Here is a 107,523-nt window from a genome sequence, read left to right on the forward strand (position 1 = left end):
GTTCTCTTTTAGGAAACATGGCATCCAGACGGGAGTGGACCACAGGGTGAAAACCATGTACAGTCGTCCCTCTCTACATCACGGTTCCAATATCACTGCCTCACTATATCACACTTTTTAAAAATAATTCATAATTGGTCACTGGTGGTTGACTACGGCCTATTATTACTCCGAAAATACTGAAAGACAAGTTACATGTAGTAGTTACATGTACTTATATGTAGTTACATGTAGTAGTTACATGTAGTTACATGTAGTAGTTAGATGTAGTAGTTACATGTACTTATATGTAGTTAGATGTAGTTACATGTAGTAGTTATGTGTACTCATATGTACTTATATGTAGTTACATGTAGTAGTTATGTGTACTTATATGTAGTTAGATGTAGTAGTTACATGTACTTATATGTAGTTACATGTAGTAGTTATGTGTACTTATATGTAGTTAGATGTAGTAGTTACATGTACTTATATGTAGTTACATGTAGTATTGTGGTCACTAGGCATCAGTAATGCTATGATTACATGACCTTTCACACTGCATGGAGTCTGGCTGCGTCCCATGATGTGCATTTTTAGCTGTTTTTATATCTTTAAAACGCACAGAAAAGAGAGACACTTGTGGTCATTTTTCACATAAGGATTGTGGATGATGGGCAAAATCCCCCCCCCCTCCCCCTCCCCTCTTGGTAAAACTGGCTAACTTCTGGGCCCCCCAGCATGCCTTGCGTGTTATAAATTGAAGGTATATTGGTGTGTAAGCATCTATTTGGATGCTGGCATTGTGGACTATGTGTCCCACGTGTGCTACTTGTGTGATTTTTGGGTTGAGAAGATCCTGTTAGTTTGTGCGTGTTAAAGTCAAGCTGATTGACTGCATACTAAGTGAGTATAGTAAGCTCCAGCAATTTCATGTTTGCCTCTGACTGCCTTTTGTTTGATTGACAAGATTGAAAAGATTTACCCAAGTAGGACAAAAAAGACGGCAATAAATGTCCTCATAATGGATTTTATAAGCACAAAATGGCGGATGTTTTGATCATAAGCCTGTGAATTTGAGCGGTGAATATGCGGGGCTCCGCTGTATATGACATCATTTGCATGCATGCACATTAAAAGCCTTTCTGGATTCAAGCATAATCCGAGAAACACATCAAGCGGCAGACAATACAATACACTTTCCCGACACAGCCGTTCCCAAGGATCACGCATTTGCTGCATTCATCGAGGCGCCTCTTTGTGCTCCTAATGTATGTCAAACCTGGGGAGTGACCTTGGGGTGAGGTGGAATTGTGTTGCGTGGCATCTAAAAATCAGGTGGTTATTGTGGTTGGAGCGCTTCATTCGTATTTCTCCCAAACACAGCGGAGGAGTGAAGAACAAGAGGATGGATGACTGGTCGGGCTTAAGCTTGAAAATCACATTTGGCTGAGTTGTTTACGTGCTCGTGTCTGGTGACATTTGAGGAAGTGCAAGTCGCTTCCCCTTTCAACCAAGTGTTGTTTTCCTCAGCTACCATTTGTGGTGTGCAGCGTACTTTCACAAGTTTGCAGAAGCGTAAAACGTTAACTCGGGTTGTGCATGTATTCCTGTGCCGCCCAAAGGTCAGCGGGTGTGCAACAGATGTTAGGAAAGCCAAATCACAAGCCCCTGCGAGGGTCCCGGTCGTGAATGGGCTCTATGTTCCTCGTCCCTGCCCCACTTAGCCACTAGATCACGTGCTCACGTGTTGACCAACGCTGAAAGAACACACTGGAAACATAAAGGATTCATGCAATTTCGCTTCAGAAATATTTTCTTCAGAATCAAATCAGAGAAATAAGAAAGACTCAAAATAATCCATCCATACATTCATCCACTCTCCTCCGCTCACCCTTGAATGAATGTGATCAGTCTTGTGGCAAGTGATGGACAGCCGCCACCTAGCAGAACAAACCACTCGAAACAAGACTGGAAATAATCCACAAAGTCAGGGAAATTGCAGTAACCCAGCAGAGGTGGCACATGCACATATGGCAAAGCAGGTATGTTCAGTGTAGCGCACGGGGAGGGGGGGGATCGCATCCAAATCCAGCCTAGCACGGGAGGCCGCATCCGGTAAAATCTACGGAAACAGGGGCCACTTTGGTATGTTACATTTTGTAAACCAACCCATGCAGATACGCTAACAAGTTATACGGTCATCCCTCGCTACATCATGCTTCGAACATCACTCCCTCACTCGTTTTCAAAAATGTATTCATTAATAAATGATCGTTGTTTTGTGGTCGAATGCGGCCTATTAGTCAAAACATATGCACATACAGTGTAAGCAAATTGTACGTATTATTGGCCCAAATTAAGCATTTACGATAATAAAAATGGCTAAATGTACGAACATGCAAATATAAGGCATTGAGGAGAGGTAATATGTAGTGTAATATCTGCGATGCTGTGGCCTGGGATGTCACATGTGTGACGCCAGCTAACGACTGCAGAGTTGCTGAGTGTTAGCATGGTTAGCAGGCTGGCGTGAGTTGTGGCCGACAGCAGCTCCTGTGTGAATGTTTACATTGCAGTAGCATTCTACTACACTGGCCACTAGGTGTCAGGAATGCTACATTGAGACAGCAGCCACCAAGAATGCTGTCATTGCTCAAGTGTGAGTCTATGTAATCCATTTAGAAATAAGGAATCCTACTTTGAGAAAATTCATTCATCATGACCGGGTCTGGAACCAGTTAACCGCGATGAACGAGGGACGACTGTCTATTCCAAGAACCAAAGCACCTGCATCTCAGATTTGTGTTACAGGCGACAAAGCGTATCCGTACTTTGTCGCCTGTTTTGCTGTTTTTGTTTTTTTCCCCCAATTGTACAAATATTTCAACTGTCTTCTTGTTTTGTTTTCTGAACACTGTGACTTTATTCCCATATTTTGACTTTGTTCTCATCACATAACTTTTTCCCAACCAAATTTTCAAAAAATTGCAACTTCATTATTTGTTTCGTTACTAAAATTGCGACAATTGTAAAAATGTATTTTGTTTCTCCTAGTGTTACAACAGTGTTACAACTTGTCATTTTTTGGGGGGTAATTTAACAATTAAAAAAAAATTGATATGACTTTATTGTAATATTTCTACTTGATTCTCTTCAAACTAGTTCTAGTTTTCCATTTTTCATCTCGTTTTTCGTTTTAGTTTTCTTGTATAATTGTATTGCTAAAATGTGCCGAGGGCCGCAAAAAAAAAAAAAATCAGCCACGGGCCGCAAATGGCTCCTCGGCCACACTTTGGACTCCCCTGGCCCAGCGTAAGTACGTCCTAAAAAAGCTGAGAGATCATAACGACCCCCAGATACCGTGCACATGTGCCCCCCAGTGACTGTAGCGACTTTCCACTCTTTACTATTTTGCGTCTCCTGGCTTGTTTTGCTTTTGTTTTTGAAAAGCGTGTTGTGTCAAATCACGAGATGAGCCACGCTTTTCCCATGCGCCCACGCCGTTCCCTCTCTGTGCCAGCCTTGTTTGGCACCGGCTCTTCTACGCGCACGTATAAAAAGGGGGCCTTTGAGGTGGCTTCGCGGGGGTAGCCGACTAATAACAGGCTGGCTATTATTACGGCGAGACAGATGCGTCTTGCTGGACATGCCAGAGGCCTTGTGTGTGTGGACACTCATCAAACGGCCATTGTGGATGATACAGTCTACAGTGTAGGTCAATGGAGTTCGACGCCGGGCCCACGCCTGCAGGACCTTTTGACCCTGTGCCTTAGGAGAGGCCGCTAGCCTAAAGGGAGGACAGTCCAGAGGGTATTTGCGTGCTATCACACTACAACCGTCTCCATCATGCGAAACCGGAAGTAAACACAGTCTGAGTGTGTTTGCATCAAAGCAAGGCTGCGTGCTTGATGGCAGCCGCTCTTTTTCAGCTTCCAAAGTTCCAAAGATCTACCTGCTACTATAAACACAGAACATGTACGTTGTACATGTACAGTGGCGTGAAAAAGTGGTTGCCCCCTTCCTGATTGCTTTTTTTTTTGCATGTTTGTCCCACTTAAATGTTTCAGATCATCAAACAAATGTAAATACTAGTCAACGACAACACAACTCACACAAAATGCAATTTTTAGATGAAACTTTTTATTATTAAGGGAGAAAAACAACCCAAAGCTACATGGCCCTGTGTGGAAATGAGATTGCTGCCGCCCCCATTAAAACATAACTGAGATGAATTGAGATCTATCAGTGAAAGCCATTTCTAAAGCTTTGGGACTCCAGCCAACCACAGTGAGATACATTATCCACAAATGGCCAAAACATGGAACAGTGGTGAACCTTCCCAGGAGTGGCCGGCCAACCAAAATGACCCCAAGAGCGCAGCGACGACTCATCCGATAGGTCACAAAAGACCCCACAACAACATCCAAAGAAGTGCAGACCTCACTTGCCTCAGTTAAGGTCAGTGTTCATGACTCCACCATAAGAAAGACACTGGGCAACAACGGCCTGCATGGCAGAGTTCCAAGATCAAAACCACTGCTGAACAAAAACAACATTAAGGCTCGTCTCAATTTTGCCAGAAAACATCTTGATGATCCCCAAGACCTTTGGGAAAATACTCTGTGGTCTGACGAGACAAAAGTTGAACTTTTTGGAAGGTGTGTGTCGCATTACATCTGGCATTTCAAACAAAGAACACCATAGCAACAGTAAAATGTGGTGGTGGTAGTGTGATGGTCTTCAGGACCTGGAAGACTTGCTGTGATAAATGGAAGCATGAATTCTGCTGAAGGAGAATGTTGGTGACCTCAAGCTGAAAGCAACTTGGGTTCTGCAGCAGGACAATGATCCAAAACACACCAGCAAGTCCACCTCTGAATGGCTGAAGACTTTGGAGTGGTCTAGTCCAAGTCCTGACCTGAATCCTATTGAGATGCTGTGGCATGACCTTAGAAAGGAAAAGCCTCCAATGTGGCTGAATGACAACAATTCTGCTAAATTCCTCCCCAGCGCTGGAAGAGACTCATTGCAAGTTGATTGCAGTTGTTGCTGCTGAGGGGGGCCCAGCCACTTATTAGCTGTAGGGGGCCATCACTTCTTCACACAGGACCATGGAGCTTTGGGTTTTTTCTGCCTTGATAATAAAACATTTCATTTAAAAACTACATTTTGTGTTCATTTGTGTTGTCATTGACTAATATTTACATTTGTTTGATGATCTGAAACATTTAAGTGTGACAAACATACAAAAAAAAAAGACAAATCGGGAAGGGGGCAAACACTTTTTCACACCACTGTACATCAGGGGTGTGCACATTTTTTCAGCATGCAAGTTACAAGTCAACATGAGCTGCTTTATGGTGTGGAACATAGTCATCACCTGTGCATAGCCAAGGTGCGTGGTTTTGTGTGTGTGTGTGTGTGTGTGTGTGTGTTCCTGAGCATGAAGGTCACCTCTAAACTGCAGGGTGACATGTAAATAATTTTAATGAAGTGGGACAAGTTGTGCATTATAGCGCAAAAAGGTCATCAAATGTGATGACCTCGATGGAGTAACACACACATGCGCACACACACGCACACACACACACAGAGTGTGGGACAGTGGACAGGTCATGGCCGTTCCCTCTCCCTATTAGAGTAAATCCACATTCCCTGAACCAGACCCCCCTGGTTATCCCTTCAGCCAAGACACTCTGGGTGACTTTAGCATGTGGATAGACTCTGGATTCCGCTAATCTCCGTGAGGCTCTCTTTCACTTCTGGCTCACCCGCAGCCGTAGTTTCATCATCCTAAAGCCCACATAAAGTTACGTAAAGTAAGTGTGCAGTGTACACCTACGCATGAGTTCACATGCATGCACAATCATGACAGACACTGAAGCTGTTGTACATTTGGAGCAATGTGAGCGCACCTGGATGAAATCCTCCCACTCGTCCCTGGTGGACCTCTGATGGCTTTATCACTTATTTAGAAGATTTCGGAGGTCAGCGCCAGCGTGATGCAGACGCTTAACTCTTCATGCGATGTCGGGCGAACTCACACCAGGCTTTTTCAGAAAGTACAAATGGTAGTGAGAAAAAAAAAAGGGACTTATTAAAGTGAAATAAGCTGATCAAACGTTTCAGAGCACAGCCTTTAAACTCCAAAATGTTGGCAAATGTGTATTGAATGTGATGTAGTGTCATGTATTCACACTGTCATGACCTCTTGATGGCAAAGTCAAAAAAGCTTTCTCTCTTTGAATGCCATCGCCTCTCCCAGCGCGCCATTGCTGCTAAGGCTGGACGCAGTAAGACAATCATTTGAAACGTCTTCAAACATCCTGATGGTTATGGAACAAAAATGTCAAGTGGCAGCCCCCACAAAATCTCGCCGGCCCTGAACCAGATGATCCGATTGGCTGTCTGCCAAGACATGGGACCATCCTCGGCCCAAAGGAAGGTAGTTACTGGTCCGGTCCAAGAACCATCAGACGCCATCTGTCAGAGAAGGCTTTTAAGAAGAAACATCTTCAATTGGATGTTTGGAATTTGCAGCAGAGCACCAAACATGGGACACTGAAAGGTGGAAGAAAGTTTTATTGATGGCTTCCAACGTTACTGGCATGACAAGGAGATCCCACCTGAGATGTTTTCCACACAGCACAGTGGAGGGGGCACCATCATGACCCTCCAGTGGACCAGTGGAGCTTCAGGTTGTGCAGGTCTTTGTTACGCATGCGAGTGAAGTCAAGGTCAGCGAGCGCCATCACCATATTTTCTTCCATGTTCACGTCCTGCAGATGTAACGTGCACAGACTAAATGCACTTTACCATTTTGCGTGCTTGCGATCATGTTCTTCAGGGAGCATCTGCAATAACTGACGGGGGCCTGTGTCCATTTATCTAAAGCCAGGAGCCTGTGATCGCTAAATTGACACTGAGCCCAAGCTCGGTGACTCCTATTAGACCCCCCTCCCCAACCACCACCAGCTCCTAAGCGGCGACTCGCTTTCACCCAAGAGGCTCCCGTGGCGTATGACACTAATAAATTTAGCAGAAAGCATATCAAGTCGGCCCCGTGGCGCCATCAATGGCTGGGTTGACATCATCATACTCGTTATTTTCCAGACGAAAGTAAAGTGAGGGAGGGCCACAAGGATCCTCTTTCATGATCTTATCTGGAATGGGGGCCGTGCAAGAGACAATGGCATTAGAGATGCACACCAGCCAATAGGAGCCAATTATGCGCAGCTACTTAAAGGAAAAGTGTACTTTTTTTTTGGAATTGTGCCCATCATCCACAGTCCTTGTGTGAAACATGAACACGTCTCTCTTTTCTGTTCTAAAGATATAAAAACAGATAAAAAGAGGCAGCTCATTACTGCACGTAATGGGACACACCTCCAAAAACCTCCAACAAAGTTTTGTATCCACACTGAGAGCATGTAATAACACGTACACTCATGATAACATGGAATACTTACAGCATTTCGCCGTATTTTGGTCCTTCTAAGCATTAGCGGAGCTTCCTTCCTGGGTGCATGGATTCCACATAGCAACATGGAAAGGAACGCTACACCCAGCGTCAAAAACAAAAACACAGCAGCAGTGGCGGCAGCTCCAATATGTAGCGTTACGTTTTGGTAGTGGTCTGAGGCACTGTGAGCGCGAGTATGTGGTAAAGCTAGTCGCTAGCCGGCTAGTAGCTAGCCTGTGTGGTGTGGCGAGGGGTCAATATGCCAGTAACGTACTGAAGTTCAATCGGCGTAACAATTTTAATAATAATAGTAATAACAACGTTGCTGTAGCTTGGTTAATATGCACTTCATATTATATGTAAATGGAGCGTTCTTAGCGCTTTTTAGAGGGTTTTTTTTAGGCTGAGTAAGTGTTTCCCATTAAGTACATTCTTAGCTAAGTCTTTTTAGCTGTTTTTAAATCTTTAGAACACATTCATCCATCATCCATTGCAAAGCCAAAGGACCAGCAATTAGCGTCTCAACGCGGCCGCAAACAACACTGCAGAATTCGCGCAAGCACCCACGAAATATGGCAGCCGTGCACCCTCCGCCGAGGAATCCAGCAACGCGTCTGCCACCTCCGCCCTCCTCCACGTTACCGCCACCCCCCACCACCAGGGGTGCTCCGACAACCCACCACACCCTACCACCCCGAACACCACCAAGCAAAGCATTTGCTCAAGCATAGGAAAAAAAAAAGATACCAATATTGAACAGTATTATTTTTTATGCCAATATCAGGCCGACCATATCGGTGGGCCGATATTATGTGCAGTTGTCTTTTAATGGTATTTCCAGCTGATTTGCTTTGAACGCCAATAAATATACAAAAACTGTTAGTGTCAGTGACTAGGATTTGGCCGATGGAGGTCAAGTTCAACTGTTAGTTGTTTTTAAATTGGATTCTAGTTGTTTGCAAAGGACGAGTTATCATCAGGTGACCGTGTCTGTTTTCTCACCATACTTTGTGTTTACCATCCTGCAAGGGCGAGCGCTCCCCTCCCCCTGCTGTTCTATTCCCGTAAATTCCAGGCTCGTTTTGTATCTGAGAAATGCGAGACAGCCCAAACAGTGGTTGTTTTGGGAGAGGAGGTGGTGCTATGCCAAGCGAATGATCTCCATGCTGCATGCAACAATACAGAGTATCTATTCCAGCATCGACAATGCTGATGTGTGTGCAGGGCTCATATGGGATTTCTCTGCTGCTCCCCTCAAGACAATGCGCCTACTGATGTAAGTGTGCCTATTTCGATCCATGGGAGGGTATGGCTGACGTGCATACATATTTGTTTCACCCTCTGGACTCCCTGAGATTAATAACCCACTCTAGTGCTGCCATCTCTATGTCAGATTCATCAAACAGAACAAAGATCCCTCTGGCCTTCCTCCGTACATGTTCCCCGGTCAATATTTGTTCCTCTTTCCCCACTATTAATCTCCCCGTCCTGTAAAATATGTGACATTTAATTACAAATGGATTGGAGTATTGGAGTTGTGGTGATGGCTTGCAGGGGGGGGGAGGGAAGCATGTCAACAAGACCAAAAGACGAAGCGGGGTGCTGGCTTGAATGAATGAATGAAGGATAACGAGTTAGCAAGAAAGATGGATTGGCGGCAGTTGGAATGGCTCCCATCCAGCCAGATGATGGCTTTGTTATGTCGGAAAGAAAACCTTCCCGTGTTAGGTTCACGTGTCATTCCAGAAAAGCAGGAAGTAGAACTGAATGGCAAAACGTACGTGTATTAAGTGGTTACAGTCAGGGATGCTTCCGATACCGATCATCCGTGAGTGAAATGGACCGATACCAGCCACACAGATGAATTATGATTATGTTTCAATGTATTTATGATGAGTATTATTGGCCAGGGGTGGGTTATCAGGAGAAGAAGTCAGGAGAATTACAAGGTCCCCTGACTGCCAGGGGGCCGATAAAATAAGTAATTACAAATAAAATGAATAATTAAAATCACCTTAATTTAGGAAAAAACATTTGACTGACTTTTTCAAGAGAACATATATGACCCGTGAAACATACATAGGATGAGAAGTTAAGGAAACTTTGGATGTGAGATGGGGTACATTGGTGGAGCCCTCGAGGGTCTTCCAGGCAGCACATAGCTGGATTCCAAACACACCGTAGTCGCCAGCCATGTTTTGGTTTATGTTTGACTGGAACATTCTGAGGTGGGATCTTATCAGCTTCCAGTTGTGTGGCATCAGTGTCTGCGTTAAATGAACCACAATGGCTCATTGTTTGCAACTTCCCATCTTTGATTCGTGTTCAAAGTAGGTCATCCCCCTTCCCTCTGTTCCGTCGTTTCCTGGCAGTGCTCCCTTCGCTGTATAATCCGTCTCCAAAAGCATCCCGCTATTTAAATGAGCCTCAGATGCTTTGACTCCACTTCAAGCTACTGTAATTTCCTCGCTCCCTTTGTGGCTTCCACACATCTCCCCCACCCCTCGCCGTCTTCCTACGGATATTCATCAATGTCGCTGCTCTCCTTCGCATTAGCTGCCCAAAAATTACCCATTGAATTTGACCCCAGCCCATTCGTCTTTCTGATGGAGTCGGCAGATCGTGCAGTTTGGCTAATGCTCCTATTAATAGGGCTCGCTGTAATTCCGAAGGAGACTTTTGACAAGACGGATGGCTTCCGAGTGCGATCAGGCAGTTGTGGGATGTCATCAAGTGTATTTCTGTAGGACGCATTGTAACAGCCCGGTGTTTGCATCTCAGCATTCAATTCTTTTTATTGCTCCCGTCAAAGGCCTCCATCCACCCTTCATGGGGAAAATGCCTCCATGTGTCATTGGGACAATGATTCTGCATATTAATAGCAATAACAGGAGCCAATCACTTGAAGGTGATGATGCGGGGACGTCCTTCAGGGTTCACTGTTGCCATGGAAATAGCCTGATTAGCTTCTAGCTTCTTAATCACTTCTGCTGATAGCATGTTCATAACAAACCACAATTACCTCATTGTTGGAGAAATTCCTCACATTCAACCATCCATCTGTCAGTTTTCTGCACCGCATGTTCTCACTAGGGTCGCAAGTGTGCTGGAGCCTATCCCGGCTGTCTTTTCGGGTAAGAGGCAGAGTACACCCTGGACTGGTCCACAGCCAATCCTTCCAATTCCTCATTTTAAATCAATGTGTCATTATTTAGTTCTTTCCGTTCTGGTCTTCACGGCTGTTGTAGACATTTGCTGATGCAGTCTTGTTTGCTTCTGTTGGTTTGTTGCAGTCATCGTTGCAATTGTTGATGTTGTTGCTGTTGTTTTTGTCTCTCTCTGTATTGTCCCCTTTCGGTCCCTGCCCTCCCCCTCCTGTTTTCTTTTCTCTACTTCGGTACCTCCTGCTCCGGTCAAGCTGCTCCAAATGAAAACATCAAATAAAGTCAAATAAAATCTACTTGAAGTAAGAACAAGAACACAAACTTAAAATAAGACAAGAAATAATCCACACAGTCAGGGAAACGTGTAGAAGTCACTGCACAAGCAAACATGGCAGGCCAGCAGGGGTCCGGGAAGGGTAGCAAGAGTCGCTCCCAAGTCCAGCACGATACTAATGACCAAGTGCGAGTACGCCCTTACACTTCATTTCTCACCATCAAAGACGTTGTGATGTGGATGCGCTTGGATGCCAATGCCTCGACCAATTCCAGTCAGCAACCTCCCCTTGAGCCACTTTGATCATGCATTGACTTACTTTCATCAATTTGGACCATTTCAGATTATTAGTGTTATGGCCGAAACACGTCCGAAAAAGAACAACTCAAGGTAGCAAAATCTAATCTTCAAAGGACATGAAGGAAGGGGGACATTATTTTACGCTTTACTGTCCTGTCCCTGCCTTGACTTATAAATACCCCACCCTACAAGAAAGACCCTCATACTGTAAATACGCAGGGGGCTGAACAGGGAGCTGTGTTCTGGTGCAGTGATGACAGATTTAGTCTAGACTAAATGTGCATCTGGCTGCTTTGACGGGCGTCTTTAAGGGCTTTTGCTGCAACTACAGTATGAGTGTGCACGTGTGCACAGGTACAAACAAAGCAGGTGAGGAAACTAACAAGTTCCAAGTTCACATAGTGTTTTAATAACACTGTCCCATCCTGAAGACTAGCTCACAATCGGACATACGATTTTTTTGGCCTTCCCCAAATCGCTATTACGTAGTCGTGTTGACCATGAAGGAGTAAGATCTCGACAAGCGTGGAGGATGTACGAAATATCTGAACGCATGACACATGCAGGAGTCCGCAGGTGCGATGAATACTTGACATTTGACAAGTGTCCTAATGAAGGGAATTACTTAAAAATAAAACAAATAAAGCAAAATGAGAGAGTTAAGAAAATAGAATAAGAATAAATAAATACGAAACAGAAAACAATAATACATAACAGTAAAAATACATAAGTTAATAAGTCCAGTCCTGTGTACGTTTTTAATGTTGTGTTGGGAAGTCACATGGCGTTGGGGAGGCGCTATCAGTGGAGCTGGGCAGTGATAGTAATCTGCCACTGATACTGCTCTTCTCTGGGGAGATGATGCTGCTGCAGTGGAATTGGGCAGTAAAAACGGAATCTACTGTTCAGCACTGAATCTCACAGAAATTGACATAATGCTTACTAGCTTGCTATGCTAGGGGCTAGCATCTATCCTGTCTGTCCCTGCAGTGAGTGATCCCATAGCCTGCGCAATATGACGTCAACAAAGAATAACAGGAGTGTAAAAATGACTATGGGGTGTTATTTCATGCCTACAGGGCTCTAATAACGTTAACACCTGCATTTACAAAGTCAAAAACAGATTTTCGAAAAGATTCAGTTTGTTAATATTGAATCCCACTTTACAGGAATTCACTGATTGTGGTCGGGTTTGGAACCAATTAACTGCGATAAACGAGGGATGACTGTACTGGGCTAATTCCAATGATGTATTGCATTCATAAATGTAAGGACATTTTATTGACTAACACAAAAAGCACACACTCTATGCTGGTAAAATATGTGTCCAGGTTAAAAAATGGATTTCTGATAAATTAAAATAGACAAAACACTTGAAAAAAATGGAAGTGATTTCATAGCGCCCTCGATATGGTGCCCCTTTGATAGGAAGGGTCTGTGCAGTTCTAATGTACCATATTTACACTGATTTAACATTCTATGGTTTGTTTTACCACAGGTTTTTGTTTTTTTTCTTTGATGTGGGTGTGTTGCTTGGACAGATGAAACTGTAGCAGAACTCATGCCGACATGATGTCTCCCTTCATTGTCTTGCTACGCATAACACTGCATTTTCCCCTCTCCCTTTCTGCCTTTTCTCCCCTCTCCTTCTCTCTATTGTTACTGAAAAGCTTTATCCAATATATTCCATTCAAATGATACCTTAGGTAAACACTGCCATCTTATCCGATGACGACCAATAAACAGCCCCCTCCCCCGTATGAGAAGCCTTCATCTTGTGTCCTCAATGGCATCTGGTGTGAGTGAGGACTGCTGGATTTGATCCCCCAGCTGTTTGAGGGCTGCTTGGAGCATGAGTCACGTACTGGAGGTAGCGCCATCAATGACACACACACACACACACACACACACACACACACACATTCCAGAACTCTCTAGATCGTTCTCTCCTAGAGGCTACAAGACAAAGTCTGGCCATATTTCAAGGACTTTGATAGAGCCAATGTCTTATCTGCATAAAAGGATACGATGGGTGTAGGCTTTGGCACTCATATGCTCTTTTATGGCAGCTAGACGGGATTCCAGAGAACACAAGACAATAAAAATCATATCAGGGAACATACAGACGTGTAGTAAGATCCTACATACGTACAACAAATGGCCTGACCTTATACGACCTAAAATGTTAAATGAGATTGTTTCTATTACATTACATGTGCCATGAAGGATCTTTGACTAGCGTTTATGTCGTAGGAAAACTGTGACAAGACAGGACACTGCACGCAGGGATGGCTACAGGCCGCAACAGTACGAGCCACAGTTGAGCGGCGTTTAAAGGCATTTATCGGCATATGCCGATCTCATGCTTCTTCACAGAAACCATCCAATACTGATCTGTGACCGATAATCGGAGCACCCCTACTTATACTGTAGTAGATATTGCCTTGTTCTGCTGACAGTCCGCTGCCTAAAGCCCTATGATTCCCACGTTAACCGAACAACGGAATTGGCCGATTGAAAACTGAATCTACTGTTAAATGCAGAATCTTGTGGAAATTGACTAATTGCGAATGAAATGCCGTCGTCGTGAGGAGATGGAACATTTGTGTGGGGAAGTATTTCCGCGGCAAACAGCTCAATCGTGGCGGAATCTCATCACAAACACTAACACTCCCGAACTAAAAATGTCAAAACGGCGACCTGAAACACCGGCGAAAGTTGGAGTAAAATCTTGGAAATACATCTCTTACGGAGCATGAATGGCAGCTAGCTGGGTTAGCTTGCGTGTGCGGCTGAGGCTGTACGTGTGTGTTTACACCGTGTTGTCTTTTACCGCTTGTTAATGTAAGCGAGCATTTCATGATGCCCGCTGATGTTGTGCAAGTTCTGAGTGAAACCAGGACAGGAGGCACATTTATTCTTGCACCCAGCTCGTCTTCACCGTCAGCAGACATTCTCAACACACACAACACACTTTCATAATAAGAGCCTGGAGAAATATGAAATGAGATTGTCTATATTAAATTACATGTGAAATGGAGGATCTTTGACCAGTGACTAGTATGTAGTAGGACCTTAAAAACTGCAGGTTTGTCATATAGATGATGTAATCTTTCCTTCAACTCTATTTTTAATGTGAGAATATAACACATTTATCAAGACAACAAAAGGTGAAAGTCGACTTTAATTGAATTCCGGACACTCAAGACTTTTCCTCGTCGCGCTGTGGCGTGTCCATTTCAGCTGGACTAAAAATAACCCCTCAGCCACGTTGTGTTAAACGTTCACTCAAGGCGGTGTATCATGTAGCCTTAATCTCGGGCCCAGGCTTCAGGACGCACCAGTCCGCTTTCTGGTGACATGTGGCAAGCTGCTGTCCCAGATAAAAGTGTGTGAAGCGGTGATGTAATGTAATATTCATCTCATCATACATATTTATATGTAGCACCGCTTTGCAAACGCTGCACAATGTGTGTGTGTGTGTGTGACTAATGACTCAGCCGCAGGGCAGTGAAACTTTGCCTTTCCACTGGGGAAAGTCAGTGCAAGAGTGGGAATGTACGATACACACACACACACACACACGACAAATCTACAGTTGTTACAAAATCGTTAAAATGAGGTTAGGAGGAATTTGGGAGGATTGGCGTCACAGAGCGGAAGTGAAAAGCTTTGCTCCACGGCACACTAAAAACCTACACAGCTGTGAATAAAACCACGACAGGCTTAATAAGGGAAGCTCAAGAAGTAGCATTAGCATTCTTCAAAACAAAATCTAATAACGATATTAGAGATCGACGGCTACAGTATGTTTTTTTCAGGGCAGATACCGATTAGTCACTCGTCAAGGAGGCCAATAACCGATATTTGGAGCCGATATGAAAAATATTGGCGACAAATCATTCAAATTTGGAATAATACACTCTCCAACTTTTAACTTACTTTAACTCAAATGATTTTGCTTATTCCATGCAGTACAAGTCATCAGAGTACTGTGTACAGTAGTGTGTAGTAGTGTGTGTATGCTGCAGTAGTAGTTGACTTGGTTGTAGTTGCCATTAGGGTTCATGAAGTTATGCAAGGTGTGCAAACATATTGTGTGGAATGTACTCAGTAAAAGCATCAATGTTTTCATTTCATTTTACTACAGTATATTATGATATTAAAACACCCACTGCGGATCACAATTTGAAGACCAGTTGAAAAATTACAAGAATTTACATTTTGCACTTTAGGATCTTAAGGAGGATCTAAGCAGAGCTTCAAAATGCAAAAAGTGAAATAGGCTGTTCATCAGCTGATCAAAAGTTTAAGACCACAGCCTTTAAAAGGCAAAATCTCAAGCAAAAAAGAATTGAATGTGATTTAGTGTCAGGTGTTGACACTGCCATGATCGCTTGATGGCAAAGGCAAAAAAATCGTTCTCTCTTTGAACACGGTGGGATCGTTGTGCTGCATCAGCAACGACTCTCGCAGGGCGCCACTGCTGCTGAGGTTGGACGCAGTAAGACAGTCATTTCAAACTTCTTCAAACATCCTCGTGGAATGTGGAACAAAAAAGTCAAGTGGTAGACCCCGCCCTGAGCCAGACAATCCCATTAGCTGTCTGTCAAGACACGGGACCATCCTCGGCCCAAATGAAGGTTGTTACTGGTGCCGAGTGCAGTCCAATAACCATCAGACGCCATCTGCCAGAGAAGGCTTTTAAGAAGAAAAAAATTCTTCAAAGGCCTCGTCTCCTTCAACGCTACAAAATTGCCTGTTTGGAATTTGCAGGACAGTACCAAACATGGGACATTGAAAGGTGGAAGAACCTTGACGGTCCTGATGGCTTCCAACCTTCCCACCAGCCTCCTGGAAACACTGGCATCAAGCACGGCCAAACCCATTTTCTAGCTGATTAACAAGAATGGCGCAGCTCATTACTCACTCCCTTTTTCAGCATTTTATTTCTATGAGGGGCGTTGGGTTTGTTTGTTTTTTAGCTTTGGTCTTAAACTTTGATCAGCTGAACAGCCTATTTCACTTCAATGCTTGGTTGCAATAAATTGCTTACTCAATTTTTGTTTCACTCCCATTTCTTCTTTTTTTGTTGATTTTGCTGCTCTACTTAGAACCTCCTTACGGTCCAACAGTGCAAGATGTAAGTCCTTGAAATGTTTCAACTGGTCTTAAGACTTTGATTAGCGGTGTATTTCTCATGATCCTTCAGGTACAGAAGTAGGACGTTATCGATGTAACATGTGGCTCCGAATTGGCAAGTCTCCAATCTTTGCGGTACATACAAGTTTATTTCCCCAGTTGTTGTTAATGAGTTAGATGGATATTTTGTAGCTATCCACCCTTGTTTCACAAAGATAAGTACCTTTGAGTCTACCTTGTAGGTTTGTAGAACACTACGTTGCATTAGTTCTGCTTTTGATCTCTTATCGGCCATCGGGTAAAAAAAAAAAAGAAAAAGGCCAATGCCGATATGTCAAAAAGCTGAATATCTGCGTAGAACATGGCACACGTCTTGTCATGTTTTTAATACACTCGGTGAGTCAGTGTGTTCTTAATGTATTTTTATCACAAAACGTCCCTGTTAGCATTGTGTTAGCATGGAAACCGTAAGTCCTTGTCTTCCAGCATCATCAGTGGTTGACTCTGTAGTTTTTTGTAGTTCTTGTGGCGTAGACTTAGACGGTTACTCCACAAGTCTCTGCTTTGGGAATGTTGGCTCGGCCTTCCAAAAAGTGGACGTGACTAGCCTCGTCGTGGCCCCTTGCCATCTCAAATGTCGCCGCTATAAATACTCAGACAGACAGCACAGGGTTGCGTACGCAGCGACTGTACAGTATATGAGCTCCATATAGAACACTTATATGAAGCTATACAGCAATAAAGTGTCCTTGTTGCTTTTGTGCCGAAATGCGAGAGAAAAGAGGAAGTGAGTAATTTGACAGCACCTCAACTGTTGAGCTTACAGCTCAACACACATGAAAATGGAAAATACTGGAAAGTTGTAGTGGAACTGAAGTTGAGCGAGGGTTAAGCTAAAATAATAAGAAAAAAAAAAGGGACGGGACAGCAGGAAAGTTATTTTCCTGTTTGAGTCACGCCCATGAACTGGCCCGGTGCGGTGAGGTCACTCGTGTTTTGAGGCCGGAGAATGTTTTAGCTGCTTTCCTCAAATTGTGCGGGTGTTTAACGACATGTTAGGACGCCTCCTCTACGCTTTACTGACAGTAAAAGGCAAGAATAGTCTCCTGTTATTCAAATCACCGTATAGCATGAAAGAGATATTTGGGATTTTTTTAGATGAAGTTGTATGAACTTGTATGACTTCATTTTAAGTAAAGAGTTTGGCTTCTCAAAACAATATGCATTCAAACATCACAGTTGCTGTGCTACACTGCTGATGGGGATGTCAGACTTCATGACAAAAAATCCCAACAATCCCTTTAAGTCCTTTAATTATCCACTTGTTTTTGACACTTGACCTGTAAACTGTGTGGATCACGTAAGCTCACATAAAAGGTTTGAATCTCTGAGGAACAATTGTCAACCCCTTTTGGGTCCATACTGACTTCTCAAATACTGTTCTGGAGCAAATTTGAAAGTGATCTAAACAAACCTGGTTCCAAACAATAAAAGTACAAATAAACAGCCATACAGTTTGTTGAAGTCACTCGTGGTACAATATTCTTAGCTACTTTCCTCGAAGTGTGCGACTGTTTAACGACATGTTGTGAAGCCTCTTCAGTGTGCTCCTAAAAATAAAAGACAATAGTTGTTTTCCAAATCCATCCTTTAATTTGGTCATAATGGATGCAGTGGCTTCTGTGTTAGCATTCAAAAACTATTTGATCAAAAATGAACATGGGGGTGTTTGCATCATGTTTACATGTGCCCGGGATTTGTTTAGTCTAGTATCTGTAGGTTAGCCTTTGTGTGGCCCGCAGGCGGTGGCTCCTCTATGCCCAGGCTTACACACATAAACCTTGGCAGATCTGCACCCCGAATGTTTGGGAAAACTGCACCCACGCTAGCTGGCAGCAAAACCTCACCTCCCTCTCCTCCCTTCATTAAGCAGACGACATTCTTTCCATGTGTTCTGCAGTTCACGTGCGGTTTGGAGTTAAAAGCCTTCATTCATTAGTTCAGCTGAGCTATGGCAGGATACCCCACCCTTGTGTGGTTCCCGGCTCTGATTGGCCCTTTGACTGCCCATAGATCAAAACCAAAAAGAAGGGTCCGGGGTTTTCCAGGTTTAATTACTCTCACTGTTGTTAGGTCTGTTGCTCAACCTTATCTTCCCTGTGGAGTCGCCAAAACACAACCACACTTCTAAAGTTGAGTTCCAGTGTGCGTGGCACCTTCAAATCCACGTGAATATTACAGTTGGGATGGAGAGTTAGCGTGAAAATTGACAGCTATATTAAATGATGTATGAGCTAGATGTAAAAATTGTCATCTGGAAGTCAATGAGTTAATGTTTATATTAGCAAAAAGCTCCAAGTTTTCCCGGTGTGCTTCTACTATAAGCCACAAAGATGGACCATATGGATCGATTGACTGTGGAAACACACAATTGTGTGGGTGTGCTCACGCTACAGTCTAAGTCACAACCGATGGAGGTCTACGTGGGGTTTCAAACGGAGTGGGGGAGAAGGACTAAGTAAGAAACCACAAACATACCACTTCCACACGGAATGGGAGGATAACCGTTTTTCCACTCTGTATCCATGGCTGGCTACATCGAGTGCAAGGTAGGGTAATGTAATAAGGATGGATGTCTCATCTATGCAACATTATGGCTGCGAGTGACCAGACTACTACATAGCACTTGCATTTTTAATATGTTTTGATCTATAATAGACAACAGTCTACCACGAAATAGCGACCATGAATTAATTCATTTCTGAAAAACCACGATGCAGCAATAATCAAACCATGAAATTGCGAGAGACGACTATTTTATTTCTATTATGAAATGTGTCACTATTATTTTATTAAGAACTTGCAAGGAGCACCACATTGCACTATGCATGCATTTGTGAGTGCATGCAATTTTACCGTGCCTTGGCCCACCTCTTCCAAGTGTGCCATACTTGGGCACGGACCAGAACTTCCACCCTAGCCGGTCACAACCGGCAAAAACGTAAGAAACGCACGGAGGGCATGAGTGTGACGTGCTGATTTTCCAGCCGCATTACCGGCTGCAGAGTTTCTTTGTCATGTCAAACAAACTCTAGGGGCGCTTACGTTTTTTTCAGGTTGCAAGACAACCTAACGCACTTTGTGTGTCTTTGTGAGTCATCCGTACGGCCAACGTGTCTTTCATACGCTTTTTCCGTAATGCCAAAAATGGTCCTATCTCGCAATGTTAAAGAATTCTTTTAAAAATTCCTGGATCCAGACGGTGATCCGTATCACCTCCAAAATGTAATCAGTGCTTCCATACCCCATTTCCGACAATTCCTGAAAATTTCATCCAAATCCATTCTGAATTTTTCAAGGAATTTTGAACACAAACAGACAAACGGGTAAACTCTGGCAAAAACATAACCTTCGTGCTGCGCTTGGCGGAGGTAATACAAGTAATCACAATGACTTGAAATAAGACAAAGTAAAGGAACTTGTGGTGCACAAGCAAACATGCCAAAGCACGAGTGCTCAGTGTAGGGGCAAGTTAGCAAGGGCCAGGAGAAGGAGGGGCAATCGTGTCCAATTCCATCAGGGTATGAATGGCCTGGTGCGAGTACGCCCTCACATAGTTTTCCAGGTGTTTTGGCGTTCCACAACAAAGCGCAGGAGTGTGGGCGAAACTGCGACTGTGGACATGTATGAGTATGGGAGTGGGCGCATGTGTGGACTTGAAGGGAAGCGTGAGCGCCGTCGTCATGAATAACACTAAATAATTAGCTATTTAGTGTATTTATCAGCACCTGTATTGGGTAGAAATGAAACAACCACAGCCACAGACGCCAATGTGGATTTTGTAGACTTTTAAGGACGCAGCAGAGGCTGTTAGTGCTTCAATTGACTGCATGGTGATTGCAGAGAGCACTCTGCGAGGTCATTGTGACTGTTTGCAGCAAACAAGGCGGAGCTTCTGCCTGCCTGTAGTTTTCCACTAATTTCACCCAGTACGTTGCTTTCTCACAGTCGCCCGCCGCCAACGCCACCTTTGACCCCCGAAAGATGAACTCTTGTCATTCGAGTGCGGAAAAGACGCCCACGTCTCAACATTAACACATACACAGGAAAAGTGATGTCACTCAGTAAGGTAAATACTGTCACTCTCACTTCCTGTTTTTGTCCCGCATGCACTCAGATGACCTGGCACAAAAAAAAATGGTAATAAAGTCGCGACTTTGAATGATAAAACCATCTACAAACTCATTGAAGGTCTCCTAAAAATGATTTACACGGCAATTATACTCCAAATGTTATATTATGTGCTATGACGTCACACTGCATCCCCAAATTGGTGTGTATTTCGGTAGCCTTTAAGAATTTGGAAAATGGAAACAAACTGTACTGCTTGCTTCAAAGAGGAAGCTTTAACTGGGACATCAACCCCATGTATAATTCAATAGAATTAAGCAAGCAATAGGAACGATGAACTGGAAAGTTTTGTACAGTCCATTCTAATGCTCAAATGTTGCCTAAAAAACTGTAGTTAAAAAATGGTGTATGATGATGACAGTTTGACCATGGAACAGATTATTTATATTAACTGTACTGATTTTAATGGGGAAATGTTTTACTTTGGACATTCAAGGGTATTTTGGAACCTTTTATATTATGAGTAAAACCTGGACTACCAACTAAAGCCTAGGTCGTATAGGCTCCTATGGCCGGTCTACGTGCAAAAAAATGCAAGAACACACGAAGGGCTTGCGTGTGATGTGCTGATCTTTGCGAGAGCTCGCAAAACTTTTGAGAGAGAACGTAAAACTATTTACATTAAGAGCATTGTACTTCCGTGTTGAGAGTGGATGTTTGCGGTGAAACTTCAAATTAAGAGCGGCACATTGGTTGACTGTTTACTTATAGGACAAGCAGCGCACAAAATTGAAAAAATCCATGTATGGCTGATCAGTGTGTTTCCTTTCAAGTGCCAGTACTCAAAGACATGTTTCCAGCAACGCTAGGTCGGACCGAATGTGAGCATTTTATTTTCAAACGACAAGCCGAATAACCATCCCAGAATTGAAAACTCGATCCTATGTTTTCGGTATGACTTTATACCTCTACAATTGTGCAGTAAGGAATGTGGAAATGCTTAAGATGGAAATGAAATGATGCATTTCCACCCAATGTTCGCTATGTGGAGGCAAGCTATGGCCAGTGTGTCCTGTAGCTTCACAAAGTTTTGCACAGAACTTTTGCGTTCTCTCGCAAACATTCGTCCTTTTTTTCCCCATGTTCCCTCGGGGCTGCCGTACTTTTAAAATGTGTCAGCTATTATTAAGAACTTGCAAGGGGTGATCACATTGCATTTTGCATGTATTTGCAATGTTACCATGCCACACTTGGGCACGGATCAGAACACTCACACTAGCCAAACATGCCAGACTTTACTGAGAAGTACGGCACAATGAGCTTAGTATGAGTACACCATTTGGACAAATGCAGCCTGCTTGTTTTTCTTCTCTTCCTACCGTCTTTGAACGCAGCACAGCTTCACGCTGCTGTGCTGCTTGTGTTTATTTCCAGAGCAGTGACGTGCACACTGCACTCCTCCTATATGTGGCTCGTCAGATGGTGGCTGGGGCAGCCATTGGTGAACTGTTGTTGCTGTAGCAGCTTGTGTCATCGCCTTGGGAAGGGAGGGGAGAGAGAGGAAGGGGGGAGGCGGTATAAAAGCTCTCTCCCCCAGTATAAGAGTTTCACTTTGGAGGAGGACAGTAGAGAGGGAGGACTGGAAGAGTACAGAAGGACCCGTCTGAAACCTAACACCCTGCGTGGTATTTACCAACACCAGGCTTCTGTTGGCCAAGTCGTTTCCAGCGGATCTCGTCTACCTTGCCTGACATTGAGCACTAAATGCACAGAGGAGCCGCCAAGCTTGGACCTGGGATCGAACGTGGAGAAAAAAAGGCACCAACGAACGCGCAGTGACCAAAAAAGCGCACAGGCTGTGGCCGTTGCCTTCCTCAATGCATACCCTTTGTGCCCGGGGAACCATGAAACCAGAGATCAACGCCGCCGTCGGATTTCTGTCGAGATTTCTGCGGGTAAAAGGACACGTAAACGATCGGCAGGTCCAAACGTTCAGCCAGAGCCTGCACGACATTTTGTCAGGTGAGCGAAAGCCCCCTCGTTCTTTTTATTCCAACAGACTAAACAAACACGGCTTAGATTAGCCTTATAAAGTGGGTTTCTAGCTTTCATTCGGCGGCAAAATGGGGTCCAAATTCGGGTTGTAATCCGACCGGGGGGGGGGGGGGGGTCGTCAAAAGAAGCTTTCTTTGTTCTCCCTGCGTCTCACTTACCAGCGCCACCAGAACGCACAGCTTTACGCACAAAACCACCCAAAATAGCCTAGAAATGGCTGTCAAAAGCAACCACTCGACGATTTAATCTACAGGATGCAATATTTGGATCAGAGGGATCCGAATGGGGGGCTTTTAGAGGAGCTACTATGTTGGTGAAGAAGTGACACGGGGGGGGGGGCAGAAAGGCTGGAACAAGGAAGTGCGCCTAGACAACAACAGTGACGAGACCTGCACAATTACGTAATGCTCTCAGCCAAGTCGTTTACAATTAAATAACTAAGACACATCAGTCACCAAAATCCCGATTTTAATTGCAGGGAGTGTTTTATTATGTTAGATTCACGTAGAAGTATTGGGTTGGAACTTTTTAAAAGCGAAACATAAAATCAATATCTGGCTGGCTTGAATGTGACATAAGTAGATTATTTTTGTTGTTTTATTGTTTAAGACAAGTAAAAACGTCATTACTTACATCCACACTTTATAACTTTATCATGACAATGTTTCTCTACATACTGTATAAAAGCAGAAGTAAAAGTTACAAGTCCCATTTTACTCAATTTAGGTCATTTTTCCCATGGCCACATTCCATAGTATCCCTATTAATTACATGGAGTGTTTTATTATGTTGGATACTTGCAAAAGTCATACTTTACCATTTTTTTCTGCACTTTTCAACAGTATTATGGCATTACATTCATAGCCGATATGAAAAATGTTGATTCTTTTTCCTGTTTGGTTGTTTAATAAAAAAAAAAAATACAGCCAAAATGAAACTTTTCTTTAGACTTTATGACGTCAAATAAACATCCTTAGCTTGCGGTAAACACGCTGCACAGTGGGTGCTAAATCTTCCATACATGTATGGAACAGCAGACGATGACCTACATTCCCACCATAAGGGCCCCGCTTATCCTGCAGTAAATTTGAGATGGGACGTGGGATAAGTCCTTCCAATCCGGAGTCAAAGCAACAGTTTGTAATGCTTCGTGTAGCCGTATAGCAGGACTGGCTATTTTTCATGACAGTGTTTAAATGGTGAGCAATGAACACCTCATAAGCGTTCCATCTTTGTTTGACAGAAAACGTGTAAGCAAAGCGGGTGAGGGGTTGCTTGTAAACAGACAAAAGTTTCTGCAAAATGGCGTCTACTGTGAGACGTGTAGGGGGAGGGGGTGGTGTTTTGGCGGAGCCTATAGTGGGACATTAAAGAGGGGGCGGTCGCAGCATCATCGGGTTGGAAACTGGGAAGGGGGGTGGGCCACATAGTTGAATTCAACATGTAGAAGCTCTTCTTTTGGTTGTCGAGTGAAGGGGGAGACCTCGTTGTTTATCAACCGTCACCACACCATGACACACCAGACGGGTCCTAACAAGCTCACCTAAAGTATGGCGTGACGTGAATAAAGAGCCCTAAGTGCGTCCGCTTTCCACTTACCAGCCTCACACCCCTTCTCGTGTCCTGGTTTGTAAGTATAGGTCGAGCTGATCCTGAGCCCATCTGCTCGTTTGTAGGTGGCTGTCTTTTGTGGCTCGGCCCAAATGATCTACCAAACAGTCCCCCTTTTTTCTCTCATCAGTGTGTGTGTGTGTGTGTGTGTGTGTGTGGGGGGGGGGGGTATTATCCCTGTGGTTACATGCAGGTGGCCTGCAGGGACCCGACCTAAATGCTGATCTACTTCACTTACGCCACAATGGCATCAATGGGAATTCAATATGGATGAGCCCAGTCCTTTGCTTTGTTCATTGCTATATGAGGAGTAGAATGTTTCGCAAACAATCAACACTTTCATTGTGACTGTAATCTCCCCTGAAAAACCCCCAAAGGCAACTTAAAGCGACATCACTCCCTTGTCGCAATTTGACAACCCCTTGGAAAACTTCCACAAAAACAGGATCCCGTCCCTTTAAGAGGTGGGGCCAAGCATCCCAGATGGCTGGCTCAGACTTCAACTTTTGGTGTTTTGTTCAGTCCGTCACAGGAGACTTTGACACTGGTGGCAGCCATGGGGGGAGGGAATTCAATGGCCCTTTTTTTTCCACGTACGCCCAGGGCGCCACTGGCCGCCTGTTTATGGCCTCTTATCAGGACCAGAACAGGTGGTGCTGTTTTTCTTTCGGCTGCACCCTGAGAATAACTGCTCTTAGCCAGCACCAGACTGTATTTCCACGACAAAAGACTACCTGAGAAAAAGCCATGGAGTACCAGGAACGGGCATTCAAATTAAAAAAAAAAATGGGTGTACGCACACTAGGCCTATATTATAACAGGCTTGGGTCCACTTCACACCAAGAGTCTGGCAAGTTTGGCTAGTGTGGTGAGTACTCTGAGCCACACTAAAGTTCCGTACACTTCCCCTCCTTTGGCACAAGTGGAAAAGGTGGGCCTGGGCAGGGCACGATTGCATTCTCACGCACCAAGTCAGAGAAGGACTGTAATGCATAACAGATTAAACAGAAAGACTTGGAATACTCAAAAAGCCAAAGCCAGCTAGCTTGCTCAGCCGTGACTACAGTCGTGCGTGTGATAAATACATGTAATTTATGCGATTGTTCCCCTCGTAAGTAATTCACGACAGTTGTTTGGTCAGCTGCTCAAAAATTAGCACCTCGTAACCAAAACCTAATTGCAAGGTAAACTCAGTCCACGTTGTCCTCTTCTTTGTCCTGACAGAACAATACAAGCACCACTGGTTCCCAGACCGTCCCTGCAAAGGTTCAGGTTACCGCTGCATCCGCATCAACCACAAGATGGACCCGTTGGTGGGGCAGGCGGGCCAGCGCATCGGCCTGACAATCCAGCAACTCTACCTTCTGCTGCCCAGTGAGCTCACACTGTGGGTGGACCCCTTTGAGGTGTCCTATCGCATCGGCGAGGACGGCTCCATCTGCGTCCTGTACGAGTCGCAGCCCATTCCGGCGGCCATGCCGGGAACGGCCGTGGCCAACTCGCCCTCAGGAAGCGGCAGTTCGGTGAGCACCATGGTGGACAGTCACATCAGCTGCAAGGAGGAACTGATGGTGCTGGGCAGAACCAGTCCCTCCAAAGCCTACAACATGATGACTGTGTCCAGTTAAAGGGGGCACGCAGTCAGCCGGGCCTACTTCTCATTCAGGGTCATACCTTGGCTGGTTGGATGAATTTGACCGGATCAGGGCGAGCCTTTTTAAAAGCTAAGAATATGAAATTAAATATTGAAAGAGGAAAAAAAGCAAAAGAAAAAGCAGAGGATCCCTATCATCCAGGTGATGGAAACCTTGTAGGTTTGATAACCCCACCCTCACCCCCATTGTCATCTGTTTTGTTGTGTCATTGGATCAGCTGGGTACTCCCATTTTTAGGAGAGGCTTTGTGGAGATGGAACTGTTGGGGCAGCTACACCACCCGACCAACCCCCCAACACCTCGACTGTAAACATGATGATCAGCTTCAACCCTGAAGGGGCTGTCAGCATTGACTTTGCACTTTTCTTAATCGTGGTTACTATGGGTACATGCTAAATTCACCACACCAAAAACGCCAAAATGTACGGACTTCCCCCTTGATATTCAAAGTTTTGAGGACATTTAGTTGTGGAGGAAGTTGAGGGTTTATCAAGTCGTGGTAAAGATGGTGGCTATTTTTTGTCAAATTTGCTTTTGGACCACATCTTTACCTCCAAGCGACTGGAGCCAACACCCTTGATGTCCCCCTATCAATTCAACTCTAGGCCTGTTTGTTAGTGCAAACGTTTGCGACACCTGTTACCTATGGATACCAGTGTGTCTGCTGTACCCCCACTTCAACCATGTAGCTTTCCGGGGGAGGGCGGAGACTCCCTTCCCTCCCCTTCAATTTAATGAATGTTGTTGAAATCCACAATCAAGTTGCCCCCCTTTTCCTTCACCACCCTACTCCTGTATCGCCAAAATTCAAAGTGTAGCAAAGAGGGAGGAGCCAATTCTACCCAAATTTGTTAGAATTGACATTGAATGCACTTTGACATTAGATTGTGTGGGATGTGTACTTCTGTTTTGTTTTTTGTTTTTTTAGAGCAAATTGCCTGCATTCCATCCATTCGAATGTCATCTTTTTCATCATTTTGCCCTCCTCATCTGTTTTTGTTCATACTGTAGCTCCCGTGTTGCAATAGACGGCTGTTTATCAAATCAGGAGCGTGCGACTCTGGATTCAACTTTTTTTTTTTTTTTTAACACTGTATTTGTGAACATTTCAGAGCTTTTCATTTGAGGCTACGTTCACACTTGTGGTTCGGTACTCTGGTCCACATCGGATGATTGGTGCGCACTTTGGAGTAGTTACAGTAGCTTAGCGTTTTTGTTATGGGACCAAAGGCGCAGTTCCTAACATATGCATAGGATGGACTTGATTGGGCAGTGTTCGTGACATATTACATGACGTAACTCAAATATTCCAAACCAAAATGCCACCTGCTGTATGGAATATGTAGGTTATTCTCATGTTCTGCAACATTTACTCGCATAGATTTAACAAAAAGCTTCTAAAATATACTTTTAAGAGCACCATTTCACATAGGGTGGAGAGACAGCACTTCCAACGTATTTTCACTTACAAATTTGTCATTTCTGCATGCGTTAGGCTGGTCCGTGTAGTTGGGCCCTGTAGCATTCACATTTGAGCTCAAGTGAACCAAACCGCACCAGACTTCACTTGCAAGCAGACCAAGAGCCATCTCTCAAGCGGTCTCGACCCACTTGTTCAGTGCCCATCAAGGTTTGGATCATGTGTTCACACCTGACTGAACGAACGGCGCTAGCAGAGGCACCAGAGTTTGTTTTAACCGAACCAAAGTGTGAACGCATCCCTCAGATGTTTGTTGGTGGTATGCGAGAAGTAGTCACATTCATACGTCACTGTTCATGAAGTTGACAGAGGTTTATCTCCAAAGGGTCTGGACTAAGTGATGGCTGTGTAAGGCATGGAGCACTGACTGTTTCAACATTCATTGTAACTTGAATTTGTAAAGCAACACACCAGGCCTCGTCAGCCTCTCGTTTCACTTCTATCTCCAAGGTCTTTTAAAAGGGAACTCCTTTTCAAAGCTTTGGAGGTGCATTGCCTTACCTCTCGTCATGAATTATGAGCCATTCGTGATTTCAAAGTGACACCACACAGCATGGTGGTCTCTACTGCCCGCACAGCCCAGCCTGGCAGCTTCGCCCAACCCCTTGTCCGAGTTTTGAGTGCCTCAAGTGCCACATATCACCCCTCAGCTCAGACCCTCAAAGCCAGCACACTGCTAGCCAAACCTCCCGCCTCTCGTGGATGCAGGTAGACTTAATGTGACACATATCATCATCCGTCACCCACGGGGGAGGAAGGCCGGGAGGGGGGTGTTGTTTTGTGATAGAGGAGGAGGGCAGGGCCAGGGCCGGACTTTTGTCCAGGGCAGCTAAAATTCCTCCGGCCCTCCCCGCTCCAGACTTATTCAGCATCCCGAACAGGAAGCCTTCCACCGTCCCTCAGCGGTGACGGACAAATAAACCAGCACGCACACACACGCAATGGCGAGCTCACGCTGCACTAAAAGTGAGAGCGGGTGGTGGGCAGGGGGAGGGTTCTAGAAACTCAAAAGAAGGAAGATGAATAATTGAGGGTACCATACTGTTGTCTAGTTTTCATCTCACTGGATTGCGCTGCATTTAATTACTGAGTAGCATCTTTGTTTACATGCCTATGAAAGGATGTGATGGCTGACCACCTCAACCCCGGGGCCAGGCTCTGGGAGCAGATGCTGTGGGCGGCTACAGGCTGTAGCTGCAGGCCAAGTCTGTCAGTTGCTGGTCCGGGTGTTGAAAGCTCTCCTAAGCCTGAGTGGATCATGGGTAATGGAGCTATAGCCTTTAACGCACTGCACCCCCCCCCCCCTGAAAAATAGCACGATTCAATGTGCGGTTGGGATGGGAGTTTTAGTGTCCACTTGTTTTCCATCACATCGCCTTTCCACTTTGTCACAACGTTATGAGAAGTCTCACTCTGGTCGTAATTTATGGTCACACTGGTAGTTCTTTCCCTCCCTGCCGCAGCTTCTCCACTTACTAATTTGTAATATGCAACTCTAGAACAGACCCCAAAATTGACACACACAAAAAAAGACCAAATCCCCTTTGATGCCTTCTCAACGCCTATACCGTCACCAACTGAAAAAATGGCTTACGTCCTCAGTATGATTCAAATGGCATCCATTCACGCTTGTGCGCACATAGCTTAAGGAGTGCTTTGAGTTTAAAAAAAAAAAAGTCAGAGGTAAAATAGCACATAAAATGCACTAAAATGTCAAGTTTTTCTTCTGGAGATGCGAGGAGTCTCTCCTGGAATGTATTGCCAAACTCAGGCCTGGGACATTCAATAATAAAGACTTACTGAAAGCTTGTTAAGTGTGTTAAGACGTGACACAGGAAGGGAACAGCGGTTTTGTTGTTGTTGTCGTCAATATTGTCATCAACTAGTTGAATTATTGCCACTTTCACATACGATGGTGTTTTACATATTGTAGAATGTATTGTAACTGTACAAGCAATGGTAGAGTGCATAACATTACACATGGGAAGTGCCAATAATTGCTATCCTTGAGGTGTTTTTTTCCTTTTTTGTACGTCATCTTTTAACATGGGTAACACTTTTTTTTGTAAGTGAAGCCATTTTTGAAGGGAGTGTTGGCAAGGACCAAAGTTGTTTTGGTTTAAAAAAAAATTAGCTTCCATGATCTGTAATCATAGACGTATCCTTGTTTTTTTAATTTGTTTTTTTTCCCTCCTTTTTTCTATTTACTTACAAAAGCAGAAAATAGACAAAAAAATCTGAGCTTACCCAAGAAGAAAAGCTTGTGATCTCATGTTATCGTGTTGAGTTTATTATTTTTTTCCTTGGGTATGTTGTGATGAACTGCTGTAAATTTGTACAGTTCATGTAAATTGATTGTGCGGAAGTTGTACAGATTTCTATATTTTGGAAGAAAAAGTTTTTTTTCTCTGTAATAAAAGATTTCCTATCTTGGCATCATAGATCACGTGTGCTGTCTTTATTATATGAGCGTTACTGTGGCCTTCATTTCTATAGAGGATTTTAAGTCTAAATTCACCATGTTTGTCACACTTAAATGTTTCAGATCATCAAACTAATTTAAATAGTCAGTTACAACACAACTCAACACAAAATGCAGTTTTTAGATGAAACGTTTTATTATTAAGGGAGAAAAACATCCAAAGCTACATGTCTCTGTGTGAAGAAGTGATGCCCCCTAAAGCTAATAAGTGGTTGAGCCCCCCTCAGCAGCAACAACTGCAATCAACTTGCAATGAGTCTCTTCCAGCACTAGGGAGGAATTTAGCAGAATTGTTGTCATTCAGCCACATTGCAGGCTTTTCCTTTTTAAGGTCATGCCACAGCATCTCAATAGGATTCAGGTCAGGACTTGGACTAGACCACTCCAAAGTCTTCAGCCATTCAGAGGTGGACTTGCTGGTGTGTTTTGGATCATTGTCCTGCTGCAGAACCCAAGTTGCTTTCAGCTTGAGGTCACCAACATTCTCCTTCAGCAGAATTCATGCTTCCATTTATCACAGCAAGTCTTCCAGGACCTGAAGACCATCACACTACCACCACCACATTTTACTGTTGCTATGGTGTTCTTTGTCTGAAATGCCAGATGTAATGGGACACACACCTTCCAAAAAGTTCAACTTTTGTCTTGTCAGACAATATAGTATTTTCCCAAAGGTCTTGGGGATCATCAAGATGTTTTCTGGTAAAATTGAGATGAGCCCTAATGTTCTTTTTGGTCTTGGAGACGTTTTTGCCCAGTGTCTTTCTTATGGTGGAGTCATGAACACTGACCTTAACTGAGGCAAGTGAGGCCTGCAGTTCTTTGGCTGTTGTTGTGGGGTCTTTCGTGACCTCTCGGATGAGTCGTCGCTGCACTCTTGGGGTCATTTTGGTCGGCCGGCCACTCCTGGGAAGGTTCACCACTGTTCCATGTTTTGGCCATTTGTGGATAATGGCTCTCACTGTGGTTGGCTGGAATCTCAAAGCTTTAGAAATGGCTTTATAACCTTTTCCACACAGATAGATCTCAATTAATCTCAGTTATGTTTAACAGAGGGGCAATCGCTTTTTCACACAGGGCCATGTAGCTTTGGATTATTTTTTTCTGAAACATTTAAATGTGACAAACATAAAAAATAAATAAATAAATCAGGGAGGGGTCACATACATTAAACCACAACCGAGAGCAGCTTTTGTGTACGGCTATTTGTGAAGTGAGCATCGAAACTAGGAATCAAAAATTTAAAAATGAGAACGATACCGGAAGAATCGCAATGTTAATCCCTACTCTTTACGTTAGGGGTGTCCACATTTTTTCCAGTGAGGACTGCATATGGATTCTTTTATTTTGTAAAAAGCTTTAAAAAAAGACAAACTTTGTGCTTAAGTGACAAACTCAGTTATTTTTAACCATTATATTACACCTTTTGCTCTTTTGCTGTATTTGTTGCTGTTGGTTTTTGTTTGTTTGTTTAATTTAATTTCTACAATGTGCCACGGGCCAATAAAAAACAAGCTGCAAGCTGGTTCCCGAGCCTAGTTTGGACACCCCTGCATGATGTACAGTGTTCCCTCGTTTATCGCGGGGGATAGGTTCCCAAAATAGCCCACAATAAGTGAAATCCGTGAAGTAGCCAACTTTGTTTTCAATGATTCTATATGTTTTAAGGCTGTACAACCTCTTACCATACACTTTACAAACTTTTCTCAGGCAGGCATTCACATTTTCTCAGATTTGTATTTTGTTTAAACACTCTCAAAGTTCAAATTTCGTTTGAATTGTAATGATCTACTATGTTGGACACAAGAAATTAAGTGACTCGGGTGTATTTCTCTCCTCTGACCACGCCTCTTGGTCCTGGCGCCGTTTCGCTGTAGTGCTTTTGTATCCTTGTTAAAACATATTGCTCCTGTTGTCGCATTTTCCTCCTCGTCCTCCTCCTTGAACCAAAGATTAATTTATTCCGTAATGGCACCCTACAGCCGGTTAGCTTCTTCTTCTATTGTTTATTGGCGGTTAGCAAGCAGCTGACACGGATAGCTAGTTTGCTAGCAATGACAGGAAACATTGATTGACAATGGTGTACAGCCAATCAAGAGAGGGAAGAGAGAGAGACACAGCAACCTTGTGCTAAAGCACAGAAGTACAACACTCAACTTCCCACAATGCAATTCTTCTTAAAGAGTCAGGCTAACAGTATTCATATGCTGTAAAAAAAACAACCAAAAAAAACACTAAAATTGCATTTTAAAATTCTGTGAAACACCAAGTCCACAAAAGGTGAACCGCGATGTAGCAAGGGAACACTGTAACCGAAATATTACAAACCAAAATGCCATCTACTGAGTTGAATATGAAAGTTATTTGTATATTCTGCTATTTTTAGCAGCTTAGATTTTGCAAAAAGCTTATATCATATACTTTTAAAGAGTGTCATTGTCACACACAGAGCGAGACAGAGCTTCCAACGCATTTGATCTTACATATTTGTACCTTCTGCATGCTTTTTGCTGTCATTTTACTTGTACTTGTTATTTTCATACCAAGATAAAACTATGTTGATTTTTACATACAGGGACAAATCGGCTTTATCTGTATTATTTAGTTGTTGTTTTTTTATTTGGCCTCTTTATTTTTAGGGAACACATGTTAAAAGTTAAGCAGACTGCAGTCAAGGTTGCGCTTTGACCTCCATGTGTTTATAACTGACTGGGCCATCTGTGCCAAAAAGGACTGGAAAGGAGTTCACATCAGCATTCCTTCTAATGTATTTTCCTTTCTTTGGATACACTTTCTGCTGTAATATTTACACCCTATGCTAGCTTGTACACCTTTTCCAATTGTGTCCAAATGATAATTAATTGGATAAACAATGTTTTGGCTGCAGTTCTGGAACATTTCATGAGCTATTTCCTTCTCTCTCTTGGAAATAAACAGTGTTCTGTTCTCCGCTGCGATGGAACAGCGTGTTCTTTCACCACTTCAATCAAATTGCGGCAGTTTTGTGTGCGTGGAAGTCCAAAAATGATGGCTGAATCTGCTGATTTTGTAAAAAAAAAAAAAAAAAGAAGCAAAATTCGGTGGCTTACTGGTTGCATAGCAGCCAGTCGGGCTGAGAAAGAGGTCTAATATTTAATCTTTCTTACCAAATAGACATAAGACTGCACATTACATTACGTCATTACGTCATAGACAGGAGATGAATGTTGCCATGCTAGTTTTCTACTTATCATGCGCTGATAAGAACCAATCAAGTAAGGAGCCAGATTTAACAGGAACATCTTGCAACCCTCCCCATCTAACATTGACTCATCTCCTTAATATAAATATTTGATAGCGGTCGGGACATGTCAGATTACTCTGCTTTGTATGTTACGAAAACTGCTTCAGTGTGTGCTTGTGGCTTCACTGTCCTACACGCATGTGTTCTTAGTGTGGAAAGATCAGGTATGAAAGTAAAGAAATGAATTAGTTCCACCCACTAGAAGGCAGTGGTGGAGGGACAGATATCCAGTCACATGATTGAATCCACGCTACGCCAGAACGGCTGTGCGAGACTGTGGAGATGTGACAGTTGAAGAAGGGGAAGACTTTGTCCTCATTGAATCTTGCAGGTGTGCACGCCTTTAACACGTGCCTGTGCACACACGTCTCCTATCCCTGCGGTTAGTGTAGACTTTGCCCGATCGAACACAGTTGAAACTATCAAGAGTACGGCAAGTTAGTTAGTAATGTCGATGCAAGCGGTGAAGTTTGATCAACAACTGCTAGTGAGCTCTTCAGGCAATAACAACGGGGAGGTTGCGCAATATGTCTTAAAACTTGTGGCAGCACCGAAACTAGGTCAGCTGGAGCGTGTCCACGGATCGTTTGTGGATGTGGAAACACAAAATCTCAAAGTGGGGTGAATGTTTTGCAAACCAAAAACCTTAAAAGGAAAACTGAACTTCTTGGGGGAATTTTACCCATCATCCACAATCCTTATGAGAGACATGAACACGTGCCTCTCTTTTCTGTGCGTTCTAACGATATAAAAAGAGATCAAACGTGCATGCAAGTTACATTGGAATACATCACATACTACGATTCACAGTTCCAAATGTCAAAAAAATAGGAAGAAGCGAAGCTTATTTAATCCTACCCCCCATCCATTTTACATCAATTGCAATACATTTGTTCTCTTCCTGTATTCCATCCTGTATTCTCTTCTAGTTGAATACTAGGTGTATGTCATTACGTGCAATACTGAGCTTATCTCTTTTCATCTGCTTTTAAATGTTTAGAGAAAGACATACCTGTACAGTATGTGTTCATGTCTCACATAAGGACTGTGGATGATGGGCAAAATTCCCCCAAAAAAAGTGCAGTTTTCCTTTAAAAGGTCCCTGACACGTGCTTAAATATGTTCTATATTGTTTGTAATTACGTTCTACATTGTTCCATTTTTGAACGGGAACGGTAAATTTGCAAACATTACATTTATACTTGTAGTTCATGGCGCCAGCCGTGAAGAAGTAGCTCTCGCAGTTCAGCGTCATTTCCCCAAAGTCATCATCGGGGTAATATAACTCAGGTAAACAAACATACCGGTGTATGAGACAGAGGATATTTATAGTGATTACAGCAAAGACTTGAGCGAGGTGGCAATAGTTTTTGAGAAGGAAGAAACATTTGGAGATGAAATAAAGAACTAGCAGACCAAGGACTTAGCCTTAAGACATGGCGATGAAGACTGGTCGCCTTCAACACACAGGATGGTAAGTGTGAATTACTCTGCAGTTGCTTATCCTTCAATTATTGTTTTAAACCGGCTACTTAATGAGCGTAAAGGGGTTTTTATAGCCCGTTTTATTGTATATTTGACTGCACGCCAAGGAAGAATGTTCGCCACTGCCACCCCCCCCGCACAGAAAACATATCGCAGTTAAATGTCACTTTTAGTGTCAAGCAAAGTGAAGTCCAGCACGGTAGGAATGGCTGAGTGTGAGTATGCTCTCGCGCTCCACCATTTAGGTTGTGTGCCACTGATTCACCCCGACGTGAGGGTGCCAAAAAGTAGTCAAAATTAGATTCCATTGAACCGAAGCATAATGTAGTGGTATTGTTACTAGCATGTCTGCCTCCTGCTTCAGAGATGTTCCTACAAGAGTCCATTGAGAGTCCACAGCATGACTGCTGCTGGTGTGAAAGCATGCGTTTCCCATTAAAACCTCCCTGCGACTTACATTACGGCTTGTTTACCATCGCTGCTCCAGGTCTGACCTCATCATTATTGGAAAAACTACGACCAAGCCACCGTGTTACCCAAACCGCCGCCGACTTCACCCACAAATTTGTCTGTCCCACATTCACTTTCAGATGCCAGCATGCCCCCTGTGCTAATGATAAGCCATTGCGCTAACCTCCACCACCCTCTTCATGCGATCCCCCACATATGGTTATCTGGAAAGTCGGCGGTCAGACACGCCGGCAACATATTCCTGCGGCCAGCCTCTCCCAATCAGAAGGCTCTCAACCACTCGGAGGGCAAGAAAGGGAGAGAAAAAGCCAGCCACCTAAATATAGCCTGGCTTTGGGGCTCAGCAAGAGGCCCTCTTGCATGTAGCCGGGCCACACACACACACACACACACACACACACACACACACACACACACACACACACACACACACACACACACACACACACACACACACACAGATATAATTAGGGCGTACTCACACTAGGCCATTCGTACCGGGCCAGATTTGGGCATGATCCCTTCCCTCTACTGCCCGGTACTGCAATTTCCTTGACTTTGTGGATTATTTCGACTCATATTTTGAATGGCTGTGATTGTTATCTCGAGACTGTGGTACAGATAACCGATGACTTTTTATATCCTTTAACTGTAGTTTGTGCACACCTGGAGGTAAGAAAGACTTGAACAAAGTAAGATTTAACCAACTGTACCTGTTGATTTGTCCTAATCAAATATCATGACATATATCACCAGAGTATAGAGCGGAGGGAGCCACCTGCTGTGGCCCAGTAGGGTGCACTGTAGGCGGTGTGACGCCACAGAGGTCTCTGGCAAACCTTTTGCACTTTTCAAACGGCGTGACGCTGGCGTTTCAGACGGCTGATAAGGTTCTCATCGCAAAGCATGCGTAATGTCTTCCTCAGAAACTACAGTGTTTGTTTCCAAGTGAGCTCAGGAGACGCTACAACAGGCTGTTAACGTCACAGGCAGGAGAAAAAAAGGAGAACAAATTTGCACAAAGAACTGCACAGTACGGGTAATCTTGCCTCATTGGAGCATTTTTTAAAAATTATATTATAATTATTAAAATGATAACTATTTGTAATGTTGCCGGATTTATCAGTATGATATCATAATTCCCTCGTATCAGCCCGATAATTACCGGTCTGATCATTATCGTGCACCCCTAGTTTAGAGTATTCCTATTTATTTCTCTTTTGAATTGCGGCCGTTATCATTAAGAACTTTCAAGGAACGATGGCATTATTGTCATTGTATGACCAGGCTGCATTGCATGCATGCATGCGCATATCCTGAACCATCTCCTCCAATCGTGCCAAATGAGGATGGAAACGGACCAGAACACTTGTCATTTTTATCCTGACGAGCCCGTGGGCGGGCGGGCGGAACACTGAATTTCACATCCTCAAAATTCTGTTTCGTTGCTGATTCATTTTCAACGTCCCGGAATGTCCCACAAAGCACTTCATCGGCAGGCCTGCTGTAATGAGTTTCACTTCTGCGTGGGTGCACGTGTTCATTTAAAGCCCTCGCTTGCTTGTAAACAGCCTGCAACAACTGGGCGATCAGCACGACTCGTTTCGAAGAGGTTTTGCACGCTGCGGTCTTTTTTTTTCTTTTCTTTTTTGAGGCAGGAAGAAAGCGAGAGAACAGAGCGCCTCAGCTGTTTCCTGTTTGTGTCGCGTGTGAAGACGTAAAGCGAGGCGGCGGAAGCAACGACGACGAGAGACGGAGTGGCACAATGGAGCCAATGGAGATTTGGAGGATGCGTTTGGGGGGAAGGTTTAAAGAAAAGAAAGACTATAGCTGGCAGGAAGAGCAAGGCCTCATCCTCCCCGCAACGAGTACACACACACAGAGAAACGCGTGCAAACACACACACACCACTGTCAAACACTATCAAAACACCCACAGTTGAGACGTAACAGTCTACAGCAGATACACGTTAGTGACAACACATAGGTGTAAGAAGGTCGGGAACACACTGTGCTGCAGTGAAACGGTTATAGTAAAGCATGCAAACAGGCACGTACACACTGACACACACACACACACACACACACGGCCTTGCAGCTTCAACAAAAGTCACAACACTTATTAGCTTTCCCTCTGCAGTAACAATGTTTGGATCTAAACCTTAATCCCACATCCCATAATTTGTTGACTCCCATTTTTCCTGGGTCCCTTACTCCCCGTGTTGTCCCTGCAGGGTGATATTCCCGGTGAGATACACAGGAGATAACAACAAACATTTAACACAGAGCGAGAAGAAAAACGCAGTGACCTACATACAAGTGGGGGCTTAATGACTAACCATAGCAAATTCATTTCCCTATTGCACTAATATGTTACTCATTGCACATCAAACTACTTCCCAGGGAAAGATAAACAAGCCGGGAATGGGGAAATAATTCAAGGTGTACTTTGCACAAAAGTAGCACAGTACTCAATGTTTGGGTCTTTTTTTTCACGTTTCCTTTGCCAGAAGTTATGAAAGATGCCAAAAACATTGAAAAGTACCATACCACATTCTGGCACCCTTCAATTGTGATATGCTTCTGAGATGTCATGCAACACTCGGCACGGAAACATCAGACAAACTGGGGATTACCAATAGTTACCACTTGGTTATTTTTGCTGTTTCTGAGCCAAAACCAGGAACTAAACAGTAAAAATAGACAAGTGGTTTGGCAGGTGGTTTGCCAGACCTTACGTGCGAAGTGGGTGCAAGTCTGGTACAAGTGTCCCAAAATCATGAACTAAACGATTGGTTTTGGGACAATCGTACTTGTACCCACTGCGGACCTAAAGTCTGGCACGTTTGGCTCGTGTGAGTACTCTGATCCATGCTCAAGTTTTGCACTCTTTGCCTCCTACTTTGGCAGGATTGGAAGAGGTGGGCCACGGCACGACATGACTGTATTGGCATGCACGCGTGCAACGAAGCCAGCACAGTCGTATAGTTTATTGCGGTTAATTTGTTCCTCTCCCGACTGCAATAGGTGAATTTCCGCAAAGTAGGATTCAGTATTAAGAAATGGAATGTTTTGGTAGTTATAGTTATACAATAATAGACCGTAAAAAAAGATTGTTAATTAATTAATTAACTTTTGGAAAACCGCAATAAAAGTGAGGGTGCGGTGTTCGAACCTCAGTGTAGCGAGGAATGACTGCAATGCAATCACACCTGGCAAGTTCCTAATGATAACAGACACATTTCATAATACAAGTCAAATACAAAGACTCAAATAATCAAATCAAATAAAAAATAATCCAACAGTCAAGCCCTGTCACTTAATCAATGCGATCACTCCTCCCTCAAGTAATGAATGACAGCTGCCACCTTGCATAGTAGAAAAAAAAACAAAACAACTCAAAACAAGACTGGAAATAATACAGTAAGTCAGGAAAATTTCAGCAATACGGCAGTGTGGATACAAACAAGCAAACAGGCGTACGCATGCAAGCTAAGCATGAGCGTGGGCCAGTGGGGGCCAGAGGGGGTGGGGAATAGCCCCCAAGTCCAGCACGGTACAAATAGCCCAGTGTGAGTACGCCCTTAGCTACCAAGCAATGACAGTGATCCAGCTTTACCATACGGACTGAGCCAGAAGCCAATGCATGAGCATGAATAATACAATCATCAGGCAACCCCCCCAACTGTCTGTCCTCCTTGCCAAAAGCAAGCCGTGAAAGAAAGAATTTTTCTTTCATGATGTCCAGTGTATTGTCCACAGTACCTCTTATATTTAATGTAAGCCAGTTCCTTCCTCCTTCCTTCCACAAACCCAATAGAATGATGTGTATCCCCAATGGGAGCACAGCCTTTTAAATTTGTCCCGCCAGACGTCGAGCGCGATTCAGCACGTAGCGCATGAACTGTGCACTGATGCAATGTGCAGAAATCACACTTGAGGTGACTACAATATAATATGTCCTCCAGCAAGGTATTATGGTATTATAGCTCGCGGGATAACGCAAAAACTGATAGGCGGAGCTGTGGGACATGGACCAAGGAAGTAGCCATTACATCTTTTGTGTGGATTTGGATTGATTTGCGCTCTAGTGGGTGCTATTCTAGTCCCTATGGCTGATCAGCAGACAGTAATAAAGGCAATTAAACAACCGCAGCTGACTGCGGGAATTGTATTTGACTAAAATGGCTGTGTGCACGACAAGAAAACCCAACAAGATGGTTACATCTCAGCACCGTGGAGACGCAACACAAGTGAAAATCACCTTTGATCGTCTGAATTACTGCATCTGAACATTCTAGCCTAAAAAACGCACTATTGCAAGCCTGCTTGTTGTTTAGAGAGGGAAATTACATCACGACAGATGCATTCACTGCATGGACTTACGTAAACTGTGACTCATCCCTGCATAAACCTGCTCGCACTTTGTGGGCCGTTTGCGCTTCTCCGGTGCTTTCTCTTCTGATGATTTACAAGGCTAGCGTACACACAGTGCGACCAGACAGCAATGCAACACAACAATGCATGTTAACAGACTCTTGGCCTTTTGACAATGAATGTACAGTGTAACCTCTAAGTAGCATCCGCGCTGCTTAGCATGTTTTTGGGTTAAGGTCAAACATCTACAGGGTGAAAACAATGTAATACATAAGGTACACCCACCTGTGGCGCTGTAAACAGACACGCAGACAGAACTTGCCATTTTGGTTTACAGTATTGCCGTAAGAAACACTACTCAATTCAAGAAACAACTCGAAGAAAGGTGGTGGTGGTTGATCTCACTGCCACATCGTGTCTTTGGGGGACAGTCACATCAAGAATCACGTCTTCAATGAAGAAAAACGTAACCTTAAATGTTCATTTATCTCTTTTATTCATCATTTAGAAGGTCATAAACAGGTTTTCTATGCTCTAACTACAAAAATCTTCCATTTATTAACATTGAATCCTATATCGCAGGAAATCTTTTATCGCAGTCGGGTCTGGAACCAATTAACCGCTACAAATGGGGGGCATGTGCATTTCCAGCTGTTTTCTGCATGTCAAACTATGATTGTAAAACTATAAAACCGTGTTTTGTGTTCACATTTTTGGCTTTTTGGAACAAATCAATTGGATTTACATGATTTCTTATGGGAACAATTGATTAGCATCGGCTTCGGTTCGACATTCTGGAAGGAATGAAGCTAAACAAGGTTCCACTGTAATTGCTTTTTCAAAGAGAAAGTCTAAGGATCCTGGTAATACATTGTGGACGATTGCATGCTTCTAACTTTGTGGAATAATTCATGGAAGGGTCTTTTTGTGTTTCTAACTCACAAAGCACGGTTCTTAAAGTCATTGGCTGGATGGTTGGATGAGTTTTGTGTGGACTCGATTGACCTGAGGTTCAGTGATATATCATTCTGTGCCAATAGTACATGGCATGGGCATGTTCACGTCCATCCTTGAACCCTCTACACTTATGTAACATAGTCCTCCAGGTGAGGTGACCATGTTGTAATGTATGAGAGAAGAAGGTGGAGGTCATGGAGGTCTTACGTCAAGAACTACATGAGAGCCTCGGGCTGGCAAAAAGAATAAGAGGCAAAGTCACGCTCTCACAGGTGCTCTTCTTCTTTTTTCCATGTGTGAAATGTCAGCATGAAAGCCTCCGGAGAGGATTCAGGTGTCACATCTATTCACAGCCTAAAAGCCACGTGACTCCTCACTGGGGATTAGATCATTCCTTTGTGCTTCCACCCTCTTGCCCGTTCTTTCGGGCTTTTTTGCAGTCCGCTCCTTCCACGGTCCGATAAATTAGTATTTGCGTTTAGTCTGCTTTCTCGCCACATCAAATTTAAGAGTGAGAGCGCCACAGCCTCACCAGCACAGTAAATGTAGTGGGAAAGAGTAATTAAAGGGCACACATCGTCATGCAGCTCATTAGGATCAAATGCTGCTTGGCCAAGATTTAGCATGTAGCCAATGGTACTATGCTTGGGCCCACTCCACACCTAACTTCTGGCGCATTTGGCTAGTATAACTAGCACTGATACACGCGCAAGCACGGCACACTTCCCCTCCTTCCCATCCCAGCACGACTGGAAGAGGTGAGGCCAGAGGCCAGGGCACAGCACGCTTGCATGCACATGCACATGCACATGCACATGCACATGCACATGCACATGCACATGCACGTTTTTGCACCGTAGCAGAGTCACAGAACGACTGTAATGTGGGACCTACATTGCAATTCTCTCGGGAACGTTCAATTGTTTTTATTTTGATTCCTAGTTTTGATGCCCACTTCACCGTCTGGAAGAAATAGCCACAAACGCCAACGAAGAAGAAGCGGATAAAAAGTTTGATTTAACGTCATCAAAAAAGGGCGATCAGCTCAGTGCAACATTTCCATGATGTCATGCAAGGAGGGTGCACGATCAATAACAGAGTACCTCGTCTTTCATGCGCTACGTCAGACTTCCTCTAAGTCTAAGCAATCAGAATCAGGGAAGTCCAACAATAAATTACGTCTGTCTCATGCCAATGTAATCGAGGGTTTCAGGATGCTAGCTGATGTGGAAGTTCAGTGTAAGTAAAGGATGGGAGCTACGGTTAGGCAAGTCAGGGGACCTTCTCAACTCACATAGTACACTTCCTGCCTTTACAATAAGAGCACTTTGTGTATATATCCTGTTTACCTGCGTTAACAAAATAAGGGTGTCATAATTGATATTCAAGGTGAATGGTTTGATATTTATAAACTGGTTGGAAATATCCCTGTAAGAAATTCATAGTAAAGTTGATTAAAAAGTGAATATCATTAAACAATTCTTGAGAATTCGTTGTGGTTGTTGGGGTATGCGGGGGACTATCCTAGCTGATCCTGGGCAAGGGGCGAGGTACACCCTGGACATACATGTTTTTGGAACGTGGGAGAAAGCTGGAGTACCCGGAGAAAACCAATGCGTGTACAAACGCCACACAGAAAAAGGACATTTCACAACAAAAATACAATGCAGACTCAAAATAATAAGTCAAAACCCACAGGACCCTGGCTCACCCGCAACTACATTTGTGTGCATAATAAAGACACGTCATTCAATTAATGTGATCGCTCAGAAGACGTCTTCCGTATACGGGATTGTTTAGCATGTTTTTTTTACGCATTTATAAAAATATTGCCAGTCTGAGGACCTCCAAAGACACTGCAGGGGTTCTTTGAGGCTGACATGGCTTGGTGACGCGCAAACAGCCACATGATGACCTCATGAATGTTCCTTTTGTTTATGGCGAGCATGTGAGCTCTTATAGTGGCTACTTTTCTAGGAATGGCAAACAAAACAAAACCGTGAACGACCTCTATTTGTATTAGGACTCTTCCTGTCTGTATTTTTCCCTGTTTTCTTTATAAATCCTCAATAGTGCCAATAGTCCCAATCACCACCCACACTTAGAAACAATTTAGACAAAGGTCACCAGGATTTGTGCGTCTGTGTCCTCAGCTTTAACATCCTCGCCAGCAAACAACTTTTTTTTTTTAAACATAAACCAAAGCTTCGAGCAAGCTTTGGAAGTGGGTCATCTCTCCACAGGGGCAGCACAATAACAAAAAATACATAAATACAACTCACAATGGTCCCGCTGTCTGTCTGCACAAATGTAATTACACAGCCTGATGTTGCTACACTTTTTTCCTGGCGGGGGGAATGAACATCCTTTGATCACGACGTTTGTTTTTTTTCTATCAAATTGAGGGATTATGACAGAAACGGCTTGTGAACATTATTACCGAGTTGGGAGGTTGGGTTAAAAATTCAAAGCTGTTGTCTGCGTTGCATTACAGACAGGACTGCCCTGCTATCAGCTGTCTGCATGCATTGTCCATGTGACCTAATGTCTTCAATGCAAAATACAGTAAGCCTTCCTAACATTCTCTTTATTGGTTCTTTGAAACCAGCCTGCAGGCACTCCCACTCGCCCCCTGCAGCCTGCCGTGCTCTGTCCCGTCCACGCTGGTGTCCCTTTGTGACGCAGCCTTGTCTTTTTATTCTTTCTATTGAGTGGACACACATGCTGGGCATCCTCCAAGGCCTTCAGAAGGACTACAGAGGTGTCCAGCTAGGTGCCCGCCCACCCTTTTACACCTCCACAGGGCCAAACATGGCTTGAAAGGCTCCCTGGCAGCACTCAGGATTAAACTGCGTGGCGTGCCGAGTTGATGGACAGGGATTTTGATTTTGAGACATTTATGTTTCCTTTTAGCGAGCCCAGAAAGCATGCGGCACACTTGGAAACAACTTAAGCAGAGGACTCAGTCTACCGCACACAAAACAGCCTTTTTCACATTCCAGGGATCCCACAGTACGTCCAAACCAGTGGCAGTTCAGCACATTTGCAAGCTGTAACTCCAACTCTTTTAAAGGCCAATCAAAAACCACAAGAAAGTAGGGTTGTGAACAATAAAAACAGATACAGTAGATGACCCTACAACGTAAATAATCCGTTCCGAGAACCTTTATGTTATAGGGATTTTATGTTATACGAAGCGTAAAATACATGTAAATAGCCTAATCCGTTCCAAGATTTTCCCAAACTCACCCCTTTGGCACTTCAAAATATTCAAAGTCCACCAAATATGGTGGGAAAATATAAGAAAACGTTAGCATAAACATAGTACAGTAACATTCCAATATAAAATAAGGTAATAAATAAGATTACTGTAAATGAATAAAACTGAAAAACAAAAACAATTCTATCGTTCACGAGATGTCTTGATCAGGAGCGCAAGTGGAGGCAGGAAGGAGGAGGAGGACTAGCCTAAGTCGAAACGCGACTCAAAGAGTCTAAGAGTCAGCTGGTCTCACAGACAAACGCACACGCACTACACGATAATGCTGTGTGCAAAATTTTAATTTGTAACTTAACTTAATTGTTTATAAGTTAGTTTAAGGGGGACTACGAAGAGGAAGGAGGTTGAAGGGACAAGACTGTCTCTCAAACAAACTGACGTACGTGCTGTATAACTCAGCCAATGAGATGAGAGTGTAGGCGTTGCCCCAATAATCAGCCAATGAGATGAGAGCGGAGGCGGTGCCCCGAAAATCAGCCAATGAGAGCGTGATGCGTCAGATGGCGTCCCCAAGTGTTAGTCTGAACTTGCACCGGCTTGAGGCATTAATAAAGTTGATTGAAAAAAAAAAAAGACTTGCACTGACTTGACGCTTTATGTTATATGGAATTTCTTCTGTAATACGAAGCAAAAACTTTACATAAATTCTTTATGTTCAGTGGAATTTATGTAAAAGGAGGTTTATGTTATGCGAGGTACTACTGTACCTGGTTTGACAAGCATGAGATACGCAGCCTTCTGTATCGATAAGAATCAGTCATAAATCCATCGTTGAAAGGATTGTAGACATACACACACCGGGTATCGCAAGACAAGCAAACGGTTGTCTTAAACAATGCGAGAGCCTGGGCTGCCGGCGCAATGATTGTTGTGCATGCTACGTAGATTACCATGACTTAAGACAAGAATGGATGTACTGTCAATAAAGGCAGCGCTAGCTAGTCACTGGGAAAGAACTCATCATCAAAACATACATACATTATAGTGATCTCATTTATCTTATTCATTGCACTTATTATTCAACACTAAGTCAGGAACAACATCAAATTCAAAGTACTAAATGAATACAGACCCGCCTAAGTGTGTATTATTTTTTAAATAAAATAATGGCCCATATTTCCAAAACTGACATCAATTTACATAAAATTTGATGTATTAAATTTTATTGGTTGTATTTTATATATATACATTTTTTTAAATCATTGCACCAGAAGGTTTTGCGCGGTGCGGTGGTTGGGGAACCCTGCCTTACAGCATGCTTGGGGATATGATTACACATTTGAAATTTAGAATTGGCTTCTGTATTTTATAATGTAAGATTAATGTCTACATCAACAAATGTAACCGTAGAATCATACAGAATAGGATTGTATCGTCTGTACACTGTATCAAATCGTTCTGTTTTTAAAATACACAATTTTTTAAAAATCATATCGGAACCCGTGTGTCTTGATGCGTATCGAATTGTCTGTGTATCTGAATCCCTAGAACAAATCCCTAGAACAAAAGTCATTTAAGGAAGAGGCTCAATAACACCGGCAGAGGGAATTTCTGCATGTTGTTACTCTTGAATATTAACAAAAAACTAGGGGTGGTCCGATCGATCGGCCACAGATCGGTATCGGCCGAATCCTGTGAAAAGCACGGTATCGGCAGCCGATACTTGCTTTATTACACAGATCAGCTGTGCCCCCACTGCAGCATCCATCCTACATGTATAGTCACCGTCTCCCGCCCACTTTCCCTTCCCAAAAACAAAGATGTCTGCCGTGTGAGACTTACCTGTGGTTGTGAGAGTGATGAAGGTTTGCATCCTACAAAACATGCCACAACAAATATCTTGCTGGTGTGGTGTGTTAAAACCCTTTAGTTTGGTGCTGCATTTGGGGGGCAGGGTGTGGTGAGTTTTTGAAGCTTACGATGTGATCATCGGTCATCGGCTAATGTAGCCGTGGTGCGTGGCAGTCAGATAGCCCGAAAAGTGGTTGGATTTGTCAGAATGGATGGTCGGCCGTCAGCAGCGGTTCAGGAATCCGGGTTTGTGTGCTGTGTGCTCTCGTATCGAAATTCTCCTATAGCAAGGCGCCTGATCCTCTAAGTTTCACCAGTGATTTTGAAAAAGTAAGACAAATGTTTGTCAAAATGTTATGGTTCTGCTCTCATATCATAGAGCCCAGATGTGACCAACATGAGCCCCCCACGACTACATGAGGCACCTGCAAGCCTGCTTTTCAGTTAACAATGTGAGAAGACTAGAAAGAAAAGCATTGTGAAATAGTAAATGTGAGTTGTGGATAGCAGCAGTTTGTTCATGTTCTGGCAAAACTCTCACAAGAAAATACGTTATAGTAGTACTTTTAAAAATTTACACTTCATCTATGTGATCGGTATCGGACGATTTCATGATCGGTATCGGTATCAGCAGCATAAAACCCTGATTGGAGCATCCCTACAAAAAAACACTATGGCATCATACAAAGTTGACTGACATGAAAATCTTCATCCTGGCCAACATTGATGAATTCAATGTGGTGTTCACAGCCGTAGGCAACATTTGATGACTACTTTCATAGTTGCTAGTATGAAGCTCAAGCTTGGTGAATAATAAACATGTTGATTAGCAAACAAAGGCGCTGAAAACGGACCTAACAATCATGAAGTTCAAGCCAGAAATCTGTGAGACGATCAGACTCACATTTGGGTGCTATCAAGTGGATGTTTAGTCCGGTGCCGTACAGTATGTTGATGTATTGGAAGAAGAGGTGAACGATGTCCAAAAAATAGTCAGTACCAAAAACGCTCTAGATCGCCCACCGATACACACACACACACACACACACACACACACACACACACACACAGTTAAGCGCCAGAGTCACCCCAGGGTGGAGGGTACATTAACTAATTGCTCCGGCCAGCTGAGGGAGCACAACAGAGCGGATTTGGGCATTATGAAGCAAAAGGAGTGATATGAATAGATGCCAAACACAAAGATGGACAGGGTGCTTGTCTATCCTGTGCAGCATGAGGCCAGTCGCGGCAGGACAATGGAGGCTGTGATTTAGCATCTCGGACAATGGGCCAGAGGGGCTGTGGAAGATGGAGGGTGGGGGGTTGGATTATATTATAGGTCAAGCCAGAATGAGAGAAACACAGGACTGGATGTTTAGGAGAACAAAGAGAAAAAAAACAAGGAGTAAGCGGAGAGATTATTTTGGGCACACATGTTGCTTTAGGCCTCTTTCTATGCGAGCATCAGATGTGCCCCCCCAAGCTCCCCACACAAACCACCACCCCCTTTTTCCCCAAATACACAAAAGGGGGTGCTCCAAAATACATGGGCCAAACAAGCGTGTGCGTTGTTGCCGGCGGTTACGCAAAAAGGACGAGGATTTTTGGCTACTTGATGTGCTGCGAGGCGCCCTTTGGAGAACCTCTAGTGGGTCTCTATGGTGATGAACAACATTTCTTCACGGTGGCAGGGGGGTTGGTGAAAGTGAGCATGCGGCACTGAGAGAGGGAGCAAAATGTGAGGCAGGTGTTTCTTTTCAGGATTTTGAGTGTTTTGTTCTTTTTAGACCTTAAGTCCTTTGCAGCAAAAGCATACACTCTAGTAATAGTGAAGCTATAATTGCAAACCTGATTTAAAGGGACAAAGACACATGTTTTAGTCAGGTGTACCAAATGATACTAAATGCAACAAACCCAGTACTAATCTAGCTCATCTATCACCCATTAAGGATGATAAATATAGTAAGTAATGCAGCAACCATCCTCTGCACAGGCTAGATTTACTATTTAACTCATTTCATACCTTAGTAATACATTTTTATAAAGTTTTTATAAACCCAAACGCCCCATCCCAACAACGTATTTTACACATCTATGTTTTTTGCAAGAGAGGCAAAAAGAGGTGATGACGCAACTCTCCACTAATGCATTTCACTTCAGAGCCTTAAAAACGGCCACAAGGTGGCAGAAGTGCATTTGACAAGAGCTCGGCAGGGACCATGTGGACGGAAGAATCACACGTGACAGGAAGGAGGAAGTCAGAGAGCCTGGAGGAGCGCATGCGCACGCACAAGAGCACACAGACACACAAATTTTTTGTGTTGTTTATGTTGGTATAGTTGTGTAGATATTTGAGCCGTCACAAAAGCTAAACGTATTTGTGTCAAAGTGGAAGTTATGCTTGAAATGAATCTTTTCACAAAAAGCTGGTTTTCGCCTTCTAATTGGAAACTGATATTTTCCTGAAACTTACCTTTGTTTTACTGCTGATCACTAAAGAACGGAAAAAGGTAGAAACAAGCTTTTTCTTTCTGATGACACACGGGAGTCTAATGTTTCTTTTGGTAGGTTCCATATTTATATAGCCGTACAACACAATATTCTGTGTACCTTGAAAGATCAATCAAAATTGTCTGAATGGGTTGTCTTTTGAAAAATGGCTGGGATTGAATGGGTTAAAGTCACTCGTGTAGCCTCCTTTTGACACAACTGTTGTGTGCTGTGCTTGTGTTTAAATTGCTCACGACACCAAAACAAATAGTGAAAAATAACATTGAAAGGCATATGTCCTGTGCTGGAATGTTTAAATATTGACTTTTTTTTTTTTTTTTTAATATAAGTTCCGTCCCATGTGGAACTGTGAAATGATTCATGTGATGTTTTCCATTGTAACCTGCATGCATGTTCAAATAAAATTAAACCAAACCAAACTTCTTCCGTGTCTGGAGGAGGAGGAGCAAGTGATGTCAGATCCGAACAGTCCCACCCGGAACTTATGCTTCACTACAACACATTCTCTGACATTATGCTCTCCTTCTATGAATTTCTGTTGTTTGTTATATATTTTTGAATGTTATGGCTGCTCATTGTATTGAGGGATTTTGCTAGAACACTTGAGGAGATGGAATAGCTTGATCGTATTTCTAAAAGACACCATTCCCTCGTCAGATACACTGTCCGACTTCGTGGGACAAATGTTACTGCCCCGCAAGCGGAAATAAAAAGTAAACACACGAGATGTTCGACCGTGGAAGAGTGTGCCAAGGTGGCAGTAAGTCAATCTACAATTCTGCTAATATTCTCCATTGTAACCAGCCTAGTGCTCATGGCGGCTAATGCAGCGCTAATCCCTATCTATTCCTAAAAGAAAGATTCAAACAATATGCTACTGAAACATATTAGCCACAATATGAAAGCATTTAGAGTGTACATACTGTTGTTTAAAATATTTGTTACTGGAAACAGTACTTTACTTTCCTTCAAAATTCTGCAAAATTCTACTTAACAGGTTCTAGTTTCTGCCAGTTTGGTTTCAACTGTCTATTATGAGTCGACCTCTTGACCTTTTTTTTTTCCACCCAAGCAGCTCTCTGATTGGCAATCCTGTTACCTAGCAGAAAAACAGAAAGAAGCAGCAGCAGCATAACTTTTCCATTTTGACCTTTTTTAATTCAACAAAAGACAAACTGAGCTTCCATGACCTCAGTGAATAATTGGCCTCCATCATCATCATCATCCCGCTGCTGAAGCCGCGCTGATGCATAGCTCACAAAATTGGGCCGTAATAGCAGATAATCACACTGTAGAGATTGTGAAACAGCGGAAGAAATTACAACGAGCGGGCAGTGATGTTTATGGGGTGAGCTGTGATTGCATGTAATGGCTCGGTAACACACATATTTATCAGGGAGGAAGGAGAGCCACTGTGATTTGATTTGTTGTAAAATATGTAGCAACTAAGGGTTTAACAGTACGTCATAATCAACAATTCAAATAAGACACGATATGATTCCAAAATTTTAAAAACAGAACGATTTTATACAGTGTACAAATGATACAATTCGATATGAATCGACACATTTGTTGAGAGACATTAATCTTAAACTATAAAATAAAGATGCCAATTCTATAAAAGTGACATTCTTGCAGTATTTTCAAATGTGCAAAAGAGCCCATCATATCCCCAAGTGCGCTGTAAGGCGGGGTCTCCAACCACTGGCCCACAGGAAACGTTCATGATAAAACCTTTTTTTTTTTTTTAATTAAAAGTTCATTATGATATTTTTGCAGAGCTGCTAGAAAAGTCAGTTTCTCTTGGAGATTAATAAAGTATCTATCAGATTTATTTCATTCACTGACACGAGTAAACACACAGTCTATAGTGATAAAATAAGTTAATTAACTGGAACTAAAGGACCTGCTTGATTAACTAATTGATTAAAATGTGTGTACCTTTACTTTTCTTTGAAGAAATGGTAAGTAAAGCCAAGACAGGTCACTCAATAATCTTAGTAACCACATAGGTTTTATTTGTGTACCAGTGTCAATAATGGAACAAAATGAGATTAAGTCCAAGGCAAGCACACAAGGACAAGATTACAGACCAACACCTGTTCCTTTGGTGGTTTGGGGGCGGCATACGAGGGCATAAACTTACGTAAGGTGATACAGGATACAAATGTTGCATCACATTTTCCCTGACAGCTTCCCCACCGCTGTGTACACACTCCCGTCATCAGTGCACTTGTCAAGCTATTTTTGGCTTGACGCGGCACATTTTCCAGGATAACATATGGAAAGGAACAACATTCAGCTTCACATGTGACCAGCTACAGAGTAAAGCTCTTACACAAGACAAAAGATGTCTATTGCAATACACTGACATTTTTGGACCGGCTATATCTGTGTCAGCAATACATGACTCAGTTGTGACAGGTGAGTCAAGTCACTGAAGCAGGTAAAATCAGCTTACGACATTCTCTAAACCAGGGGTCACCAACGTCTTTTCCTTGTGAGAGCTACTTTTACAAAATGAAAATGGCCAAGAGTTACTCATTTTTGTAACATGAACATGAACATGAACAAAATGCTGGTGTCCACAACTCACATTTTGTATTTCAGAATGAATTTCTTTCTACTGTTCTTTCATTATTAACTGAAAACCTGAATGAAAAGCAGGCTTGTGGGTACCTCATGTGGTCGTGGGGGGCTACCTGGTGCCCGCGGGCACCACGCTGGTGACCCCTCTCGTTCAAACAGCTGCCTCATCTGCTCATTTTGCATGTCAGAGGTCACATTTATGGTGGAAAGGCCTCATCAGTCCTGTAGGCATTTATGTGGAAGGGAGGAGGGTGATGGTGGCGGCGTGAACAACATCCCCTGGCTGGCTTCCTGTCTCCTCTCTAGCTTTTTTGATGAGGCAATTTCCCCAAATGCACAGCAGACACCTTTGCATTGACACGTAAATGCCATTTTAGGGGCTATCCACACGGAAACGTTTTCAGGTCAAAACGGCAAGGTACTTGATTGTTTCAGCTGCGCTTTCATTGCCGTGTTTGCAAGATTACAGTAAAACAAGTCATCCCATACAATAAGGGCATACATACTTTAGGCCATTTGCACCGTGCTGAACTTGGGCACCATTGCCTCTCCTTCTCAGAGACCCCCATGGCCTGCACTCACATTGAGAATTCATGCTTCGACATGTTTTCATTTCTACACTGCTGATGTAATTACTGAATGTCTTTGTGGTGATGATTATTTGAGGTGATTCTGATTATTTCCATTGCATAAGGTCATGAATTACCTGTGAGAGGAGCGATCACATTGGTTAAATAACACATCTTTATTACGCACATGAATGTAGTCGCGGGTCAGCAAGCATGGGTTTTGACTTTTGGATTATTTTGAGTCTTTGTATTTACAATATTCCTATTATGAAACAAGTCTGCTCTCATTAGGACCTTGTGGGGAGCGATCACATTGCAGTCATTCTATGACTCAGCTACACTGCCTGCATGCGTGCGTGTGCATGCAGTCGTGGCGTGCCCTGTCTCACCTCTTCCAATCGAGACAAAGGAGGGAAAGTGTGCCAAACTTGAGCACGGATCAGAGCACTCACACTCGCCAAACGTGCCAGACTTTTGAGTGGGCCCAAGGATAGTGTGCCTGACCTAGTGTAGTACACTGTAAGTGGAAGTCACAACTTTTTTCACATGCTTTGAACACTAATTTATGGCTAAAAGAACTACACTTTCCATGATGCTTAAGAGTGCCAAAAGAGAAAATCACGCATTTCCACAATAGAAGCTAATATCACGTTTTGAAGTCTTATGCAAGGATCGTGTTTTCATCTGACAAATCTTAAGTAATGTGGTGAAGTGGAGAATTACTACAGTTTCTCTTGGACTGCTTGGACCACAGCAGCTGTTGAACTCAAATGGGGGGGGGGGAATCTCACTGGAGCTAAAGAGTGACGCTGGGAACACCAAGTGCAGGTAGGATTGCAAAGTTTATAGTGTGTCTTTCTGTGTAAATATCCATGTTACAACTGTGGCTTATAGACAAGTGCAACCTATATACAGTATGTACAAATTTTTTTTCCTCTTTAAATTTGGTGGGTATGTCTTACGTATAGAATTATGGTACTAAACTTTAGTGCAGAGCCACAGCCCTAAACAATCAAAATAAGAAATGGCTGTGGACACTGTCTTGATACTTATCCATATTTATGCAGATGTCAAAGGTGAAGCTGTTCAAATCCTTGGAGGGGCTTAAATTGAGAAAAGATTGAACCTTTCTTTGTGGTCGAGAGACGGCTTAGAGGCAGAAATCTGAGATAGACAAGATGGGATAAGCTTCCCAAAACAAAAAGAAGGTTCAGCACAGCCTGACATATTCCCACTCTCCTTCTTTTATGTCTGCTTTTTTATGTCCGTGGAGAAAAAACAGAAAGAAACATTTGTTTTTTTCTTGTTTAGGAGCAGTAAATGTGACTTCTGGAAAACTTTTTAATCCGAGGAGTGATAATGTAAAGAAAGTTTGAAAGGGCTGGGCTGAATGTTGTTGACATGCAGGTTGGGTGGCTATCCCTCATTGTCTGCTCCATCTGTCTGGCTTTATCTCGTCTTACCACCTCCACCCTCGGTCCTACCCCCTCAGTGAGCTCACACCCTCCATTGTAGCGCAGTCACTCCCTCCCCGCAAGCTGGCAGACGACCAGGCAGATTCCACACACAGCAACTGGTGGATCTGTCCACACACATGTGCTCTAATGCCAAGACACGCCCAGAATGTCAGGATCTGCTAGCATTGGATACACAACACTCGCACAGAATGGTGTCCCTTGGGGTTGGGTCACTTCTGCTTAATAGTCAATCACCTGTTTGGATAAGTGATGTGATACAGGAAGTGGTCGGTTTATTGTTCTGGTTACCACAGTGTCAGGTTTTCTACACTGGCCTGTCCACAGTCCCATTCAGCTGCACAGAGAAAGTGGAGATACTGAATGTTTTGTCACACCACTTCAAGTTTGGTCATTGATTGTCATGGCTCCATTTGATCAACATTCCATTCCGATTTTACATTATCATCAGCACAACAAGTAAGAGAAGCCAACAAAGCCGCGTGCACAGTGCAGATAAACAAACATCAAACATGTCCGTGGTTAGGATCCGGGATATCGCAAGAGGATAGTCTGCTGGTTCCCTTTGAACAGGTTTGGTTGCTGGCATAAACCATGTTGCTCTTCTTTAATTTGGCACCCATTCTCAAATTTCATTTGAGAGAAAAACTTGATAAACTCCCTCTCGACTGAAATTAAGCAGTTTCGTGTGCACATCAAACATAATACTCTGAAAAACAAACAATTCAATATTTGCTTGTTGAGCTTGCTGCTTTCGCTGCTTGATAACATATTATTCATTGTGTTCAGCTAAAAATATAAAATGGCTTCTTAACGGGCTTTGTGCTATTCCACTGATCTACACACAAACATGTACTGACAAAGACCGCAAACAAGCAAACAAGGGATGTAAAATTCAAAACGTTCAATTAAACTTACAAAAAAAGCCAAAAGAGTGTGTGCTCTTCGAGTAGAATACATTTATAGAGAGTGATGCATTCTAGTTATGCGACATTCTAAAGAACTAAGACAGAATCAGACCACGGTTAGCAGGCATTTGCTTAAAATTGTATACATATTAGCCAAGCGGAAATTTCAAATAAAGTAGAACATACAGGAAATGTAGTCTCTCTCCCCATTTTGGTACTTTTAACGTTACCATCTAGTCCAGAAACAACACATCCTTTACCCCTTGATGTATATATACAGTAAGTCCTCTCACCCAGCTAATAATTTAATGGTATTCTAAAGTAGGCCATGCATATGCAGCCTCAAAGAGGACTTTCATGTTCCAGCGTGATTCTGCAGTGGGCACAGTGTATCCATACCGTGAAATATTGACATTTTCATCCTTCTAGATGAAAGCAGAATGGAAGAAGTAAAGATTGGAGGTTCTTGTTTAGGCGAAACTCTACTGTATGACAAATGCGTATATGTTGCATTTTATGTTGTTTAATGGTTCCACTGTCCAAAAGAATCAAATACAATCAAAGAAAAAAAAACAGTTAACTTTTCTCACTGTCTCAGATCATTGCCTTGGTATGCCCTCTCAGAAGGTTACAGTGTCCTATGTTTGACATTTCCAACAAAACCATGCATGCACATTCGGGGTAATTTTGCCAACGTTGGTTATGGATGATCCTCTGCGGTGCACCACAGTTTTTTACTTTTCGATGCTTCAGTACCAACACCCATGGATCAAAAAACAGAAATATGCCAACAGAGGACAGAATGAGTAAACAGCATGGACACACAAGATTTCACAGAAGAGCGAAGAGAAGTCACAGCACTGCGACCGAGGCTACTTTATAAAAAGGTCAGCACTTCTTCTTTGCATGGAGTGGAATACTCTTTTTTTTTTGTTCCAAAACATACCCAGCTGTGTTGGAGAGCCATTAGAAAGCCAGAGGTGTTTGGAAAAGATGGGGAAAAAAGAGAAAAAAATGTTAAAGAACTGCAGAAGTTTCCCTTATGAAAAGTATTATGAAGTTGAATCCACCAACCCAAGTACTTAATCATGTTCACAGCACACTAGGAATTCTTTGTTTACTCGCCGTTCATATTCTGTTCAGTCCATGATCCCAAGCATGGCGAGAAAACATTTTTGTCTCCACGGCGATTAATTTCACGTGTGCTTTCACCCACTCACGACACAAGTAGGCCAATGGAGAACATGTACCATGGCGCAGGAATGCAGGCAGGGGCTCACTAACAGCTGCGAGTGAGCTACCTTGGCTCTCCGCTGACTGACGCTCCACTCTTCCAATGGTGCCAATGGAGTCAAACTTTACAACAGACATTAGGTGTTTTGTGGGCTCAAGCATGGTGCGACTGGCCTTGTGTAAGTATATCCTAAGACCGGGGTGCTACAAATCAGTACTAGAAAGCAGTGATACTAGTACCACCAGTTACAAGAAAGCAGGGATTGTGGAGGCAGAACACTTGGACAAAGCGGAGACAGCTTGTTTTGTAATTGTGACACCAAATCCCAAAACCAGGAACTAAACGAGAGCCTAGACAGCGGCTAAACAATGGCCAGACTGCATCTGTGTTTGTGCTGTGGCATTGTTATTATATTTTACTCGTATGTCTAAACAATGACAAAAGACGGGAATCACCATGTTACATCCTTGTAAAGATGCACTTCCCCCTTAGTTTAAAGGGTCAACAAGCCCTAAATATAAATGTATGTGTGTATGTGTGCGTTAGTTAATCCAGTATCCGTATCTACTTATGTGTCTGTCTGAACCCAGACTCCCCACACATCTAATCCCATCATCCTTCTGTCCAACCAAAACGTTGTGCTGCTGTCTGTCGGCGCTTGCGTGTGTTTTGGGGATTAATAGCTCTAAAGATTGTTGGCTTCAATCAGTTTCATACAGTAAATGAGTGTGTGTCCCGCCTTAATCCACTTCCCGCTGGCCCAGCAGCCCACTTAGAGGGGTTAAAACCTCCATCCCTTCAGTGACAAATCGATGCACCAGCGGAGTTCAGAGGACCTTTTTCCATTAGGACACCTCTTCATCACCATATGTCCATTTTTTAGAAACGTGTTATGTGGCCACTGAAAAACATTCTTCCAGTTGACAATTTTCCTTGAAAGCCACATTTTCTATAGGAAAGCCATTTGAGAAAATCCGGTCTAGGACTTTCTGACAAATCAGGCTGAGGGACTCATCTGGATCCAGATTGCACAGATATCAGCAACTTCACACGGAAAATTCAATTTAAAATCATATCAGATCATCTTGTAAATTTGCTGCACTTGCTGCATGTAGCATCTTATTAGATTTTGCTCCCTTCCAGCGAAGGAATGCTGGACAAATGTCCAAACCTTTGCTCTTCGAGTGCTCTTGTTCTAATACACTTCAACCGCTAATTCTCAATTTACGTCATCTTGCCTGTAATTGGAAGGGCGAACGCTTCAAATAAATGGAATTCACGCCGCCTTGATGGGGCGTGCGTCACTAATGCTCGCCGAATCTAAATACTATGTGATGGTCCCACTCGCTGCTATGGAAACTAAAGGACATATGAAGGTCGCCTCACTTCAAGGAGGCACTAATACATGCATGCAGCAGGCTGTGGGGAGGCCCACCTGGAGATGAAATGAGGCAAGCAGAGGAGGAGATGGAGATGAGGCTGTGGTGGGTGGGGGCGTGATCAGGCAGATGGATGCAATACGCTCACGCGCACAATATCCCAAGAGGCACAAAGCCTACCAGACTGTTTCCCTGGATTCAGTGAGCGTGTACTAAAAGACAATAGCATCTTTAGCTTGACTGCGCCCACACCTCCCATCAGCCACTGTCTGGACTTCTTCTGAATATTCTGAACTCAGCGTGCTGGGATTTTCTGTCCTAATCCCTCAATGCGAGATGCAAAGAAACGCCAGATCAGTGCCTGGAGCGCAAAAACAGAGCAGCAGAAATGACAGCCCTTTCAGTCGCTATGACCATGAATATTAAAGTAACACAGAGGCACTCTGCAGACATTTACATTGCCATGTGCACTTTATGAAGATGTATGACTCCATGCATGTGCCTCATAGGTGTTGCACCTCCTCTAACATTCATCAGAGTGCCAAATCAATCCATCTGCATTGCCTATGAAACGCGATGTCAAATGAAAATGGATCTGACCCTGCGATCTATTGTAACGGCGCTGCTTTTACACACCCTTGAGTGCAAGTGGTTTACTAAATCACATGCAAAACCTGATCATTGAACCAGGGCAATCAAGAACAGTGAAAAACTTAATTTGCCAGACCACAGCAATGTGAAAAAGGGCGAAAAAGTCCCTGGTAAACATCTTCATCAAAATTTGAGGAAGGTGTGGTGTGGATAAGTTTTGCATTGTATGAAAACTTACTGTATGTAAATCTGCAGCTAATGCTCTGCAATAATTGCTATGACCTCTACGAGTGTCATATTTACAGACCAGCAAACGATAAAACAAGAACTTTCACGCTGGAATATGAACCTACACAAACAAGAAATGGGTCAAGCTTGATTTCGTCTTTTGACAACCATTTAAAAATCGATACATGCAATCATCGACTTTTAATAGCATCAGTTCAGTCTTCCCTGAGGTCTACAAAAGGCAAAGAAAGGCTACATAAGTTGACCAAAGCTTCAGTGATCCCGTCCTTCCATCTCTTCGTCGCTAAGGGCGTATGCACACAAGGCCGTCACTTCTATTCTGCTGTTTTACTGCAATTTCTCTGACTTTGTGGACTATTTCCAATTTTATTTGGAAGGAGAGCATGAATTGTCGGTTATCATTAGTGAATTTGCTTTGAGCAGTTGCGTTAGCCATTCTGCAACTGCACTACATTGCATGCGTGCACGGAATCGTACCGGGCCCTAGACCACCTCTTCCAATCATACCAAATGAGGGGAAGCGTGCCACACCTGGGCTTGATTTAGTGTGCCCCCACTAGACAAACCGTTCTTTCTGTATTAATGGTGTCCAGGCACGGTACAATTGGTCTAGTACAGACTGTGGTCTGGGTTTGTGGTCATAAACAGTGACTACATGTATCCAAACAAACCTGGACAAATACTCAGACAAAGATAGCATGTATAACCCGCCTGCTTCACACTGTCTGCGCTGGGGCTCAAACACAAGGACCTTCGTAATGAGAGACGAGAGCGCACTGTCAAACCAACATTCAGTGCAGCTCTTAAGGCCGAGGGAGTGGGGTTTTACCAACGTCCACTTGCGCAGCCAGACTGGCTGGCATCCGTTACACAAGTCACGCTTACTTTCACACTAATATGAGTAATTAAGGTGTCATTCCAGGGACATCTTATGACGCTCTTCCATTTCTATCCCAGATACGGACAGGAGCAAGTGATGGGATGATGATGATGACCATATGCTCAGCAGAGGGATTTCATTACGGCTTCTTCTCCTGAACAAGAAAGTAATGAGGGCGAATGTCCACAACAGGCTGAAACTTTTCACGCTACATTTTCTCGACGACGTTTTCGGCCATGGGGGACCGCAGACTCAGCTCTGCCACTAATGCACTTCTGTCTTCAGCCTCCCCCTCCGTGCCACACAAACACACAGAAACGAGGTCAGAGTGTCATAAATGTCTCTGCTGCGTGTCCTCTGGCACTTACGTGAAGTGTGTATATCCGTGGGTGTCGGCCATTGTGTGTGTGTGTGTGTGTGTGTGTGTGTGTGTTTTGTCAAGGTTACTGTCAGGACATGGGTGGTCATTTTAGCGCGTTATCCGATTGGCTGTTGGAGGAGAGTTGTTGACGAAGGGGAACAGACCCCCTGCAGACTGCAGCCACTGCACCAGACAGTCGCACAAACATACACACCATTAGTCCTAGAGCTTCACCCCCCACCCCGTCGTGCCTTGGCCAGCTTTGTTACTATGCAGACACACTCCTGGCCTCCCGCTTTGGCAAGCTCACTTATGGCGCTCCTAACAAGTTGACAGATGTAGGGCACCACGGGGCGACTGCTGAACAAACTACTATTCCTCCTTTTTTCCAAACACCATCAGCAGTGACCTGTGATAATTCATAGAACAAACATGTTTTGATAACTTAGTGCCAGTTATTTGGTGCATGTGTGATAGATGCTTGAAAGAATGCAAGAATCCTATTCTGGGACCCGAGTAGCATCATTATGCAGAAAAATGGAGCAAAGTCTGTATCTATGTGCTTGTATCCGTGCATACAAATAAGACTAAGGCGCAGTGGCATGTTTGCGCTAATTGTATTATCACGCATGAGCATATTTCTAGATGCAGTGTGAGGACGGCTTGATACTTTCTCTATGTGACAATAATGGTTTACGCAGAGGAAAGGATGTGCTTGTCACTTTTTGTTTACAAGATGATTACGGCATGAGTGCATGCAAGTACCAATCAGGATTGCAGCACCGGAAAAAATATTCACATGAATAAACGTATAATTAGCTTTTCTTCTCAGGAACCAGTTCAGGATTTTTACGACGGCACGAACATGAGCAAGGTCAAGGTCTCCTTCTAGTGATTGAAATCCACCTTGATTGCTGTTGTAAATTATTCATTGTTGCTCCCATTTTTGCAGGAAGCATCCCCGAGCTGAACACAGAATGCTGATGGACAATTCAAAAAAAAAATAATTGCATCAGATCAAGGGATTCTAAAAACTGCAGTGCTGAGACTTGTATATTTGTCCATAAGGAGGCATGAAATGTACATAGTAAAAGGTTAAATAACAGGTTTTTGTCTCATTCAAAACAGGATATCCTCATTTGGCTAGGGCAGACTCTGATGCATGAAGGCCATCAGAGCGTTTCTATGGTGACCCTCACCTTCAGGCAATGTTCCACCAATCTCAAATGTGATATAACAGCCTCAATTGTTCAGTGACGTGCCCTTGTGTTGATCCAGCTCGCCATTATTGTCACATTTACTAAGCGTTTTTCCAGGAAGAGCAGACAAAGGGAACATTTTTACTGCCGCACAGGCTGGACTTTTCTTGGACTTTACAGCTGCACGCATGAACAAATAAACGTGACATGTGAGCAACTAAGGTTCATTAGTCAGTTATAGCTGACTACAGTTAATATATTAACTCGGCATGAATACTATGCTAGTATGTTTCATTGCTAACTATAGCGATACTAGCAATTAAGTTATGTGCTAACTAGGCAGCAAGCTTCATATTACTGTATTTGGTAAGGCTAGATTTTGTACTGCAACTCTCGTCTCAAACTGACGAGGACTGTAAAGGATTGATCTATTGAGCACAGATAGAGGCCTTTTGTTTACAAGCAAACACCAAAATCTTGGTTGCTATGATGAATTAACACGCAACATTTCACACAGATCCATCTCCGAACACAGAATGTCTTACAAACATGTCCTCCCTTGAAGATGCAAATTGAACAAGGTTAATTTGAATTTCCTTCAGGATATATCAAGTATTTATCAATCTATCTAGCTATCTTAGCCATGTTGCCAGAGTCGCTCGGTTCTATCAAGGTTAAAACTGTGCCCTTACCAAGATTCAGTGTAGACTGCTGTGAAGGTGCAAATTAACTTTTGGGCCCTGACAGCGTTTGTGAATGACAGTATAGCAGGCACACAAAAAGGCGAGTGACAATGAGGAGAACAGGAAGGGAAAGCGGTGCTTGGACTTATGCCGACCGGGGGATGGAGGGATGAGATAATGAATGGCGAGGCAAGGGAGGAAAGCGAAGAGGAAGGAAGCGTGCTAGTAAATTGGCAATGGACGCAGATGGGGAAGGCGAGACGATGACCGGATTACCGGAAAGGTCAGATAACTGTGTGCAAACATCCAAACTAGATGATGATGCGCAGCCTCGCAGACACAGCATGAGGATGAAGCAGAGGGAAGGAGGCGGCGTAATCAAACATGAGGATTAGTTCCATGAAATGTTGCCACCCATAGCGGCACCTGAGGCAGGATGGAATTTGGGTTAAGAAGGATTGTTTTGGCTCCTGTATCACATACTGGTGACATAAGTAGATGGCTGTGTAGAAAGGGAAGTAGGCATAGGTACAGTAGGTCAGTACATCCAGTAAGTCTGATTTATTGATTCTGTTGGGGAACTAATGACCTAAGGCATGAGACAAGTTTTGATAGTCGGAATAAAATGACATTTCCTTCCCCTGGTGTTGCTTTTCTTGTCTTTTTAAATTCCCAAAGCGTATCATGCTTGACATAATGAATTTCGGGAGTTGGTGCCTAGTTATCTTTTTTATATGCTTGCACCATTCCGACACTAATCCCGCAAACTAAACCCTGTGGTGGGGCAAACAAGTCCATAGTTTCCGCTGTAGACACTACAAACCAATAAACCAACTAAAAATGCTCTATGATATTCTTTATCACGACATTGTGTTTTTACCACTTTTTTCAAAGTTGCCATGCCATGATATTTGTTTCGCCAATTCCCAGAAAGTTTTGAGACATGAAGAGTTTTAACTGCGGTGACACAGGCATCACATTTTCAAGTGCTCAGAAATGTCTGTCAATATCAGAATCAAGCAATGCGATCCAGGGCGTCTTGAGCAACCCAGAAGCTGATTACAGAAGCAGCAGGCAAACAATGGACCAGCAGCATACTGGCAAACTATTTACTTCCCACTAGGAACTTCAAGGCAGCAAACACAATGTCCGCTCTACAGATAGTCTGCACTTATTAAAGACAGCTTGACAACTAAACAGTCATTGTTACCTCGCAGTGCGACAGAAAGGCTTATTATGACAAACACCGGACATTTTGTTTGGCGGGGCTGGACAAAGAGAAAATGGAAGAACATGGAGGTCATGCTAAACGATCACATTTGTGCAATGTTAAGTGAAGTCTTGCAGCTTAGGAGCTGAATGACTCAATTACTGTACATCCAAAGTTAATTTTATAACAAAATGGTAAGTTGTGATGATGCCAACAAACAATGGTGCTAATTTCATCTGACGGGGGAGTCTTACTCCATTTGACAATCAAAAATTCGAACTAGTCCTGCATCAAACCCTGCGTTGTGTTTGCTTTTTGTTTCAACTTTCACGTAAGCCCGCGTAGGCGGGAAACCTCAAGCAATATCCATTATGCCTCCACTTCTTCAAGATCAACAGAACACTAAATCATTCCGACTGGAGATTTAGTCACCAGAGGATGTGCAGTAGCAGATGCTCGGGATGTTGACATGAAATCTCAAATATCTGTGTTGCCTTCTGATGGCGTATTTTCGCATCTTTAATGCAGAAGCTGTCATCAGACCTCTCGCACCAAAAGCCGCCAAGACCTCCTAGCAAATTCCAGATGTCATGGCAACAGTGCGACAGTATAGCCGCAAGCCCACTCAGTCATTGCTGAAGGCTGTCAGCGTGCATCATGCCGTCTCGCCGCTGACTAGCAGTAGTGACTTCGTCCTGTCTTGCTACGCTTCCTAATGCCTGTGAATTATTTTTTTCTTTGGTGGCAGTGAGCGGAGCCCAGAGAGAGAGCAGGCATAAATCTTACAATTTTCTTCACATGTTAAAGCGCTCATTTGTGACACCGCATCATGGAAGTGTAAGGATGGAAGCTTTTGGACAAGTTTCAAACACTGGAACGGATTATGTGAATACTGCATTTATAGTGACTCATTTTTCTGAAAATGTCGTACGATTCCCAAGTTAATTCTTGCAAGATCACAATGCTGACATTAAGCAGCAAAGCCCTGGGCTCAGGCGGCTGACAGATCAGACGAGACAGCTGGTGAGATTCGTGAGGTGTGCTCAAGCGGAGCTCTCTGCCTTGGAGGCCACGTCTCAGGATGATTTTTTATTTATTTTAATTTTTTTTTTTAAATGCAGACTCCCTGTGGATAGTCATATTTGCGTCTGCATGCTAGGGAACCCTCAATTGTAAAGGTCGGACCATTGAAAACCAAATGTCAGCATGTAAAAACTTTGCATGGATGTAAACAACACACACACACACACACACACACACACACACACACACACAGTCAAACAGCTGGTGATGAACATGCTAACCCTACTGCAGGGCTGCTTGTATAAGCACAATCTGGCCAAGTTCTAAGTGAGGATGGTGGGCATGTTTGCGCCCGTGAGCATTTGCATAATGAACGTATTAAAGGTCATCAGGCCAGTTAATGTCGGTCATTACAAAATGATTACAATATCGATGAACAGTAGCTCCTGGCTAGTCTTCTGTATACAGCTCTTTCAAAGAAGTAGGCCACTTTTGGCATTGAAAAACTCTAGTCCATACTTTTTGTTTTGAGTAAAGGGTTAAGGGTGACAAGGCCTGAGGATACAATGATGTACTTTTAACAGTGCGTGTGTGTGTGTGTGTGTGTGTGCAAAAAAATCTGTATATGTTACTGAGCTCCAGCAGTTGAGTGGGAAGTTGGAAACAAATGTGGTTATGAAATTGTGGGTTATGCAAACACACAAGCACACACACAAAAACAGTCTGTGTGTTTTGAGGTCCTGCAAGTGACGCATGTTTGTCAAAAGATCATCTCACCGTCTGGCCGCTTATAGCCGTCAATGCAAATAAAACAATAAAAGGATAATAAAAGTAAACACTGATAGAATGATGCTGCTGTAGCTCCTTTGCTTTTAGCAAGTAACGGTAATGCTATAGTTTATTTCATAACAGCTTTAACAAAATGACATTGAAGTAGATCATATGTTTACACTTGCATAATTTAACATTCAACCGAAAAGAGCTTATTTTTAATGTTCAAATCAAATGTTTTGCAAACAAAGCAAACATCAGGGGCATAGACCAGGGCCGCAGACATAAAAATCAGTGGCGAGCGGTGCTATGGTACTTTGGCCTTCAGTGGGGACTCAACTGGCCGTGCCAGGGTCTCAAACCATAGTCGCCCGTGTTAAGTACCAGTGATATTACCATTACGCCTTGCTACACTTAAACATAAACACTTATATAATATCACAACAAAAATACAGGTAAAAGTACAGTATCAGTAAGTAAAATACATCTACTCACCAGCCATGTCAATTTATGGTCCTCAGTCAGCCATTGTGGGCACAACTTGGCAGACCAGTTTTGCTCACATCCACTATCGAAGGCAGTGCAGCCAAGAAACATGCTACTAAATGAAAATAATTGACTGCTGGAGTAAATTAATACAACTGCATGGAACAAATAATAGCATCTAAGTCGTAAAGTGTACGTCAGTGCTTCAGATAGTGTTTAGACTGCACACCACTGATAAAAATGTATACGGTCGTCCATCGTAATATTGCAGTTCGATTATCACTCCCTTGTGTTTTTTCTGAAATTAATTAATTAATGATCACTGTTTTGTGGTTGAATACAACCTATTATTAGCAAGAAAAAATGCATATTTAATTAAATTGTACCTGCATAAAAACACCTAAATGAACTCAAATGCAAAGACAAGGCAGAAGAAGCATTGTAATTGTGAATGTAGTACTGTATTCCACATTGGCCTCTAGGTGTGGGTGTTCAGTGAGACAGGCACTAGACTCGTCACTAAGGTTCCCAAGGGAACACATTTACTGTGACACTGCTCGAGCAGGAGTTTTATTTACGTCTTACATGGCTCGTTTACTCTTATTCTGTCTGCTATATTGGGTAATACCAGTTTAAAGCCATTTAAAGCCACAAGGAAGTACACTGGAAGTACACTGTCCAGAAAAAAAATCAATATTATCTTATTTATGTTTAATATGTCTTATTTTCTCTGATTATATCTACTATATTGGGTAATACAAATGTAAAGGTGAGTGCAGGAGTGTTATTACATGTCTTGAGGGCTGTAATAATGTTAAAACTGTATTTAGAAGATGGCGAACAGGTTTTCCATGCCACAACTACGAAAATATTGCATTTATTAATATTGAATCCAACTTCACGGAAATTCACTCATCACAGACAGGTCTGGAACCAACTAACCTCAATAAACAAGGGGATTACTGTATGTTAAATGTGTGTTTTATGCATTTAAACTTTTAAATAAGGCAGGGGTCTCCAACATACATGACTATTAGAGCTACTTACGTTACTATTTACATGAATGGCAACATTTACTTGTACTTTAACTCGTATTTACAAAGCACATCTGCACTCAAATGATGTAGTCATTGTCTTAATATAAAACATATAACATATCTATGTAACATTCTTTGACCAGGTGGTGAGCTACTACTGATGGAAACCTCTACTTAGTCCATCCATCCATTTTCTATGCTGCTTATCCTCACTAGGGTCACAGGTATGCTGGAGCCTATCCCAGCTGATTTGGGGCAAGAGGCGGGGTACACCCTGGACTGGTCGCCAGCCAATCGCAGGGCACATATAGACAGGCAACCATTCACATAATACAGTACCTATGGACAATTAGAGTTGCCAATGAACCTAACATGCATGTTTCTGGAATGTGGGAGGAACCCTGGAGAAATCCTACACGTGCACGAGGAGAACATACTGTACAAACCCCACACAGAGATGCCCGATGGAGATTCGAACCCAGACTGTGCGGCCGACATGCTAACCACTTGGCCCCCGTGCCGCTTTAAGAGTTTTGTTGATTGTTTTGTTCAGGAGTCACCATGGTTCTTTCTTCAAATCCCTATCATTATTATTATTATTATTATTATTATTATTATTATCGCCCCTTTTTCCCCGCCTTCTGATTGGCGAACACAGTCTGACAGGGGCTCACAGCGCTACCTGTTGCCTTGACGGCCTGCTAATGTGTCACAATTGATACTGTGCATTTGTTGCTGCTGTGTGTTAATGTTATTCTTCTCTTACATGCCCTGTTATTCACCGCAAAAGATAATAATGGTTGGATCTCTTCTGGGGCCGAGTGAACTGTGTGCGTGTGTGTGATTAAAGAGACCTTTTGATAATGGAGGGCAAAGGGGCTTTGCTCTGCAATATTTGCTATTCTCTAGCGTGCAGTTACATTTGCAGGGAGCTAAAACAGCAACATCGAGCTCACACTTTGGCTTGAAACGCTTTAGCTCTTTGCTACCTGACTGAGGTGATGGGACAAGCACACACATGCATTCAAATGTTTTTGTTTTGTGCTGCAATTACCGCCCACCAAGGAGGAGGGGTTCTGTCTCAGCTCACATTTAATCAAAATCATAAAGAAGCGGTGTGGAAAAACACAAACTCAGAACTGCAACTATTAGCAACCGCTTTTAATTTGATTGACAATGAGACAACAATATGGGATGCAGCTCTTTTAGGTCCACGTGTACCTAATGTTGTTGTGTGCGTCAATGCACAGGTTTTTTTTTGATTGTTTATTGACCCCTCTCTCTTTTTTTGCATATGCAAATATGTTCCCTGCAGGAGTTTGGTGAATGAGTCACTAAGCAAACAGATAACAGCTGCAATCAGCCAGATAACATCCAAATGTCACTCTTAGATTGCAAACTCCTGTGATCCGCTTTCAAGAGCATTTTTAACATTACCTTGTTTCACATGATCCACTTTCATGAGCGTTTTTAAACATGATACTTACCGTGTTCTAAATCTACCAGAGTATTAGGGCCACATTGAAAAGAAAAATCTGAGATTTTGAGAAAAAAAGTCTGACATTTACGAGAATAACGTCCTAAATTTGCGAGAAAAGCAGTTGCAAAATTACCTTTGCCCAAGGCCAAAGGTCACATAAGTCCCCCCTTTTCATAGCTGTCTTACAAATGTTAGAATAAAGTTGTAAATTTACGACAATATACTTTATTCTTGTAAATTTACAACTTAATTCTGATTAATTTAAGACTTTGCTTCTCTTAAATTTATTTATTTATTTTTATTATTTTATTCTCGGAAATTTACAACTTCATTCTCAAAATCTCTGATTATTATTATTTTTTTTTCTTTTTCCCTTTTTCAAAGCTGTCTCAGGCAATGCATGTTACAAATGTTAGAATAAAGTTGTACATTTACAACAATAAACTTGCTTCTCATAAATTTATGTACAAAAGTATCAGGCTACAAATGCTACAGGAAGTTAAAAGTGAAGAAAATACACACAAAAAAAGCTTCAAAGATCACAAATGTCATCCAACTCCCAATGCATTTGTCCATAAACAATTCAACACTTTGGTGCATCTTGGTTGATGAGTGCATGAAAAGACAAACGTAATATAGACACTTTATTTTGCTGCGGAAACGTCCTACAGAATGTGTAGTACACTCATCATTTGATACATCACGGTTCCAACATCGCTCCCTCACTTAATCACAGATTTTCAACAAGCAATTAATTAATAAATGATCGCTGCTCTGTGGTTGAATACGGCCTATTAGTAAAAAAAATTCCTATTGGAGCACACTGTACTTATTCTTGGCCTCAATTAAGCATTTTCAAGCATAAAAATAGCTCAATTAACTAAAATACAAATACAAGGCAGGAGAAGTATTGTTATTGTGAATGTAGTAGTCTACATTGGCCAGTAGGTGTCAGTAATTGTCCAATTAGACAGTCACTAGATTCGTGTCACTATTATTAGTAAAAAAAATATGAATATTGAAGCACTGTGTACTCATTCTTGGCCTAAATTAAGCATTTATGGAACACATTTACTATTCGGGGAGGGGCTTTATTTATGTCTTAAATGGCTTATTTACCAGTGTAAAGCCATGTCAAGCCGCCATTACAATACACTGATGTATTGTAATGGCGGAAGAATGCTGCTCAGAAAAAATAACAAGGAACTGCTAAAGTGCGAGTATCTTATGTCTAATTTATGTCCAATATGTCTTATTTTCTCTGATTATATCTACTATATTGTGTAATACAAATGTAAAGGGGACAATAGGGGTGTTAGTTCATGTCTTGAGGGCTCTAATAATGTTAAAACCCGTATTTTGACGATTATAAACAGGTTTTCTATGCTCCAACTATGAAAATATTCCATGTATTAATATTGAATCCTGCTTGGTGTAAATGAACCAAGGAACTGTGATAAAAAAGGGCCAACCATAGTACCGAACAACACAGACTATGCCAGTAATGTTTTTTATCCTTTAGGCTGACAGTGTCAATGTGTGCTTGAGTTAGTCACCTGCTATTGTGCTTCCTCCAGGGGCTGGAAAAACGATGGACGCCTGTAAGAAGAAAGCACATTTTGCATTTCAGCACTTTTTTAGTGGTGGGATCACGGGGCTAATGAGAGTTCTGCTGGGGGTGCCTCACAAAGACTCACGGAACCATCTGCTCAGAGTACATTAGCTAGCGGGGCTCCTCCAGAACCATCGCTGCAGCTACTTCATACAGTAGGAATGGAATACTAATGAATGACAGGTCATTGGAACTTATGGGGGGCAAAGTCCTGGAGAATGATGCAAAATGTAAAACATCATTTATTTGTTGGCACCTTTCAAAAACACCCAAGCTCACCTTACATGCAATAAAATAATCACAATAAAACATACAAATAAAAATAATAATACAAAGGGGGAACAGTGAAAGTAGTCGTCTTAAAAGGAGGAGTGGCGAGCAGGGCAGAGGATGATGAACGGAGTGAGCACGACGGGATGTGGGGACATGCAAGTATTGGTGTGCCGGGTTATGCAGTGCTTTGAAGGTTATGAGGAGGAGTTCATATTGAATGCCTTGTCGGACAGGAAGCCAATGGAGGTTGGAGAGAACGGGCGTGATGTGGTCGGAGTGTTTGGTGTTGTAATAATTCTGGCAGCGCAGTTTTGAGTAAGGTGAAGTTGATGTGTGAGTTTCTGTGTAAGACCAGTACAAAGGGCATTTACAGTAATCAAGGCCAGATGTGACCAAAGCATTAATGACATTCTTTGATGAGTGCTTGGAGAGAGAGGGTCGGAGTCAGGAGATGTTGCGAAGATGGAAGAAGGCTGTGCGTGAAATATTCTTAATACGGGATTTGGATGACAGTGTGCTGCCAAGGATAACTCCGAGGCTCTTGACTTGAGAAACAGTAGGAACTAAACAACCATCGATTTTATCGTTGAGGGAATGGGCCTTGAAGAGCGATCCCTTAAGAGCCTCCAAGAAGAACTTCTCTTTTATTGCCATTGACTTTGAGCATATTCATCCAATTAGTGATGGCCTGAAGACAGTCTCTAAGGGCAGTAGGGGGCGAGGTTGAGGGGGGATTGGTTGCAAGATAGATCTGAGTGTCATCAGCGTAACAATGAAAACGAACGCCAAAATAACGACAAATATTTCCGCGGGGAAGAAGATAAATTATAAAAAGTAGGGGACCGAGTACTGAACCTTGGGAGTCACCGTGAATGAGCGGTGAGCATGAACATTTAACATTGTAACGGTTGGACATGTAGAAATAGAACCACTGTAGAGCTGTGTCAGAGGCCCCAATGCGGGCTAAACAATCCAGGAGGACTGTGTGAGGTATAGTATCAAAAGGTGCGCTAAGGTGGAGGAGGACGAGTACGTAGAGAAGGCCGGAGTCTGCTGCAAGGGGAAGGTTGTTGGTCATATGAATGGGAGCTGTTTCAGTATGTGAAAAGCCAGACTGGAAGGGCTCCAAGAGATTGTAAGTAGATGGTCCTGGAGTTCAGTGGCTACTATACACTCAAGTATCTTGGAAATAAACAGAACGTTTGATATGGGTCAGTAGTTATTAAGAACAAGGGGATCCGGACCAGGATTTTTGAGTATTGGTGTAACTGAGGCGGTTTTGAGAGGAGAGGGAACGATGCCAGTGGTCAAGGAGATGTGAACAATTTGACTGATAATAGGGGAAAGTGTTGGTAAACATTCATTAACTAATGCGGTTGGAAAGGGATCAAGTTGGTGGGTGGAGGACCGAGAGGATCTGATCAGATCAATAATCTGTCGACTGGTACTAGTGGGAGCAAAAAGCACCTCACCTCTATCTGTTGTCGTCATCTTGTTTTCTTTCAGAAGATGTAATTGCACTTTCAAGGAATGCTGTGAGGAGATTACAGGACAAATATGAGCCTATCAACATTATCATAAAGGAGATGAACTGCAGACAAACGAGCCACATCTTGTTCTTTGAGCAAACTTTTTGTTCCTCACTTTTCCCTCGCAACCAGCAAGCACGTGCGTCACGGCCCGCAGTAACAACAAACCATCCATTATCCCCAAGAGATGAAACTCAAATCCCACAAAAGCCCACTCAAAAACCCTGGCAACGCAGGTTCTGCTGCGGCACGTCTCAGCCCGCCAGCCGTAAAAAGCTTGTGACAAAAAGCAAGTCATCACCTCTTTGTTGTGAACTTACAACTGGGCCTGCCTGCAAAAAACCCAAAACAGGGGTGTCCAAACTTTTTCTAGCAAAGGCTGCATGCAGAGAAATTGATGACATTGACGGGGAACAACATATTTTACACAAAACATGCTGAAACCAATCCATTGCAGGTTAATGTGTGCTAAGCTATCTGGACAAAACATCCACATATTAGCTTTGTGTTAATGGTGACAAAGCAAATAAGTGTTATATCAATAATCATAACTAATGAATGGATTTTATTTTTACAGTTTGCCAAAAGCCACTAAAAAAAGGAGCTGCAGGTCGAAATTGGCCCCTCTCCCACACTTTGGGCACCCCTCCTTTAAAATGAACTCACGTAATGTTGAAGGTTTTTTTCCCTTTGCTTGTTGCTGCCGATTAGTTGTGTATTTATTGGTAAAGCCAGTATTCTCAGATTAATTTCACAAAAAGGAACGTAATTGGGAAAAGTGAGTAATCGTGTGTGCGTGTGTTCTCTTTCAAAATAGATCAACTGTTTGAAAATGGCGGCATAAAACGCTAAATGGCTTAAAGCGTCCTTGAGAAATATGTTTGGAATCTTTATATTAACCGCTACAACTGAAAATCTCACCATTTTCACTCTTTAAACGTCGTCGTCTTTTTCTTCTTCTTCCCCCCGCCCCAAAAAAACTTTCCCACACAAGCTGCCTCTTCTCCCCGCCTTTCTCATTGTTATGGTTTTTGCCTGCCTTTGACTTCCGCATCGCAGCTCGCACGCCATTGGTCGGAGGTGGTTGGAATGTTGACCAATGGGAACGCAGTTGCCAGGCAGCTTGCGCCATCTTGGGAAGGGAGGCTCACACGCACAGCTGTTCCATTGAAAAGCAACGGGACGTCACAGCAAGGTCCCGCACACGCATATTTGTATGAAATGGCAGCGTTAGTTCATCACTTGTACTGTTTTGGCAACTTGGCAAAATGTGTTTTTCTCTTTGCATTTACTTTTTCTATAGTGTTGCATGAGCGTGAACATGTGGCATAACAATAAATTAACTGGACTGTTTGACCACTTATAAACAGTCCACAATAGTATGTGATGTCATGATTTTCCGTGTTTTTATGAAGGTGTATTGGCGATTAGAGGCACATATCTGCTTTGATAGCGTAATTCAATGACCCACATCACCAGACTGAGCATTGTTTGTCCATCTGTTCCTGAGTGGATGCGGCAACAATACAAGCCCTGTGTGCATCCTGTACATTTCTCCACCTGCCTTTCACACTTGTTGCCCCTTTAGATGGCAAATAGCTCATTAAATGTTGCCGTGCACGCATTCAGAGTCTTAAAATGCCATTAAAAGAACACAAGTGAATTGGTCGGGCCTGTTGATTGACATACGGGGAGCTCTTTGTGTTCTTTTATCGCTAATAGCATCAATGATCAGCTATGCTCTCAATAGATTTCAAAGCATGAGTCACTCTTTTGGAACAATGGCGCTCCCGCCTTAGCCTCACTTTGAAAAGGCTGGTAGGAATCAATAGAAAAATGCATATTATTCTGGCCTGCAGCCTACCATTCTCGCACTTTCCTGGAAAAATGGTGACTGTGTGGTCAATTTTCTCTTGGCCTGACCTTGTTTGGATCAACCTGCTCTGAGCCCGGTTGTACTGTTTGCAGGGCAGCGTGACCCGCGGGTTCGCTACGCTTCATTAACAGCAAATAAAACAAAGTGAACATAATCTCTGTGCACATAAAAAACACATTTGTATGGCCATGGCCTGAGCCAGGAGGAGAAGGCGCGTAAACAACTGATCCTGCTTGAAGATTCCCATTTCCAGCGCTCCTCCCTGCTTTTTCTCACAGTTTGGGCAGGGTTACAACAACATGGCCGACTTTATGACGATGACTCGCAGCCTTGCAGGACTATGTGAGGAATAATATTTGGATTTGAAAGCACGGTAAAGAGGCTTTTCCCCGCTGCAAACACAATCATCACTGCAAGATGGACAAAAACAAGATGAAAGACAACCACAAGGTGCCCCACTGGGCATCCTCCTATTGTTTATGTTGATGATATATACAGTGTATATATGAGAAGCAGGATAACACAAAGCTAAGCCCCGCATTGTGTGCAAGCCTAATGTGCTTTTAGTCGACAAATTGACCGCAGTCTGTGACCTTTGGCCTTTGCCCCCCCTCCTCCCCCTGACGCTACAGCCAGCTGACAAGCTCCAAGCAGATGGGATAGTTGGGGAGGGGGGTTTAGGCGCAGCCTCGCTGTCAGTCAAGCTCTGCTTCGCCTCCTTGCCATGTGAGTTCATTTATTTTTCCTTGGACTTTTGTTTTCACGCTATTCATAGTTTAAACTCTACATTCAGTGTGATATTGAGGCTGTAACTCACTTGAACGATTCCATGTACACTTTAAAATCTGAAAGGCCTTTCTGGCTAAGCGTTACAGCGCCCTCTGTTGCTTTGGCATGTGCATGACAGCCTGCTACACGTCTTCATCAGAGGATGTACAGTAATCTTCTAGAACTGCACTTTCTCATGTCTCCTAGCAACACGATATTGATGTTAGGTGGTCGTTTTTATTGTGAATTCAGAAATGCCAAAATGTCCTGTAGTACATAATTGGGCATTAGAAGGCCAGGTAACCCACCTTAACTCAGACTTCACTTTGGTTGCAGTAGCTCAGTTGCAGAAGAAGAATCAATTTAAAATGCAATCCAATATGAATCAAATGTAATAAAAGGCAAGATTTGCATATTTACAAATAAATACCCCCCAAAAAGAGCCTCTTGTGTCTGTTCCTCCATTGTAGCTCTTCACACCTCTCCTATACATGACATCACCTCCAGCAGGAAATGAGATGCAAGGTGTAAATAACCTCCTCCACTTCCTCCTTGAGTCTCCGTTTCCCGACTCTAGCTAGTCACGTGGTGTGCTGTTTTTAATTTCTCTCTCTCTCTGTCATGCCGATAACAATTTATATATGTCATTAGAACAATTTCATCCACGGTGTTTTGCCAGTTGATGTTACGCAATAGGTGCCCGTATGAGTCTCATGTGCTGGCCTTTGCTGGCCCCTGGTGGCTGTGAGAAGAACTGCACAATCTGGCTTTGCTGTTTTTTTCCCCCCATTTTCAATTGCATTGTTTGCCGCTAGAGGCCCGTATTGAGTGGGTTCGTGCATGTGAGTAATTTCTCCTTCAATTTAAGGAATTTTCCAAACTTCCTTCAGCTCAATGTGTTTCCATCAGTGGCGATTGCTCTAAGACTGCAAGGGAAGCTCAGCTTCCCCTAAAATATGTACAGCTGTGTGTACAGTTCATTAAATATGCGCAAGAATACCCTCATCTTTTGTTCAGAATCAGCTATTTATCACAGGTAACTGACATCACTTCCTTCTCATTCACCCTTGCAGTCGAACGCCCGAGCATCAACTGCGGGCGGCCGCCAACCCGTCGATCGTGAGCCACGAGTCGATCTTTTCCTTCGCCTCATGGCTATCCAGGCAGCAACCCGGAGCCCTGTCCCCAAAACACAAGCATAAACGTGGAAGCATAAACCTCCACTAGCGTTGTGTTTGACGACTCTCTTCTGAATAAATAAACACATTTATGATGTAGGCCAGGCTGCACGGTGGTCTAGTGGTTAGCATGTTGGCCACACAGTCATAGTCTGGAGATGGGGAAGACCTCCCTTCGATTCGAATCAAATCTCCCTTGGGCATCTCTGTGTGGAGTTTCCTCCACATTCCAAAAGCATGCATATTAGGTTAATTGGCGAATCTAAATTGTCCATAGGTATGAATGTGAGTGTGAATGGTTGGTTGTCTATATGTGCCCTGCCATTGGCTGGCGACCAGTCCAGGGTGTACCCCACCTCTCGCCCAAAGTCAGCTGAGATAGGCTCCAGCATACCCCTGCCACCCTAATGAGGAGAAGCGGTATAGAAAAACGTTGAATGACGGGCAGATGCCACTGATTTCCATTCAGTACAAATACAAATGGAAACAACACAAATGAACGAAAACTGGTCATTTGCCATTGAAATTAAATGTGAAATTGCCATAGAAATGCCATAGAAATGTGTTCTTTTGTATTTGTACTTTATTTATTTATTCCACAGCGGGGAAATTCACTACCACTTTTCAGAAGGTGAATAAAACCCAATGTGGACCTGAGCTTAACATTGACATGGGCTGATTTGGGGAATACTTCTTATGCTATGCTTGTCAGTTTATTTCATTGTACCACATCAAAAATGTAATGTCATAAGTGTTGGTCCAGACCTCTTGAAGTAAAGTAGAGGTCAAAGGTTGTCTTCTTCCAAGATGAGCATGTCAGGATGCTAATGTCCCATTCAAAGCACAGCAAACAGTCGCCGCCGTAAAAAACAATCGTCACCTCTGACCGCCTTTTCCCACCATTGATCCCTGGCCGTCCTCCCAGCTTGAGGGTAAGTGTGACAATCCTCTTCCTCAAAAAGGCATTTTGAGGGTGAAAAAGTCTGCATTCGGGGCCTGAATGCTGAAAATGGTTCATTTCGTACGGTGTGCGGTTCAAAGGTTGCCCCCATTTTGGTCCTACATGGCAGCTTTTGGCCTCTTTGGATCGCACGCACAGACGCAGCTTTAGGGTCAAACACGGCAGCTCCACTTGGACACAGAAAGACTTAAACATCAGGTATGTGTCATCTTCAACTTGTTCTTGCGACAAAAGAGCTTCTGTTTGTCCTGACGTAAAACATGTCCTTAATTGTGCCTAAAACACTTCAACTGGAGCTCCAAATGGGTCCTGTGCACCTCACTCATGAGGTGCTCCAACCATGTGATTTCTCTCAGCCAATTAGCAAAGAAACACAAGGATCACTTTAAAAAAAATGACACTGAGTATCTGAAAATTCTTGAATAGTTTATGAAGAAGTCAAAAGCGAGGTATTTGAATATGGAATGAATTAACAATTGTTGTAATAGGTACAAAAATAACCAAAACTTATACATTTTTTATACATAACATTATTGAAAATTTGTTTTTATCATATTTATAAACTTTACAAACCTTTTCCATCCAGAGCCACATACTGAAAAATCAAAGGATTCCACGGGCCATGACGTATGTTTTTTAGTTTAGCAAAAACTCCTTTAAAAAAAGGCTTATATATATATACTGTATGTATATATATATATATAGATTTATATATTTATATTTAAAGACAAACCTTTCTGTTATTATTAGCTATCAGCATTTCTGATGTTTAGCTTTCCATTACGCCTTTTTGCTTTTTATTCAAATGTTTGCTTTTTACTTTTTAATTTAATTCAATTACAAATGATTGTATTCATAATAAATAATGACTATGTAATAACAAATGATTATTTCATTTAATTTTACTCCTACTAATAAAAAAAACAAGCCACGGGCCACCCTTTGGACATCTCTGCATTATGTTAAACAATGATTTAAATAAATATTTATTAGTTTTTCCCCCCGTTTGTTTCATTGAAGGTTACGGTGACATGAAATGGAAGTCCTCACACTCCTGCTGATGATGATTCTACTTCCTGTGCATTCCTGCATGTTGCAAATCAGTAAGTGTATGAAATGATCTCATTTTGAATGGTTTCACCCAAAATACGACCATATTTTCTGTCATTTAGGACCTGAGAAGCTCCCTGTCGCTGTTGGCAAGAAGGACCATATGGATGCGCATGAAGACGCAGAGGTGGATCAAACAGAGACAGTAAACAAAGAGGAGGATGTTGATGCCAACCTTAGAGAAGACCTGATGAGGGAAGAACAAGAGAGCAGGCTGGTTGCAGGGATCATTCCTCTTGAGATCCAAACTCCAATTGCACGTGCCTTCAAACAACGTAAGGAAGAACTTAGCAACACACTTTCTGCACAGCTGGGTGAAGAATCTGAGATCCACATCCTTCGTCATAGTTCTCCTCATCATCCTCCAGCATCTTTTGGTAACCCCGCTTCTGACACCAAAGTCACTCTTGACTGGTCCCCTCCGCCTCCTGTCAATCACAAGTCCATCTCGCTAATGGAAGATGTCCTCACTGAGGTCCTGCAGAGTCCGGGACATTACTCTGAGCACACTGGTCCTAACATAGAAAACGGAATGGTGCGAAATCTATTGAGGACACCAGTGAGGAAGCACCACCAAAATGTGGAGAGAGAAAAAACTAACACCGTCGGAGTAGAAGGAGCAACAGGAAATCCCAAAAAAGCTAAACTGACAAAGTTAAAGACTTTCGAAATGCCACCAGTCAAGACTAAAAAACATGGAAGAAAAAAAAAGGTTAAAAAACACAAAAAAACAAAGAAGACTACAAAAAAGCAACATTTTCCTTACTTCCTGGACAACTACTGTCCTCCAGATTGTGCCTGCTATGGAGGGTAAGACACTAAAAAGGATTAAAAACATTTTAGTTTCTTTGTTGCTTCTATCACGTTTCCACACAGAGTTTGTAGGTTGCAAGCAGAACTACCCCTTCATCCATCCATCTTCTTCCGCTTATCCGAGGTCGGGTCACGGAAGCAGGGAAGCCCAGACTTCCCTCTCACCAGCTACTTCGTCCCGGCAGATCCTGAGGCGTTCCCAGGCCAGTTGAGAGACATAGTCTCTCCAACGTGTCCTGGGTCTTCTCTGAGCCCGCCTACCGGTTGGATGCGCCCTGAACACCTCCCCAGGGAGGTGTCCGGGAGGCATCCTGGCCAGATGTCTGAGCCACCTCATCTGCCTCCTCTTAATGCGGAGGCACAGCGCTTCTACACCGAGTTTCTCCCGAATGACAGTGCTTCTCACCTTATCTCTAAGGGAGAGTCCAGCCACCCTACGAAGAAAACTCATTTCAGTCTCTTGTACCTGCCATCTTGTCCTTTTGATCACTACCCAAAGCTCATGACCATAGGTGAGGGTAGGAAAATAGGTCGACCGGTAAATTGAGAGGTTTGCCTTTCAGCTCAGCTCCTATAGACCAATGCAGAGTCGGCATCACTGCAGACTCCGCACCAATCCACCTGTTGATCTCCAATGAGTGGTGAGGGGGACCCATGTTGCCTCTTCGGCTTGGTCTGGCCGGGCCCCACAGGTACAGGCCCGGCCACCAGATGTTTGTCATTGTGCCCCACCTCTAGGCTTGGCTCCAGAGGGGGGCCCGGGTGAGGGAAAATGAAGTCCGTTTATCTAGGTCATCATTGGAATCTATTTGAGCTACTTTGAGCTCCTAGGTGAGGGACTAGACAAAGCTAGTCCCTCACCTAGGAGCTGTTTGTCATGGGTGGCCCTACCAGGGGCATAAAAGCCTCCAACAAATTAGCTCCTAGGATCATCGGGATACGCAAATTCCTCCACCAGAATAACGTGGTGGCACAGAGAGGAGAGAGCTGCCCCTTTACTGTTCAAATGACAAATAGCTCTTTCTGGTGGGGAAGCATCTAATAATCCTTGTTTTGCAGGGTGGTCCAATGTTCCGACAAAGCATTGGACAAAATTCCATACGGCATCCCCTACAGTGTCCGCTACGTCCTCCTGATGAACAACCAAATCGACAGCATCCCGCTGGACCTACTCAGGGACTATGTCTCCATGGAGTTCCTGGTCCTGACCAACAACCGGCTCACAGACGGCACCATAGAGGGTGCGTTCGAGGGCATTCCGGCCTTGAAGCGTCTCTACCTGGATCGGAACCTCTTGGTGAGCGTGCCGCCAGATCTTCCGGGTTCTCTTGAGGAGCTCCGCCTGGACAATAATGGCCTCAGTGTGATGTCAGAGGCGTCCTGGGCTCAGTGTCCTGGTCTCTTGGTGTTAAGTCTCAGAAACAACACCCTGGGTCACGGATCAGGATGTCTTCTGGATGCAGTGCTTTCTCCTCTGTACCGCCTGCAAACTTTGAACCTGGACCTCAACCAGTTGACCTCGGTTCCCCTGAGGTTGCCTCTGTCCGTCAAGGAGTTGTACCTCAGGGGGAACCTCATTGAACATTTCAGTGGGAAGGCCTTTGATGGTAAATCCCAGCTGGTTGTGCTGGATCTGAGTGCTAACCGACTGACCAATAAGGGTCTTCCCAAAGACGCTCTCCTCAACGCGAGCAACCTGGAGAGTCTCAACCTGGAAGGAAACCGACTCAAACAAGTACCGCGGCACCTTCCCTTGTCCTTGAAGACCTTAAACCTTGAGTGCAACCTCATCTCCTCTGTTAAACAAGGGGCGTTCAACAGCTTGAAGAACCTGGAACACCTAGGCCTGGCTAGGAACAAAATCTCCAAAGTGGTTCCGGGCGCCTTCCGAAGTTTGTCTGCCTTGCACCAGTTAGACCTCAGCCACAACACTTTGAATTACGTACCCAGGCAGCTACCGCAGGGTCTCCACTCAGTAGCGCTCACTCACAATAAGATCCACACTGTGCCGCGGGACGCCTTCTGCTGGGGCCCTGCAGGTTCTGGCCTCAGCAGGCTGGTCCGAGTCCAGTTGGAGAGCAACTTGATTGACATGGCCAAGCTGGATTCAAAGGCTTTCAGGTGCTTGAGAGGCTTCCAGGTTGTACATTTTCACTGAACCAGAGGACATTCAAACATACAAATGATTATATTTATTGTGCTATTTTAGTGTATGAAGTGTGATCCATTTTGAATCCTTTTCTGACACCACAAGATCACCAATAGACCACTATTTATCCATTTTGACTTCTTGGAATCGTTCTAGAGAGGATGGTAGTGATATAAATTAAAAGGCAATAAAAATGTCTTGTTTTGTAAAAGTTGTGCTTATTACGTCAATTCCATTGCTGACACATAAAAGAATGTCTTTTTTTGAGTAATATCAGTGGGGTCATTAACTTAGAGCAGTATCGGAGTGCCTCCAAAATAAATTTGATAAATAGATAAAAAAACAAAAAGTAACATACTTTTTATACTAAAATGATACATATTATTAAATCCAGTAAGCAACACTGATTTTTTTTTTATTTTTTGGTTTTTATTTTTTAATAACACATTTTTTTTTCCTTAAAGGAACAAAAAAACCCCAACATGGTTCTTAATTTAACAGGAAAGCATGATTAAAGCGACACAAAATGAACATGATATTTAACCAAATTCATTTTTGTTTCTTTGTTTTCTTTAAAGAAGGAAAAAAACATGAATGATTAAATCAATAAAAAGCAACAGGATTTTTACAGTGTCTTTGTGGAACATTTATTGTTAAAGAAAGAAAAACAACATTTTTATTTTATTGTTTCAAAATAAGTACATTTATGATTATTATTAAAGGGGAAAAAATCAGTATGGCTTCTTATTCTATGCGTTTTTATAACTGTTAATTACAAAAACAACACTGTTAGTACTGTTCTTAAATTAAGAAAACATTATTATTATTTTTTTTAATTTAAAAAAAATATGATTAAGTCTAGAAAAAGCAACAGCATATTTAGGACATTTATTTTTAAAGCAACAAAAACAACATTTGTATTTTATTTGTGCCAAATAAGAACATTTATTATTAAAGGTAAAACACGCAGTATGGCATTTTATTAAATGCATGGTTTTATATTTGTTCATGATAATTAATCCAATTCATTTTTGGTTGTTTTTTAAAGAAGAAAAATGTATTATAAAGCAAAATGAATCAATATGACTTTTCATTAAACGTATTTGTTTATATTTAAAAAAAAAAAGAAACTGTATTATTAGAGCCACAAAAACAATACTTGATTATCTAAAATAAAAATAACATATTATTAAAGCATCAAAACCCATTATTTTTTCATCTTTGTTTATTTTTAAGAGGGGGAAAAAATAGGATTAAATCAATAAAAAGCCACATTATTTGCCTTTTAAAATAAAAAAAAAAACATTTATTGTTAAAGCAACAAAAAACAAAATTTTTTCAACTTGATTTGATTTTTCCAAATAAGAACATTTATTATTAAAGCAACAAAGAAGCAATACGCCTTTTGATGAAAAGTATTTGTTTTATTTATTATTACTATTGTTATTATTAAAACAAAAACCTCTTGTTAAAATAAGAAATAAATATTATTAAAGCCACAAAAAACCATGATATTTAATGTAATTTAATCTGATCTAAATTTTTAAAGAAGGAAAAAAAATGATAAAATCAAAACAGGCAAGGTGATTTTTATTATTTTTATGAACATTTAGTATTAAATAAATTATTCATAATTAAAAAATGAAATGTTTATTTTTGAAGTAAACGGGCCAGGAATACTTTGAATATGTTTCTATGGCTAACAATGGTGTATATTGAATATATGCTGTGCAGAACTAAAACATCATTTTCTTTCAAACCAATTATATTTTCTATGGGCGGCATGTATACTTTCAACACATCCTGTATTTCTGTCAACAAAGGATAGAAAAGACTTGGGTATTTAAAGCCGTGGGCCACCAGAGGGCAGTAGAGCATACGTTAAAAAACTCTACAAGCCTGCTGATAAATTGCACTGAAATGTTGTGCATTCAATTTGAAAAGGGTTTCTTGGCTCATTTCCACAAGTCAAACATAAAACTCCAACCATTTCGACTCACGAGCATCAGGAAGTTTATCTTGCGGCTTGAAATGATATATTTGAAGGCTCCCTCCCAGGCAGACGCACGCATTCACTGCAAAGCTCAAGATGCTCTTTGACCTCCGGGCAGAGAGAATACACTTTATTATGAAATTCTCTCAGCGACGTGGCAACGCACCGAGGAGGGGGAGCGAAGAAGAGAGGTGCAGGAGGGGGGGAGGAGGGAGGATGGAGGATCCAGGCGCTGTTGGCTCAGCGTCCCGGAAGGGAAGAGCTTGGCTGGGCAAGGCAGCTCACCAGCACCTCCCTACAGTCCAGAAGGACCCTGACCGAAATCGCATGTACCTGGATCCACAAAGAAAAGCCCTCACTGTGTTCAACATCATCACTATTCTTTATTTGCAGCCGCTCTGGTGCTGACCACATCCACTTTGTTCTTACTGGAAGTCTAATCACACGGAAACATAGCAACAATCGAGCCTCTTTTGGTGCCTCCAGGCTGAATCCCAGCCTTTAAAGCTCACATTCAGCCTGGAACTCGCACCTATCTGATAAGTCATGAAACAAAAAGGTCCGTGTGAAGGGTTAACTGACACCTCACAGCCGCAAAAGTGTTATTGCAAGCCAGGGAGGGGAGGTGGCGCCTGCAGCTGAGGCAGGAGAAGAAGAGGGGAGGACCATGGGAGCCAGAGGGACCTCCACGCTGCACATGCGGCGTGCATGCATAGCTGCCGGACTGCATGTCACCGTGCTGTGCGTGCTTACGCACACCACTTGCCACCAAGTCCCGCAAGCGCTTTTGAGCCAAAACGTGGCACCTCAACACTCAAGCAGACAAGAAAATAAGAGAAATCATGCAAGACACATGTTTTACACCCAGAAACAGAACAGTGCAGCTCTGATGTTACGTATGGTTGACACAAAACACAAATGCTAACTGCGATGTCGTTCTACCTCAGCCTATTGTAGTTGCCACAGCTTTATTTTAAGATGTGCAGCGAAGCCTGTATTATTAAGACTTGCGAGTGGTGGGTGCATACTTGGCTGGGGACACACATTGCTGTTACAACACCATTAAAAGTCCATTTTGCTAAATAGGGGACCTCTAATCACTGGAAGTGTTTTGGAAGAAAAGGTCACCCACTGTGTCCTGGTTGCTGTTCTTGTTTCACCTGAGTGTCATACTCTCCTTGTGTCTGCATTCAATAGTTAGGTGAGCGTTTTCAAGAGCTACAGTGCTAACAGTGCCAACAGCAACCATGCTAGCTTCAAGGCGTTTCATGCTGGAAAAGCCTCTGAATGACAACAACTCTGCAAAATTCCTCCCCAGTGCTGGAAGAGACTCTATTGCAAGTTGATTGCAGTTGTTGCTGCTAAGGGGGGCCCAACCAGGTATTAGCTTTAGGGGGCCTTAATGATAACAGGTTTCATTTAAAAAGTGCATTTTGTGTTCAGCTGTGTTGTCATTGACGAATATTTACATTTGTTTCATGATCTTTGTTTGATTTAAGTGTGACAAACAATAAGAAATCAGGAGTCACACCACTGTAACTTTCATTTTTCACTATGTGGGCCTCGATGGAAAAAGTTTGGACACCCCTGCCCTAGAGCCACATCGTGTCTGAAGACGTGTAATGGTAGCATATGTTGGTGCTTTGGTCTCAGATTGTCACAGAGCTTGCAGTTCCATAAACTTTAGCAGGAGTCCGACGTGTCCGCGGAACCTTTTTTCACTTAGCTTTGCATTATTTGCACCTTCTTCTCTCGTCACCCGATCATCCTGCTGCATTAGGCGCTCCCGAGGGCGACACAGGTGGTCTTGTAAAGCTCACCCCTCCGCCGTCTGTGGGCCTCGGGCGCAGCAAACCATAAAAGCAGGTCAAGTCGCGGGGAGCGCTCCTGCTTCCTGTCTTGGCTGTTGCCGTGGCTGCAAAGTCTAGACGGGGAAGCGGAGGGTAATAATAACAAAACAAAGTCAAAGAATTGCCGCTAAAATGACAAGAAGGTCATGTGCGCAGGTTTTCCAGCGGAAAGCAGACATGACCTAAGTCTTTAAAGGAGGACAAAGGGGAAGAAATAGCGCAGGGCCCCCGCCACGCACGAGTCAGCAAACCTCCTAATTACACATTCATCTCCTCATTTCACACAGAACGTGTTGCTTTTCCTGCCCGGGCCTCTAATTTAGACGCTGTAAAAGCCTGTTTAGCTACACTGGCTGCAAACGTGGTGAAGTAAATGTGTCAATGGTGCAGAATAACGTCGGCAACTATCAGCGAATTCAAAGTCAATCAAAGCATCCCATTGGCGGAGGGCGTGCTATTACGTTTCTCCGCACAAACATTCAGTCAGTCTGGAATGTTGAGTGTTTTTGCAGGAAGATCCGAGGCAGACTGATGGCCTGGAAGAAGTTTCTTTGCTGCTCACAGCCACTAGGGGGCATATTTGCCTGACATCTCGTGATAGCTATGATATGCTGTGATATATTTATTAGTATTATTACTACTATTAGGGCCCAAACACTTCCTGAATGACTTTGTTTCTTATTATCATTACTTTTATCATCGTTCCGCCACTTTAACGTGCTCTAAAAACTCCACATTTATCTTTAGCTGCTTGCTCAGTAGCGCCGCCCTGCTGGCAGCATGAATTATTATATTTATATTAAATAGAAATATTATGTTAAATAACAAATATTAGATTATACTTATATCATTTTATATATCAAATTATATATTATATTTGATAACATATCGCTACATATATTTATAAATATTCTACATATAGAATATTTATATGTACCTGTATATATTATATATATTATATGTATATATATGTGTGTGTGTGTGTGTGTGTGTGTATATATATATATATATATATATATATATATATATGATATAAATATATTTAGAATATATTTCTCAAATTCACCATCATTGATTTATTTTTCATTATTTGTATTATGTTATATATTTGTTATTTTATAACCTTTTTTTAATTACATGTAAGTTGATCACTTCATTAAAATAATTGGTTTATTGAAATAATTATTGTTATTATATATATTTTTATCATATATAAAAAACATATATATCGATAGGTATACAATACATATTATATTATAGATTTATATAAACTGTATACATATTTATATATAAAATTATATGCCCTATTCATTTATTTAAAAATAATTATTTTGTATATTTAATATTTTTGTAACCTAATTTATGAATCAAATTATATAATAGCAGATCATCATTCATTAAATTATTATTTCTTTAAATGATTTATTTAAATAATAATTATTTATATATATTTATAATTAGATTTTTATAATACATTAAAAATAAAATGATATATACTTTAAATGTAAATAGATTTTTATATATTTATACGTTATGTATGTGTGATATATTTATTTATATAACTTCCCATCATTCATTTGTTTAAAAATAAATCATTATTTTATATTTGATTTATTTGTATAACCTAATTACTCTACTAGTCCAATGATCCAATAATAGCAGGTCATTTTCATTGAATTCATTGGTTTACTTAACAAATGAGAGACAGTTACTGTGAAACAAAGTAGAATATGAATATGTCGATTTCATCAATGCTCTTCCTGGGAAAAGTCCCGTCCTTGATGTTAAAGCTCAAACCTGCCTCAGCGTCTCCATTTTAGCTCAGCTGCGGCCTGAGACATGAAAGCGTTCATCTTTGAGCGTCGCTACGAATCTGGACGTGACAGACGGGCGAGTAAACTCGTCCAAGAGGAACCAAAAGCGCTGAAAATTCCAGATGCAAGCAGTCAGAGGACGAAGGCCTCAGAAGCTGATGCGTTTCCACTCTTTCTTGGCGACACGGCGGCAGCAGCAGATGGTTGGATGGCGGCGAGCGCCAGAAGAATATTTCATTTCGCACACGCTTCTTTGACTGTTTCAAGAAACACTCGTAACGACCGCGTCGTTCCCACGATAAGACGCAGGGAACCGGGAGCGATGAGGAGGGTTTACGGCCTTTTGCGGTGAAACGGATCATTGCATGGATTGCATGGATTAGCGTACTATTTTTTAAAAACGTGGCAGAGGTCCGCCATGGTGTCCAAATCGAGCCCTGATGATGGGATTTAGACAGGAACATCATTTTCCAATGTGTAGTGAAGCCTACTAAGCTGTTCTCCGTCTGTGGTGGGCCTAGTAGGCTTCTATTTGTGAGGCGTCGATGAGTATTGACGAGTACATTTTGATCAGGATTACAGTATCTGAACAATATGCGCTTCTCAAATGGGACCAAAGAGGTCCCGAGGGTAAAAAGTGTGGCCGCATGTGCAAATCTCCTGATGCATATTCCAATGAATGAAAATATGAACAGAAAAAACAAATCTCGGCCAAGTTTCGTACAATTAGCCCTTAAAACGTTTTTTTAAGATGTGTAGTGAAGCCCAAATTTTTTTTCTCTTAATTTTATTTTTTTACAAAGCTGTCCATCTTGAAGTGGTGGACTTACAAGGGTCGGGTGCATCAAGCTCGGGGCGTGTCCAAGGATTTGACATTGGATCTGGCAGCCATATTATTCACAAAGGCAGCAGCTCTATTCAGTACGTGCGCTACAGTGCTAACATTACACTCGTCACGCTAGGTTAGACAGTGCGCTGGAGGAAAACAAAACAGTCAAGCTTACGACTCCCACATCTGTAGCTCGCTGATGGATAGTTGCCAGACTTTTTTTTAAGGACGTGTAGCAAAGCCTGATTTTTTTTTAAACAACTGCTAAAAAGAACACATACCAAGAGCTAGCTTCTGCAGCCGAGGACTGGACCGCCAAGTGTCCGAGCTGCCACCCGACTCTTTCTGCAACCGACCCCTTTGGCCTCCTCCTATGAGTGGTGTGTTCATTGGTGCCCCTTCCGCGCCCCATGGGTGCAGGCCCAGCCACCAGACGCTCCCCCTCCTCCAGGCCTGGCTCCACAGGGGTCCGTATCTGTTGCTTTTCTCTGTTGCTATATGAAAAAAATAGAAGCATAAGTGACACAATTGACACAGACTGTGAGCTAAGCTAAGCTAGGCACAGAAGCAATGGTGCTCCAGTGTGGGAATATTCCGGTTTTAAACAGAATGAACAAGGCGAGCGCACGAACACTGACGACTGACACAGACAGTTTTCTCAACTGGGAAAAAAAAAATACAGACAGCGCCTGCGTCCCGACAATCAACGCTTACAGAGGCCTTCAGTCGGCAAATACAAATGAAACTGTGCAAAATTGTGCGCGCTCATAGACAGTGTTGCTCACTACATCGCAAAAGAAATGCAAGCATTCAATACGGTTATACAGCATATATGGCATTCATTATAAACAACATACAGTATGTACAGGCAAATTCTATGTCAAGCTAATCTAATGTGGCTCACACAGTTACGCCATACTTGAGTACCACCTAGTGGTTCAAATGTGAATTACACCTCTCATGACAATAATGAAAAAAAGGTCTCAAAATGTTGTCGATAGCGTCGATTATCGACGATAATTTGTAGCACAATTATTGACCAGCAAAATTTGTTGTCGTGACAGGCTTACAAAAGTTACTTTTGCACAGTAGGGGGCCTTTAAATCTCACGTTCAACTCCTCGAGTGATGACGTTTACGATGAATCATGACGCAGACATCGTATTGTTTTGAAAGAGTGAGCGGGGACATCCTGTTCCAGCTTCTGAAGAAATAAACTTTTAAAAGCTAAAAAAAAGGGGACGTATGGGCTCATCTGGGGTCACCGACAATGCCGTCTGTCTCGCGCTCTGATGGACACGTCGGGATGGGAGCTTCCAGTAAAAACAGCGTTTACATTTTCATGGCAGCTTGCTGATGTCAGCTGATTTGACGCACACACCCCTTCCTCGCTGTTGTTGAACGCTTCAAGATGTTTGCTAGGAACTTTCCATTGGATCTGCTGCCATTTTTTGCCAAACATGGCCAAAGACTTTGCCAAGTCATTGGAACGGATAGGTCGGTGGTTTTATTGCTGCTTGCAATAACCAGGCAGGAACATTACACGCACACACACACACACACGCGCGTGCGTCCATTTTTATAGTCCAGATGAAATAAACTGAAGTCCCGACATCATTCCTGACGACCTGGAAATGGTGGCTGCGGCGGTTCTACGCTTGATGGAGAAACGGGAAAACAGGAGTCCAGGATGAAAACAAAGGCAATGGATCCTTCGCACTTTTCATAGAAGATAAGAGGAACACATAAAAAGGACTCTTTTTTCATTTATTCTTTGTTATTTCATGATGTCAATTCTAAACCTGAAAAGAAATAGTTTTTATTCATAATAAAAATAAATGTGTGAGTCCTATTGTAACCATAATCATGATATCAATGTTTTCGTACCTCTATCGCCCTCTTTGCTGTTCCTCCGCCATTGGGATTAGTTCAGTCATTGCAAACTAAGTATTGAAAAGCATTTTAAATCAAATAAAAATAAATACAAACGTGGAAACTAATATCAAATAAAAATAAAGAGATTCAAGAGATTCAAGAGAGTTTTATTGTCATGTGCATAGTACAACAGCAGTTATACCATGCAATTGTATGGTAAATACAATACAATACTGGAAATTAGCATCAAACTTTTGAAAAATTTATACAAATGCACACAAAATTTGGAGATGAACACATATTCTATAAAAATAAAGCAAGAGTAACACAGTCAAATAAAAATGAATCAAAATGCACACAATATTTGGCGATGAGTATAGTGTGTGCTGTATAACACGAGAATAAAGTCCTACATTTCCCAACTTTTTTTCTCGTAAATTTCCGACTTTATTCTTGTAATATTACGACTTTATTCTCATAAATTACACCTTTTTTTCTTGTAAATTTACGACTTTTTCTTTTTCCTTTTCCTAGTAGTTCCTAGCCTTTATTCTGTAAATTTACGATTTTATTTCCGTAATATTACAGCTTTTTTCTCCTAACTTTCTGACATTATTCTCGTAAATTTCTGACTTTATTCTCATAAATTTACGACTTTATTCTCACAATATTAGAACTTTTTTTCTTGTAAATTTACTTTATTCTCGAAATCTCCGATTTTTTTTTTGTCAATGTGTCCCTAACACTCGGTCGTCAACACTGACAAACATGGAGGTGAATATAAATAAATAAATAAATAAATAAATACTTAGCTAAAATCTGTCTCGTATCTGTTGATTGCATAAAAACATGCTGCATGTGATGAAAACCTCAACTTTACTTTCTGACAGAAGCGGTGGCCTTTCGCAGCGGCGTGGTCCCCCCTCCCTCCCCATCCCTGCAGGCCTTGAGAAATATGCTGACTTTCTGCTTTTACCTCTGAATGTGTTCTGTCACGATGGATTACTGCAATCGAGTCCAACGTCTGAACACGAACTAAAACAATTATGAGACGTGCACGACTTTTCATGTAATGAGTGATGAGATGTGAGGGTGGGGCGGTACCACCAACTTCAAAGAACGCCAACACAACACAGTTACATATGCTTCCAGCATAAATGGAGTCTGCACAGAGCAAAGTGCTGGTTCATGCATCACAGCATATCATATCAAGAGGATTTTTTGCAATGGGTGCCGTCTATAGAGGATCTGTGACCACACAAACACACACACACACACACACACACACAGAACGCATTCCACTCTGTTAGAGCGTTTCAGCCCGGCCCTACTGGTCGCCCGCGGCCGTAGAAAAATGAAGAAGCTCAGGAGCTTCCTTCTGCGTGCTTGCAGCGATCTGAGAAAACGCCGAGCTCAGCACAAACATGGCACTGCTTTCAATCATCATCTTTGATGCCGCTTCCTCGTCCTAAAGCCACACATCATATTAAATGGGCGCTCTCATGCCGTATGTCATCTCTCCTGCCAGGTGTTTTGGATTTTCGCAAATCATTTCTGCATGTTTATTTACTCCCACGTGTGGTAACGTCTGAACGCCGTAAAATCACAACGAGCGGACGCTCTTGCAGCCGTGTTTGCCTACATTACCACCCTGCATCTCTTTTACTAGTCGACGAAGGTGTTCTCCCGTGGGTTACCAAGGAAACGGCCCAGTCATGGACACCTTCAAGTTCCCAAACACCACGTCTGACAATAACTAGCGGGGAGAAAGTGCAGGAAGCGATGCTGCTTTGCACTAATGACACTTATCTCACCCCCAAAGTGTGTGGCAAGCATCATTACCACATGAATACGCCTTGTTTCCACCGGTCTGCAAAGGTCCTTTCCCACAGGGCCCACTTGGCTCAGAAGGCCAACTTTTCACTGTCATGGCCGGTGTGTTAGCGCTAAGGCTCTGTTTGTTCCATTAGCACTCAGAAAATAGGACATCTTTGTTCCTCCGCCTCACCTGCTGCTGCTAAACCACTTAAGAGTCATCCAGTCTGGGATTTACGCTCTCATTCTTGAAATATTTCCGATGGTACAAGTAACAGCGTCACCAGTGGGAGCGGTGCGCTGGCGTACAGAGGAGCAATAATGGCGGAAACACACCACACGCCACAACAGAGAGCAGCCGGGATAAACTGCTTTGCTTTTATCCACGAAGCACAGAGAAGAGAAAAGAAAACACATCACACATCAATACTGCTGCTGTCAAATATCTCTTGAGAAAAAGCTCAACTAGACCTTCCACCTTGCTGGAAAACATCTTTTTATCAAGTCATGCCAACTCCCTCTTTGCTCATTGTTTGCCACACCTACGATTTTTCAGTTTTTAGTTAGTCTCCCTAGATTGGTGTTGCTAACCACGCTGCAGGGTAAGGGTGTCCATTTTTGGGTTTTCTTCGGGTGCACCGGTTTCCTCCCACATTCCCAAAAACATGCATGTTAGATTAATTGGCGACTCTAAATTGTCCATGGCTGGCGACCAGTCCAGGGTGTACCCCGCCTGTCGCCCGAAGTCAGCTGGGATAGGCTCCAGCATGCCCCGGCAACCCTAATGAGGATGAAGTGGTATAGAAAATGGATGGATGGAGGTTAAGATCTACAAATATACTTGACTAGGCTAAGGACTATAAATGTGTTTGACTTTATTTAGGAGGACAAACATGCTTGACTAGATTAAGGACTGCAACTACACTTGACCATGCTTTAGAATGTGTGTGTGTGTGTGTGTGTGTGTGTGTGTGTGTGTGTGTGTGTGTACTCGCCAAGGACATGTACCTGTACCTACATACCGACAGCCATGAAGTTTAATTCATCATTGTGAAAAAAAAGCCCATTTGCTTGTGCCGTCTGTTCTTTGAAAACACGATTGGTAACATGTGCTAGCCGGAGGTGCTGTGGTGTCCAAAAATGTCCAAATTGGGAGCGAGTTGCATCGAGTCCCTTTAATGCAACAAAGTACGACTTGAAGGCAACGGGAGTGAAAGAGAGTCTTTGTCTCAGATCTAATGTGTTGTTCTCGTGTTTTACTTCCTCTTCATCGTTCATTCCATCTGGGCTGTCTTCCATTATCTGCCACAGATTGAGAGATCCAAACAACCCCCCCCCCAGCCTATTATTGTCAAAATGACCACAAAATTCCTCCTTTCTTCTTCTTCTTCTTCCTCCCTTCAGTGGACTCCATTTGAACTTAAAGGCTTCAGCTTTGGTCTTTGTCCATGCTGTTGGGCTGAAGATGGACCCTTTTCACACATTCTGGGGATGCCGTGTGTGTGTGTGTGTTTGCGTGCGTGTGCGGGTGTGTGTGCGTGTGCGGGTGTGTGTGTGTGTGTTCTGATCCTATTTAGACTAAGAGGGACGGAGAAAGGAGGAGAGCAGAGGATGGAGAACTGGACAAAAGATGGAAGTCCATCAAAGCAACTTCAGCAAACCTGATCAGGATCATGAATAAGTCAGTCGGGGGGTGTTTTTGGATCGGTACTCTGGTCTGTAGACCACGAAGGGCCGCATACTGAAAAAGTCAATTAAAAAAAAGAAATGCATTTTTAAACAGCCTGGCGGTTACCTTTGTTCTACCAACATTCCCCCCCCCCCATTTCTCTGCAGAAACGTTCTTTACTATGCAGGACACTTGCAGAAAGTAAGGACATGATTGGACAGCTTTTCTGACATATTTCGTGACATACTCAAAGACAGTACATCCCCACCTGTCATTTCTAAAAATCCACATGTACCGTAAATGATACGCCCATAAAAATGTCTATTTTTGACACACGGCTGCCCCCCCAAAAACCCTCCTGCCATTGCTCACTCTTAACACAATCCAGGTTTAAGCCCTAAATTCACTGATTAAACACAGTCAATGTATAAAATGTGGAAGCGTTTCACTGCCGCTTAGCAGCATGCAACTATGGTGCGTTCAAGGACCACCGAGCATTATCAGTGACACATAAAGACATAAACATAGTATTGTTGGAAAATATATACATACATTTATTTGTATGTATGTATGTATGTATGTATTTGTATATATTCACATACTGTATATATATATATATATATATATATATATATATATATATTACTATGTTTGGATGAATGATGTGTTTTTGATGGGGGAAAAATTGTGAATTTTTAGAGAAAATTTTATATATATATATTTTATATATATATTTTATATTTTATATATATTTTTTAATATTTTAAAAAGATGTTTTACATTTATTTACTTAGGTTGGTTAAATGAGATTTTTTTCTGCTTGAAAAATTGCCTATTTTTGGAGGAAAAAAATCAGTTAAAAAGCATTTTTATTGTTATTACATTGTTTGGGTGAATGTGATGTGTTTTCTGGGGTCAGCCGCCTAGTTTTGGAGGAACATTTTTATCAATGTTTTATTACTGGTTTTGGGTGAATGAGATGTGTTTTCTCTGAGAAAAACTGACAATTTCTGTAGAAAAAAATATTTTCCTTGTTATCACTAAATTCGGGTGAATTAGACATGTTTTTTGTGGGGAAAAAAGTAATAATTTTTGATTTTTATTACAAACGTGGGTGAAGGAGACGTGTTTCCTGTGTGAAAACCGCCTATTTTGGGGAAATCAGTAATTACAAATATATTGTTTATTTTCGGGTGAATGAGGTGTGTTTCCTGTGGGGAAATCCATCCTTGAGGATGGACGTGGGCAGAAGACGCTATCATGACCAGATGTCCCAGCGCCTTAATGCCAGCTCAATTACTTCTCCACTCTCCCTTTCTTCCCTTGCATCTACAGCTGTTTTCCCTGCGAGGCTCCACCAATTGTTCCTCCTCCCTCCCTTCCTCCCTCCCACCCTCCTCTCGCCTCCCTCTCCTCTCTCTCCTGCGTCCTCTCTCTCCCCTCCCCTTGTTGTGACAGAGCACACCTGCTTGATCTCCACGCCGATCGGCGCTCCCGAGTCCAATTATCCCAAAAGGCCCGAGGAGCCACTCGCTCGCCGCCTCGACTGGATTTTTGGGAGTCCCCCCGCCCCCACATTACTCAAAGCTCCTTTGCCTTGCTTCTCCTGGGAACAGGTAGGTTGCATCCTTCAACTTGGGCTCCTAGAAGTGTGCTTTTATGATGATGTCATTGTCTTGTATTCTGGGTAAGTCGTGTCGTCCACTTGGAATTCCCGTCAGGAACCCAAATGCATGCAACGGAGTGAAAAGAGGGGGTGTGGCGGGGCCAAAAACTCCAACTGGCCTTTCTAATGTGTTGCCTTTCATGGCAGCATACCAATGGGCTGCTTTGACACCGCGGGGACGGATTGTTTGGATGGATCCCATATGGAACCTCCTGCATTCCTGCTCCATCTCGTTTTATGTTTACGTGAATGAGGAGGGGAACATTCTTCCTCAAATGTCCTTGTTTTGTCTGGAAAACAACACGCAGGATGTCTTTCTGTTGATTCATCCCATTAATATTCATCATGGCGCCACTTGGAAGGCTCGTCCAACCAGCTCAAGTTGAAGATGAAGATGGGAAATAAAACAAAAAAAGGGGCCCCACCTGCTGTTAATGTAGGGGTGTCCAAAGTACGGCCTGGGGGCCATTTAGAGGCACGAGACAACCCAAAACATGAGGAAAATAGCACAACTAATAATTACACAAATGATGTGTTGTCTTTTTACACAACCCTGCGTTAATCCCTTAATGGCGCCCCCGTCCCCCACCCCCTCCTCCACTAACTCATCACATCCTCTTTGCCAGCAGGCCAAAGAAGAAAAGTCATAATCAGACTCAGCTGGGATGGAAATTGGGGACAATCAGTGTTTAATGCATGAAAAAATGCAGTGGTGCCAAGCAGATGTTTAACATTTGAAGTATGAGTGAATGGAAGGTTTGGAGAGGAGGACGAGGAGGACGAGGAGGACGAGGAGGAGGGGGATGAGGAGGAGGAGGAGGCCCCGAGATATGCTTTTTTTTTCAAGATCATTGCAAGTGGATGCACATCAGCGCCACATGTCTTTCTGGGTAGAGAGGATGGTTTTCGGGGATGGAGAACACACTTTTTTTTTTAATTGAGCAATGTCTCGTACACGCCAAAGAAATGGGCTGTTGGCTGAGACTTTGCAGAGTTTCTCTCCAAATATCCCAAAAGAGCCCCCCACCCCACACATTTTTGAATGTGCAGGTCACGGATGCAACCACGTGGGAGGAGGACAGCGCTGTGTGCTTTGCTTACCGTGGAGGTTAAAGGCGACACATGTTGAAAAAGCCTTGTAAATACCTTACCTCCAACAGGACGGCCACGGCCGCCACGCAGCGTGTTCCTCAAAGAAATCACCACCAACCCTCCTCAAAGTCCACACTTGTAAGCCGAGAAAGTGACAAAGCCGAGGGAGGGAAAATGGTGCTACGCGCTCCCCTCTTGCGAGATCTGCTTCCTGTCTGGGAATCATTAGGAGTGCTGGGGCCATTCTTTAAGAATGGTGGGGGCATCAACAGGGGGATGGGGTAGGGGTGGGGGTGGTGGATGAAACAAAGCAGGAGGACAAGAAAAAGCACCACAAGAAACCTACAACTTGGACATGTTTTTGAACGTCTGAAGAAGACGTGTCGTCTTATATTCTGGGGGGGGTCTGGGGATTTATACAGGCATTAGTCTGAGCTTTTCTTCCTGTCACTCACACACCACTGAACTGGAGACACAGCAACACTGGGAAAGTGGCTTCATATTTGTTCCCAAACAACAAAGATGGTCATTTCAAGGTAGTGCTAACCACTGAAGCAGTCCCCTGTCAAGCTACCAAGAAATATATCTTTTTTCACTGTACCAAAAAAAAAGAGGGAATTATGACGTCATACCGATAAATCTGATAACATTCAAAATAGCTCTGATAACCCATAGTTTCAAAAAACGCTCCAATGAGGCGAGATTACTCGTACTGTGCGGGTGAGCAAACCAAGCGCTCCTGTGACGTTAATGGCCTGTCGTAGCATCAGCCACCTGAAACGCCAGCGCCACGGCGTTTGAAAAGTGCAAAATGTTTCCCGGAGACCTCCGTGGCGTCACACCGGCTTCTCGGAGCGTGTGTCCGAATACAGTGCATCTGGCTGGGCCACGCCAGGTGGCTCCTCCCACTCCGTACTCCGGTTCTCCTGACCTCCGTAGTGGCACACCGGTTGATCGGCGCGTGTGTCCGGATGTAGTGCGCCTTGCTGGGCCACAGCAGATGTCTCCCTCCGCTCTACACGCTGGTTGTCCTGATAGTAGGGATGTGGTAGTTTTAATGCTTTGATATTTCATGAGGACAAATCAACGGGTACAGTTGGTCAAATCCTAATTTGTCCTTCTTACTTCCGGTGTGCACAACTTACAGTTACAGTTAAGTTAAGTTACACTTAAATCTAAATTTAAAAAGTAGATATACAAAAAGTTAACGGTTATCGGTACCATCTCGGTCTGGAGAAGCAGAAAGTTATCGATATCGGCTTGAAAAAACAATCTGTTGGCTCTCTAATCTCTTCCAGACACCCAAAAATATGATGCAGGAAATAACGCAAAATGATTCTAAACGACGAATGGATGGAACTTATTGTGGAAGCAAACTTCAACAGTGTTTCTTTTCAAACTGGACATGTCAGTGAGTCGGCAAAGCATAGGCTGCTTTGTTTGGCACAGAGCAAACAAACTCATTTGTTACGTGCAAGACTGTGCAGACAATTTTTGACGAAAACCGAATCATGCAAAAACTGAGGGCGTACGGAAACCGAGGTTTGATTTTATTCAGGTGAAAACGTTCATCTCTGAAGATGACATTATGGCATGTGATGAAAATACTTTGTAAGACACGCTAGCGTGCAGTCATCCCTCGCGATATCACGGATTTTCAGAAAATTAATTCATGAATAAATGATGGCTGTTTGGTGGGAGACGATGGTCTATTAGTCAAAACATATTCAAATACAAGTGATATGTAGTATTCTGGTCACTAGGTGGCAGTAATGACACAAGCACTGAAATTACCTTACATGACGCTACCTTAAAACTGCATGAAGTCAGCCACCTCATGTCCCGCATGATAGATAGAAAAAGAGTTCTCCTCCCATCCCGTGTGGAAGTGGAATTTTTTTAACTTCTTAAGTTTAGAAAAATAAATTCGAGGCTACCTCCATTTATTAATATTGAATCCTACATCGCTGTCAGGTCTGGAACCAATTAACCGCTATAAACAAGGGACGACTGTACATGTCATGCAGATATCCTCAAAGTTTTCTAATCATTACACAAATGTTCAATGACTTATGCACATTTTGCTTGATGGCAGTCGTGTTTTTCAACCAATCTTGCGCAAAATGTACACACACGTGCTTGTCAGTCCCCAAAAGGCGTGTACCAAATTTGGTGGCGCTTCGGCTAAAAACCCCCAAGTTACAGTGGCTGTTTGGCTGAGCGCATGTGAGAAATTTCAAGTCAATCTCACTGACAGGGTTGAATAGCAGTGGTTTTCACCCTTTTGGGTGTAGCGGTTTAGGAGTAGAAGAGTTAGCTTTCATCAACACATTGGATGACTTAAGCAACATATTCCAGTTGTAAGTCCCTGCAGGTACCTGCCTCATGCAGCCGGCACAGCTGGGAAATATTACCAGCCATTAAAGTCAGGAATGCAGTGAAAATTGATCACCAAAATATCCCAAAGTCTCCGAAAAGGAAGACAAAACATAAACAAGGTACTTTTTGGGGGGAGGAGGGGGAGGTTAGCTACAATTCCCTTTGAGGCGATACAGATAAGAGACGGTCGAGGCGTGTCGCAGCTCGCATTTTTGACGTGCGCGCTCGTTCTCAACGAGGCCTAACGCTACAACGCTGCAGGCTCTGAAGGGCATGTGTTCTAAACAATCAAGGATTAACTGTTCTCGGCTGGCTGCTGAACGCTTAACGGGCAAAAGTTGACGGTGGGACTCGGGAGGTCCGTGAATGTGCGCCCCGGCCACGGGTCGGGTCAGCACAGGCACGGAAGATGCGCTTCACTAACGAGCAGTGAATGCATCCCTTGACTTTGTCGGAAATGCTTCAGACGTGCGCCAGATGTGTCTCGGAAGGCAACAATGTGGCTGTAAGATGGTCAAAACAAACATTCTAGACATCCCTAAACCCAGGAGGGAGCTGGCCCACCAAGTGTTTTGTTGCTTTTGCTGAATTTGGGCTTTAGCTGAGATAAGAGAGCCTGACACAGCCAAGATGACTCAGCCTGAGAGTGGAACAGCATGTCCTCTGGATCTGACGAGGGAGACAAGAAGTCTTTGTTGCAACTTACATATGTTAAACGTCAGACAGAATGGAAAAAGACTCCAGAGTTGTAGGCCAGAGATTACCAATCCCATGCAGGACGTTCCCTCCTGAATGGAAGTGGTTTGAGACTTGGCCTCGGGTTGTTTGTGAAAAGCTGTGGCACTTTTGTGGACAAGCACTGCAATTACGCTTCCGAACCGTGATCCCGCAACCTCGCGTAACCCCTGCTCGCACTTACGGTTACAGTCCTTTGCGGTGCCAAAACAAACATGATTTATCGCACTTTAATAGACTTAGCAACACTTGACCTGCAGCTTTTTTACATAATGGACTCAGGGTCAGTAGCATTATCCTGGCAGTCGCATTATCCTGGTTGGGTTTTCCAGGTTGAGGTCATTTGTTAGCCGCTACAGTCTGGGCCCTTTCATTATGGCGTTAGTGAGAGGTTACAAGCGCAGAAAGAAGATTGCCGGGTCTATGCACGACTTCCCAGGTCAGAGAGTGTATGCGTCAACCGGCACTGACACAGTGAGAGAAAATTACGTGTGATGTTAGTATGACGTCTCGTACTAGTGCTAATACTGATACACATGATAGTGTATTAGTGAACTGTTGCACAAAAAAAGTTGAAAATTGGTCAAAACGTGCATCCCTACTGTGTTGCCTGTGCTATTACTTTCCTGACAAATAGACCACATGGTGGCGCTGTTATTAAACCCCATAAGTGCATTGACTTGACATTTCCCACACCCACTCTACCAAACACCCACTGTAACTTTAAGGTGTTTGGCCGAATCACAGTGAAATTCAGAACACATTTCAGAGGACTGACAAGCACACGTGTGTGAAATTTCAGCAAGACTGCTTCAAAAAATGGCCGCCCCGAAATGAAACGTCTTTGAGACTTGACAACTGATAAGTCATTGAGCGTTTGTCTAATTACTATAACACTTTGAGGATATCCCTTTCACATGTATGCTAGCATGTCTACTAAAGCAAACCCATAGGGGGCAACACTAAAGTCATGTCCATGTGACATTTTACCCCGAATGAGCGATGATCCCCTAAAGGCCCTATTGTGTAATTTTCCTGCTTGGTTACACAACAAGTTAGTTTCGTGTTTTCCCAAACACCCCAGCATTTAGCCTTCCACCTATCACCTTTGCCCCTTTGAGAACTCCATCAACATCCATCTTCTCTCGTGTCATCTTGCAGTCAACAGCATCTTCCCTGAGGTTCTTCATCTCGTTCATGCAGGCTCCCCTGCTAGCAGCACCATGAGGTCAGCCTGTCTCTCTCTGCTCCTGGTCACCGCCTGCTGGGCACTGCCCTTCCGCCAGTCGGGCTTCCTGGACTTCATGATGGAGGACGAGCCCGGGTCGGCCCTGCCCGACGAGAAAAACACCTTTGAGGTGCCCGTCATGCCTGAAGGACCCAAGTGTCCCTTCCGCTGCCAGTGCCACCTGCGCGTGGTCCAGTGTTCTGACCTCGGTAAGCACCAGAATTTATGATGAAATGTGAGCGTTCAGGGCTTGGTTGTGGTTTAATCCACCCAAAACCCACAAGGGATTACGAGTATGATGTGTCGTATTGGGAAATCCTACACACAGCAACACAGCAACGCTGATAAATGCTGACTTTTCACAATTTTAATCCATCTGGAGGAAATTACTTGGCTCAGAAATGGAGTCCGTACCACATTAATGAAGCTCAAATGTTCTCATCTTATCAACTGTTTGTCTCATCTTGATGAGCTAGTAAAGTCCCACTTTCTGGGTTTGTTTAAAAAATACCGAGTGCTTGATCCTTACTGGGATCTGGCTGTAATGGGAAAGAACGCGCTAGCATGTGGCATTCCATCAGCGCTCCCTGGAGATGGAGCGCCAAACCCCCCCAAAAACCGATTAAGCGCCGTCTTCCTGCAGATCCATTCCCGTGACAACATACATACGATACATAAACATTCCGTCCTCCGTCCACGGTAGCAGTGGCACTTAGAGAGGGTTAGGAAAACAGTGTGGCCGCGTTGCCATGGTGACAGTAATAACAGGAAGTGCCAGTAGGCTCCATGGTGATTGGAAACATGTGAGCAGCGCTGTTAAGGGCGCTAAACGACCCGCGGGGGTCACAGGTGGCGTTCAGTTTGGGATTGACGGGAAGCTAGCGGGATGACGCAACCGCCAATCGGGATTGGACGCTCCAGTTGCCGAGCCATTTCTTGCAAAAAGCCAACGCCCGCAGACGCGGTGTTGAACATGCGTTGGAAATGACTCGCTTTCCTATCATAACCGCTTGATTCACAATGACTCGCAATGTGGGGGCCAAACACATTTCTCTTTCTCTCTGATGAAACATAAGACGCTGACTCAATAGTTGCGTACTCATTTCTCATATTTGACAAGTTTCTTGCGTCACCCGCAGGCGAACTACGACAGCCAGGCGCGCCACACCTTTTATGATAGACGATCAACGTTTTAATGATGTTCTAACGGTAGAATGTGTTGCTCAAGCCTGTTTATGAGCACCAAACCATACCTGTCAACCCTCCCGTTTTCACTGGGAAACACATATTTTGCCCTTCTTTCCCGGCGCCCTCTCGTTTTAATAGTTTACCGTATTTAAATTTTCATGAACAAAAAATTCCTGTCCTATACAGCTTCCAATCCATTGGGTAACACTCGGGCAACATCTGCGTAAATCATCCTGCAGCCGGTGAACTCAGGCCTTCAAAATAAAACCTACCTTTACCGGACAGAATTTTTTTCTTGCAGAGGAGTGGTGGTGGAAATTCTGATGAAAGTCACAGCATTTCCCTTATTTTTCCTAATTTTCCAGAAAATGCCCATTATTTTCAAATACAAATGTTGACAGGTATGTCAACTTCCTTCCTCAACCGCCTCTGACCCGCCCCTAGCCCCGTGTGGAGGCCCAACACTTCAACAGGCTTCACCACACATCTTAAAATGTAGCCTCTGCCAACTGTCCATCAGTCGGCTACAGATGTGGGAGCTGAAATTTTGTTTTTCTTCAGCGAACAGGCTAACCGTGTCTGATGTTGCCGCTAAGATGTGACTGTAAGGTTAGCTCTCACATACAGTAGCTATGTTAGTGTTGCTCACGTGTGTGTGTGTGTGTGTGTGTGTGTGTGTGTGTGTGTGTGTGTGTGATATATCTAAGATGTGCGAGTTCCAGTGTACATGTAAAAAGTGGGTAAAGTGGAAACAGGCGTGGACAAACCGCTCATTAGCAAAAAAGCTACAGAGACACACTAAGCACTCACATGGGAAAAAGGGTAACTATGAAATATGAATACAGACATGAAACTAAATGGCTATAAAACAGTCACAAAAGTAACTCATCCTGTTGTCGCGGAGAGAACAACTGCCTAAAATGCGACTTTCTTAGGACGAATACACACAAAACCTCAAAAACAGCAACAGTTTATTCTCTCTAAAGTAAACGCCCCATTGCGTGTTGCCACAGATGCCAAAACGGCATAACCGCCAGCTGTTGCTCCTTCAAAACACCTTCCCCCTTGCTCTTTAGCGACGGTTGTATCGTGCAACGCTAAAACCCGATCTCAGCGTCGAGGCATGTCGCTAAGGAAATTGGTTTTCACTTCCTTTCCTCTTCAGAGCACGTTGGATATATTTTATGACTTGGTCACCTTTGGCGCATCAGCATATTGCCAACACATTGTACCCATGAAGTGCTGATCTTTCCGTATTTCCTCGGCGGATAGGTCTCAAGGAGGTTCCCAAAGACATCCCAGATGACACCACTCTCCTGGACCTGCAGAACAACAAGATCAGCGAGATCAAGGAGGATGACTTCAAGAACCTGAAGGGACTGCATGTAAGACACCTTTGAATCCTCCATCAGCGCCACTCCCTCGGTCCCCAGGTGCACGGAAACTATTCTCCCCTTCCATGCAATAAATACCTTCTGTCCGGTCGACGAGATGCGGGGCGCATACCTTGCATGATCTCCTGTCTGTTTACACAAGCGGGATTCTTCTGCAGATGTGGACTTGAACTATTGATGACTGATAAGCTCCCGAGGTGTCATATGCATGGAAAAGTTTAGCGTGCTCCTGACGACGGAGTGGAAATTCCTGCTCAGTCTTTCAATGAAAACTCGTCTTGTAAATGTCAAGAGTGCTAGAATGGCTCACTAGTCGGGTCTGCAGGTAACAGCCTTGGAAAATAATGATTTATTTTAATGATGTGTGAAGACTTGGTTTGAAGGTTCTGGTCTGGCTTGATTTATTGCCTGAGGTTATGCAACAGCTCCAAATTACAATGACGATGGCAAACAGTGGAGTTCTTTCACTCCCCTGCATCACTTTCAGTAGATGATTCCATTCTTTCCAATGTTTCCAGGCTCTGATCCTGGTCAACAACAAGATCAGCAACATCCACGCCAAAGCCCTGAGCCCTCTGACCAAGCTGCAGCGCCTCTACCTGTCCAAGAACCTGCTGAAGGAGATGCCGGCCAACATGCCCAAGAGCCTTCAGGAGCTGCGCATCCACGAGAACGAGATCACCAAGATCAAGAAATCCTCCTTCCAGGGAATGGCCCATGTCATCGTCATGGGTAGGACCACTTAGATATACAAGTTCTAGATATTCTTTTCTCCATGTTTATCTCATGTTCTCTCATCAGAGCTCGGCTCCAACCCCCTGAAGAGTGCAGGAATCGACGCCGGAGCGTTCAGCGACCTGAAAAGAGTCTCCTACATTCGTATTGCGGACACTAGGATCACAGAGATCCCACAAGGTATCATGTGTGGTCTGTCATGGGATAGATGCTTGTGAATATTCTTCTTCATGCAGGTCATTGTATTCTCGGGGCATTAAGTGGATCGCACCTGGACTGTTCAGGTTGTCTTAAAAGACGTGATGCCTCTCATCCAAGCAGGTTTCATCAGTTCATGCTTGATGACTAGCTAGGACAGCTCTAGTCAGAGGGGTTGGTTGCAGGATCCAAATGAAGCCTGCTCGGCTGAGAGGCAAAGGATCTTCTATGACCATCTGAACAATCCAGTTGACATTGATTCAAGGACCATGCGATACATTTGATGGATTTCCTTTGATCCATTTGTAATTTTTTGGGTCAGGTCTCCCCAGCTCACTTTCTGAGCTCCACTTGGACGGGAACAAGATCTCCAAGGTGACCGCCGACAACCTGAAGGGCCTGAAGCACCTGGCTAAGTATTTGAAATGATGATTTTCTATTGAATACACAAATACAAGCAAGCTAAAGTGGCATTAAAGGGTGATTAGGTGTTGCAATGTCGAGCTCATTTATCATTTCCATTCGTCTCCTGGAGATAAGTTGGTGTTTTACTGAGAAAACTATCAAAAGAATGTGGAATAAGGCACCAGAACTCGGGTGCCTGATGAGGTCATCAGCTTGAAGTAGGATTAACTAACTGTGGACTAAAAATACCTTTTTGTTAAGAGGTGTATTCTGTGCTATGATAGTTCAGGTATCTTAGTACAACATTTGACATGTTCTCTTGGCAGATTATGCTTATTTGAAGTAATTGCACCTCCATTTTCTCTAGAAATATTACATAAAGTCAGCAAGATGGTCTAAGAAGGAAATGCCTGGCAAGAAAAATGTATTTTTAGTGTAAAAATAAGCACTTTTGTGCTTGCTTTCAGATATTCCAGCTATTTTAGACTTCCACTTTTTGTCGTGTGACCACCTCTAATTATAAAATGTTGGTCAAATGGGAATGGACACTTATTTTCCAACACGACTGCTGCTTTTGCTGCGCAGGATTTGGCATATTTCCTCCTTTCCACATCTCTTTATCTCCTTGGATGCACACAGTCGTTGTGGGTTTGTGGAAATGAGTAGTTTGGATACAAAATAGAACGGCAATGAACAAAGAGCACCATTGTGTTCTTGCTTTTCTGTCCATTTTGTCATACTTCTCCAAGAGCGACAGGTGTATGTGTGTGTGTGTGTGTGTGTGTGTGTGGGGGGGGGGGGGGGGGGGGGGGGGGACTTTTCCATGTAGTCATTTTTCCTACAGGAGTAAAACTTACTATATGAATTAGAATGAGATGAACAGTGACGCCATGGCTGCTCCATGCAGGCTGGGTTTGAGCCACAATGAGATCAGCTCGGTGGAGAACGGCACCCTGGTGAACGTCCCCCACCTGCGAGAGCTTCACCTGGATAACAACGCTCTGACCAGCGTGCCCCCCGGCCTGCCTGACCACAAATACATCCAGGTAGGACTTTTAAGGAGCTTGTTTTTTGTAACAATGCAGTGACTGAGCAACGGAGCATCTCACGCCCACGCAGTTTTTGCCTGCATAACAGGACTCCCGTGGATTCATTTAGTCTGCTCGTTAAGAAGACGGCATCCCTTTGCAAGTTGCTATTTTCTCTAATTGGCTGAGTGTCTCATTCGACATTTAGTGAGTTTATGCTTTGAGGGATTGATGCAATCCTGTTGAAGTTCTTATCAAGCAGAGCCATTGGTTTTGGGGTTAGGATTCCATGATTATGCTTGTGTGGAGCCGTGGACTTTGTACAGTTTTACACTGAAAGATGATTCAAGATTCAAGATTCAGATTCAAGAGTTTTATTGTCATGTGCATGGTAAAACAGCAGTTATACCATGCAATGGGGCCATTTTCAGTATTTTCCTTAATCACTGACATGATTTTTCAACTTTGCTTAAATACGTTCTATATTGTTTTGAATTATGTTCTACGTTGTTTGTTTTTGGAATGCAAACGATAAATTCATGAAAATTCCACTTTTGTACGTGGCGGGCGCCATTATGAACTTTCTAAGCCTGATGAAGGAAGTTTCCGGAAGTGACGGTGGTGAAGTGAAGGCGCACAGACAGAGGATGTTTACATTCATTATAGCGAAGATTTGAGCAATGTCTCAATAGTTTTCAAGGAAGAAGAAACATCTGGAGAAGAAATACATAAGAGGACTTGCAGTACGGGGAATTTAGTCGTATTTATTCGAGCCACCGACGATGAAACTAGCGTGTCTGACAAGGAAGAGCCATGGAGATGAAGAGAATGACAGGTCTAAATTACCTTGGAGTTGCTTATCCTTCAAGTATTATTATAAACTGGCTTCTTAATGAGCACAAATGGGTCTTTATAGCCTCTTTTCGTGTGTATGTATAATGCTTTGAATGCTAGTGGCTATGGTGGCAAAGTGTTTAGAATACATGATGTAAATAAGACATGAGTTACTGTGTTCTGTGGCAACTTTGACGCCATTCTCCCCCTTTTGTCCTGTGTAGCACAGCATCCTAGCATGCAAATTAATTTGTCTGGTGAATGGAAGTCACGGAGTAGCTTTTAGCCCGGTAGTCAAGACTAGCGCTTCAGGCTAGCAGGCTAAGGAAGCCGAGTCTACATAATTCACACTGCTTGCCTGTTTTCATTCCAGCCGCGCCTTACATCATACATTAGCTTGTGTTGCTGTATTGACTGTTGGACTACGGTGCGCTCGCAACATAGCAACACTTGAGGAAAATCATTGAGACAGTGATACATGCATGCTGTGCATTGCACAAGAAATATTTTTTCACCAAAAATATGAACGCTGACTTGTGAATATGTGGGGATCCACTGTATTTTAATATGTGTAGCGAAGCCTGCTTTTTTTCTTTCCTGGCAAAAAACAGAGCGAAAATATGGAAAACCGTTTCCGGCAGTAAAAGACAAAAAATATCCCAATGGTAGCTCATAATTATGAGATGAAAAGTTAAAATTACGAGATAAGAAAGTCATAATTATGAGAAAAAAAGTTGAAATTAGGAGATAAAAACTCTATGAGATGATGATGCATGTGCCACCTTCTTCACTGGAGCCTTCATCACGTGGCACTCGGCACATGCAGCTTGTATCTCATAATTTCAACGTTTCATCATTATGAATTTCTTATCTCATTTTCACTTTTCATCTCAAAATTATGACTTTATATCTCATAGTTGTGAATTTTTATTATTTCATGATTCCTTTTAATTAGTGAATTGGACTTTTTATCTCTAATTTTCTTATCTTGTAATTTGGACTTTTTATCTCATAATTACGACTTCTTATCTCATAATTCTGACTTTTTTTATCTCATAATTAATATTTTCTTACCTTGTAATTTGGATTCTTTATCTCATAATTACGACTTCTTATCTCATAATTGACTTTTTATCTCATAATATCGACTTTTCACCTCAAAATTACGACTTTTTGGTTTATAATTTTGACTTTTTAGTCTCGTAATTTTGATTTTTTATCTCACAATTATGACTTTATCTCCTGATTCTTACTTATTAATCTTGTAATTTTGACTTTTTATCTCACAATTATAATTTTCTTATTTCGTAATCTCTACTTAATCTGATGATCATGACTTTCTTATCTCACGATTCGGACTTTTTATCTTGTAATTTTGACTTATCTCATAGTTCTGATTTTTTATCTCATAATTATGACATTTTATGTTACAATTTCTGACCTTTTATTTCGTAATTCTAATTTTCTTACCTCATAATTATGATGTATTTTCTTTTCTTTCTGCTGTGGACACAGGTTTCCCTAGAAAAGAGTGAGGGAGATGATAGCTTTTCTCCCGTGTCGACGGTGCCCTTAAAGGCGTATCACTGCATACTGTCTAAATATTTGGTTATTTTGGCAAAATCCTGTTGGGATTAAGTCCATGCACTGCCTGATCGTTATCTCGTGAACATCGGCTCCACATGAGTTGAATCCCTTCCTCCCCAGGTGGTCTACCTCCACGTCAACAAGATCAGCGCGGTGGGAACAGAGGACTTCTGCCCCCCAGGCTTCAACACCAAGAAGGCCATGTACTCGGGCATCAGCCTCTTCAGCAACCCGGTGCCTTACTGGGAAGTCCAGCCCATCACCTTCCGCTGCGTCTTCGACCGCTCCGCCATCCAGCTGGGCAACTACAGGAAGAAGTAGAGCGAGCGCTTCCCCTCCTGTGATTCCCTCACACCGCCCACCTCCATCGCCCCATCATTGAGGAAGTGTGCATTTGTAAATGAGCGCGTGAAAGTGTGCGTGTTTGACCACCGTCACCCCCCCCAACCCAACTCTCTTATAGTGGACATGGACCTCAAGCACATTTTTTTTTTTTTTTTTTTTTACAAGAACACCGTTATTTAGCTTGGCTTGGTTGCTAGCAAACGCGGCTTACAGGAGACACACACATGGGTAGAGCCGTAATATATCCTCACATTCATACTGTAGCGTAGGTAATCACGGAAACATTCCACTGTCTTTTTTGGACCAATGGCAGACGAGGCCTGTGGAGCAGGCAGCCAACCTGTACCAACCATTCCTGTGTGACAGCATCCAGAATGTGGACCAAGTAGTCTGATTGTGCCTGATGAAAGCAACCGTGACTCCAAAATTTAGAATAAACCATATATGTTTCAAACAGAAGTCACTCCTCAAGAGTTCTATGCATGTTTGCTGCTTTTCTGTAGTGTCTCATTGTTTTCCCTGCTACTCTTTTGTGTTTCCACGAGAAGGGTGCCTGCTGCGCCCGATGCGTCGGTGTGAATGTTGTATGTATAGACACTGTATATAAATGCTGTATAAAAACCTCTCATTGCTTAAAAAAAAGGCACAAGCACTTACCGTAGCTCAAACTTTCATGAATATATCAGCGACAAACCGCAGGGGCTCCACCTGAAAGAATAAAAACACTAATGGAAAACGACAATGTGCATGATTGTGCATGGCTGATGGACGCAGGTCAGCTCATACCAGGAGATCAACAGATATACTGTACGTCGTTACTGTGTGGAACGAGCCTGTATCCAGCCTAAACAAAAGGAACATTCAGGACACACTGGGTGGCCTCCAATGGTTAAAGTTTCCCTATCATGCAAAAGCGACTTTTTAATGGGGGTGTCACGAGAAGACATAATAAATACATAAGATTGGGTCTACGAGAATACGAGATTGTAACTTTACTTTTAAAAAATATTAAAACTATATGACAATTAGGGATATCCCGATCCACATTTGTTGGCTTCCAATCCGATCCGATTGTTTTTATAGTCTCACCGATCTGATCCGATACTCATCCTTTTTTTTGTAACAATAAGCTTTTGTTGCAAACATGAATTTGTGGAATTGAATATGGTTATGAAATAGCCCTTCCAAGCATTACAAATAATTCTACCAAAGTTTTGCTGACTTTACTTTTTATGACAGCACGGCCAACAATAGAGCGTGTGCCTGAATAAAGTTGGTCAAATCCTAATTTGTTAAGAGTGCTTCTTAACTTCAGGTGTGCACAAACTACACTTTGATCTAAATAAAATCGGTTATCGCTACCATATCGGTCTTGAGAAGCATGAAGTTATCGGTGTCTGTTTGGAAAAAAACATTGTGCATCTCTACTGCAAGTAACTGAAGGACGGCTGGCCTCCTAGAATAATTCCACCTTAAGTTTCATCATTTTTTTCTTCATGCTAGCATGACGTTGCTATTAAAATGTGTCATGTCAGCGTTGTTGCTCACATAGAGCTCGTGTTGTTAGCGTTGTGTCCTGTCCCACTTCTTACGTTTTGTTGTTGCGTCTATTGGACACGTGCGTAAAAAGTGGACAAAGTGCTCTTCTTGGACACAGCCAACTAGCACGAATGCTACAAACACACAAGCTTGCACGTTCCCTGCAGCACTTACAACTCAAGGCTAAATTTTGGACAACACACTTCCAATACACTACGGTGGCACCTCTAAAACAGCAGCAAACGTACCTTTTCTCCAGGCAGATTGACGCTCGGGAAAAGTGGCGCCATCTTGGGACGCAATCCTTTTCCAACTGCATACATCAAAACAGGACCGGGACGACTAATTAGCACCATTTTATAACATTTAACAGCTTGGATTGTGTATTTCCGAGGTTTACAGCTCCAGTAACGTATGTTTTGAAGTAGAAACACATGACAGGTGAACGCTGGAAACCATGGCCTGATTTTCCTGGCGTTCTAACAAACCCAGCCACCAGATGGCGTCTGTCGCTCCGACGTCAAGATGGCCACTTAAAGGAAAACTGCACTTTTTGGGGGAATTTTGCCCATGATCCACAATCCTTATGTGAGACATGAACACACATGTGTTTCTCTTTTCTTTGTGTTCTAAATATACACAAACAGTAAAAAGAGGCGGGTACTTATTGCACGTAACTACTGTATTCCACCTACAAAGCCCACTATTAAAACACCTCCAAAAAGCACCAACACAGTTTTACAGGCACAACATGTAATACTGACAATATTTTGCCATATTTTGGTCATTCTAAGCATTACTGGAACTTGTTTTCACTTGATTTTCGGTAGTGGCCTGAGGCATTTTGAGAGAGTGTGTGGTGAAGCTAGTCGCTAGCTGGCTAGTAGCTCGCCGGTGTGGTGTGGCGAGGTGTCACTACGCCAGTAACGTAGTTCTTCAGCGTAACAATGTTAATAACGATAACAAAGTCCCTGTAGCTTGGTTAAGATGCAGGTCACATTATGTAAATGGCGTGTTGTTGGCGCTTTGTTCTTTTTCAGA

At 43.0% G+C, this 107,523-nt stretch overlaps 3 protein-coding genes and 2 long non-coding RNA genes across 7 annotated transcripts; 3 read left to right on the forward strand and 2 right to left on the reverse strand.

Annotated features, from left to right (window-relative positions):
- Window positions 1-5,575: 5,575 nt before the first annotated feature.
- Window positions 5,576-70,451, reverse strand: LOC129195129 (uncharacterized). 2 transcript variants are annotated; one of them, XR_008573878.1, is made up of 5 exons: window positions 70,352-70,451; window positions 69,374-69,434; window positions 67,573-67,615; window positions 5,898-6,032; window positions 5,576-5,775 (listed from the first exon to the last, which is right to left on the reverse strand). It is a non-coding gene; the product is annotated as an uncharacterized LOC129195129 (long non-coding RNA). The 2 variants fall into 2 exon arrangements; XR_008573877.1 differs by lacking the exons at window positions 5,576-5,775; window positions 5,898-6,032 and having other exon boundaries at window positions 59,047-67,615.
- btg1 (B-cell translocation gene 1, anti-proliferative) lies at window positions 22,052-29,697 on the forward strand. Its single transcript, XM_054800909.1, has 2 exons — window positions 22,052-22,477; window positions 25,346-29,697. The coding sequence occupies exons 1-2, from the start codon at window positions 22,333-22,335 to the stop codon at window positions 25,747-25,749; spliced, it is 549 nt and encodes a 182-aa protein (XP_054656884.1). The 5' UTR covers window positions 22,052-22,332; the 3' UTR covers window positions 25,750-29,697.
- Window positions 70,452-73,958: 3,507 nt separating the features above from the next.
- On the forward strand, window positions 73,959-78,327 carry LOC129168103 (podocan). The gene is made up of 4 exons (XM_054752996.1): window positions 73,959-74,411; window positions 75,234-75,316; window positions 75,386-76,133; window positions 77,196-78,327. The coding sequence occupies exons 2-4, from the start codon at window positions 75,250-75,252 to the stop codon at window positions 78,292-78,294; spliced, it is 1,914 nt and encodes a 637-aa protein (XP_054608971.1). The 5' UTR covers window positions 73,959-74,411; window positions 75,234-75,249; the 3' UTR covers window positions 78,295-78,327.
- A 1,638-nt stretch (window positions 78,328-79,965) lies between these two features.
- LOC129168276 (uncharacterized) lies at window positions 79,966-93,072 on the reverse strand. The gene is made up of 3 exons (XR_008566236.1): window positions 92,947-93,072; window positions 85,053-85,265; window positions 79,966-82,202 (listed from the first exon to the last, which is right to left on the reverse strand). It is a non-coding gene; the product is annotated as an uncharacterized LOC129168276 (long non-coding RNA).
- Window positions 91,578-105,402, forward strand: dcn (decorin). Of its 2 annotated transcripts, none has more exons than XM_054753360.1 (8): window positions 91,578-91,745; window positions 97,205-97,438; window positions 99,690-99,802; window positions 100,330-100,543; window positions 100,613-100,726; window positions 101,067-101,160; window positions 102,057-102,195; window positions 104,719-105,402. In XM_054753360.1, exons 2-8 carry the CDS (start codon window positions 97,225-97,227, stop codon window positions 104,917-104,919), a joined length of 1,089 nt encoding a protein of 362 aa, XP_054609335.1. In that variant the 5' UTR covers window positions 91,578-91,745; window positions 97,205-97,224; the 3' UTR covers window positions 104,920-105,402. The 2 variants fall into 2 exon arrangements, with proteins under 2 accessions (XP_054609335.1, XP_054609336.1); XM_054753361.1 differs by having other exon boundaries at window positions 91,588-91,745; window positions 97,163-97,438.
- Window positions 105,403-107,523: the final 2,121 nt, after the last annotated feature.

This window comes from Dunckerocampus dactyliophorus, chromosome 15, assembly GCF_027744805.1.
Source record: "Dunckerocampus dactyliophorus isolate RoL2022-P2 chromosome 15, RoL_Ddac_1.1, whole genome shotgun sequence".
NCBI lineage: Eukaryota > Metazoa > Chordata > Actinopteri > Syngnathiformes > Syngnathidae > Dunckerocampus > Dunckerocampus dactyliophorus.

Coding starts and splice junctions, on each gene's coding strand:
- btg1 (XM_054800909.1), top strand. CDS start 22,333: ATGCATACCCTTTGTGCCCGGGGAACCATGAAACCAGAGATCAACGCC. Junction 22,478..25,345: donor CCTGCACGACATTTTGTCAG/GTGAGCGAAAGC, acceptor TTGTCCTGACAG/AACAATACAAGCACCACTGG.
- LOC129168103 (XM_054752996.1), top strand. CDS start 75,250: ATGGAAGTCCTCACACTCCTGCTGATGATGATTCTACTTCCTGTGCAT. Junction 75,317..75,385: donor TTCCTGCATGTTGCAAATCA/GTAAGTGTATGA, acceptor TCTGTCATTTAG/GACCTGAGAAGCTCCCTGTC. Junction 76,134..77,195: donor GATTGTGCCTGCTATGGAGG/GTAAGACACTAA, acceptor CTTGTTTTGCAG/GGTGGTCCAATGTTCCGACA.
- dcn (XM_054753360.1), top strand. CDS start 97,225: ATGAGGTCAGCCTGTCTCTCTCTGCTCCTGGTCACCGCCTGCTGGGCA. Junction 100,544..100,612: donor GGCCCATGTCATCGTCATGG/GTAGGACCACTT, acceptor TTCTCTCATCAG/AGCTCGGCTCCAACCCCCTG. Junction 101,161..102,056: donor GGCCTGAAGCACCTGGCTAA/GTATTTGAAATG, acceptor TGCTCCATGCAG/GCTGGGTTTGAGCCACAATG.